Raw genomic sequence first — 121,896 nt, 5'->3', positions numbered from 1 at the left:
CCAAGCTAACAGGTCTGCACAAGAGCTGAGATCAGAAGTTCTCTCATTACTAACAATCCTAGAGGGAATTCCGACAGAGAATAGAGGAACAACAGCACAAATCCATGAAGTCTACCAAGTAAAATGCACGGATTGAATAACTTGCAACACCATCATGCACACAGACTATACAGCTACAGAAGAGACAAAAGATCATAAATACCTTAAGGTGATTAAGATCTTCAGTGTGTTTATTAGCAGGTAGTCATCACAGGCACTGGCACTCAGGCATGTATTTGGACACATTGAGAGACTGACTTGCAGGGAAGATCCATCTCCAGTTTAATCTCAAAGGTTACTTGCTGATCTCAGCAATGCCTACAAATAGCTTTCATACTCTGTAAAAGAATGTTCATCATTTGAAACTGTGTCACTCTGGGCACTGATATCTCGTGACAAAGAGCACACAAATCATTTGGTACGCTCAAAATACAGTTGAGAGTGAAATAGTTGTAAAGTTACTCAAAAGAATTGTCATTCATCATGAACCCATTCTGTTTTATCCATTGCATATTTTCAGCATATTTTCAGAATTATTTTGGCCAAAAAAAATACCAAAAAAACCCACAGCATATTCCTAATCCTTTTTCTCTGATGCTGTTTCTAACAACAACTAAAAATTCCGGTTTGGTTAAGCTAAGCATGTCATTATTAAATTCTCAGAGACTTTTACAGAGCTCTAAGCTATAAACTAAAGAGGCATCTTTTTATTATACTTGTCCCACCAAAAGTGAAGATTTGCAGTCTATCAAGAGTGTTTATCACTGAAGAACACCATATAAAATCAACAAACTGTATTGAAACTGTATAAGCTGGCAGGTAAAACACTCTGACTAAATAAAATACCTCCTGTGGGGAAAAACATGACACAGAAATCAGGTACAACCTTCAATCAAGGTCTGTGTAGACAATGTTATAAACATCTCTCGAGGGATCAAGAGAAGAAACAGTCATTGACTGTTACTCCAAAAATAAATTCTAACTAGTACGATATAATGAGGAGCATAGAAAGATAAAAAACTGGAGAAAATTTTTTTCCATAACCAAAGCCCTTAAATTTGATTTCCCTTTCCCCATCCCACCCAACCTCCAACCAGCAATTAGTGGGCAGTACTATGTAAACATAACTGCTCATCAAAAATGTTGACAGTCTTAAGAAATGAAGGCTCTACTGCACAAGACATGAGAGGAAGAGGTTCACTGCAGATTAGCAAACAACTCAATTCAAACTTCCATTTACTTCTTGCTTCTAAATTCTGCAAATGAATAAGGTGAGTATCAGCCTCTTCTTTTGAGGCAAATGTTTTAAAATACCAAATCTTCAAATGACATTCCTTTGCATTAAATATCATGTGATATCCAAAATACCCAAAACTTAATGCTTTCTAGCTGAGTGGGTAGAGAACAGGCTGTATCAGCCTTTTAACATACATCAGAACCCCTTTCTAATGCTTCTCTTCAACACTAGTTTTTTAGTGTGTATATATATATATATATTTAAATTATGTGTTTGTGAAGAAAGTGGTCTGGCTAAAGCAGTAAGCAGTTTGCAAAGGAAACTCCAAAAACAGATCCTACGTTTAGGAGCTTAAACTTCTGCTTAGAGGGTGAGTTTAATCTCTTAATCTCTCCTTTTTTGTAGCTCTAATATTGTAAACCTGTCATGATTTTGGAAAGACCTTTCTTCTTTTTTCTTTTTTTTTCACTTCACACAGAGAAAGAAAGACTATGTAAGTTCACCCTGTGACTTCCAAGCAGGCCAATGCAGAATTTATCCCAGTTTCAGTGCTGGAGTTTTCCACTGGAAAAAAAAATATCAGTCTAATCCAAGGTGTCAGGGCACAGCATAGTCTCAGCATTGAAAACTTCTGCAGCTCTGTGGAAATGTTGTCTTGTTCCCCCTGCTGTGAAATGAGCACACTTCAGCTTGGGATGACTGCTTTAAGACAGAAATTCCATTCTAGCACCTTTACGTGACACTGGCCTATCTTTTTCTTCATATTAGTTTCTGGAAATAAAATGAGTTCTTCAGTAAGGGGCCTTGCAAGTCATGCTTTGGTGAGTAGTCCTGAAAGATTTATGTGAAGTAACAAGCAATTCACCAGAACTAGGTGTTCTTAAGGTGCTAGCAATGCACATGACAGCACTCGGTGTGCCAGACAGGGCCTCGGGAGGAAATTCAAAGCACTGGCGTTTCATGAAGCAGGAAAAACATGCAGATGTGAGATGTGTGTAGCTTAGAGATGCTTAGACCCGCGGTGATTTTTAAACCTGTAACTCCACAGAGAATGGTACTTGCCTTTAACCTTCACCTTCTGGGCTTTGGGAAGGGCCACTGGGAGGCACCAGCAGACAGGCAGCTGTTAGGGCCGTTAGGAGCCGTCAGTGGGCAGGTGGCCGTTTGGGCCGCTGGAAGGTGCTGCCGGACAGGTGGCCTCAGGTGAGGCAGAGATGTGGGTGCTGTGGGCACTGTGTGTGATGAGGGGTGGGCACGGGGCTTTGCGTGGTGAGGCGTGTGTCTCAAACCGCTGATTGTTATCTGGGATCCACTCTTACACACTATCAATCACAGAATCACAGAATGGCCAGGGTTGGAAGGGACCTCAAGGATCATGAAGCTCCAACCCCCTGCCACATGCAGGGCCACCAATCTCCACGTTTAATGCTAAACCAGGCTGCCCAGGGCCCCATCCAACCTGGCCTTGAACACCTCCAGGGATGGGGCATCCACAGTCTCTTTGGGCAGCTGTTTCAGCACCTCACCACTCTCTATGTGAAGAACTTCCCCCTGACATCCAACCTAAATCTTCCCTCCCTCAACTTAAAACCATTTCCCCTCATCCTACACATATCAACCCTTTCAAAGAGTTGATTCCCCTCCCCTCTGTAGGCTCCCTTTAGGTATTGAAAGGCGGCAATGTGGTCACCCCACAGCCTTCTTTTCTCCAGGCAAAAAGAGAAAAGAAGGCTGTGGGGTGACCTCATTGCACAAGATCCAATGCACAGGCTGCTATGTATGTGTCTGTCTGTCTGTTTGTATGCACAGGGGCATGGCCTGATCTCACAAGTGCTTGGTAATAATAGAATCACAGAATCATTGAATCAGTAAGGTTTGAAAGATCACATCCAGTCCAAACATCAACCCTTGAGTGCCCACCTCTCTCAGCATTACCCTTTTCTTGAACACCTCCAGGGACAGTGATTCTACCACCTCCCTGGGCAGCCTGTTCCAATGCCTCACCATTCTTTCTGAGAATAAATTTTTCCTAACATGCAGCCTAAACTTTCCCTGATGCTACTTGAGGCCATTCCCTCTGATCCTATTGCTAGTTATCTGGCAGAAGAGGCCAATCCACACCTCGCCACACTCTGCTTTCAAGTAGTTGTAGAGAGTGATAAGGTCTTCCTGAAGCCTCCTATTCTTCAGAGTGAAGAAACCCAGAACATTCCAGTGTATGTGTGCATGAAGGTCTGTGCTAAGGTGTTGAGTGTGTGTATGCAAAGATCGCGTGTTTTTAATGTCATTTTGGTAGCATACATGTGTGCACCCAGGTCTATTTTCATATGTGAATTAGACAGAGGAGGCATCAGGAAGGAGTTGTCTTTTGCATTGGTCTCTATGCCTCTGTCTTTGTTCTGAAGGGAGCAGCTCCAGTGTGAATGACAGAACACTTCTACCTCTGGACTGCTTGAGCTGTCAAATAACAGCGCACAGATAACAGAGGTGACATTCATGGTGACACTTTCCTTTTCCCCATGACAAAGTCCACTATCTTAACCAAGAGCTGTGAAAACCTCCACTTCTGCTGCTGATCCAGGGACACATTTATCACTCAGCCAACATCCGCCTGCAAACTGAAATCAAACTTCATCCAAGTATGTAATTTAGTAGATAGTTTTTCCACTCAGATCAAACTTAAACATCTATTAAAAAGAGGAAGGGAGGGAGAGAGAGAAGGGTATGTTTTATTAACGATGGGAACGATGAATGCATCATGATTCATTTTGGCAGTTCAGTTGTGGGACACATGAAAATCATTGCTTTACATATATTCTAGAAGACAAGGAACTTGATCTAATGACATTCTGAGTTGAAGCTCTTTAATCATCAGTTTTCTGAAATGGTTCACTGTCACAGCAGCTGTCATCTTATCCAAGGTTCTTTGGTCATTCTTATCAGAGCAATTACGAATTTGAAATACGCTTGAGGCCAAAGAACACTGAGGATCCTAAGAGATTAAGAAGATAACTTTTATTCAGTTTCCTGTGCTATGTTGGTTCTGCTACCAAGTCTCATATTGCTCCACAGAATGCTGATGTGAAGTTTAAACTGCCATTGTTATAGGAGCTTCAGTGGAGTTAAGTTTTAAGGGAATCAGAATACAGTGCTAAGTTGAAAAAATCAGTTCTACATGTCACAGATGTGGCTCACTTCTCTTTAAAATTATTAAATGTTCCTCAAGTTTTGATGTGCTTCCTGTAATTACAGGGAGATGGCAGGCAAGAAGAAAGAAATCCAGCTTCAGGTATAAAGTCTAATTACATGATCAGTTCTAGACATTAAAAGCTTTGTTTGTTTGTTGTCTTTCAGATCTGTTAAAATGTCAATTCATTTTATTTCAGACCACAATATGCAACCAAAATGAGTGGGATGAAATGTTGCTGACAAAAGGCGTAGTAGGTACTGACTATTACTGCTTTCTGACAGTTTCTTATATATCATCCCATCTGTAATACAGAAAGCTACAAAGACTAGTACCATGCTATCTCCTAAACAATAATTATGTTAATATATTTAAATATAAATAGTGTTCATGAATAAATGTTGTCTTCTATAATAAATAAATACATTACAAATCATATTATCCACTACTTTATCCACTTTCATATACTAATGTTTATTAAGTGCCATTTCAAGTATTTTTTTATGATCAGTGTTAGTACATTTCTGTGGAAGGTTTTCCCTAAAATCTCATAGGGACTAAATTAATGCCATACAGAAAGACTCATCAGTTAATCAGTCAGCATTTTTCAGAGTGCATCTTCTGTATTTTTCCAGTTCTCGGTACCCTGAGTACAATAACAAAATCTCCTGGATCTCTGGGGATTTGTATTTGGGTACAGAAAACAAATCTGAAATTGGATTGTACCTACAGATAGCAATGATGGGAAAGGATTTATATGCATGAGCTCTTGGGGTGGGAAATATAGAGTAAAGAATTTGAGAAGAATGAAAAGCAACAGTGGGGGGGGAAAATAATCATCAAAAGAAAAAGAAATAAGAAAGAAATGTAGTCGTTTGGATTAATCATCACAAACAGTATTGCAAAGTAGATCTCTGCTGTCAAAAGTAATAGAAATAAAAGAGGAAACCGTGATGTATCCACTCAATATATACGTGAAGTACTTATTGATTAGAAGAGGACTGGATGGTATAGGTAACTATCTTCTCAGTTCCATTCCAACACACTCATAAGTATGTTTATTTTTCTAAGTTTCTTTAGTCAGCTGTTTATAACTTCAAAACATTATATTTTAGTAATAGATGTGTATCAAGCTTGGTGCGGCCCTTGCAAAGCTGTGGTAAATTTATTCAGAAAACTGAAGAATGACTTCAGTGAAGATGATGTGCTGCATTTTGCAGTGGTAAGGATGTACATTTTGTATAGAACTTAAGTATAGTTTATGATAAATGCATCTTTTTATCTGTCTGTATGTACAGCGTTTTCATTTTGCTCTCCTTACATCAATTGAGCCATTACAATTTTGGCCTGGTTACCTTTTCTTCACAGCATCCTTATAAGACTTTCTTCAGAGGCAGATTAGAAAAGGATTACATTTGGAAAAAAGTTACCATAGAAGGAGAGTTAATATCCCCCAAATTTCCTAATCTGAAGTGCTTTTTCGCTGAGTTGACCACATCACTTAGCAGAGCTAAGTGAGCAGAGCTAAGAGCTTAGCAAGGTGGATATTTGCTTCTGTCAAGGCTGCATGTACTGCTTCCCTGTTTCTGTATGTCAACCTCTCGTGACCAAATCAGTTCTTTCTTCATCACCAGCAAGTGGCATAAAGCATTACTGAGGTGATGTAACACGTTATATGGCTGCAGTTTTCTTTCAAGCAAAAAAGATTCTACGTACACACATACATATGCATAGATACAAACAAGTAAGTACATAATTGTCTTCATCTGACTGCAGGCAGAAGCTGACAGCATTGAGACTCTGCAACCATTTAGGAATAAATGTGAACCCGTGTTTCTCTTTTGTGTTGTGAGTACCCTGCATCTGTTTCTATTAATGTGTCACCTATTTCTGCATTAATTTTTCAGTAGATTAGAAATAAATATAAAACTGTGTAAGTCATGTTTTTACAGTAGATGGGATTTTATTACCAGATGTTGTTTACTTAAGGTTTATTACCATGTGTGTCTCCTGAGCACATTTCTGTTGCATTTGCATGTAGCACCAGCACAGCTTTGTGGTAGCCACATTTTTGGTAGTTTGTGACTGAAAAATCAGTTTTTTTCTGGGGTTGCTTCAAATAAGTGCCTCCATTTAGCTACTCTGGAATGGATATTTTGTCCTTAAAGATGATCCAGTTCCAGCCTCTCTGCCAAGAACAGGGACATCTTTCACTAGATCAGATTGACCAATGCTCTGTTCAAACTGACTTTGAAAACTTCTGTGACAGAACATCCCCAGCTTCTCTGGGAAACCTGTTCTACTGTCTTCCCTATATGCAATCTAAATCTGTCCTCTTTCTTTTTAAAAAGGCTGACCCTTATATTTTTGAGCTAGTTATTTGCATTTATTTTTTACTTCTTTTGGTAAGTCTGAAAACAAACAGAGAATTAGACAAAAAAAGAAAGAATAAAGTTGAGAAGATGAGAAAGATTCATTCTGAACCAGCAGAGAAATTAGTGTCTCTGGTATTCACTTCAGTGGGCACAAGTGGTGATATTTCTGGAGAAATAAAAAAAAAAACACAAAACCCACAAAATATAGTATGTTCCCAAACTGAAGTAAATGTGTAAACTAGGAGACAAGAACTGACAGTGAGTGTTATTTCCTCTTTCACAGAACGGCAAAATTATTACAATAGTGAGAGGTGCAAACGCTCCTCTTATAAGTAAGAAAGTAACAGAACTAGTACAAGAAGAGAGGGAAATTCTGGCTGGACAGAAGGAACGCCCCAAGGTATTCACAAAAATATACAGATATAGATATAGATACAGATATAGATACAAATAAGTATTTTTACAACATTTTATGGGTTTCTCTCAATGCCTGTTACTTTCTGTAATGTTTAATTTTTAAAAAATTATTTACTTTGTAATAAATGGATTTTTTCTTTTTTTCTTTTCAGAAATATCCCTTTACTTTTCAGAACTGGAGGAAAATTATAGATTGCTATATTATTCAGAGAATCGGAGGGATGGGCTGCTAACGAAATGTCCCTAGCAGATAATGTCACTAGTTGAATTCATCATCTTTTTATTTTTTTAAGTCATCTTTTTTTTTCCATATTCAGAAAAAGGAAACTTTAAACAAACTATAGATTGCTTACAGAAAATCAGGCTAGCCCAAACTCTCTCTTCAAATTGCAGACTTTCCTGGGTAGCAAATATATTATCAAATGTATTATCACTTTAAGAAAAAAGTGTTGTGAAGATTTAATGCTGTTTTGTAATTTTAGATTCACAATGGTGATTTACTTCTGTTTTTACAATTACCCTAGGTGGATGAACTTGTTTTCCTAGAAGAGAAATTGTCAGAAGAGTCTATTGAGGAGACTGTACGTGAGGGTAAATACATTTGATTTATTTTAGAAGTTAATTTTATAACAAAAGCAGGGCAAAGAGTTTAAATTTGGATTCAGCTCCAGGTTAAGGAACAGAAGCTTTGAAGCTCTAATACTCTGCTGTAATACATTCCTTACTGTGTGCAGGTGCCTTTGAGTGTTTTCTAGTATTGGCAACTGATTTTGTCTTGTGTTTCCAGTAGAGCTGTCATTAACTGCTTCTGCAGTGTTTGAGATCTTAGTGAATTACATTTTAATGCCTAAATGTAAACCTCACTTTCTACAAAGATATAGTTTATATTTTCATCTGAACACTTTAATTTTGCAGTTATGTGTATGCTATAGATGATGCAATAGCACACCTGAGCAGGAACACCTCTTGTGTTCATGTTAGATTGTGGTGGCAAGCAGCTGCTACTTCAGCAGTTATTTATTGCAAATGACTCAATGGAAAGGAAATAAACATCTACTGAGGCAAGAAATGTACATTTTACTGGAAATCTCTGATAATCGTAGATTTTCACTGTAGTATTTGTTCTTTTCACTTTCTAGTCCTTCTCATAGAAAAGCTTCCTAGAAAAAGCATTCATCTTAAATTGTAGATTTTGCACCACAGTAGCAGCACGTAGAACATTTCTCTACCATGTGACCCAAAAACACCAGTGGTTCACCAGGAATGTGGATTCTAGAGATGACCAAGGACTGTCCCAGACTTTAAGATATGCTTTATGTGCTGGAGTCACTTATTTCTTGGAAAAACTTCTTGATCATCTCAATCCTAAAATAGTGACATATTTATAGGGACTCACTTGTAAGTAATGGAAAATTCAGCTATACATTTATTTTGATATACATATTCATTGCTACATGATTTTTTGTGTTTTCCAGAAGAAGAAGTCACATACTCTGTTGGAATTATAAAACCTGATGATGTTTCAGAGGGACGTGTAGAGGAAATTAAACAAAAGGTAGACAGAACTTGAAAAGATTCATTCACCCTTTCAGTTAGGTGGCACAGTAGGACAGAAGATCAAATTGATCTTGATTTATTTCCAGGCTTTGTAGCAGTGCTTATTAATGAGTCTCTGATAAGGATAGTAAAAGCAAGTTAATTTTGCCCTGAAATAACATAGTATTTGAATTGATATTGTTGCTTTAATATTTTATGCCAGTAAGTAACATATGACATATGTATTATATATTATATACATATATGTAAAGATGATGAGGGGCCTGGAGCAACTGTGTCATGAGGAAAGGCTGGGAGAGCTGGGACTGGTCAGTCAGAGGAAGAGAAGGTTGAGGGTAGATTTAATTACTGTTTATAAGTGCAGGAATCAAGTCAAAGCAGAGTGGACTCTTTTTGGTGGCAAGTAACAATAATACAAGGGGCAGTGGGCAGCAACTGGGGCACAAAGAGGAACTTCTTTACTGTCAGAGTGACTGAGCACTGAAACAGGCTGCCCAGAGAGGTTGTGAAATGTCTTTCTCTGGAGATATTCAAAACCAGCCTGGATGCTTTCCTGTGCAACCAGCTGTAGGAAGCCTGCTGTAGCAGAGGGGTGAACTCAATATTCTCTAGACATCCCTTCCAGCCCCTATGATCCTGTGATTCTGTGACATGGATTTATACTGTGGAGATCACTGACACCTGAAATCCACAAGCAGAAGGGTGCCTTTTTTTCTCATACTGTAATAGAAATGAGATCTAGAAACTACAGTGGTGAAGTTCATCCTTTCAAGCACAGAAGATATTTTTCCTCACTGCACAGTGTCTTTAAGAACTGTCAGCACACATAGAGCAACTAATCAGCCTGTTATGCTGTTTATAGTGTGTATATGCACGTAAATGACTTAGCATATGCCTGTAAATTGATTTATGTGCACTAGCAATCAGACACTGGACACTAATAAGAATCTCAGTACATCAGAGGATTCTGGATTTAAGTCATCACACAAGAAAAGAGAAATTCTCTTTCCTTCCAGAATATAATATGGTAGTATTATAGTATATATGTATATCATTCCTATAATTATAGGACTAGCTGACTGCTTCTGATTTAAAAAAAAAATAAATGCTCATAACACTACATACCAAGATAACATTTTGATTTAAAAAAGTATTTTGAGAGGGTCTGTGACATAAATAGGAAAATTAGTGCTATATGCCCAGTTTCTGCCCTTTCTCCATCTTGACAAGAAAGGAAGGAGGCTCAATAAAAGCAGAAAGAGCAAGCAGTGTTTGAAGGCAATTTAGATGTAGCTGAGCAGCTGTTGGTTGGCTCTATCTGTATGCTGCCTTATGAGATGTGTACCATTACTGTTTCCACCTACAAACTTTGCAGTGCAATGTGAAAACTCAGCAGCATCATAGGGGATTTTAAAGAGCAGAGTGTTTGTGAGTAAGCTGATATCAGCACATGGAGCTGAATTATGCTGTCTTTGTTTAGATATAAGTATCTGGTATAAATCTCTTATCAGTGAGATTATGAATTTTGATACAGATCACACAAGTGCATATTGAATTTAGTGCAGTAATGTAATTAAAAACAGTTAATCATAAAATATATCTTGTTATTGATATCTGCTATTCTTCATGTCTGGTAAAGTTCAGCCTATTTGTATTGCAACAGTTACTGACAAACACACACTTACATGGTTACTGTGATTATAATGCAGATTATAACTGATTTTTAGAAGTAGTTGCATGTTTATCATTTACAATAGTAAAAAATATATATATTTGATGTTAAATAAAAAGAATTACTGACCACTGCATGAATGCATATACTGCACTGCAACTTTAACATAGTGAACATTGCTATCCTGAATCCAGTAAAGGGCTTTGAAAAGCTGAAATTTTAGTTTACACAAACATAATGTTATATTTGGAATATTTCAGATAATTCAAATTTAAAATGGCATCCATAATCAATCATCTCTAGGTTTACATAGGATTTTATATGCATCTTTCATCAAATGCCACTGAGTAATGACTGAATAATTGCAGATTAGAGATGCAGGCTTTGGCATTGCAGCATCAGAAGAGAAAATGCTAAGTGAAGAGCAAATCAGAGAATTCTACACCAAGAAAAGAGAACAGGTAGGAAAAAACAAACCCCACTCACAAATAAAAACAGAAGTAAAAACCTGAACAAAAGGAATGGGTAAGGTATATCAGTGTGGCTGCACGTATTTTTAAATCTCCAGACTTTAATTCATTAATATATTGAAGAACTGAATTAGTGGACATTTAGCACACAGAAAAGAAATAAAATGATGTCTTTTTTTTTCTTACTACTCTTTTTACGAATATAGCCTGGTAGCACTCCAACACTTCTACTAAGTTACATTAAACTCCAATTAAAAACTAAAATATTTTATTACTTCTTTCTCTTATCAGAATGTGCTTGATCCTTAATCATGGCCTATGTCTTCCAGTCAGGAAATAAGTGATAGCATGAATTACTTTTGCTTTCCTTCACAATTTTTGTCATTGGACAGTACTGGCAATAAGCCCAGGCACAAGCAGAATGATAAAACATCTCCAGAAAAGGTTATTTTCCTGTCTCTATCCTATACCAGGGAAAATTGCAGATAGTTCAAGGAATCAATGAAATGATGTTGTTTACCATCAAATGGCAATGTTTTAGCAAAGAAGCAACTGGATTTTGCCATGTGTTTTTGGCAGAAGTTAGCTAAAGTTAACTATACCGAAGGGTTTGTATCCCAACAAAAATTAATGCCTCTGAGTAAATATTTCTATTTAAAACGTATATAAGGTAGTCTGGAATTATAAGGAGACAGCTAGTTTGTTTGATATTATCAGAGGGACCACAGTAAAAATAAAAGGTTGATATAATCAAAACAAGAAGCTGAGAAAATGTTCCTAAGGTGCTACAAGTGAGCAAGAGTGAAATAAGACTGTTCTTACTGAAGCCATAGGGAAAAACAAAGTAAGGATCAGGTTGTTGCAGCGTTGTGTGGAAAGGAAGTAACAGGCTGAGCAAGTGAGGAATTATGAAGAGATGGTTTTGCAACCTGGGATTCCACTTTAGACAGACAGAGGCAGTTTTGAAATACAGGTATACGTTGTCTTCATGAGAAGAGCAGCCGAAATTGAGGTTAGATGTAGTGGGAGACATAGGAGGAAGACAAGGAGAAAGCATACAGTGCTTCACAGGTTCACAGAAAACTGCTATGAACTATCAGGAGCAGTTCAGAAGGCTCTGTGCTTGTTGAGAAGCCTGTTACATTATTTGTCATTGGCCCCCAGTACAAGAAAATTACAAGAGCTTGGAAAGTTATTTTCTGATTAGAATGTCTTTCACATGATTGAAGACTAAAGCTGGAAGAGTGGAAAGAATCTGGCAAAGACAATGATGGAAAAGCACATAGATTTCTTGCAAATATTTTGTTCTATGTTTCCTATGAGTTAGTTGAGTTTTGGTTTCAAAAATTCTGCATGGAATTGTATTGCAGCATGTGGTAAGTGCTACTGCAAACACAGCATCTGATCAGGTTGGATTAATTTCTAGGTCATTTTCTTCTCTCATCATTTGCACTTCAAACTGGAATAATACATAGCGCTTGCTTAATTTACTTTTCTTACTTCATTTACCTCAATTAATTGCATTTTAGACATTTTATAGTTTTATTTCCTCAAATGACTGATAAAAAGTCTTTCAAACAGTTTGACAGGGTTTTGAATAACCAATACTAATGCCTTTTAAGAACAGGAGTGCTACTTAAAAAGTATTTCTTCATTTCTGATGACAAAGTCAGAGTTTGTGAAATTCATGGCAAAACAAAAATTATATTTTTTAGCCTGATTTTGATGATTTTGTTCAATTCATGATGAGTGGACCGTGCCATATTCTGATAATCACTAAAAAAAAAGGAACAGATGCTATTCCTCTCTGGAAAGAACTGCATGAAACAAGTGAAGGCATGCCTGGTGAGGCTGAGGCTGAAGAAACAGACAGGTAAATAACACTGTTAATTGCAATGTGTGATTAAGTTACAGTATTCCAAAAACATAATAAACAAAGACCATCATTACATATCTGATTGATATGTACATGTGTACACTGATATCTGATATGCTTCTTGAGGAACATAGTAACTCCATGCTTCCCAGAGAAAGACAACAGGCAAAGGGTGCTGACTTCTTGCTAATTCAGAACTAGACTTGCACAAGTTGTCTAAGAGGAACAGTGCTGTACTTCAAAGCTGCTGTAGTCCATGCAATTCCACTTCACACTAGTTCACAAAGACAGTGATTGAAGTATGCTGTATGCCCTGGGATCACTGTGTAAAAGCCTGCAAACAAGTGAGAGAGGTTGCAGGTTGGTGGTTTTTGTTGTTGGTTTGTTTTCAACTGAGATACTTCAGTAGATAGCAAGGATTGGCTGTTCACATTCATGACATCTTGGAATGTCTGTTTTGCTCTAATGTCAAGTACGTAAAAAAATGTCAAAATAATAATAATGTTAAAAAACAACTTGTAATTGACTAAAAGATGGCACAACTATGTCTTTCTAGGCTGCAAAGAACTGAAGAAAATGAGACTATATCAAATATATGTGATGTGCCAGACAGCTTAGAAGATGCTAGCAGGCAACTCGCCTTCTTTTTCCCAAATTTTGATAGAAAGAGCACAGAACAAAAATTTGAGAAGACGTTGGCCTTAATTAGACCTTGTGTCCTAAGAGAAAGACGGGGTAAGTTTTAGTAACTACTTTTTCCATCTAGGGCAAATAAAGTCTCATACTTTGAACTTCAAGAATTCTAACTCTACAAATGGAAAGGAGGTAGATCATCTTCTCTGCTCAGCATTAAGTTGTCAGTAATCTTTATCAGGAAAAATTACATGGCTCGTGTTTGATATATTTAGAATATAAATGTCAAAACCATTTTGTTCCTTTATTTGATATTTTAAGGCTATCTTTATAAAGCTTACGGAAAACATCTCAAAGAAGCTGGGATTTTCAAAGTATACTGTAACATAACATACTTCCCACCATAACGTAGTAGCTGATACTGTCCCTGACTGCATGGTCCAGAGCAGACCAATGGCAAGTGTGAAAGAGATATGATTCAGGATGTGCTATATTGCATAAGACACTGCTGCACACAAATACATTTATACAGACAAGGTGTCTATAGATTGGATCACAAAATCTACCCCATTAGTACAAAGCTCCATCCAAACAAGTTTCTTCTTACGTATATTTATATCTCTTGCTAGATCATAGTTAGCTTTCTTATTCAAATTCAAGAATTTCTGTACTGGAATTGACATACACACAAAGATTTGTAACACTAAATTTTGATCTTTCCATGCATTTATTTTCTTGATTACTATCAAGAAAATTTTGCTAAGAAGAATCATTTTACCTGTATATAGAGAATTATATACAGGTATATATCTATATACAGTCCTGTATATAGAGACTTATACTTTTGACTTGTGCCTGATATTTGTAAGCATGTTCTTGTAAGATTTGGTTAAATTAATATCTGTCTACACAAATTATCCGTATTTTCCTTTATTTATGCAGTGCATATCAAATTTCTCAGTCAGGAATCCCTACTGAGATTTCTGAAGTGAGAGAAAACCTTAAGAGAGCGAGGATCAGTTTTATGAGCATCCAGGCAGCTGCCAAAAACATCCAGCAGTTGCTTTAAATTAGCTTGCTATTTTTCTAATTCAATTTATTATTGGAAGTCCACATCATCTCTTCACAAGAGTATGAATTGTTGGGTGGACAGTGATTTAGCATTATTTCAATAATTTGAACAGATTCCATTATGCAAAGCATAAAAGATGATGGCTTTGAGGTAGCGATGCAGAAGGAAATAACCCTATCTGAAGAACAAGCACGAGAATTTTATAAAGAACATGAAAACGAAGACTATTTCCCAGCACTGCTAGAACAAATGACCAGGTAAGGTCAATGAAAAATGAGACTGTGGATTTATAAATGAGACTGAAACTTTCACAACAAATAACTGAATTGAATAGTTCACGGCCATCATATCTGAGAGTTTAGTAAAATTCAAAACAGAATCAGACAAATGCAGACAATTACCAAGTAGAAAAATCATATTTTTAAAAATTACCAGCGACTTCACAACTGCAGGATGTTGGTTAGTTTGGTTGATTTGAAGGAAAACAGTTGAGCTATGCTCTGGAGAGCAGCACTTAGATTGTCTATAGGAGTAATCTTTGTTCAGGTTGTGTGCTGGACTTTTCAGAGTGGAAAAAAAACCAACCATATTTGGATATTGTCTTCCAATGAAGTTGTAACATGGCTGGGATGCACACAAAATCTTAGGAGCTGATCTGTATTTTTGCATCTAATAATAAAGATACAGCCCAAATCTGCAACATTCCTGCCATTTTGGTAACAGTAACTTTGAAATTTAAATTCTTTCAAGCTCCATGAGGTTTTATCAGGCTGTAGCTATTAAAAAAGATAATGGTTTGAAATTCCTTCATTAGTAGGTTTTGTTTGCCTGGCCTCATCTGCATGTGATCAAATTCTTTTTGCCAGTTGCAGAGAGTTTAATATTTGATGTTTTTTATGCTGATTTTCTGTTACAGTGGTCCAACACTTGTACTTGCTCTAACACGACAAAATGCTATAGCACACTGGAGAGATTTATTAGGCCCAAAGACTATTGAAGAGGCAAAGAAGAAAAATCCAAACAGGTAGTACATAAAATAGTAAACTGTCACCCTCAGCCTCTAATTTACCTTTATATTCTTCATCTCAATGAATATCACATTCCAACTGGTGTAACTATAGTGCCATCATCTGGAAGCTGATGTATATTTCTGCAGCTTGTTAAAGTTTTCTTGGATAAAAGGTATTATAGTAACAGCACTTCTAGTATTGAATTCTGCTTGGTTTTGTTTGAAATAGCATCATTGTTTTTTTTTAAACCAAATGCCTGTTTTCTTAGATTAAGGAAAAATTTCACTGGTGGATTATGTTATTTGTGACGGAGTTTCTTTCACATGTTTTATGAATTAACACCTTATTTTCTCACCTGCTTGCAGTATTGTTCTAATAAGCTGCTGTGACATCATCTTACTTGTTATTGCCAGAAGCATTGTTTCCTTAAACAAAAACTGGTATTACCTTGGAAATATAATGAGATGACAGAAAGGAAAGCGATCGTATTTCATGTGGTTAATTAAAAACGTGACTGCTCTTTCTTACAGCTCCAGAGATATCACAGAGCATTTAATTTGCCAGATTGATTTCAATACAGTAGGTTAAGGTTAGTCACAGTTAAAGCTCAAAATAACTATTCCCTTTAATATCTTCACTCTTTTAATGACTCTTAGTTTACGTGCAAAGTATGCAGTCGACAACTTAGATATTAATCAGCTGCATGGTAGTTCTTCACTTACTGATGCTCAGAAGGAATTAGAGTTCTTCTTCCCTCAGGAGCACACTTTGGCACTAATCAAACCTGCTGCTGCTAAAAATCACAAAGGTAAGTGATCTAGAAAGCATAGGCTATGTCTTCAGATGTTATTTCTACAAAATATTAGCAATGTACACTGCAGTGAACCATGCCAGGTGCATTATATTTATTCTATGAGAATGCTTTTACCATGCAGATAAGTGCTTTTACAGGGCTTGCATAATCCATATCGAGGTCTCAAATGTGACATTTCCTTTCTCAAGTAATCTACAGCTCTTTCTTCACAGGAGTACTACTGAATTGAAGCAAGAGAATATCCTTAGCTAAGTTAAACAGTTTAAAAGCCAGGCACACTGCCAAACTAGCTGTCCAGTGTTCTTTTAAGTAGAGAGGCTTTCCTAAGTCACACTACTGATTTCAGACAGTTTTCTCTACTGACTCAAAATGAGCCACTACTAAGTTAGATTCATTCCTGTACAATCATAGTATCATAGTACCAAAGAATCACAGGGGTTGGAAGGGACCTCTGGAGATTGTCTAGTCCAACACCCTGATAAAGCAGGTAGGTTTCACAGAAAAGCATCCAGGCAGGTTTTGAATATCTCGAGAAGGATAATCCACAACCTCTCTGGGCAGCCTGTTCCAGTTCTCTGTAACCTCCAAAGAAAAAAATTTCTTCCTTGGGTTCATATGGAACTTTGTGTGTTCAAGTTTATCACCACCCAGATGATTCATGGCCAACCTGCTGTCCACTAGAATACCCAGGTCCTTCTCTGCAGATCTCCTTTCTCCTTTTCAGCAGGTCAGCCCCTAGCCTGTACTGATGCATGTAGCTATTCCTCCCCAGGTATAGGACTCTACACTTGCTGTTGTTGAATCTCATCAGGTTCCTCTCTGCCCAAGATTCCAGACTGTACAGATCTCACTGAATGGCAGCAAAGTCTTATGGCATGTCAGCCACTCATCCGAGCTACATGTCAACAGCAAACTTCTATCCCTACATCCAGATGTAGATGTTGAACAAGACTGGATCCCATACCAGCTCCTGAGGAACACTGTTAGCTACAGGCCTCCTGCTAAACTCTGCACCAATGACCACAACCCTCTGAGCTCTGCCAGTCAGCCAGCTCTCAGTCCATCTCACTGTTCTCTAGTCTATCCCACACCCCCAAAGCTTACCCACGAGCATGTTATGGGAGATGGTCAAAAGTCTTGCTGAAGTCAAGGTATGTACTGCTGCCATCCCCTCATCTACCCAGCCATTCATGATCTCAGAGAAAGCTACCAGATTGGGCAAGCATGATCTCCCCTAGGTGAGAATACACATTGATTACTCCAGAATACCTTATTCTCTTCCCATTACTTCAAATGACATCCAGAATAAGCTGTTGCATCACCTTCCCAGGGACTACTGGCCTGTAGTTCCCCTTCTTGCCAGTTTTAAAGACTGGATTGACATTGGCTTTCTTCCAACACTCACGCAGCTCTCCCATACTCCATGACTTTTCAAAGATGATAGAGAGGGGTTTGGCAGCCACTTCTGCCAACTCCCTCAGTACTCATGGTGGGTGCCTGCCATCAAGACCCACTGTGTGCAATTAGTTTACGTGAACGATCTCTGCACAGAATCTCCTCAACCAAGGGGAAATCTTCCTTTAAACAGACCTTCTCTCTTACCTCCAGGGTCTGAGATTCCTGCAAGGCAGCCTCAGCACCAAAGATGGAAGAAAAGAAGGCATTCAGTTACTTCACCTTCCCAGTCTACTCCATTACCAGGGCACTCAACTCATTCAGCTGTGGACCACATTTTCCCTAGTCTTCCTTGTACTACTGACATAAGGAAAGAATCCTTTCTCCTTGTCCTTGACCTCCCTCATCAGATTTAATTCCAAGTGGGCCTTAGCCTTCCCTGTCATCTCTTTGCAAGCCCTGACAACATTTCTATATTCCTCCCAAGATGCAAGACCCCTTGTCTACATTTCATAGACTTTCATCTTCCATTTGAGTTTTTTCATGAGCTTCTTCTTCATCCATGCATGTCTCCTGCCACCTTTGCCTGATTTCTTACTCTTAGCGATGCACTGATCCTGAACTTGGAATAAGCGCTGCTTAATGTCAACCAACTTTTTGAGGCCTCCTATCTTCCAATGCTCTAACACATAGGATACCTTCAAGTAGATTCTTGAAGAAGTCAAAGTTGGCTCTCAGGAAGTTCAGGGTTGCAATTCTATTGATTGCTGTCTTTGTTCTGTCCTTGCCCTCAGACACAGAGAATGAGGAAGAAAGGTCAAAGTGAAAAGAACACCATACATTTGTAATCTTGCCTAAGGTTTTCACTCCTACTTTTTTTTTTTTTTTTTTTTTTTTTTCTTTTAAACCTCTGTTCCAAAGCCTCTTGTTAGCATTCTTCTTTCCTAGTAATTGTTAACTCATAATTGGCTTTGTTGGTCTTTCTTCTCTTCCTGGAACAATCTGTATTTATTTTATCAGGCCAGCTGGTGTGTGCTATAGCATTACAACTACATTCCACATTCTGTCAAGTGTCAGAAATAGCAATAAATGCTACTAGCACTATTTTCTGAAACATTTAAAGAGGTTTTTCACATCAATTTTTTTTTTTCATTTGAGCTAGCTATTTTAAACAAGAGTGAGTGAATTTACTTCTTATTCTTGTAGATGAAATTATGCAAAAGGTTAAAGATGCTGGGTTTACTATATCAAAAATTAAAGAAGAAGCTTTAACTCGTGAAATGGCTACACAGTTTTACAAGGATCATGAAGGAAAACCCTTTTTTGAAGAGCTGGTGGCATGCATGACTGAGTAAGTAACTAGCTATACAGTACTGAGTTATGTAAACTATGCATCACGTCTTTGAATGTATAGACCCAACAAAACAATTCCCTATGTGGGCTGACATTTTTATACTCTGTTACTTTCTCTAGCAAGTTCAATCAGTTTTTCAGTGTTTTAAAATTACTTTGTAGCATGAAGTGTCCTTCATTTAAAATGAAAGTTTACAATTCTTTCCAAAATTATGGACAGTAATTATTATTTTGGATGTGTTTCTCAACTCATTTCATGCAAGTAAAATATTTTTACCATAGTATCTTTGTGTAACTTTTGATGTAAGTGCTTATTGTCCTGCTTCAGAAATTTTTGAGTGAGAGTCTTTTAAAGACAAGAAGTCCAAATCCAAAAAGCTGACTGTCATCATCTTTGTGGCTTTCAAACACAGGTATCAGTAGGTTTATGCTGCCTTTAACAAAACACTGCAGAAATGCATTTTGAAATTTAAACAGTTTAACATTATTCAGACAGCATGTTTACCATAAGCCTTCACAGTATCTCTGAAGTTAAAGCTAAATCTGCATCTCACAACAGTGCAAGAACTTCCTTACGTCCATTTTACAGGGGCCCGTCTGTGGTAATGGTCTTAACAAAGGAAAATGCTGTCCAAGAGTGGAGGAAACTAATGGGTCCAACAGACCCAGAAGTGGCAAAAGAGAGCTATCCTGAATCAATTCGAGCCCAGTTTGCACAAAATATTTTGTCGAATGCTGTTCATGGATCATCTAATAGAGAACATGCACTGGAAAGCATTGAGTATGTTTTTGGCGAGATTGATATAGATTGAGCAATTAGTATTTGATTTTTTGAAATTTATAGTCATTAGATACATTTGTCTGCCTAGACACCTATATTTAACCGTAGATGTACACACACCTGTTTTCCTTCATATTCCATACGTTTTTTGTTATAATCCCATTTCTGTGCAACAAGGAATATCTATGTAACAAGTAGTAAGTGCTAAAAAATTGATGTTAGTAGTGATTTACTCATGTATGCTTGATATATATACATATTTGTTTTCATCACTTAACAAATGCATGTTTTTCAAATAGTCCAAGAATCTAATGTGTTTTGTGACAATTATCTTAAAAACAGTGTCAAGGAAGGTCCTTAAAACACTGCTAGCGATACACCTGCTGTAAATATTTCAACCAAACTTAACTGGCTTTGCAAAGCTGTACATTTGTAGCACTGAAGAGTTCTCTGCCTTGAATTGGACCAGAAACACGAATGACGGACACAGAACAGTGGTTAAGATGGTTGGAATGGATCTCTGTACATCATCTAGCCCAGCCTCCTGCTTTACATGGACCTACTGCCAACAATTTATCAGGACAGCAGTGGCACAACAAAGCGTTATTTAAAAAAAAAAAACATTAAAAAAAAAGATATTAAATAACAGTGTGCTCGTATGATGCTAAACTGGGAGGAGTGTTGACTTCCTGGGATGGGACAGCCCTGGCTCTATGGATTGATATGGATGGATTAGGGGCTGGAGAGCAGAGCTGTGGAAAGGGATCTGGGGGGTTCTGGTTGGCAATGTGTTCAACCTAAACAGGCTCTCAGTACCACTACTTTTGCTGTCCCCTCCACTGCCTCTCCCATGAGGATAAGTTGAGTAAGGCACAACAGCACATTCAGTAGCATATAATCAATGAATACAGAGATGTTATAATTATGAATTAAACCAGAGAGCTTGTTCTATCTGTTCTAATAGATAGAATGCTTACCTGCATCCTGAACTCACTGCAAAACTCCAAAGGAGAGAACCTTTCCCCTGGCAGTCAGCCCTTCAATGGGTCTAGGAGAGGTGCAGCCAGGCTCCACCCTTCATCACACAGCTGAATTGCCTTCACCTGTGCTCCCATGGCTGACTCAGTGCTCGCCTCAGGTGAGCAATCAGTGGCTCAGGCTGTGATTCAGCAGTTCCCATACAAATAATGCAGGAAACTCATCAGCCATGAGGATGACAGAAACCTTCAAGTCTGAGGATGCTGTAAGGAACAGCCTCAGACATACACACATGTGCCTTGTGTCTGCCAAAGTTTATTTTTCAAAGCATTTCTAATGATTGAATATGAGCAGCAATCTTAAAGAAAACAAAATAGTTAAATTGTGAAGTCCCACAGTGAAAATATCAACAGAGCCTACAGCCTTCCATCCCCCAGGTGCAAAACCCCAGCACCAGGCCCCAAGGAGCTCACAGGCCCTCCAACGCACCCCCTGCAGTCCCAGTGCGGCCGCCCAGAGGATGCCAGGCCCTCTCCTCCACACCCCTCTGCTTTGGCATCAGGGCAGAAGAGATGCCACCTTCTCACGCTCTGGGGCCAGAGCTGAGGGATGGCAAAGGACAGCCGATACAAACACAGCAACTCCACTGCTTTAAATAACTGCCAGCCGCCATGTTTGGGCCTGCAGTGGCACTCAGAATCCTGCCGCCATGGGCACCCAACTGCCCTCAACCGCAGTCCCTGAGCTGACACAGCCAAAGGCAGCAGCACTTAATACAAAAAATCTATGTATTTTCCCCTGTTTTCCCAACTTAAACTTTAGTGGTTTAGAAAAATATGCCTTTTCTGGTTGACCCGTGGGCCCTTTTACCATTACAAAGTTTTCACTTAATGGCATCAAAAATTCATTTAAAACAGAGTAAGTAGCTCCCGTATCCACCAAAAATTCTACATTCTGTTGTTCATTCCCTAGCTTAATTTTAATCAGTGGATTCTCTAGGGCAGATTCCCGAGATCCCCGTCAATCCCTTTCCACCGAGGCTTGGATCCTAACCCATGCCACCCATTTTTTTGATCCTTCTGTGAACATTCCCTCTTTCAATGCCCCTTTTTCCTGCAGATGGCGCACTGGTCCTTCTCAAGCGGTTCTCCTTCTCCTGCCAAGTACTGAACGCCCTCCATGCTTCCTCTAGTAAACTTTCTGAATTCCGTGCATCCAGACCCTTCATTTTCTGTAGCTTTCGTCATATGTTTTCTATTGATTGTCCTATGAATAATTATATCAGTTGTTGAATACCCATCTCTGATCCCAGGTCTAGGGAAGTGGACTTCCTATGGTATCTCTTAATTTATCCAAAAACTCTGAAGGAGTTTCCTTTGGTCCTTGGCTTAGAGCATACAAGCAGACCAGCTGATTGCCGTAGGGATAGCCCTTTCCATTCCTTTTACAGCCCATTCCCTGTATGCTACTAGCCAGTCCCTTTCTGTGCTCTCATTCACATCCCAGTGAAGGTCCTAATTTGGAAAATGACATTTATGTCCTCATTCCCACCCTGGAACAACATTCATTGTAAGATTATGTTATAATTCAGAGTCCCATTCAGGGGCCATTTTTTCCCATCCTACAGTTTGTACAGCAACCACCATTGACTGCAATATTTTATCAAAGCCTTTTTACTCAGACTACCCCCAGGTCTTCTGGCAATGTCCCCCCAGTGTGCCAAAATACACCCTAGTGGTGTCCTCTTAGGTACTTCTTTTCCTTGCCTATTTCCCATTATACGGGCTTGTTGAGTTGTTATTCCTCCAACGTCCCCACTGCTTACCCCTAATTCCTTAAAATTTCCCCCAAATAACCCCCATAAATTGTTTTCCAACTCTAGCCTGCACTTATAGCACGAGCCCCACCAGACTCCTTGATATAATTCTTTACAATCTAAACAGAGTATAACATAAAATGGACAGTGGGGATTTTTTATGCAGTCCAAGTCAATTCTTCTTTACTTTATGCAGCCCAGGCAAACCAAAAGGTTGGAAACCCTTGAGGTAGCTAGTGCGGTCTATAAAGGAGAAATGCTGAAAGGTCTCGGGTTGCAGTTACACTGACAGAAGGCATTAGCAAGTGTGGGAAAACTCCACAGGCAGGAGTGGGCCTCAAACCAAAGATGACTGTAGCACAGGCTGTGCCGTCACTGGTGGATCAACCACACCTCATCCTGGCAGAACAAGGTCTGCTAGCAGTCCAGGCAAGGCAGATTGTGAACCCAGCCCAACAGCCACTCGAGTGTCCTGTCAGGAGCACCTGGAAAGGGAGCCAGAGACAAGTAGTACAACATAGCTCAGGCTGGGACAAAGCCCAGGTCTCATCTGCAGCAGACAGCATGGCTGCAAACCCCAAGAGAGACTGCTTAGGGCTGTCGGGGCCTATAGACTCGCTCAGGGCCCTGACAAACGATTGTATTATTGTATCCTTCTCCTTACCATCTTCTTATCATCTTCTAATGGTTTCTGCCACAGATAGGATAATAAGCTAGATGGTTCTTTCCAGCCCACTTACTCAAATAGATCAGATGAAGCAAAGTATAAAGTCAGCCCTTATGTACAGCTAATCTTGAAATGCACATTCTTGACGAACTGATGAGTTTGATCCTGTCTCAGTCTAATTTGGTTGGCTTTTCTGAAGAACATCAATATCCTTCAGTAGCTGATGCTTTCTCTCTTTTTCTGTTCAAGTCTGCTGAAGTTTGAGATATTAAGGAATGGTATTCAACTAATGGTTTACTTTATTGCATTGATTATAAATGCAAAGTCCAGAAAGAATGAAGTCTTCTCACACTTTCCCTTCTGCTCCTACAGCATTTAATGTAGCTAGCTGTTCTAAAGAACTTCCTGACAAATATTTCTGTTGTGATGGGGCATTTCTTAATTTGTTATTATAGGCATTCCTCTAGCAGGAGTTGGACTGAGCGTTCTCCTGGTGGCCCATTTTCACCTACAGCTTCTCTATTGCAATAAACTCTACTTGAGGTGAGCCTGTAGGAAGTTTTGATTAGTGCAGAATTTATATCTCACCTCAGTGAGCTGACTTCTGAGAAGCATTCCTCAGAACTGCCATATGTTCTTTGGCTTGTTTTTTTACTTCAAAAACCAATTAAGACTGTTCTTCCTCGCATTATTCCAGTGCTCTGGATCTTTTGGGTACTGGTATGTTATACTTTAAGCCAAGAAGCAGTCCCAGAAAAGGCCTGAATATTATGATTTCAGACATGTCAGTTCATTTTATTTCCCAAGATCTTTGCTATAGTTGAGTGGCTGTCTACCACCAGGGCAAATGTAACACTGGAAGCTTAGATGGGATTATATTTTACAGGACCAGAAAGGCTGAAACAGCAAACTGTCTTTGTGTCTTTCTAGAAGTTCACAAAACTTCTGTTGGAAGTAAATATTTTATAGATATCCTACAAATGTTTTGAATTTGTGGATTATCTATCATGCCAGTCTTAGAAATTTCTGTCAGTTATAGGGCTACGCTAGTTCTGCATGGTTCACTTTGATATTATTGTATATAAGTTTAAGCATCACTTTGCTTGTTTAACCATCACTTTTCATCCTCCGTTACATCACTCTCAAGCAATATAATATATATTATTTTCTGTTCATTTCAACTGCTAGCCACTGAAGGACTGTATTTATTTGGGCTCATATATTAATGTGTGTCAGTCATGATCCTTGTTTTGTGCCTGGTTAAAATGAGTCAATAGATTACACTGAAATATTGTGCAATCTTTGCATAATATTTCAATGTAGCCTATTGAACATTAGGCATAGATTGCATAAGATTTCAAACTCGAATATGAGAACATTTAATTTATTGATGTTTATTTGTTTCTCCTAAGTACGTTTGTGATTGTAAGGTCCTTCAGCAGCTTTGGAAAGGAGTAATTTAGAAGATATGTTTGAAAACAGTAGAAATTAGCTGGTGGAGATTCAGATTCATGAAGGCTGTGTCTCAGAGATACAGACTTCTACACCAGAATGTCGTACATTCAGAAGCATGACAACTGCCAGTATTTTAGCAGATTATTTTGGCTCTAAAAGTTTATCTCGACATTCAGGCATTGTACTCATATGGTTCTCCTGCTCAAACTCCTACTACATATGTACATATGCCCCTCATGAGGGGCCCAAAACTGAGCACAGTACTCAAGGTGCAGCCTCACCAGAGCTGAATACAGAGGGGCGATCACCTCCATGTCCTTCTGGCTACTCTTTCTGATACAAGCCAGGATGCCATTGACCTTGTTGGCCACCTGGGCACACTGCTGGCCTGTGTTCAGTTGTGCATCAACCAACACCTCCAGATCCATTTTCTCTACAGTCTTCCAGCCATTCTGCCCTAAGCCTGTAGTGTTGCCTGGGGTTGTCATGGCCAAAATGTGATGTGACTAGAATGTGACTGCCACAACCCTTTATTTAGAAAATGTCTTGTGGCTCTCTGTAGAATTAGGTGTTGCAGAAATGTGACAAAATTCTTCCAGCAATAACAAAAGATAACATGATTATCTTTCAGATATTTATCCCAGCAGGAGATAACTGGAACCACAGGGCATGTTTACTTACATAACAGACCACATATTTCCTTGCTTGGGAGCTTCAATGAAATCATAATTTGAAGCTAAGTATATATTGAAGATCTGTTTCACTTTAGAGTGATAAACAAGCAAGATCTACACCTCACAATACTGTTTAAGAAGACTTAGTATGCCTTATTCTAGTACTTGTACTGCATTTCTACATAATAAAATAAGGAAACTGGGAAGAAAGCTTTATTTGCCGTGAAGATGGAGTCAATAAGCTTGTGGTTGTGTATTACTGGCTTTCCTTTGCTGTGACTGGTGAAGGAGGTACACTGGCAGGTCAGGTCTTGCAAGTATCTGTTTGCTTTAGCCACAATTCCATGGGAGCAAATATTAGCTTTCTGATTAGTTTGCTCAGAGAATAAATACAGATGTCATCTAAGTATCTAAAAATGAAAGTTTTCATCATACTGTAACTAGAAGGAAGCAAAATACCCACATGTTGGCCTATCTGGGGCATTTCTTCATCACTCTCATATATCTGTGAACCTTCTATTGGTCATGTATGGCATTTTGTATGTAAGATACATTTATGTTTTGATTTCAGGATTCTAGAGAAAAAGAGTGTCCTCCTGTCCAGATGCTTTCCTTTGTGCTTCTTACTCTACAGTTTGATCCAGAAGTCTGCTGTCAGTAACAACAGGAGCAGGTCTGACATTAATAGGTTATTTGGAATGCCCTCAATTTCCTGCATATCCAACAAGCAAGCTCAAAATCCCGTTTCAGCCTGCAATAAGGCTGGTGCCCAATGTCAGAGATGTTACAGGAAATATAATGTCAGCAAGTGAAATTAAATGTAGTGTTTCCACAGAGTCTTGATTATATTTAATTAGAAGTAACGAACCATTATAGAAATGAAATACTCATCCGCAGGTTCTTGTAAGCTACTTCTTTCTACTAGCGATGGAAAAACAACTGTTGACTCATATTGATGTATTTGTATTTGTCAACAAAACCAATTGGAGCTGATGTGGTTTACTAGAAAAATGTGGTTGAGGAAGCATTTTCAGATGTGCTTTTACATCCGGCTATTAAGCACAACCAAAAAATGTGGGTCAATTGTGCATAATTGCAATAAATATTTTTTCAGGTTCCATTCATTTGAAATCTAGGTTACAACGGCAAAGAGCATAATTTAAGAGCTGTTTGAGTATTTTGGACTAGAAAATCTTCCTTTTGTTTGTTCAGGAAGTATTTCTCAGTTATATGCAGTGACTGGACAAAAGTAATAAAATTACAGCGCTGAATTGAATTAAAGTGACCGGGTCATTCAAGTTCTGTTGGAGGGGAGGTTATGTTTAGCTTTCTTTTTATTCTTGTTTTGTTTGTCTTTTTTTTTTTTTTAATGTGGTTCCTAAGAATTCTGATTTGCATTTACAGTGCCCCTCTAAAATGAAGCCAATTATTTGCAATTAGAACAAATATTTTTTCAGGTTTCGTTCCTTTTGGAATTGAGGTTAGAACATTCAGTTAAAATATTCAATGGTAGTTCTTACTAAATCGGCTACACATGTGTGGGAGGTAGCAAGACACTCACTAGAAACATCTGTTCAATGTCCCAAGCCATTTCTATTTTATATGAAAAAAAAAAAAACAAGACCCTCACTAGGAAGGCAGCTGTAATACTGAGAAAAAGCATTTGACACTATAATTTTTTTGCTTGCTAATATTTCAGCTGTGAATAGGTACAATAATTGCTTTCATCCATCAATAGTCTACTTGTCCACTCTGCTGAATCTAGGTTTTGTGACTCCAGTGCTGGGGTGCCCTAACGTGACACCAGATGTGCACTAGGAGAGCTGAGTCTGACTTCTTGCCACACGGCAGAGAGAAGAGGTGAGTTGGCCATGTGGGTCTGCAGAAGGATCCCCTTGCCTGCTTGAACAGCCCCTGCTGCTCCGATATCTGTCTCACATCTTTGTAAAGGTAAGGGCAGCAGGCTGGAAGACGGGGGTGATCTGAGTCTGCATTCAGCTGGCATTTTGTGTTGCAGGAAGTTAAGGAGTGTAAGGGATTTTCAAAATGGGTTGAGTTATATTAGTACTGAACTGAGCTAATTCATGGCTTCATCAAAAACCAAACAACCAACCAAACAAAACCCAGAAAGAATGCATTTGGGAAAACCTTATTAATCCATTTCCCCTGCTTGCACATCTGTCCTTCGTATGATGATATCCCCCACTTTTTGTTGTACTACCTTTCCTTCTTCAGTATCTTTACCACATCAGGATGAAAGTTTATTCAGCATAAAGCATATATGAAAATGTCAAGGGATTTAGAAATACTGGGCTTGGTGCATCACAGTTTATTCCACAATGAAACACAAAGCTCTCTTTAGAAAATAATTTTAGCATTTCATTTCCCTGATACAGAAAAAAGTTCTAACAATTGAAAAATAGTACGTAAAGTTGGTATGGAGTTTACCTAGCTGTTCCAAAGGGTTCATTCAATAAACATCACCCCTGACTACATTCACCATGTTATAGTGAAATCTCATGGCTTCTGTATTTGTTTTTTCAGTCTCACATTGGTAGGACTGTGATCAATTTTCATTAATTACCCTTATACATATTTCTTGGAGTACTTCAAGTCGACATCAATAGGAAATCAAACTCCTGCTACACAATAGAAATATGTAGAAACTTTCCAATCATATTTTTTGTTAGACTGTGCTTACTTAAGTCATCACTGTCAAACTTGCCTAATGTAGCCACCTGCAGAAAATTTTTTTCTCATTTCATGGCAATTTATTATGTTCCATTTCATCCCACAGGGTTAAAGTGTTACCTATAGTCTGTATTCAGGAACCAAAGTTTGCGGTCTGTTCTTTCTGACATGTTAAATGCACACAGTTCTCATTATAGCCAATGAATCCAGTATGCACTCAGCATTTCTGGCACCTGGATTAAATTTTGCATCTTATTCTGCAGATGTTCCACAGAGATAAATTCTTACATCTGCTCAGAATTAGTAGGAAAGACCTACGTTCATATGATGACCTTTGCTTATTTTAGCCAACAGTTCAAAACTCAACCAACGACCACTGAAGTTGTGTAGATTTTTGTCCCCTGAACTGCCTTATAGGCCATTTAAAAATTTCTTTCTGTTCCATTTCTGTCCCTTTAAGCATTCTCTAATTAGAATTTACACCTCTGCCTTGTGTTAGCACATTGCTAAGTGTGTTAATGCTACTACCACAATCACTCCAGCATATTTCGTCTTAAACTTAATCTATGCAAATTGCATTGGAGTTCAGGTAGGGAAATAGATCAGTATACTGACATGATTGCTTTAAACTCTTTATGTTCACCGACACAGCTAGTTATTTTTCCTGATGTAGACCCTCTCTATTTTAGGAATATCAGTTTTGTTTTACAGATATCAGAAACACTAAATCTAGTCCTCAGTTTTGCTGCAGGAATTCCTGAAGTTCAGGATATCAATCATGAGCTCCCACAACGTCAGTGAAGGTGACCTCCTTATTTGCTGACAGAAGTCAGACTGCCATACTGCCATACCCAGGTAAAGCCTGGGCAGGAACAGCATAAATGCCATCTTGGTGTTATGTCAGTTGGATTTGTATCACCTTTGCTTTTTTTCATAGCTCACGCAGCTAAACAGGTCAGTAAAACTTAGTACATAAATATTAGCAACTGCTTTGTCCACAGCAGCTTGCAAGGCCAATGTTACTTTCCAGTCAGCAGAACTGAACCTAACCAACTGTTTTCAGAAGTTAATGAACAGGGACAAATCATCTTTCTTATTTATTAGTCTATTTATTTATTTGGTATCAAATGATAAAAATGATCCACGTGAACATGGAGCCACACGAAGCCCTCTTTTTCAATACTGTTCAGTAGCTGTCAGGTATGTTTAGAGCAATGCTTCTCTTCCAGTTTTTGTAACAAAGATATATTACAGCAAACATACATTATTTTTAAGAATTCTGCAGATCTGCTTCACTTTAATCCGTCCTTTTAAAAAATACTGATTTTTTTCAATTAGATGTTTAAATATATTTGAAATTATAACAACAGAAGACAGCCTGAAGTACAGTAAAAATAATAATAAAAAAATTAGTTTGCTTTCAAGGCATTTTTGCTACACAAAGTCAAAAACTAACACTGTAAGCATATTTCTGGCACTCATAAAAGTGAATAATCACATAATGCATACCCAGATGCTTATTGGTAAACTATGCTTTTGACTGCTCTGAGTAAGAGCTGTGACTCCCAACAGCAGATAGATTCAGCTATAGCAGCTGTCGCAATTACTGCAGCTCTCTGCCAGAAGTTACATCTCCCTGCTGCTCCTCAGCTGCCATGCTTCTCAGCTCACCACATTCACTCACGGAGTAAGCTGCCAACTAACACACCTTGCTGCAAAGTGCACTTTCTGAGCAGAGAAGAGATGCCTTGTGCAGCCCTCCCAACCTCTGGCAGGGTAACAGGGACACAGAGTTAAAACCTCTAGCAGCCAAGACAGCTCTACCTAGAATTGCAAATGAGAGCCCTAAGATAAAGCTCAGTCAGACTGTCTATGCCTACCACGTATTAGTGCAAACCTACACTCTGTGGCTTGCAGTGGCTTGAAAGGAAAAGCAAACCTTTACAAGTAAAGTGCAGCAAAAACGTCTATGTAGAAATGGAGTTTCTAAGTCAATGAGTTCTGGATTAATAAAACATGCCACTCAAGCCAGACTGCGACCCTCATCGTGTAAGAAAAATCTTTCCTCTCTTGCCAGAAATGTCACACTCATACTTTTTTAGCATTCGTTTCTTTCTGGCCATTTCTCGTTTTAGTGGCCTTTTTGGGGCCGCTGACCAGCGTGTTGGTGTTCTTGTTTGATGGCTTTGAGGCCCCGCTCCGACCGCTGCGTCCTGCATTCTGATTCTTACTGCGGGCTGTTCGCTGCTTTTGCTCTTGCAGTCTCTGTTCCCATCTCTGTGGAAAGGCAGAAAAAGAGGGAAAGACATTACCAAAAATAATTACATCTATCCAGAACCATGGATCTCACAGCTCTGTGCTCTGTCCTGCAGGGCCGTCAAGCTCAGTATGTAACAGCTGGCTGTAGTGGAAACCTGCCACGTGTTCTTGGGTGGAAGGATTTCACAGTGTCAGCTGATGAAAATGACAACTGCACATCTCTCCTGTGTGCTGCCTGTGAGTGTTCTTCTCATTCCTTTCCACAAATCAAGGGTTTTTAAAGTGCTGTTCAGTGGTTAGGTGGTCCAAAATATGGAGATCTGCAACACTGCAGAACTCTTTTACCTCTAGGAACAGAAACACACTTTAAGAAAAGAGAAGTAGACAGTAGAAGCTGGAGAAAGTCCTCACCTTTTCTTCTACTAATGCACTTTGTTGTCTGAAACTCCCAAAGAAGGGGCTTTGCCCAGTGATCTGAGCAAAAGCAATGCTCTGCAGCTTTCCTGTTTGATCTCCCTGCACTCACCTTGTTGCTACTCAGACTCTCAGCCTGGCTAGAAAAGAGACCAAGCCATGTGGTGGTTATGTTAACAGATGTCTTTTGTGGTTCAGAGACAACACAAAATATTCATTTTAATCAGCAACTCAAGATAAATGTTGGATGTAAGCCTTCAGAGACAAATGATGGACTTCAAACAAATCCACTGCAACGCCTAGCTCCATACTGACTACATTCATGTAGGCAGAGTCACCATAGACATCTCTGTCAAACAAAAACTATCAGCAGGCATTTAAGTGTGTATCACTCAAACACGTTTAAGGGAGGATTTAATTTAGGAAGCTACCAATATCAGAAGGAAGGACATACGCTTTGAGATGAAGTCTGCTTTGCAGCCGTGCATCTATTTTGACTGTCTGAAAATGAATGTCCAAACTGGTTTCAAGCTACAATCAGAAATCACAAAATAGGGCAAGAAGCCCACTAAAACACATGTACCAGCAACTGGTCATTAAGTTTACACCTATGGGATTTCAAGAATCCAAGTCACATATCAGTAATCTCCCAAATCCTGCCTGGTTTAATCTGCATTGCAATATATTTATTTGTTACAGTCTTAAAGTTTTTGGTGGTTTTTTTTTTTTTCATGAACAGGTTTCACATGAGTAAGTGAGGAGAAAGGGGAATGATGAAAGCATCAAGTACAGGTGCCTGAAAGAAATCGGTCTGCAATCTGAAAGTTTCTACAAATGAATATATTTTTCCTCCTCTCTTTAATTAAGGAACAAACACCTGTATGTCTTTAATGCTCTGAAATCTTTCCTGAATTACAGAAATCTCTTTCATCTCCACAAGTGCGAGGAAGAAGTCAGACACTGTCTCTATTATAAAGAGTTTACAAGCAGGGGGAGATAACAACGATTAGACTTTTTCCTCCAGTGTTCCTTGAAAGCAGCAGGGGAAGCACAGTACCTGCAGTAGGTCTTTATCTGGATGTCGCTGCTGAGTAGACTGTGTCTCAGGATTGCACTCATCAATGCATCAAAGCCCTTTCATCAGATGCAGTGGATTTTAACTACCCTTCTTACCCAGTATGGATTCTATATTCACCTGCTGATCACCAGGCAGCTACTTCACTAAGCAGCTATATTAAGGCAATGCTCAGAGTCATTGTTGTAACATGAGTTCACACAAAGATCAGACAACATCCTGCTCAGGGACACTTGGCAGATAAAATAGAAGACTTTAGAGACTTTAAAATTCTAGACTGCAGTTTTCAGATTTTCACTTGCATTTCTATATAACTATGTATAGATAAGCAGTCTGATTTTTGGAGGTATTAAAGCACTGAAGTGAAAACAATAATACTCAGAGGTGTTCTGCATACATAAAGTACAAGTTATTAAATGCTGAAAAATCCACAATGGTGTTTAGCTTTTCAATGAGAGTATTAGCATTCTTTTCTTCGGTTGTATTTACCTTAAATCTTTTGTTTAGTTGATCCTTCCATTTTTCAACTAGACATCCATCAAGAAGCATCAGCCTGAAAATCAAGAAACGAGCAGTTTTGGTTTTGATTCCTGAGAAATCATTCCAGATGGTTTAACACTGACTCACACTGCAATGAACAAGCAGGTATTGATAGTTTCTGCATACAGGAAGATGGGCAGAAATGCATTTCAGAGCCAAAGCTGCAGTATATAAGTAGTACTGAGAAAACATTTTGAGCTTTTTGTCCACACCTGCCGCTGTCTCCAGGGGAAAAATTGTCCTGCCTTGATTGCTGTTAACAAAAAGTGATGAGTTGGGTAACGTCCTATGAAACTGCTTAAATGCCTTTATCACATAGATTTTTGCTTATGTCCAATGTGTGCGTGTGCATAAATGAGCACTTTAATGTATTTCTATGAATGTATTTGACTTCTTTGTCAAATGTGTTTCTTTGATGAAAACAAAGCTAGGTTTACATGCACAAGTTAATACAGCTTTTCTGACAAACACAGGTAACACCACCTGACCACTTAAAGTTGTCTCCTCTGCTATCTACTGATATGTTATGATTACATTATTAATGTGTTACCTGTAATTAATGAGAGTTTTAAAGTCAATTTGGAACAAGTATGGGTGTTGGTATTTGTCTACCAATTAATTCTGGCCACCTCCTGTATGAAAATACTGAGTCTAGATATTATAAAATGAATTCAACAAAAGTGTAGTTATTAAATGGTCTATGCCTTATAAGAGAGTTTATTCTGAAGCATACCTTATGAATACCAAGGTTGAAACAACTATTTTAGTAAAGAAGGGATGCTGGAGTTTCTGTATTTTCTCTAGTAATAACTATTCTCAATATTTTCTTTTTCTCTCTCTCTTTGTTTTTGGTTTTGTTTTTAAAGTCTTGGCACTTAATGTGTTCCAGTATTATTTCCCTGCTGCTAGAAGACTCCCTGTAGACATCAGTGTTGGTGAAGGCATTAGAACAAGCAGAACATCAGATCAGCAGCTGCTGTTCAAACCAAGATAGGAGTGAAATTCTGATCCTACTTAAGGGCAACCAGTGTTTTGCCATTGACTTCAGGAAGGCTGCAGCTTCCACCCATTTTGTCTCTGGCATTCAAGAAGTTGCTGTAACTCAAACCTCTCCATTTACATACTGTTGAGTTCAACAGGAAACACATAAAGTAGCTTATGCTGCTTTTGCAAATCTATATGAAATAAAAGCCATTACAAAATATTTAGCAATCATTGTGTTTTCTCCATAGTAAAGGAGAAGATGATGAGGACCTTCCACTCCCGAAATCTCCTTTCTCTAAGAACCTGCTGAGGATTCACTCCAGCAAAGCTCTGCAGCTCAGAGCAACCTGTTAGCTATCTCAGTCATGCTATTTCTACGTGGCACAGAGCACCTCTCCATAAACAAAGCTGACACAACTAGAGGGTTCTAAATTAATCTTTGTGAAATACTTCCAGATTGGGAGTGGAAAGGTGCTGTGTAACAATAACATGTTTGTAATAATTAAATACTTGTAATAATAAAAAAACTTGTGGGCCCCTTAGCTCCCCCGAAAACAGCTGTAATAATAAAGTACCAGATGGCAACTTAAACAAGTGTTAGAAACACCTGTAAAACCCTCTTAAAATATTAACACAAAAAAAAAGGTTGAAAATGTGGATATGGTCCATTAAGTTCTGCACGTAGATGTTTTATGATCCTTACAGCAGCACGTTCTGTATGTTCTGTCAGCAGCCATAAACAAAACCAGCTTGTACACTTCACAAACAATCTTACCTCCGACCCACAGCATGGAGGCACACGTACCAATCACACCACAAGCTGTCCTACTGGTATCATTGCTACCATGGCTTCGAGGCGCTAATGGATGGGACATTGCCTCAAAAACCCAAAAAGAAAAGCACGCTGCGGTCCACTGCTTCCTCTCCTCCAGATCAGCATGCTGGATTTCCTTCCATGCCTGGGGCTAGGCTGACTGCCAGAGAAAAGGTCTGGTAAAGTCAGTTTTGTTTTGACTTTTAATCATACAGCAGAACTGGCAAGCTGCTCCGAGCTTATTTACTTTTCATCTGCCATCCGGGAGGCACAGCTCCAGTGGCTGCAGCTTTGGCTGGTCCCAGCACAGCTGTGGGACAAGAAACATCTCACTGATGGCATCAGTCCGAAGCCTAGACAGGCCAGGGAAGAAGGGCTGGCTCTGTGTCCTGTGGACTCCCTTCCCCTCCCTCGAGACAGAACTCTGCTTTCATCTGAGCCACCCCACCATCCTACCAGCACGGACCACCAGTGGGCCGGCAGAATGTACCTGCTGGAGTTGCCTGCACTGTACCCAGCAATTCGCCACCAACACCCAACAAAACCACAGTTTGTGGGTTACAGGCGAGATTCACTAAGTGGAAAAAGTCAACTGCGAAGGTAATTGCGCCACGGAGGTGCAGTATTGACAATAGATTTGCCAAGTGACCAGAAAGGGAGCTGTGTTGCCCTCCTTCTCTCCCGTTACACTCAACCACGTCGCAGGTGCCCACCTGGAGCGCCACTCGTAGCACATGATAAGGACGTCCTGCTTTGGCTGCAGAGGTGGGCACTGGCAGGATGAATTGGTCAGGAGAGGCACTTGGGACTGAGTAATTGGCATCGAGGACTTCAGGATGTCTTTTACTTCAACCACAGTCGTTATCTCGTTGCAGTTCCCCCTCTCCACACTTTTTACTTTCGCGTGAATGACTGCAAGTAGAAAAGCAGTGGCGTAAGAACAACAAACAGTCTCAGAAATTTAAACACCACCTAAAATTAAATAAAACACATTAAACTGAAAGCTGTTGTTTTGGCTGTGAAACTAGAGCTCTTTCTTCATGTGTGGGCACATACAGTGGCTTGGAATAACAGAGGACTGATCCCGATTTTGGTTTTCAGCAGGACTGTTGACAACTGTGAAATGAAACATGTGCTTAAAGCTCTGCCAGATCAGGCCAGGCGACCTAGCTGGGAATCACAAGCACAGGCAGCTCTTTTGAGTCAGCTGAGAGCAACTCCTCACATACATTTGGACTGTTCTACATCCACATGTTGCTGCTCCCAATTACACAACGGATTTAACCTCACAGATGGTATGCAGCCTTATCAATAGCAAAGCCATTGGGTCAGATCCAATAACTCACATCTTCTCTTAAATAGAAGAAAGGAAGACTTAAAAGAAGTGAAGAGGGTTGGGATTTCCATGCTGTATTAATAACTTTTTTCTTCTTTTGCATTCAGATTACGTACCAGCAGTAACATTCTCATATAAAATAAAGTCTGAAAGAGGTTCTTCTGATTCTGGATGCACAAGCATCCACACTTTCACTGAAGAAGTCCACACATCCACAAGGCTAAGGAGAAGTTCTGCAGATGGCTCTGAGGTTGATACCTGACTGTCTTTGAGTCTGAGCAGGCTGGGAGTATCTGCCACTGCCCTGTGCTGAGCACCAGATGGCTGAAATGGAACAAAATGAGGGACTTTGTCCCTAGGAAATGTCAAAATAGTGAAAATATCTTATTTTCAAATGGTCCCACCATTCTTTTGTGAAGAAGAAAGAGAGTTTCAGCTTTAGAGACTCACAATTCACTTTCAAGTCTGTTCAAAAGCAAATTGCAGCTCCCACACAATGGGGACTGTTTTGAAAATATTCACCTATAATATTTATTAAAAAAAAAAAAGAAAAAAGGTGGAATTTTCTGTACTGAATGCAGACGTCGGCTTCATATTGATAGCACAAAAGACATATGATGTACAGAATGATTTCTGAAAACATTTTAAGATTACACCTACCAAAACAGCCATGGGCCTATAATCAGCTATGGTGCTCACTGTTTTAACAACTAAGAAACGTTCTGACCAGCTAGAAATACAATTTGTTGTGAGTATTACTTTAAAGCGTTTCAGGAAAATGTGGTTTTTATTTGCAACTTGCTCTCCCTTCTCTCCTTCCTCAATCCCTCTTCCATGTGAACATGCCTATCTGTTTTCAAGGAGGCTGGATACAAATCTACCTCTCAGCAACAAAACCTTGATTTTACAAATTCAATCGAATGAAATCCTTCAATCTTTCCTAAATTTTGGAATCCAGCTCGCAGTTTTTATTCATGTACCACTCCCACTGAAGCCCCTGCAATGAGAAGCCCCTGCAGTCAGAATTTGGGTGGCTGACGCCCACATTTCGTGTCAGAACAATCATTTTATATCACTTTGTTTACACACACTTCAGAGCAGTGTGAAAATTCCTTGTCCCACCTGAACACATCCTTACGGTGTATCAAGACGGGCTGAGGAATTACATACAAAGAAGATATCATATAAATCAACCAAAATGCCCTGACAAGAAAGTCTGCAATATCCTTTTTAACTTAGATCACAGAATCATGGAAACACAGAATGGCCTGGGCTGAAAAGGACCTCAAAGATCATCTATTTTCAACCCCCCTGCTCAATTTGATTACTCTAACCAAACTAACTAGGATTTTTTTTTTTCCCATACAAAGAAGCCAATAACTACAAACTTGCTTTCATTTGCTATCAGACAAACAGGAATCAACTACATATAACATCTCTATTGTAAGATAATTCAGTACTTCCCTCAAAGAAACAGCTTTCCCGGAGAAAAAGCCCATAAATTGCTAAGCCTGGTACCGCATATTCAATTCACTATTAACAGGGACTTTTCTATTGACATTAAAGATGTTTAAGCTGGTATGAAAACAATATTAATTACTGTTTCTCTGGATTCCCAGCAGCAGAAAGCCCATGGATGGGATAGGAGGGCAGGGGGTGCAGTGAATACTTACTTGTACAGCCACAATGTCATGCAACCAACAACCACCAGCCAACTCCTTGTCTGGCTGCTGCAAATTGTCACTGAATTCAGTTAACCTGTGACAATTCCCCACAAGATGAAGCTCTGGCTAGCAAATAAAAGCATATACACGAGTAATAAAAAAGTTTTACCTTGCTGTGGCTTTGTTTACATTTAAAAGCTCTATTTAGGTAATAAATCTGTTAATTCCAGCTGCTGGACAAGCACGGGAGCTGGCCACACTCATCCATACTCAGTGGAGTGCCCTTTGCAGCAGCAAGAGCTGTTCCTGCAGGGAGACCTGTTGGTCCTATCATACACTACCGAAATCCCACTCTTCCCCAGAAAAGTGGGAAACATCTGTGTGTTGGTCACCGCTGCCCATGAAAAGTGTTGGATGGAGAAGCCTCAAAACCCGTGGTTTGGAGATGGGGCCTGGAGAGGGGGCAAGCACAGGGGTGGGAAGTAGAGCGGGGCAAAGCCTGCAGCACTTACTGTAGCTGTAGTTCTTGGCCAGGTAGGTCGACAGCGTAGGCTTCGTCTTTTTGCACCTGCATCGCTCTTCGGGGGGAGAGAAGGGGAGCGGTTACGGGGTGCGGGGCGGGAAAGGGAGGTGGGGAGGCCCCCCAGGCTCACCCTGGCCGCGGCTCCTGCACTCGGGCTGCGGGGGTCTGTCCGGCACCAGCACGCCCTGCGTGAAGTCCGTCCACTTCCCATCTGCAAACAGAGGGGCTGTCGGGGGGGTGTCGGGGCCGGGGGGTGCCGCGAGGTCAGGGGCCGCCCCCCGCCGCCCCGCCGCCCCTGGCCGGGCGCTCACCCACCCTCGGGCAGGTCGGTGACGATGGCCTCGGGGGAGATGCAGACGCCGCGGTCGTAGACGGGGAGGTCGTCGCAGGCCAGGCTGTCGGGCCAGCTGTGATTGTAGCGACGCATGATGGGCTCGCAGCCGTCGCGGGCGCGCTGGCAGACGGAGCGGCAGGGCTTGATGGGGTCGTAGAGGAACTCCAGCGTGCAGATGGGCGCGTACATGGCGCAGAGGAAGAAGGAGAGGACCGGGCTGCAGCCGGTGCCCACTAGCTCCTCGTACTGCTCGATGGCCAGCACGGCGTTCTCCTGCGTGCTGTGGTGGAGGTGGTTGGGCATACGGGTGATGTTCCAGGGCATGGGGCGGCACATGGGGATGCGCACCGCCTCGCACGGCGCGCCCTGCGCCCGCGGGCTCACCCGCAGCCAAAGGGACACGGCCACCAAGGCGCGCAGCATCCTCCTCCTCCTCCGCCTCCTCCTCCTCCTCCGCCTCAGCCGCCTCCTCCGCCGCCGCCGCCGCCGCCGCCGCCCCTGGGTCCGGCCGCACTCGGTGTCGGGAGCGGCGCCGACAGCCATGGAAATCGTGGGACGGCATTTATACCGGCGGTACGCGTGACGTGGGGCCGATCCGCTCCCCGGGCAGCCCCGCCGCGCCGGAGGGGGTGTGCGTGTGTGTGTGTGCGTGCGTGTGCACCGTGACATCACCTCCACCGCCGTAATCCCCGCCGACATCACCGCGCCCCTCTATCGCCTGTGTAACGCGTTCCTGGACGTGGAAGTGTGTGTGTGTGTGTGTGTGAGGGGACGAACCCAAACAAACGCACACGCGCCCGTCCCCTGCGGGCCGAGCCACGCGCTCCCCTCCTGCCGTCCCCCAGCGGAAAGTTTTGGTGCGGAGCCCCGGCAGCCTCCACCGGGATAGGAGGAGCACGCGGAGCGTCCTGCGGCAGGGGAGAGCAGCGGGAGCTTTGTGACAGCGTCCGTGGGGAAATACTCCGTTCCCTTCACGCAGCAGCCGCCTCGTGCCCATGTAACCCCTGCTGGTGGCACTGGGAGCGTGCCCACGATCGCCTCTCAGCTGCGAGAGGACGACATTTTGTGTGTGTGCGTGTATGTGCGTGTATAAGTGAGGGGGGACAGGGTGCCCGCCGGTGCTGCCGGGATCCCCAGGCGACATTTTGAGCGCGTGTGCGTGCGGGGCACGCGCGGCGCACGCAGCGCGCAGCCGGCGCAGGCGATGCGGGCCGGGTTGGGGGCGGGCCACCCCCGCCCCTCCTTCCCTCGGCTCCCCCCGGTTGCCGTGGCGGGCGCGCAGTGCGGCGCGGAGCATGGCGCCGGCGGCGGGCGGGCTGCTGCTGCTGCTGCTGCTGGGCGGCATCCCGGTGCGCGGCGGGGCGGGGGCCGAGCCGTGCCGGGCGCCGGGGCAGTGGGAAGGGCGCAGCGTGCGCTACGAGCACGGCACGGGCCGAAACACGCGGGCCGCCGTCTCTTACGACGGCCTCAACCAGCGCCTCCGCATCTTGGAGGAGAGGAAGGCGCTCATCCCCTGCAAGAAGTAGGTGGCGGGGAAAGGGCCGGGGTCCTCCTCCTGCCCCCCGGGGCCGGGGTCCCCAAAGGCGCGCGGGAGGCGGGGCTGCGGGGGACGTCTTGTCACGGGTGAGGGAGGGAAGGGGCTGCAGCAGGCATCCGCGCTCCGTGTGGGTGTGCGTGCAGGGATGGACGTGCTGACCGCAGTGCTTAGGGATACTGCGCGCCCCCAGCCCTAATATGCACGGTGTAATGTAAAAAATCACCCTTAGGGCTAGGAGAGACGCTGCTGGAATAATGTAATTCGGGTAAGTTGCTAGCAAGCTTGAATCACGTTCTCTGCGATTCCCCATTGCTCCAAACGCGAGCACAGCTCAGGGGTGAGCACGCAGCCGGTACCCGTGCTCACTGCTCACACACTCTGCACGGGCTGCCTGGCCCCGCAGGACCTCCCTGTTGTTAACCTTGTCGTTAAGCTCCCTGTTGTTAACATTGGTCTCTCGGTTGGGTGGCAAGTCAGTGCAGGAAGAAGCAGCCTGCAGGAGGGCCTGCATCTCCTCAGCCTGGAGCCATGGAAACTGTGATCGGGCCCTGAGTGGCGGTCCTTCTGTCACCGTGCTGAGACGTACCAGCCCACAGGGCTGTCACTCTGCCTCTCCCACCCAAAATTGTTCAGATAACTGCATCAGCTTGGGAGTAAGCCAAGGTGCGGAGCAACCCAAAATTGCTGTATCATCCAACCTGAAAGTTTTCTGCTATTGAAAGATCAATATTCAGTTTTGCTCCTGGCTTCTTCCTGCCTAGATTCAATCCCTTACCAACACGACACGTTCAGTGTTTTCATTTCTCAGAAATGCTCCCCCACATTCCTTCTTCTCACTCCTTGAGGCTGTCAGCCTCAAAACAGTTTTACACGAGTCTCATAAAATTCACCTTTCCCCATAGTTTTGGGTTTTTTTCCCTTTCTTACTGTTTTAAATAGGAACTGTATGAAGAGTGTTAAAGGCAGGATACAGTTTATTGGTGTTCTGCTGATGTACAATGCGATCTGACACTGTCCCTATTCCTGCACCCCTTCTTTCGGAAGTCCTGGGTTGACCTGTGCATTCAACAAGCATAAAGCTTCTCTGCAAAGCCTGATGCGAGTGTTCTCTAGCTTCTGAGCTGCACTGAGCTCATTTCTTCAGGCCTGCGTTTATTTTATTTGAAGACTTCATTTTAAGATGAACTAATTATTTTACATTTTCCACTCGGGGCCAGATTTTGGCCTCTGCCAAGATCAGCTCTCATTAGGCTTTTGACAAATATTTGCTCTGGACTCTGTTTTGTCTGGGCTGATAGTGCTAGCGCAGGGTGCGGTGCAGACAGGTGTGCTGGCAGCTCACTCTGTTGGTTTTGCCTGCGCTGGTTTATCATTGCAGACAATCCCTGACCTCAGGCATCCCCACTGTACTGAGACCCGCCGTGCCTTCTGGCATCCAAAAGCAGAAGGTGGTTTTGTTAGGAGCGTGGCTCACGTCAGCGCAGGGTGTGACCCTGCTTCCATCCGAGTCAGCAGGAAGACTCCCATTGATTTTAGTGTGCGTTGGGTCAGATCTGGGGCTGACAGCTTCAGCTCATGTCGGACACTGTGAGTCATAAGTCGAAGCCTTCAGAAGTTAGAGGCGAGAGGATTTATCTTGGTTTGGAGGAAAAACTTCTCTCCTACTCTGCTTTGATGCTGGCAAGAAAAGAATTACACTGAGGCAGTGACTACAAAAGCATCAAGAAAAATAGTGCTTTCTTTATCAGTATGAATTTCAGTATGAATTCTCACAGATGCATTTGCTCCTAAAAGATACAATAATCAAGATTGGCCAGAGACCAAATTTCTATGCAGTGTTTTCTGAATCTTAGAAATGTGGCCACAATCAAACACAACTCTGTTGGAGTCACTGAGGTTGATGAGGCGCACACAGATCTGCCTGTGTCAAGTGGTTTGCAGGCTCCTAACCACCAGAAAACCTAAAAGCTTCAATTTTCCATGTAGATGTACGTTTCAAATTCATGTCATTTGCTTTGTGGCATTTTCATACCTACTTCCACCCCATGTTCCTGAAAAGTAACCGTAAGGTAAATAGCCCATCAGTGCTTCATCAACATCACTTCTTTACCCACCAGTTGCCTCATGAGTACCCGACGTCCAATTGCTGGGTTGATGGAGGCTGTCCTCTCTTCTCTGCTCACAGCTTGCCTGAATGGCCACCGTGTGGTTGTTTCAGCTAGCTAATTGGTGTTCCCATGGGTAGTGCTGTTGACTGCTTGTGCTGCTCCTTGGAGCTTAATTAACTGCTGATTATGATCTGAGACTGAGATTTTTGGAGGAAAAAAATCCAGCTGGATTCGTTACTAAACTTTCTATTTCACTTCTTTTGCAGATCCAGCCTAAGCTACACTCTGCATCTCACTGTGCACCTTCCATTTTCCCCAATGTACCTTGTCCCACTGTATCTTCCCCCTTTAGGATGAAATTTGAGAGACAGGCAAGGAGGACAGTCGTTTTGGGTGCTGTTGAGCAGCCAGCTGATATTAGGAAATAAGAAGACACAAGGAGATTTTTATTGAGTAGAAATTGCCACTTTGAAGAGGTCATGCCAACTGAACTTTTCGGTGTTGTGACATGAGAGCACTTGGAATGGTTGCCTGAAGCCCTCAGGTGGAGCTGTGACACAGCACCTGTTAAACAGAGTGATTTTTAATTCTTTACTGTCTCCTGTGTGGAGTTACTTCCCCTCTGTGTATGAATTGCACCTTGCTCCTGTCCAGCCCTCTGTAGACCATGATCACTGAACACTTCACAGAGCAGGCGGTGATCTCAGCACAGCTTTGCTGTTGGGTGTCAGGCGTTTGCTTTGTTGCAAGCTGAGATCTTACTGTGGGTTCAGATTTGAATGTGCTCTCACTGCACTAAGTCCTGCCACTACCAAGGTCTCAACCTCAAAGCCTGCTGACAGCCCTGTGGCTAGTTCCGTTCTTCCAGAATGGCACACGTTGTGCATCATCCTTCATCTTTTTGGAGAAGCAGAGCAGGAAATTTACATCTTGGCACTGCTGAAGCCACACACGAGGATTGGTGCTCAGCTAGGATGGAGGAAGGCATGAGGTGGGGACAGAGCCAGAAAACACATCAGTATTGTTTGAGGGCCAAGCTGTTACATGCTGCATTCACAGTGTTTCACCTTTAGCTGCCATACTGCTTTTTGCAGAGTGATTTTCAGAGGAGGAACAGTTTGGCATATAAAAAATGTGGAGGGGATGAAAATTTTTCCATGTTATCAGCAAATCACTTGTAGGAAGGAAATTCATTTCTCTCTTCTGTTCTGTGGACCGTGTGCATTTATTGTACACTGCCCAGCAAATTGGGATACTTTTGTAATTGAGACTGCAATGCTTTATTGTCTTAATAGCACAACTGCAGAGTAGAAAAAAAAAAAAAAACAAAACAAAAAACAGACCAGAGGTATGTTTGTTTAAAAACAGAGATGCATGGTGGTATTTCTTTAGTTTTTAATGTAATTGCAGAAGGCAAGCACAGTTTTGAACAGAATTGATTCACTTGGCTGCAGAAGCAACAGAGTGACAGGGCTGTGTGTAGAGAAATGCATCCTTTGTTCCTGCAGGCTGTTAGCATGCATGTGCCAATCCTGTCCTTGACTGGAGAGAAGCACCATGTGATCAGGTGAAATGCAAGAGCGTCTTTCTGGAGAAAAGATGATAACTTCTCAAAGTAAACAGCATGTGAGCACGTGCGTCTGACTTATCTCAAACTCACTCCGAGTTGCTTTAGGATATGTGATTGTAAAGGAAAAACCGGTGGTGTGTGACCTATTAAAATCATATAATCCATCCGTTCTGTGGTCATTATGGTGACTCAACAGGCTAAGCATTGACCTATGCCGAGCGACTGCAGATTTGTTTCCCAGACTTGGTTTTGGGAGTGGTTTCTACAGCTTAACGTTTAGGGGAATGACATACGGTCATGGGTAAAACTTTCAAAGTTGGTCAAGGGACTTGGGAACCCAAACCCCATTTTTTAAGATTATGTAGAGTGTGCAAACTTAAGAGACCCTTAATTTGCAGTGGAACAAAGAACTGAGATTTCAGCAGTTTCTCTATATCTAATGTGCATTCTTGGGATCTAAAATGCTTCCTAAGCGGCTGTGTATGTAAGTCGCTTTTGAGAATAAGAGCTAAGGGAGGATATTCGAACCCAAGTTTCCTTTTGTCCCATAGAATCCAAATTCTTTCAGGTGCCCACTGCTGGTGATGGGTGCAAATCTGGATAAAGGATCATGGCTACTTTTGTTGATGAGAGGCATAAACCGTTTTGTTTTCTAAGTTCCCAGTGCTGTCAGCCCCACTATTCATTGTTGCAGTTGTGCTGAGTGGGAAGAGATGAAAGAGCCATTTGGAGGCGAAGGTTGAATGTCTTCAGATGTTGAGCTGCAGTGCTAACAAACAAGCGGACTGTATCAGAAGAAGCCGGGGGCTGTTGCCTTAGCAGTGGTTTTGCTGTCTGCTGTTTTATGCTTTTGATAATTTCCTTGGACTGTAACATCTTTGTCAGAGTTGTATGAGAAGAAAAGAAAAAAACAAGGGAAAGCGAGTTTGAATAAAGCAATTCCACTGCTTGAGATGGTACATTTGGTGCAGTGTAGTGTTCTCAAAACCCCTGTTTGTCCTCTGTACTGTGGAGCTGTTTCATATACTAACAAAACACATCACCGACACCAGCTGCAAAAAATAAACTGAAATCCAGGATCCAGAACCCTTTAAAACTGGAAAGAAAATGCAGATAGGCAATGTCTGGTGATCTCAGACTGATAATTCGCCAGGGTTCTGGTCAGTGTGTTTAGAAACCATGCGATGCCAAACATTCAGTGGGGTTGTTGCCACCTATCAGTAACAAATAGAGTTGACTGGATGTTCTTAAAAAAACAGTTTATCATCGTGAGCTTTTATTTTTCTAAAAACCACTGTTAAATGATGGCCACTGGCACAGCACTGCTGTTGATACTTGCAGATGTTGGCTTACATCCTTATTATTCATCTGAACTCTTTAAAGTTAGGGGAGGGGATGCATCCTTCCTCTCATCATATCATAATGTGTGTTTGCAGTGTCCAGGACATGGCTGCTTTTGTAGTGTTAGACATGACAGAAAAAGCTTTAACCTAAATCAATTATATATTGATTTATATTGACGATATTATATATACATATTTCTGCAACTTGAAACAGAGGAGCAGATTGCAATCCGTTCAAATTAAGGGTCTGGGTCTCCTGAGTGTAGAAGGACCAAAAAGTTAAAAACTGTGTGCAGGAGTTTGGTCTGGTATGAAGTGGCTGGTGCACGATCCCAGGAGCAGGTGGTAGGAGCTGCTGCTGCTTCTGTGAATTTAGAGAGAGCTGTAGGACCCTACAACACACTGAATATTTTGGACTCATCGTTTGTCTTCCGTGTACAGTGGAAATGTATTTCCTTAAAAAAAGAGAAGGGTTTTGACTGTGACAGCTGCATGTGTTACAGTCTAAAAGATGCTGAAAAGCTGAAGAGTTTGTGTTAATGGGCGAAAGATCTTTTCGTGACTTCTTGCTTGCTTTTGTAACACAGAGCTGCAAGCTTAGTGAAGTCAGTGAGAACTTCCTTTGGCACAAGAATCACATCCTGGAGCTTTACATTAGACACACATTTGTAACATGCGTGGGATGGGAGATGTATAGAAGAAACAAATTTGTCCGTTTCCAAATCAAACTCAGCCTCAGTTCCTGAGGTTGATCCCCGCTGCCAACAATGAAACCATCGTTCAATCTCTAGTCCTGTTGATGACAGCAATGGTAAAACTGTGGTGGACAGCTTTCAGTCTTGTGTCATCTGAGTGCAATGGGAAGATGTGGTGATAAAACCTGTGCCTCTGAATGCGGTCCACTCCCTCTGCCAGAGCTTCCAAGGATAAATTTTGGTAGGTGATTGCCAGTTAGAGGAGAGGAAGTGTTTGGGGGGGAGGCAGGATGTTTTAATAAAGTACAAAATGCTTTCTCCCTTTTTTTTTTTAATCTTCCCCACATTTTACTTTGCAATCCATTTGTTTGCTAACAAGCTTAATACTCGTGCTGTAGTTGTGATTGTTTAGCATTGCTATTGATTTGTTCACGTGATGAGAATCTGTGAGAATCTCTGGCTCCAGCTAGAGAACTGATTTGTTTCACATATCGACAGTTTAGTCCATTTAGTAACTGCATAGGGCAGGTTTTTCATCTAGAGTGTGTTTTCACAGACAGGTCAGAGGAATGGTAGCAATTTATGCTGTTATTTGTAGTCCAGGTCATGAGGTGCTGGGAAATTGCAAAGTAGGATTGATATCTTCCCATCCTCTCCACTCTGCTGTGGGCTGATCATTCAGTTTCACAGGATATGACAATTCAATCACAGAAAGCACAGCGGCATCGCGAACAATACTCAGTCATCCAGGAAAAGTGTTGAACACACTTCTCTCTCGTGTGATATGCAGGAAGGTTAAATTTAAAGGAGTGTGAGCAAAGACAAATGTGTCACGCTTCCCAGTTGTAGGAAAGATCAGGAATAAGGGTTGTGTGAATCGATGTGTACGTTTAGGAGCTGATTCAGTGTTAGGGACTGTTGGCAATACAGTGACGAACACGATAGAAAACAGGTTAGAAATTCTGAGCTCTAACTATAATTAATGCTTGGGGCCCGATAGTTTTTTTATTCTTACATTAAGGACAGGGTTCTCTTTTCAAGCCAGGTTCTTCAGCATCAAATCAATGTAAGAATCTGAGGAGAGAATCTTCTCTCTAGCCTCTCACCCTCATGCTGCTCAACTCCACAGCCTTCTTCAGATGACCTTCAGCTTGATTTGCAAGGCATCACATGCCTGCAGCTTGCCAAGTTCTCTCTCTCAAGGTATTTTTACCTGTTGCTCTTCTTTACTTGAAGGGGAAATAATTTTTCTTCGGGGTGTCTTTAAGGTATGGTATAGTGCCTGGCGTGCTGGGGAGGTGTGAAGTCCTCATGGAACAGAGCCACATTGTGCAACATTCTGGCTCTCCTAGAATGAGGAGCATTATGCTGCACAACATTGCATAACCTGAGCATAACACTGGGCAGTGAAACCTCTCCTCGCCACTGCCAAGCAGACCTGTTTATTTCAGTTGTTTTTGTTTACTGCCACATTTTTAAGGTCCTGAGGGAGATGCATGTATGTTGAGAGCAGAGTTTAGGTTCCATAGGAAACTTTGTCCTCCCACGGCTGTTTTCCCAGTAGTGTGGTTGCTTTCTGATATCTGAGAGCCACAGGTCAAGGACAGGGTTTTCTGCCAGGAGTTCTTTCCCATGCATGAAAGAGCAGAAGGCTCAACATGTGAGACAATCCTTGTGCACAGCAGCGTATTGCCTGCCAGAGTTGGTACCTGTTATACTTTCATACGCAGGAGCAAATTAGGGGTTTCCAACAGCACCACAACTGTCCTTGTCCAGAAAAATAAGCTGTGACATGTGGTGCTAAGAAAGAATCAGTTGTTTCCATCTGAACGTGTTTTCATGTTTTTGTAAATGTGGATCCTTGACAAACATTTATTTGAGAATCAATTTAATCACTTTTTGAAGGTTATGTGCACATATCTGGCTTTGTGTCTCTCTCGATTATTAAAAGATGCATCCCTTGTGCCACAGAAAGTAAACAAGGTAATGGTAATTTTTGCAATTCTTGTTTTTACTCTGATAATTTTATTAGCTGTGTTCATGTGGTCAATAAGACTTGCTTCTGTAGCCTAGCAATGGGCATATTTCTGCTATTTTAGATTTTGTTTTCTAATTCTCATGACTTTCTGAATTTCTGGCATCAGAACATGAATTTGGCAGGCACTTTCTTTTTGTACAGTACTCATACTGTAGTCATTACAATTTTTCAATCATTGACTATTAAGATTTCACATGCCTCAGGATCTACATAGCTGTTCATTCCATGAAAGCCTATTTAATCCCTTTCATGAAATGTAATTTACCCTCACGTTCTAGCATGGTCTAGAGTGTATTTTGTGAGCCAAATCCAGCCCAGAGGGACTCCCAGCTCAATAGTTCCATGCTGCTGTGATTGTTTTCTGACACTACTGTACTGGAAAAGTAATGCAAAAGTCACCATAAAGGTGTGTGGATGCACACTAGATGTGTATAGCATGCTTCTCTTGCATATGGAACAACTCAGAATTTAGTAATCTTTTGATAATAATTTGTCTGTCAAAAAAACTTGGAGACTTCAGCAATTAAGACAATCTGGATTATTAGATGCTGTGGATATACTCAGATACCAAACCAGTCTAAATCTGGAGCCTTCTGGATATGTCTTTAAATAAAAATGTGTTTCAAAACTTAATAGAAATGTTTGGCCCAACCCTTATGTCCCCAAAGAGCCATCTAAAGGCTACAGGATACGTAAGAACACCAAGGTTTTAGAACTATGGAGGAGTGGTAATCACCTTGATTGCTGCCTGCTTTTGGATCTTCGGAACTTCTAACCCAGTGCAACAATTTTCATCTAGCTTTGCTGTATTTGAAACTGTGTTTTAATGTGAATAGTCCTTAAGTTCATTAAACTTCATTGTCCTTCTGAGCTGGAAGGTAACATTGCTCGCTTACTGGATATTTTATTTTCTACATGTATTATGTATCCGGAGGACACTGTGACATTGTGACTGAAGGCAAAAGGAGGCACAAGACCAGAATTGCAACATGCACTGCAGTGTCGCATATTGAGGCTACTTACGATGAACCTTGTTTCTTTACCCCATTAAAAAACGAACAACAACAAAATCCACTGTGATAAAGCTCTGCGGAAGTGACCTTTAGGTCACTTGAATAGTTCAGAAGTGATGCATCCAGAAATGGCTTTACTTGTTGGTTGACTTCTTGTGTACTAAAATGCTTCTGGGAATCTGCATCTTTATAGCTACTGCCAAGGATTATTTCATGTTTTTGAGTACATGTTCAAAACACACTGTCAACATCTTCCATAAAGTTAACATTAAAGAAGTGAAAGTTGTATGGTATCTGTAACAAATTCCCTCAGTTGCCTATTGCAAACAAACTGTTTTCTAATTGATATTTTTTTTTTTTAAAGAATTAATTTTCCTTAAAGCTTTAATGAGGTAAAAAAAGGAAAGTTCCCTCAAACCAGTACTGCAGAATGGTAGTATTTAGCAGTGGGATAAAGGAGAAAAACCTCTGCTTTTGTCCTGCTCTGTTCTTATTCTGTGACTGGGACCAGTTATAGAGCAGAAATGCTGTGAGACCCTTAGAGCAGGGTTTCATCTGATGACCATATCTGTTAGATCTGGTACTGCCATGCTTAACAAGCAGTTTGTTGTCCTCCTGTCATTTCTTTATGGGAGTTCAGGGTAAGGTTGCTACTTCATCTGAAAATCAGGTGGCTCAGCAGGTGAGAGCGTTCCTAAACATGTGGCTCACTTGCATTTGCATTTGCTATTTTTTGGCAGGAGTTTTGGTGAAACCCTGCCCAGGAAGGTTGGTGCTAGGTTTATATTGTTACAGTACCTGGAGAGCTGGGAGTTTCACAGGATCGTACAATTACAGAATGGTTTGGGTTGAAACCATTTAAGGTTCATGACCTTAAAACTCATCCAATTCCAACTCCCTGTCTCCCCCTACACCACGTTGCCCAGGGCCTCATCCAACCTGGTCTTGAATACAGCCAGGGCTGGGGCATCCACAGCTTCTGTGGGCAGCCTGTTCTCTTTAAGTAGTCTGTCTGCATGGATACCTTGTTGTTTCAGAAAGGAATGTTTCTGAGAGGGAATGGCTAGGTTATCCAGTAGTTTTCAGAGCTTTGTTGGCAGTGCTAAAGACTTCTAAACAGTTGCATGGTTCACAGAGTTGATGCAATGAGTGCAGCAAAGTAAGGTCTCATTTTTTATTCTTTCAGTATCTCCTACAACCATTTGCAACTGTGGTTTTATCATATTCAGATACTTCTTTTTTTGCCAGGAAACTTATGATTCTACCATACTGCTAGGCAGCCAGCACTGGAAAGTTTATTCATGCTATGCAGTTATGGTAATTCTCAGAGGATGTTTATTATTTGGAAAAGGGAGTTCCATACAGGATGAGGAATTCTTACTACAATTAGTTCTCAAATTAATGTATCACCGCTTTATGAGATCCAGATTTCTTGGCCTGCATCTTCTGTACAAGAATCTCATATCTTTATTCTTGTCAGTGGTGGCATCAGGGGACTAGGAAGCCTCTATTTATCATGTCAAATACCTGTACACATAAACACAAAAGAATCTGCAAAGTGAGACCAGTTTGTTACCTTGCCTTTCTCAGGAAAGAGTGAAGATTGGGTAAGGTGCTTGATAAAGTGTGGAGGTGTGGTGGCTACTCTACTTTTTACAGAGGAAAAGATTGTAGGAGACAACAAAAAGGGGCAAGGGCAGGAGAGAGGAGTCAGCCTTAAGTTTATTTTTCTTGAAGAGTGAAAATGCAACATCAAACTGCCTCAGCATAGCAAAAAAGGAAGGATTTGCCATTTTATTAACTTGCTCTCCTGGGCCACCTGTCTCCAAACCCAAGTGTAAGCATCTAGATTGTGATTCTCTGTAGATTTCTGTGTATTCTTTGGATTTTCTCACAGTTCTGATTTGCTACAGAACTTTTAAGAGCAGAGGTTTTCGCAAATATACCTCTTACACAAGGTATTTTAAGTTTGTAAGCCCTTACTGTAAAGTAATCTAGTTTTTGGGGTAGAAAACAATTACACAGGGGTGGAGGCAGAATTGGATGTAATTCATCACATTCAGGGTACCCACTGTATAGTCAAGCAAGGTCCAAGTGACACACAGTGGAAGGAGGGCACAAGCTGCTAATGGAGGCAACCACCAGGTGTTGGTGCCGTGTCTGCTCAGCTGAGCCTTAGAGAATGTATTTGTAGTTGGTCAGCTGGGAGGATCTCAACATTTATTGCTGTTTGGAATCCTAACATTTGTCTGAAACACAGCTTGGTTTGCTGAATGTCCTTCTTCTGAAAGAGTGGAAAAAGTCACTTAGAAAAGCACCTATGTCTCTGCAGGGTAGGCATTGTAACTGAGATGCTTATGTGCTGTAGCAGTAGTAACTACGTTGTTCAGTATGTTCAGTGTCTTCTGGGTTATTTCTTTTACCATGGAAGTATTCTTCAGATTTCCAAAATTCTCGTTCCTCATTGGCCTAATGAATGATGTGCTGGTTGCAGTTTATAGCTGCAGTTATAAGCAGTCTGCTCTTGGTGATTTATCCTCCAGAAGATTTGAGTGTGGTTTGGACTGTGAAAATCCATAGATAGCTTTTGCATTTTAGCAAATGTCATTTAAAATCTTAAGAAAGCAGGAGAACAGTATACATGTGATGTTTGCTGAGAATTGTGTGTAATATCTGAACAAGTATCAAATACATAGCCAAAATTTTGTGTAAGTCATTATTAGCTGAGCTGTTTGTTGTAGAAATGAAGCTTGTTGCAGCTAATCTTAGCAGACTGGATACCACCACATTCATTCTGCCTTGTGATATGCCTGCAGTTTAGAAGGCTGAGGGCAGACAGTACCAACACTGGGCTTTGTTGGCATAGAAAGCCTTCTGCATCCTCATCTTCTGCTTCTCTGGCTGCTGCTGAAGGAGGTCTGTCTCTCCCCAGGTCCATCAACAGTGTTAACACCATATGGAGAACAGTTATTTGTATTTTTAAAACAGGAGTTATTTTATAATAGTATTTATTAAAGCTGTAGTAATGGTAAAGGAAGCTTGTTTTTATATAGCTCAAAGAAAACTGTGGCTCCATGCCAGTATAATATAATACGCATGACGCTGGGCTGTGTGTTGGGAAAACACCCCAAAATGAGGCAGATGTACCTGTTTGCTAAAGACTTCAGTGTGTATTCGTGTCAGATACTAAATGGTAAACCTATTTCTGTCATGTTTTACTCAGCATGAGTAGTCTAAACATGTTCAATATGTCTAGTGACCTTTCCCTGAGTCATGGAAAACTTTCAGCAGTGCCAGCGCTGTATATTTATACCGATATTATTTACAGGTCTTGTCCTTCTTGCTATTGGTTCTTAGAACTGCCCCTGAATGAAAAATAAATATGGCAGGTTTTTAATACAATTAAAATGGCTATAGACTTTCTTAAAAATAAGAATGTATTCTTAGCTGCTCTTACTTTAGCTGATTGCTTTGTCTTCTGGAATTGTTGTTTCTACGATGAACTGACTGATAATCTGCAAATTCTGTCAGTATGCTGATGGTACCCTCAAGCAAGTACTCAACAGTTTGAAGAGAAGGGTTTTGGAATGCATGTTCTTCTATTAAATATTTCTATATTTGCAATCCAGTTGATTTTAGAGCCCTGTCTGCGTAGAGCACGTTGGTAGGTTGTCATTTTCAGCATTATGTTTAAAGGTAGATCATTATGTTGTTCTGTTGTGTTTTTTTCAGATGAACCCACCAATGATTCTCACTCCTGTAATTTCCCTTCTGTTGTCCCAAAGTACCACTTCCTTAAGATATTGTTCAGAGGAAGCTTAAGATTGATAGGATAAAACAAATCAAATCAAGCTGTTCCATGTGTCTACCTCTGAGCGCTTTGTGGCCACCAGTTCCTTTTTTGTTTCTTGCAGTGCATCATGGATATTGCTTATGGTCTCCCTACAGGTAAAACATGTGATAACTAACTGCTGGAAGCTCCTCACGTAAGGTAGAGAAATTGCAGCTGTAATAATGAGAAGCACAATAACTCAATAGAGAACGATAAAATAAATCAATAATAGTAATAAATAAGTAAACCGACAGTTCTGTGATGATGAGTTTTAACAAGTAGTTTGGACTTTTCATTATTCCTTCTGAATTCTAAGCATGCACCACTTGAATCTTGTCTCCTCAGACCTGATTTTAGACTGTTTGTGCAGGTCTTTTGACTCATCCAGTCACTGGAAACAATGAGATGGAGAGATCATAGAATCATACAGTCCTTACAGTTGGATTGCTGAGAGGCTGCTGCAGCCTGGCTTTGGATGTCTCCAGGGATGGGGCTCCCACCACATCTCTGGGCAAACTGTTCCATGCCTCACCACCCTCACTATAAAATACTTTTTCCTTATATCTAACCTAAATCTACCCCCCATAAGTTTGAAACCATTTCACCCTGTTCTATCACCACATAACCAGCTAAAGAGTTTGTCTCCTTTCTTATAGCCCCTGTTTAGGTACTGAAATGCCACTATCAAATTACCTCAGAGCCTTCTCTTCTCCAGGCTGAACCACTTCAGCTATCTTAGCCTGTTCTTGCAGGGGAGGTGTTCCATTCCTTGGATCACTTTTGTGGACCTCCTCTGGTCTCCAACAGGTCTACGACTCTCTTGTGCTGAAGACTCCACATCTGGATGCAGTACTCCAAGTGAGGCCTCATCAGCGCAGAGTAGAGAGGCAGGATTCCTCGACCTGCTGGCCATGCTTCTTTTCATCTGGCTATGGTTGGTTTTTTGTCTGCACGGGCACACTGCTGACTCATGTCCAGCTTGCCATCCACCAGTGCCGCCAGGTCCTTTTTGTCAGGACTGTGTTCTATCCTTTCTTCTCCCAGCTTGTATAGGTAGTGGGGATTGCTGTGAACCTGGTGCAAGACCTTTACTTGGATTTGTTGAACCTCATGAGGTTCTCCTGGGTCTGCTGCTCAAGCCTGTCTTGGTCCCTCTGGATGGCATCCTGTCCCTTGGGCTTGTTGCCTGCCTTCCACAGCTTTGTGTCATCCGCAAACTTGCTGAAGTGCACTCCACTCATCACTGATCTCAATCCAGACATTGAGTCATTGCCCACCACTCTCTGGGTTCAGTGCTGCAGCCAGTTCTTTGTCCATCAAACAGTCCGCCCATCAAATCCATATCATACCTGTCTCTACTTCCACTGCCTGTGCATCTTCTTTGTGATGGGGATCATCAGTTTGCCCAGAGAAACTTTGGATGCCCCGTCCTTGGGAGTGTTCAAGGCCAGGCTGAAAGAGGCCCAGGGGAACCTAATCTACTGGGAGGTATCCCTACCATTGCAGGGGGGTTCATTTAGATGATCTTTAAAGGTCCTTTCCAAATCAAACCATTCTGGCATTCTGTCCCCAGGCTCACTGTGAAATAAGAGTGGAAGCTCTATCCTCTGCAGAAACCCAGCAGAGAGGATGGGCAATCACTACCACTGCTTTTGGGAAGACTCAGAAAATTTTCACCTAAGTCAGTCATACAACTGACAATATCAGAACCTAGTGATGAAACTCGCCTGTTACCAGAAGAAGGAAGCAGCCATCAGTGTTCTAAGATCAGCTACGCACAAGGCTGAGAAGGTCTCTGAGTTGCCATAAAACCTGTTCCTCCTTGGTGGAGAAGGAAAGCCTCATTCAGAATGTCTGTGACCCCTGCTTTTCTTAACACTTCTCATAAAATGTGCAACTTAGGAAGACACAGAAACCTGTTCTTTGCAACACCTGCGCGTACAGAATATCTCAACTCTCTAAACTTCATATTATGTACTGAGCAAGCTTACCATGTCATACTGTAATCTTGGTTTTACAGACTAAACAAGCCCAGTTTTTTCACAGGTCATCTTCTTTAAACATCACATTGTTCCTGCTGTTCTCTGGACTCTATCCAGTCTGTTTATCTGTTCCCTTACGTGGCATCCAAAACAAGGAGCATTACCACTCTGACCTCATCAGGGCTAATGAATGTCCTCCCATGTCTTGCATCTGATGCTGATGTTAATAGGTCTAAGAATGAGATTTACTTTTTGGCAGCAGGTCTGTATCCTGATTTATCTTTAGTCTGTCATCTACAGGACTCACAGATGCTCTTGTTCAAAGCTACTGACCAAGCAGTTATTCCACTTTATCTTTGTGAATTTGTCTAGTCCTCATCCTTTTTAACAGCTTGCACATGGTGATGCTGATCATAATTTTTTATGTACATTCCAGCCGATCAAGATGATCTGGATGAATCTGATCTTCTTTAATCTACTTGAGACTCTTTCTAACTGTTTCATTGGTGAAGTACATTTTTCATGAAAAAAGCCAGTAATGACTGAAACCAGGCCTAGGATGGATCTGTTTCGGAGGAGGGAGGTATTTCCATTTTAAATGGCTTCTCAGTATTGACACTGAAAGCTTTTAGCTATTTTCCTTTCCCACAATAAAGCATTTTGTGGATTCTTCATTATATAATGGGAAAGAACTAAAGTCATTATGTGCTTATGGAGATGTGGGCAGAAGAATGGGTAAATGTAAGACACTACTCAACAAATAGTCAAGAGTTTCAATCCTCTGCTTTTAACTTTCTAATCACAATATGTTCCTTATAATCAGGGCTGTACTCTGCTGTCTTCCTGCTTACATCTGCGTGTCATTCCCCAGCCTTAAATCTGTTAAGGCATGTTGTCCTTCAGTGTCTGAAGTGAAGGTACTTCTGATTGACCCAGCACTATAAACTAACCTTTCTAAATCATCGCCATTTATTGTACCACAGGTCGTCAGATACGTGTTCAAAATGTCCTTTGCATTATAGCCATGGAGCAATTAATAGTTGTCTCTAATTCTGTGTTTTCTCTCATGCAGGCATTTCTTTCTTTGCCATGATTCTTTTATTTCCCACACATCAGTTAACTTCACCTGGACTTTTCAGGCACACAACTCTTTGTATTCGAATCCAGTCACTAATTTACGTGCTCAGCAAACTGTATTATTTTTTATCTAGAGCTGTTGAAGGAAAAAGACCTGCACAAAGAATTACGGATGAAACAAAGAAGTTATTTTTACGTTGGAGGTGGGGAGGGAGAATGAAGTGCAGTGCCAGAACTTCAGGTTGCATTTATTTTCAGTGAAGTGAATCTCCATCTTCCACTAATTCTTATTTAAAAATAAACTATACTCAGATCTTTGGATAAAGATGTTAGAAAGCTAGAGTGTACTTAACTTTCAAACTGTGTTGTCTGATTATCCTAGCTGGCCTGACTTCCAAAATCCCTTGAAAATAGATCTAGTGTTTTTATTTTTATTTTTTTTTACATTGGACAGATATCTGAAAGGCCTGAATCATCCCTTTTAAGGAAATCATTGCAGATGGAAGATGGAAATCATTACATCCTGGGGAAGTAATCTGGTACAAGTGAACATCCTCACAAGTTTTTCCAGGGAATGTTCCACCATGAAGTAAGAGTTTGCTCTATCAGCAGAGAGACCTACTCACTATCTGTTGAAAAGGGCAATCTGTTCTTCAAACTTCTTTATTATTTTTATCCAGGAGTTCATACTGAAGAGCAGCTAACTGGCCAAGTATGTGGGTGATGGAATTTACAATCTAAGTGCGGAGTAGCATAGCTCTCTTGGATTTCATGTGTTCCCTGTTCATAATATCTGAAGATCCTTTTGTGTTTGTTTGTGGAAGTTAAGATACATATACATATACATGCCCATTCCAGCTGCAAAGATGATGTTTATTTTTCATTATTCCTTTATTCAAAAATAAATGTCTTTAAGGGGGAAATTGTTTATTTATTTGTGATTCTGGACCATATTCTGTTATGTCTTTCTTATGTGTAGAATAGATACTATCATATAGGGGCAGAGCTAAAATCCAGATTAATATGCTGTCATCTCTAAGCCTGATTCAGAAGAAAGTGTAATAACTCCAGATAAATCTCACAGGTAAAATTCAAAACAGGAACACAGGTATGTCTTTTCCATATCCTTTTTCTTTTGGGAATTACTCTGAATTATTGTAAGCATGATTTTTCTGGCTATCTCCACATGTTAAAATTCCGCTTACTTTTTTTTGTATTTTATGTTTTTCCAAGCTCAGGGAGTGCCTTAATATAGTTGCATGTTCAAAAGAACATTTTATGTCTCAGTTCTTAGCATCTGTTCCTTCAATTGAATTATTTACTTCCCTTCTGTGTATAATGCAATGGGAATGAAAAGCATAATAAATAAATAAACAGTAATGTACCTGTCACTTCCCTCCTTGCCATTCTGTGCTTTCTGAGGTCTTTAATACTTATTGAGATGAGAGTCCTGGCCTTGCTCGTTCTTTTTGGTTCTTCTCTAAGCTCTGCTGTGACTGCCAAGTAAACTTTATTATCATTGACTTGCTCAGTGCAGCAAGTCTTCGCTAGCCTCTTTACAAACCCAGAACAAGAAAATAATCTTTGACCTCAACTATATTTTGATATTATACAGCTCTGCTAGGATATACAGTATTCCCTAGGAGGTGATTCCACTGATTCATTGAAAAGCATTATGGTATTCTGACTGCATCTTTCAATCCTAATGTTTTGAGCTATGCTGTTTACTGAGGGGCTCCAGTTTACAAAGATACCATTACTTACAGAAATGTAGAAGTCCTTTCCATTAAGGACAGTGCATATTTTAGCATTTTAGCAAAACACAGCTCCCTTAAACACAATACTTCATTGTTTTCCTGGATTTTGACTTAGGTTGGAATGCGTGGTACTCGAGGCTGCCACTTGATGGACCAGGTTGTTTATTACAGAATGTCAAATAGCCAAAAAGAGACAGCCAGGGGAAGAACACTTTTTGCTGAATAACTTAATCTCCCTTACTATTTGCCAAGTAGCTAATCTAATTTATGGGGAAAAAAACCAAAAACAATTAAAAGAATAAGATATTGCATCATTTTTACTGAGTTTTTTAATTAAAGTCAATGAAATATGCAATCTTTCAGTTAATGAAGCTCTGACTTTCCAGTTTCTGTTTCCTATTTTTACGACTTTCCCACTAAATGAACTTCAAAATTAATAGGGTTTAACCTGCCTGATTCTCTCTGTTTCAGAAACTGGTGATGTTGTCAGAGTTCCTCACACACCATGCTAGTTAGACACCTGATACAGAGGGCTTGGTCATCTTGAAAATTAAAAAAGGGCTTTTACAATCTGTGAACGATTTAAGTCAGCCTAAAAAATACTGCTTCTACACAGTATCAGATTACATTTGCTGTCACATGTATTTGCACAATACTATATTTGTACAATATACCATAGTCCAGCATCACTGCCAAACATGTGAGATCAAATATGGTAAATTACTGTTGTTCTTGAGGTCTGATACACCAAAAGAAAAACACAAGTCTGAAATTACCGAAACTTCATGGGAAAGAGGAAAGGAGTTCCCAGAAATATACTGAGAAACGAATGCTTCGCAGTTTTGAAATGAGATATCCAGAGCTTTCCAGAAGCAGATGAATGTTCTTGACCTGAAGAGTGTTTATCAACTGTCTGAATGTCTGCTTAGCAGCTTTGCTCCCTTGAAAATGTTCTTAATCTGAGAAGGAGAGAAGATGAGTTTTTGTAGTCATCTTTCCAGTGGGTGTCTCCATTCACTTACTGCATCTTTCCTCAATAGCAAGTCTGGTATTGATAGGATCATTTTATGGGCTATGTTATCAAAAGAGTATAAGATAACTCTAAAATTACAAAGGTACCAGTGTGTGTACAAAAGAAGAAAGGATTTGTTTAGAGTGGTTTTAGTAGAATTTTGTCTAGTTAGAAATATTTCTGACTTCTTTCACAGTGTTTAATAATGCCCTTTTACAAATAGAGCTGGCAAAGAATGCAATAATACTACAATGGCAGACAGATGTTCCAAGCTTTCGGTTAATCTCAAACAATAAGGCAAAGTTAGCTTTGAAGTAATTGCAGAAAGCTCGACTTGATACCTTAAATATCAAATGCTGTTCCCTGCTGAGCAATACAATAGTTCCAATAGAAATAATACATAACATTTTGCTTTCATTTTTTCCAATTGCTTTATAATAATTACTGAGTACTCTGAAGTTCTGACTAATGTGAGTGGAAGTTCTTGGGATACAATGGCTGCAGCTGGGAGAACTGAGTCAGCAGGTTAAAATCCTGGACACATGAGACCACATGTCTTTGCAAGAAAGGAAAGTCTGATTTATGAGAGCCATTGTTCTGTTGTTTTGGGGGCAGGAGTTGTGTTTTTGTTCTTTGTTAATACAAAGCCTAGCACAAGTGGTTCTTGATCTCTGATTAGTGACTCCTTAGCGTTACGGCAATCAAAAAACAAATAACAAGAACGGAATCTCAGGGCTCCCATACTGTTAAGTTACTTGTCCAAAGCCGCAGAGCAAAGTGATATCAGCCAAATTTTAAGCACAAGGAATTTCTTTCACCCCATCTCAACCTCAAACCTCTATTTTGTTTCTCTTTAGCAAGTAACCCTGTCTGAAGTGTTCCGTGCATCCCATAGGCTTTGGCCTTGCTGCTGCCAGCACTTCTGTTCCTCTAGCTCATTCAAAGGCCGCTTGGCTGCTCCTTTTTTCTAGGCTTGGCAACTGGGAGACAGCTATGCAGGTGGAGAAGTGATGATGGGAGTGGTGAGGATGTGTTGGACTGAACGCTGCCTGATGTAGCCACAGTCACATCAGCTGCCACAGCACCTTTGTGGCAGCACACGAAGCGAAGCAGCACGGTTTTGAGTCTTGTGACTTTTTTCTTACTAGTAGTAAGTGTTTAAGTATTCAATTAAAAAGTGAATTTGTTGTGTTGGATTGCATTCATAACGTGCAGTTCGATGATCCATTCAAGATACGAGTTATTAGATAAGTTCATTGGTCTGTTCCCTAGAAAAGGACTTTCCTCAAGCCAGGAGAGCAGGATACTGAGCACAGCATGTATCCAACCTACTTTTAGCAAAGTCAGTGGGATTGTTTGCATAAGATATGGTCCAATGTTAAGAAATTATTTAATGTATAGGAGCAAGAAACATGTATGTCTTAATGTCTTGGAATTTATCCATTTTCAAGCCCAGACAAAGAGAGTGCTAAGAACAGCGAGAGTCCCATTAGGCGCATAGTGTGCAAAGGGTGTGAGGCGTGGGACAGAGTGGTACAGAATAGGACAGGAAAGAAAGGAAATAGTCTCAGTTGGACAAATAAAGTAACTTATCCAAGTAACTTCTGCAAATCTGCCGGATTGTGCCATGTGAGGGGGTTATGGCTTTCTTGAAATTAAAGTTTAAGGAATGAAATTGTTACAAAAATAAAATAAGGAGTGGGCACAGGCTACAAATATGTTACTTCTTCAGGAAAAAAAAAAAAAAAAAAACCTAATTAAAAATAATTTCCTCCTCTGTTTCTTTGCCAAGCCTTATTTTCAGGAGTTCAGGTTATTTTCCTTCAAGCAGCCAGTGAAATCTCAGGCACCTAAAGCAAATAGAGGCAGTACACTTAGGACTTGGCTGTCACAGAAAAAAAGAGGAAATGATTTTTAAATATTTTGTTTTAAAATATGCTAGATTGTAATTTTTATATCCACACACATTTTACTATTAACTTTGGCTGGTGAATGGTTCCCTCTATAAAACAACAGCTTAACCCTTCACTTTTCATGTGCAGTTAAACTTAGATCCTGTGCAAACTTGTGTTTCTGTGCTCACTATTTTCAGGACACACACACGGAGCAATTCTATTTAAAATTTAGATGTGAGGTACGTCTAAGTTGATTAGTGACAGTACAGATAAGTTCACCTGCTTATCCTTATTCACATGAGTAAAGCCACACTCTGTGGTTCTCATCTTGTCCGTGCTTCGCTATTCATGCCAGTAGTGCATCAAATCATATCTTTGGTATTTGTGCCATAGTTGTTCCCTCTGCCTCTCCAGGAAGCAGAAATGTGGGTGGTGGAGCCTCTTGCTCTGCAGAATGTATGCTACAGAGATGTTTGGTGATGAGCTGCATTTGTTTGCATTTTTCAAGTTCTTGTTTTCATTGTTGTTGTTTCGAAATGCACACATTGCCATCTGCATGTAGAAGGCAAAGTCAAGAAAGCAGACTTCTCTGGATTTTGAGCTTCTGCAATCATTTAGATGATCTTACTGAAGTCACAGTGGCTATTTATGTGCTAGAAATTCAATGTTATGCATTTGTTAGACTGAGATTTGAACTCCTGTTTCGTTTGAGTAAAGGTGGTGGCACATGTCCCTCACGCAAGGATGTCAACTCTTGGGTTTTAATATATAGAACATAAGATACTTCCATGAAACTACTTACAAAAGAAACAATAGAGAAACAGAAATAATGAAAAAAGTATTGTTAAAAATGCACATAAAATTGCTGTGGGAAATAAGTTTTAATTGAGGACTTAAAGGAAAAAAAAAAGAAATGAAAGCATATACATTTTATTCCCAATAGTTTATACCACTTAATTAATGTATACATTTTTGTTGTTTCACGAAACAACTATATTATCACTCGGGTATCTCAGGTATTGTTAGTCTCATCAGCCTTATTCTGCTTTCTTGAGAGTGGCTGGGCAGCCAGCTGAACAGTGGTTGAGACATTAGAGCCTGATTACAAACAACAGTAAGTATATGTTGGTTTTCTTGTGACTGTTCTCTGGTCTGAGTATGAGGCAAAAGTTACAGATGTGGTTACTTGAAAACAGGCTTGGATATATATGAGGAACTAAGTGATTCATCAGTAGATCATCACGTATCTGCAGCTTTGACTAAGATGATGGCAGATGAGCTTAGGCTCGTATGAGCTTTCTGTCATGGTTATCACAAAAACAGGAATATTTTATTAAGATTTAGGCAGAAGGATGGTTTACCACAGGGAAGCTAATAAACAATCAGCCTCTGCGTGAATCTTGTTAACGTGCCCACTGACTTACTTCCTCACAGAAAGATGAATAAGCTGCTTTTCATGTGCAGAGTTGGGCATAAGCTGTATGCCCCAGCTTATCTCATGTCAACTTGGTCTGCTTATTTTCTTCATTGCTTTCAGATTGGCTAATGCCATTTAGCTTGCCCATGTTTCCACACACAGCTGCATAAGTGATCCTGCATGTATCATAAGAAACGATGCTTCAGAATGTTGCTAAGATGCTTTTCAGCATTGTTGAAGATGATCAGAGGCTGGAGCACCTCCCCTACACAGACAGGCTGAGAGAGCTGGGGCTTTTCAGCCTGGACAAGAGAAGGCTCCAGGGACACCTTATAGTGGCCTTTCATTACCTGAAGGAACATTTCATTACCTACAGGAAAGCTGGGGAGGGACTTTTTATAAGGGCATGTAGTGACAAGACAAGGCGGAATGGCTTTAAACTGGAAGAGTGTAGATTTAGACAACATATTAGAAAGAAATTCTTTACTCTTAGGATGGTGAGACACTGGAGCAGGTTGCCCAGTGAGGTTATAGATGCCCCTTCCCTGGAAGCATTCAAGGCCAGGCTGGAATTGGGCTTTGAGCAACCTGGTCTAGTGGAAGGTGTCCCTGCCTATAGCAGGGGGGTTGCAACTACATGATCTTGAAGGTCCTTTCCAAACTAAATCATTCTATGATTCCGTGATTCTCTTATGCACTTCCCATATTGCAGCCTTCGAGTGATTTTGTGTCAGGAGTGGGTGAAGTAACTCTTATCTTAAATGGTTATATGGTACAGCAATTAACATTTTTATTGTTTTGATGTCAACTCTGTGTTATGTAAACTTTAAATCCCTCTAAAAAGATGGGGACAAGGAATTGCAAATGGAAGAAGACACTATTACAGATGAGCAAGGTGAAGCTGTGCCAGGCAGTTAATGCTGTCCCTGTCTTTAGAGTCACCAAATGACAGCATACTGTAGCCAAATACTTGAGCTGAGAAATTCACGGGATGCTCCTAATTATGAATTCACAGTTCTGGGCAGTTTAGAGTTTGGATCCCAACATTCCTTTGCCAAAGGTGCAGAGCTCTAAATTGCTCTAAATTGTGCTTTGAACAACATGTCATGTGATTGATAATGCCAAGCATACCAGAGAAGTTAGGCCCCTGGAATTTTTGGCTGTATGTTCAATATCAGCTGATACTTGCAATAATTTCAACTCTGTTGGGATGTTATCACCTCCTTCTCATAGGTAGAGTCATAGCATTTGTGGTGGAAGCAACATCTGTAAGTATGGACTACATGAAACTGTCCATGAAGAGGTTTGTTATCTACCCTGAAAGCAGAGCTTTGTCAGCTCTTAGTCTAAGTACAGAAGATCAGTTTTAAATCCTTATTAACTATCCATTTTATTGATCTAACCTTCTGGCCTCTCCATCTCACTGATCTCCACACCTTTTCTTATGTCTGCCTCTTTTTTTAATTTCTTTTTGGTCTTCTGCTTTCTGCTGTCACTACTTCCTTGGATCTGGTAAATTGCTGAGATAAATTTTGCTAGTAGGAGGGAAAGCTCCTCAGACCTGCATTTGGGACCATCTATTCTTGCTTCACCAGCATGTCTCACTACACTACATGGATTTTCCATGGGGGAGCATCTTGGACAGTGGCAAATACCACATCTAATCAGCTCAGAGAAAGGGCTCTGCTACATTCATGGAGATTTGAATCTATTCAGTTTATGCAAACAACAAAGGTTTTGCAAAAGGCTTATAACTTAGCCAGTACGGGCAACTTGTTGTAAAAACTTCTCCCCTGCCAACTCTCAAGTTTTTTCTCCAAAACATGGAGGCACTAGAGCTTTTTAATGAAAGTTATTAAAAACCAAAACAAAACTAGTAATAATAACATGTTTTTCTTTTGGTTGTTCTCAGAAAAGTTGTTCTGTTGTTCTCAGAAATGGCTGAGCCAGTTGAGCCTGATTTATTTATTTTGGAAAGAGTCAGCTGAGACAAACTTTCAGCATGGGAAGCTTCAGCCGAACTGGTTAGCCTTTTTCAAAGTTTGGCAGAGTCAAAAGCAAGTGAAAATGGTCTTAGACTGAGAAATCAAGGGCAAGTGTAGTTAATTGACAGTGCTCCTTGTTTAGTATAGAAGGCTATCAACATTAATCGTTGTTTTTGTTTGTTTCAGATTCTTTGAGTATATACTGCTGTATAAAGATGCAGTGATGTTTCAGATTGAGCAAGTCACAAAGCTCTGCTCGAAGATTGCTCTGACTGAGCCGTGGGATCCATACGATATCCCTGCCAATTCAACATTTGAAGATCAGTACTACATCGGGGGACCTGGAGATCAAATTATGGTACAGGAATGGTCTGACAGAAAACCAGCCAGGAAATGTACGTGCATGCTTTTGTTTAATCTTAATAATGATCATCTGCTACCTGGGGAAAAATAAAGTTCTTCATGTTTCACCTCAGCCTTCCACGTTTCCATAAAGTTTGCAGGAAGGCACAATAAATGTCTCCCCTGTACAGTGTATTGTTTTATTATCAGTGCATTTTATTAAGAAAATATTTTGTATCTCAGCAGGATCAAATATGCCTGAGGGATTTATTTGTATTTTATTCTGCATCATTCAGATTTTGGCATAGAACACCATCATTTTTTGCCTGAATCCTGCAGCCTGGACGCAAAATTGATCTATAGAATAACAGTAATATATGTAGGTCACTCAGAAAGTAATGCCTCCTATTTATTTCCATGACAACTGCAATAGATACAAAGAGCACAACAGTACTGTTTGATAAAGCAAACTCTCAGCTACAAAACACTTGTTTTTCAGTGTAGTCGCCACCATTAGCTATGCATTTTAACTAACACTGAATGAGAGCCTGCATGCCATGCGTGTAAAAATCTCACCTGGTGGAGGTGACCCCCTGTCACTGTTGTCACTGCTGAAATGCACCACCACCTCACTGTGCTGACATCCATTGTGTGCTCTTCATAAGTGGTCAACAAGTGCCAGCGAATGTCAATGGGTGCCATTTTGTCCACATGGAGGAATTCATTTACACAGGGCAACAAAATGTAACGGAATATTGGTGAGAAGTTTTTCAGTCTCTACTGCCATGCCACCAACATCTGCTTCTGACGTTATGGGCCAACATAATAAAATGGAAGGGAAAACTTTTGGAGCAGACTTCATAATTGGGAACACAAGCTAGTGTGTCTTTTCTTAAAGATATAACAGAAACAAAGCAGTTGTCCTACACACATAGAATACACGGCTGTGCAGTGATGGACGTTGTTAGCACACACCAAAGTTTTGTTGTCCACAGCACTAGTAAGGAACATCTGCTCCAAAGGCTTAGTTCTGCATTTGGCAGGTGAACACCTGCATCATAAAGAAAGTAGGCTGAATTTTCCAAGGTGCAGTATGTTAGATTTTGGATGCAAAGCAGTTTTTCAGCACACTGGCTTCAGTTTTGTCTGTGGTTTAGTGATGACCCAGACAACTATAAAAATAATTTTAAAACCCCATGAAATTTATGGCATTATTCACCTACTGCCGTACTTAAGGTTATAGCCACCAAATATATGAGCTGATTGGGAATCTGAGCATTTAGCCAGGGGAAAATATATATTTTTTGAATAAAAGTAGAAATAAAATGAAGGGTAAGATCATTAGACCTCTGTAACTAGGTCGATGTATCTTCTGGTGTTCTAGAAGTAACAATTTATCATTCACTCCAAGAATTTTGTTTTTCAGATCCAGTATTTTGTGAACTTTTATGGAACTTAATATCCTGATACCTTCAGTTAATGATGTGCGATTTTTATCCTGTAGTATTTTAAATTTCCAGTGCTTTTCTGTATATAATCATTCTGAAAAAATAGCCTTAAGTTTGTCTACGCATTCACCTTTCAGATAATACTTGATGGATTCCAGAAAGTACAATGCTGTTAAAGCTGTGAAGGTTTCAGTGGCGATGCAGAATACCTTGGTAGCATTACATGTTGCTTTATTTTTTCATTCAAAATGCTGATAAAAGACTTGCTGAGGAAAAGAATCCTCCGTTTGTGGATACTAAAAAGCAAACCACTCAGATTAAGACATTCTTGGTACATTACGATGTCCTGGAGAGGTGTGTTCAAATACTGCTTGGTTTGCCACCCTTTTTTTTTTAGTTACTGTACGTGCATTTCATCTCGGAGCTTTTCTGTTTCCAATAATGCTGTTGTGGTACAGCATATGAAACAATACTGAAGGAACAGAAAATAAGTGTTTGATTGCTGCTGAGTGAGAGAAAATAAGCTTCCTTGAGACTGGAAAAAATTTTATACAGATGGTACTCAGAGGAAGCATGTTGTAACCTCATGATTTTCTGCTATAAAGAGATCTGAAGCGCATGAAGTAATTGGATAAAGTGGTGTATGATGGAAGGAATAAAGAGAGATTACAGAAGGGATGCATTAATCAAATACGTTTAAAATTGAGGTTTTAAAAGCGAATGGTGTTCAGCAGAAATTGCTTTGATTGTACTAATGGCAGAAATAGTAGTGGTGATAACAGAGGACAAGGGTAGGAGAGAGTGACAGAATGACTCTTGAGATAAGCATTTCGTGGAATTAAACAGAAGTTAAAAAAAATGACAGGCTTGCTCCATCACATACATGGAAGAGATCAGCATTAAGTATAGTCCAGCAGTAATGAGTGACCCAGTAGAAATGTCATTTCTGGTGTAAAGTCTCCATCACAGCAGACAACAAACAATTAGTTGTGTAGGTGAGTGCAGGAATATGCACAGGAAGAAACTGGATGTCTCATTCATACAGCTGTGGGAACTCTACTGTCTAAGATTGTGTCGAGGTCCAACGATGTGAAATGGACAAGTTTTCAGTAATCACACCTTTCAGCTTGTTAAGACCAGAGTATAAGGTGGCATGTCCCTACACTACCCAAGTTGAAGGCATTCACCTTCTGAGAAAACAACTCCGTGGGCATTACAGTGCTTCACTGGTGAGGAGAATAAATGCTGACATGAAAGTAGCATGAAAGATGAGAAGAAAACAGATTTTTGCAAAACAACTAAATTTGGAATTAATTAGTAGTGACATTCTTTCAGAAGAGGTGCACTTGAAAGGCAACACACCAGTGCCAAGATTGTATCACAGTTCAAAACGTGCTTGACACTAAGATGTTCAGGATTAAGATCACCATGGTTTCTAAATCAGTACCAGTGTGTGGCACTTCTTGGTGTTGTCTTGTATCTTCTAATACGGAATGCTGCCATGGTAAGCAGACTGCATAGGAACCTAGAGCTAATGTTGGCCTGCAGGATAACAAAACGTCAACATTTTCCACTGCAAGTGATGTTTGATCTTCCAGAATTTCACCAAATCTTCTGCTAAACAACTTCTCAGTTCTTCATTAAGGCTTTCAGAAAGATAGGGCCCCACAGAGAAATATGGGTAGTCCCAGCCTATAGGTTTAGCCTGAGGGACGGCCCCTCCAGTGTCAGTATAACACATTCCTTCATGCTTGTCATCTAAAGTAGTCAAATTTCTGCTTTGTTTCAGTGGAATCTTGGGTTGGCGTTTACACAGTCAAGGACTGTTACCCAGTACAGGAAACCTATACGAAGAACTACAGTGTGACAACCTCCACTCGCTTTTTTGATCTAAAGCTGGGTATTGCCGACCCCTCGGTGTTCACCCCACCCAGCACCTGCCAGACAGCCCAGCCAAGGAAGATGAAAGATGAATGCTGATTATGGACACTGGCTGCCCCGGGCAAACAAATATTAGCCTGGAGAATAGTTATTAATAGTCGACTGCTGACGTCTAACCTGATTTTTCAAGCTTATTGTTGCTCTTTTGGGAATTGTAAGTTTTCTCTTGAAAGAGAACATAAACATTTAACTGAGTAAAGTATGTAACACAAAAGATCTCTTTCATCACATTAATCTGTTCAGTGATGCAGTTGAAGTACTATATAGTTACCCCTAAGATAATATTTATAAACACTATTTATTTAAACTGTGGCTGATTTTCCTTTTTGCAAAGGTTTCATTATTTATTTTTTCAAGAAAACAAAGCATAAACAGACTGCAACAATGGTAATATAATGTAGGAAAAGCTAGATTTTGTTGTTGTTACTTCTGGAGACTTGAGTGGAAATGTCCTGCGCAAGATCTCATCCCCGACCAAAAAATATTCCGTGTCAGACAGTGTGCATCGAAAGTATGGAAATTCATTCATTTGGTTTTGTTTTGCTTTGCTTTTGTTTTTTTTTCTTACTGCCCTTCAGAAGGCAGGAGTCTAATGTTTAAGCTGATTTTTTTTTCCTTTCTGCAAAGAAACAGAAGTAGTTCTATTCATGTAGTGCTAGCCAACATGCAAAATCTTTTATGTTTCTTGGGAGAAGGGCATGAAAGTAAGGAGAGAGAGGGACACCTCAAAAAAGTAAGCCAAAGTTTTCTTGCATTTGCTACACTTTGCATGAAATATTCTAATAGGGTGCAATGAGACATTTTTTCTTGCCATATTTTACTTTAGCACTCTCATTTCAAGGCAATACTAATTTTAACCTATGCAAAGAGATTGAGAGGTACTGCACTCTAAAAGGCTGTAATGTTTTGTAACTATCTTCAAAAGTCTTTCTTTGCTCAGAGAGTATGGAAACACCAACATACTTCCAGGTAGATGTGGGATAGAAACCTACTCTTGATATATAATTAGTAAAGGCTAAATCACTATTCAGATAGTGCCTGGCAATCTAGATATTGTGAAAGACCAAGTTGTGTGACAGATATGGGAAGATGGGAGGAGGAATCAAGGGAGAAAGAGGTTTGAGATGCCTTGTATACGGGCTGGTTGGAAGGCACTGAGATCTAAGCAAAATGACAATCTTGCTTTCTTTTGCACCTACTGCCTGCCTGCCATATTTGTTGTTTAGTTAGCATTTCAAACCTTGTCATCTTGACATCTTTTTCTCATGGGCAGAATAAAAAGTTTCAGTAAGGGAAATAAATAACCAAAAAAGGGCAAGTAATGCACATATTTTGCTTCTAAAAAAATATTCAAACTAAATCTGCATGTACCGTCAGGCCCTCAAAGCTGTGGAATGGTGATAGGGTTTTGAGCTTTTACCAAATGAAATTAGTTAGCTTATACTTCTACATTTTATTTATTATTTGCAAACATATTTAAAGCTCTGTCACTGTCCTCTTACAGATATCAGGTAGCAGTTTATTCGTCTGGCTGAAAACAGTGATACTGGGAGGTTTGGTGTGGTTTTGGCAAAGCTATCAAGTTCTGTCGCTTCCTTAGTGGCTGTTGGACTCCTCCCCAGCCACAGATAGTTTGCTTTTCCAGGGTACCTTTTAGTGAACAAAAATGATCAAATTTGACAGTGATAGGAAGTCTTACATAAATAGGATATATAATTTACTGGCCAGTAGTATCATAGCATGACCAAAACCAAAGGCTTCCACTATCTGGAAGAGAGATGCTGGCCAGGCTTGTATTGCTTTGTATACTCATAGCTTTTAGTACATAAGCAAGTGGTTCAGTGGTTATTTTCCTTTCACAGCTGTGGTCAGAATGGAATTTTATTTAGCCCTATGCCTAACAAAAGCATATACTCTAAAATTTAGGTTATTAATTAACATTTTTCTCTCAGATATGACCATTTAACTGAAAGAAAAAAAAAAGGTGTGGGGTTCCTTGAATTTAGGATTAAATTTAGTCTGTACTTATCTTTTGTATGTGACAACCTAAATGCTAACTGCATATTGTTTTCATTAGGGCAGTGATTAATATGTATTTCTTAATGTGTGTTTCTTGCTGGAGTCTGGAAAATACAATAAATCTGGCTTGCAAACATGAAGCAGTGGTACTGTATTGTTTGGAATTACTTTGTTGTGGTGGAGCAGATAGCTGAGTAATCATTGCTTTTATTACGTTTTGCTGATGGTGATATATTTTCTAGCAATACCATTAAATGTTCCTTTAAACATGAATTGAAGTCTGTTACACAGATATGCTTTAAAAATCTTGCAGTGGCATCCAGGGCGATTTTGTATGGCTAAGCATGTCCCCCTAAAACAACGTGGTTGTCTTTGTCCTTGTACTTTGCAAATTCAATGAAGAGAGCAGTCAAAGAAATGCCAAATAACAGGTTTGGGGATTACTTATTTTAAATTAGCCAAATATGAAGCACTATGTCCTAGGACCTGGTTTGTTATCATTTGTTGCAGTTTGTTATCATGTACCACAAGAGACATTTTGTCTTTATGTGACTATACCAATGACTCAGTAGGAATGAACATAAAATGATGTTAAAGTGGGCGTATGCTCTCCTGCCACAGTAAAGTAAAAATGAGGCTTGCATGTGTCCAGTAGTCTGGGCGATTTATTTATCAAAATTATCCTGGTGGGAAATAAATGCTGAAAGAGATAATAATGTGAGATTACATGAGATACATTATACTCAGCAACAGTATGAGAACCTCAGAGCTGGATAGCCTGTCAGGCAAAGCTGTTTTTGTGAGATTTCCAGTGCTTCCTGGTTTCAGCTGGGCCAGAAATAGTGCAAATATAGAGCTGCCTGCCATATTTTTGTATTTCTGCTTGGAAGCTTAGCTGAAAGCAGGATGTGTAGAAACACAACATTGCTTTATTTAAAGTTAACCAAACATTCCTGAACCTCAAAACAGGTTTCGTTTGAGTTTGAGGAGGAGATCTGGGCATTTGGTGCAGCTCCTATTTTAACAGTTAGCTTAACTCTAGTATAACGGCCAGATTTTGCTGCCTTAAGCCACGCTGCACTCTGTGAAAATGCTGCCATTTACCAGTGCATGCCAACAGGCTCTTTTGAGAATCCATAGCCAAAGTGAGCCATAACAGAATGTAGACAAGGCACTCTGAAAAACACTGAGTGACCAGTGGTGAAAGCTGCCTTAGCTCATCGGCAGTTGCCAGCACCCCAAAGCCCAGACAGATGAGAGGCCTCAGCACTGCTCCTGCATCGAATGTGTCACAAAGCAGCGCTTTAAGCAAGCTCACATGGCAGAGAACTGTAATGGAATCTTCAGCTAGTTGCCTGCTACCAACCTATGGGACATACAGATTTCAGAAGAAGCCCCCAGACACCAGTCAAGAAGATGGAGGCCCCTGAGTGTGAAGATACCAAGTTCTCCTTCAGTTACCATTCCAGGAGACCATGTGTACAGCACGGGCCTGGACACTTACAGATTTAATCTCTACGTCTGCAATTAGATACTCAAACTAACTGAATTGTTAAGGCTTTTTTGACACATCTGAGCATTTACTGTTTTTAAAGAGGAGGAAGAAAGGTTGCGATCGAGGCAGCAGTACCTGTGAGCCACCAGGGAGAACATCCGGGCCTGTAACTGAGCCTCTGTATTTTATTGTCCCTCCTGAAATGAAGTAGACATTTTGGCATTCGTTCATCTACCCTCATCCGACATTCTTAGTGACCTGCAGTTTCTTTTGAAAGTTATCACCCCAAGAAAATAGCAGATGAGATGTAGGAAATGATGTTGCTATGAAACCGCCGGGGTACATTCCAAACGTGATCAGTGCACACTGATTTATCATGCCCTTCAGCAAAAATTCATGAAGTTTGATGTAGCTCTTTCAGCAGAGAGCCTAAAGCTGCGTGGTAAATGAACTAAAGCACAATTCATTTGTGCTACAATTCTGTTTCATTCGAGGTGAGGACAGGCGGCCCAGCAGTGTGCATTCTTCAGGCATGAGCGAGCCCATGGAGCAGCAGGAATGTATCGGCCTCCCAGGTGCTGCCTCCAAGCATCTCAGAGGGCAAGGTAGTTACTCTTTTCACCACCTCTCTCCAGGGGAACTATCTTCAGTCTTAACCCTCTTCCCACCCTGCAAAATACTCAGCTCTAGGCCTGCTTTCTGTCTTCCTGACTGTGCTAGCTTTAGGCCAGGCACGGCACCCAGGCACCCAGGCACGCCAGAGCCCTATGGATGTTACTGCAGTGACACCAATGCCACAGAGGGTGCTCGGCCTTCCTTCCAGTGTGTGGCAAAATGACCTGCGTTTGGATGTGTGCATCCCTGTGTGCTCACCAAATGCACTGGGTTAGTGTTCAGGAGCTCAGTGCCTGGTTGTTACTGTTAAAAGGGCTCAGTGAAGCCAGGCCAAGAGGATGGAGAGGAAGGCCTGGTGGGCCCACCCTGCACCTTGGACTTTCTCACAAGCGTGCCCACCTCTGATTAATAGCTCTGATGTTCCTGAAACAGCATAGCTGAGTGGCCAGCATCAGTGTCACGCTGAAAGGAGGGTTGTGTTTCACCCAGAGCACTAAAAATATCTTTCAGACCAGCCCAGAGACTCGATCATTTTCACTGGAGAAAGCAAACACACTCTTATGACCTCTGCCTCTCACTGGGCAGTGCTCCTCAACCTTCTACCTGGTGTCCCCTCTTTGCCCCCACACTTCCCAGGACAAGCAGTGGTCTCACAGGGTCATTACCCCTTCTGCTCACTGGGCTGGTAGGTCTTCTCCACTTCCCTGTGGGTATGCAAAGGTGTGTGTGAAGCCCTGCCTCTCTTCTGTTTCAACACTAATTATCACTGTGGTTCTTCTAGCTGATTATTATCTTTATTTGAGAAATGCTTCTGCTAACCTAATGAGGCAATTTACCACAGGGTGCCTAGTTTGTGTTTGTCTTTTTTATTACCCTCCTAGTGCCAGCTAGCAGCCCTTGCTTATCACTGCAATATCCTCTACTCAGTGCGTATTAGCCCAGACTTGTGTAGCTATAGATATTCTTGGTGCTGGTAGCAGATTGCACTAGTAAGACCACAGGTGATGAAAATACCAGAAGTCATGATGGATGACAGCAGAGAGTCTGTTGATTGCATCCCAGATGACTACCAAGCACTACAATGCCATTCACCATCTGAGGCTGGGGCTCTGGACAAGCTGTAGATGTTTAAATTCTACAAAGACCCCACAGTTCTCCAAGGGAAGTGTAGGAGTTTTGTTATGCATTGCATCTGCTTTATGAAAGCAGTATCTTTTGCTATGTGAGCAGAAACCTGTACATGTGGTACATGTGACTGTAGCTCCCTCTTAAGCAGTTGCTTCAGAGAGGGACAGAAAAACAAAAACTTTCTTCCAAATGTGTTTCTATGAAAGTGTTGTAAAACAGTTTTTGGCAACAAAAGTGACTTATGAGTTAAAGAAATAGTATGCAAAAAGATCCAAAGACTTGTAGTAAAATAAAAACAGTATCTATAAAGAAGTCTAAGTTTTTCAGCTTCAGAACTACTTTCCAAATGGCAAATGGAGAATTTAGAGGAAATCAGGTGCTTTCGAGACTGTTTGGATGGATGACAGTTGAAGAAAATTTTGATGGAAAAACACCTTAATTTTGAACAGAATAAGCTAGAAATATTCAGTAATTTCTTAGAAGATCTCAAAGTGAAGCATACACAGCTCTGCACACAAGATGATAATGCTGTGCCTGCCACAAGACCTTTGTAGGGCTTTTTAGTTTTGCTTTCTACCTTCAGATGCTGCTCAGCTTTGCATTTAACACATAAGAAGCAATACCTAAATGAAATGAGGTTCAAATTTTGGCATATTTTTTAGATTTGTGTTGTTACTACGCATCCTAGACTTTGGTAGCTACATGCCACCAGATGCCATTAACAAAGCAGATCAGGGACAATGTTATATTTCTAACTGACAAAATAATTTTTATCCAGCTGAATTTTAATCCCACTGGATAAAATGGATGTTTCTTTGCTGATCAGTTCTCTGAGATACAGGTGGACTTTCTCAGATGAGTAAATCATGAATTTGTATCAGTAACACTTGACATTAAGAATACTTTCACAAACCTTTAATAAAAATACCTGAACTGAACTCCGAATAAATAGACCCAACTGGCATTCAGCTTTGGAAGATGCTGCTTCTGCTGTGGATTTGAAGATAGGCTTTTGCCTAGTGTTTGCTTGTTTTTCCAACCACACCAACCAACCTAATGAAAGATACTACTTCTTGCTACATATCTTGTGCTCTCAAAGTGATGAAGTTTGTTTACTTGTCTGTAAACTCAGCATTGGGCAAATTACCAAAACAAATAATGTTTTATGCCAGCAGAGCAGCTGTGCTAGTTTTTTGTTGGTTTTTTTTTGGGGGGGGGGGAGGGGGAAGAGGGTTGTTTATTTGTTTGTTTTGTTTGTTTGTTTTTGTCAAATGGGCTTGCTTGAACAAAGAACAGCCATTAAACAACAGTGTCCCTGTCATGGGACAAATCTTACCAAAACTGATGTTTTTCCCTATTTTCTGCCTGCAGAGACAGCCTAGAATGAAAATTCTATTCAGGACTGTGTAAGGAACATCTTCTGTCTTAGTGAGAATGGGAGAAAAGCAGCAATTAGAAAAGAAAAGAAGGAGTAAAAATAGGGTAAATTAAAGTATCCTAACAAACTGGTATCCAGGTCAACCATTCCCTAAAGAAAAGATGAGGGTGACGGAAAAAAGACAGAGAGCAGTCTTTGCCTGTCTATTCTTAGTCTGTTTTATGGGCTTGTAGAAATGACAAAGGAAACCAATTCTAAATGTAAAAGTTAAAAAACATCAGCATTTCTCGTTAGGCAATGAAAATTCCTGAAAGACACAGACAGCCTGGCAGAGAACCCATGGGGTTTGCTAACATGCTCATTTCTTTAGTCAGTGCATAATGCCCCTGTGGCAACCAATACAAGGTTTTTGGGTGCCCCAAAGAAGGATGGAGGCTTTGTGTGGGATCCACACCAACATGATTTTGACCTTTTGGGCTCACTTCAAGGATGTACTTGAAGTAGCTGAAGTGGGTAGACTGAGTGTGGAATCATATCTAGCCAGTGGAAATGAACAATCATCCCGTATGACCCTGTTCTTTTCTTTCCAAGAAAAGTTTCTTAACTGAGCTGCTGAATTTGGACATTAAAAGCGCCTAACTCCCTTCCATTTAATTTCCACCTTGTGCTTGCTCATGCTGCCAAAATGGTGTTGCCCTTAGGATTATTTTTTCCAACAGTTTCACTCTTACAGATGTGGATGAAAAGGACAGATGGCTCATGGCCCCTTTGGGAAACATTATGAGAAATAATCAGAGGGAGAAGTCCAGAATGAAACAAGGCAGGACAAGCTCTCATGCACCTGCTGCCTTTCCCATCATACAAGGCACTGAAGCTGCAATTGCGAAACAGGCAATCACAAAACTAAGCCACAGGAAACAAAGCACTGTTGCACTTCAAAGGTCGGTGCAAATATTGTGTATGTATGATGTCAAATGTGTTGCTCACTAATGAAATTGCCCTCTCTGGAGGATCTTTTTTAAGAGCAGGAGGAAATGTTGGATAATGTCTCCGCGGCAAGTTGTGTCCAGGCCAGCCAAAAACACCAGGCAAGGGTGGCCAAACACAACTTCCTTCTTTATTTCTACAGCAGCTGCTTGAAACATGGCTGTCAAAGGGCTTTAGAAGAGAAAGACATATGTGGTGTGTGTTTGATCAGGTGCTTCAAGTGCTACAATGAACTTTGGGCCACCTGAGCCTAAGGGTGTGTACAGAAGTGTTGTACTGTAGTGCTGCAAGCAACACTCACTTCATGCTAAAGGCCATCACATTGAAGCTCCCTGTTGTGCAATAGGATTTCAAAGAAAAATATTTGGGATGAGACATAAAACCAAAATAAGGAAGGGAAAGAAGGGAGGAAGGCAGGCAGGAAGGCAGGAAGGCAGGAAGGAAGGCGGGAAGGAAGGAACAAAGGAAGGAACGAAGGAGCAAAGGAAGGAAGGAAGGAAGGAAGAGAGAGAGAGAGAGAGAGAGAGAGAGAGAGAGAGAGGAAGGTGAAGGGATTGTTAAAAAAAAGAATAAAGCCAAATAACACCTGCATTTCCAAAACATTTCCAATGTGGATTGGCTAAAAAGACATGACCTTTCTTTTTTGATGTGGCAATCCTTGCAATTATGTAGGAATTTGTTACTTCCAGTCTGGAATGTTGCTAGATACAGCACAGTTCAGGAATTCAATTAGTACTGCTGTAGCTAATTACTTCAGGATGTCTTGTTCCAACATTCATTTGCCTTCTGGAGCCTTTTGCAAAGAGGAAAGCATAGTCTTAAAGTGCATTGAGTCCTGGTTTACTTTCAAATATGACTCAAAACGGAGGTTTAACTTACAAATTCTGTATCATCTGAAATCCTTGCTACTTGAAGACCATCTCTTCCGTAAAAGCTCTCTGAATAGGAGGCACTCAGTGGAATTAATCCCTAGCCTCATGCTTCCTGCTGACCCATGAGATCCATGCTTAGACTCATTCTTCACGTCAAAATTCTGAGATAGAAATAGTCTGGCAGCTTTCAGCACTGACTGAACGAATTTTACAAACTGATTAGTTACCAAGTGCATACTAAAAATTGCTTTTTGTACTCTTTTCATAATTGGAAAAAGAAAAAGAAAAAAAAAGCAAGTTCCTTTGTACATGAATACTCCCTTTAGCAATTTCACTACACCAAAATTACCAGATTGTTTCTGGTGGATGTATGAAGAGCAAAATCTTCAGTCCTTTGAAGCCGCCTTACAGGTGGATGGGGATGCAAATAGAGGCAGTTTTTTCTTTGCAGTCAGTTGGCCAATTGGCATCCAATTCATTACTCACATCAGTACTATTAACAGCCTTCCTCTTCACAAAATATCTGACAAGCAACCTTTATTCGTACTCCTGGCGAGTAAACTTTAATTCCCATTTCCATCCTTTAACGCCTTTAACTGCATCACACTGACTCCCAGCTTTTCATCTCCTGTAGTGCTTCAGCTTCTGTGCTGACATGGCACTGCATGAAATTTAACTTCCAAAATGGAAGGTCAGTCAATGCCAGCCACCTGTAAAGAGGACATCCATTTTTATAGCGCCTAGATTGTTAATACCAGCTTCATATTCACCATTTACCCACTCAGTCTATCTATTCCTTACACAACCAGTGTAGGTCTGGATCTACCAATCACAGCTACATAGAACTAGTCTCCAACAGGCTATTGATTGGAGAAAGCACTGGCCCACCTCAGACTCCACCCTTCATTCATGACATTTTTAAGTATATGACTTTCACCCAGAGGACGGTGACACACTGGAACAGGTTGCCCAAGGAGGCTGTGGATGCCCCATCCCTGCAGGCATTCAAGGCCAGGCTGGATGTGGCTCTGGGCAGCCTGGGCTGCTGGTTGGCAACCTGCACACAGCAGGCGGTTGGAACTGGATGAGCGTTGTGCTCCTTTGCAACCCAGGCCATTCCATGAGTCTATGATTCTATATGAAACAGTGATGTTCTTGGTCATTTATTTTCAGCGTAGATTGCAGAAAACCAGTATTCAAGGTATATTTGTCTGTACCATATTGTGAATTTCATGGCATCCATGAAACAAAAAACAAAACAAAACAAAAACATATACCATGCATTTCATGGTATATTTGCGTGGTTCCCATACTTTCTATCTCTGACAAAAGAGGTATTCCTACATGATTAAACTATGCATAAGGTGAAACACCATGACTTTTGGTTATAGTTTGGAAACATCAGAGTAGGCAAAAGGTCGCAGAGGCACAAGTATCTCCTCAAATACCTAAAATGTGATTGCAGTGAGAGTGGGGCTGGTCTATTCTCACTGGTGACTGGTGACAGGACGAGGCCTCAAGTTGTGCCAGGGGAAGTTCAGGTTGGATATCAGGAAAAACTTCCTTACAGGCTCCCTGTAGAGGTGGTAGAGTCACCATCCCTGAGTGCATTTAAAAACCTTCTGGATGTGGTGCTCATGATTTAGTGGTGCACTGCTAGAGTCCCTAGTCCTTCTTGCTCTGGCAAGGAGAAAGGATGACTAATGGGGTGATCTATTGTCTACAGCATTGCCATGGCCACAACCTGTGGAAAAAGAAACAGCAGTAAGTTTGTATTTGGGAGCTGACTTAGCTTTCCTCCAAGGCAGAATTATAGAGAACATGTTTATGGATGGTGAAGCATGTCAACTGAATCACTCCATGTAGGAATTAATAACTAAGCCACATCTAGTGTTCATTTGTTACTCTTTTCATGCCACAAATAATCTGAAATATACTGCTGTTAAACTATTCTTTCAAAAGGAGATCAAGAAAGAAAGGGATTGGGCCTCTTCTACAATAGTGATTAAAAGGGGATTCTATTTAATCCACATTTCTCTGGAGCAGGGAGATCCTTGTTCATCCCTGGTACAAATTCCCAACAGTCAGTAGCTTTCTAGCAGAAACAAAATTATTGTAGCTACAGGAAGACAATTCAAGTTTTGTTTCATATGCAGCTTTCTTACCTAAGAAGGTGAAAAAGTGGCCATCGTGTTTCTTGACATTAAACTTGCTTTTGCCATGCTTGATGGATTTCTCTCCCAGTATGGCTGTCCTTTAAGGTGCTTTGCCATGGGATAATGCATGCATGCGAGCTGTTGTTGTGCAGAGTTGGCCAGTCAGCACACCAGAGAAAGTTTTTTCTCAGGCAGGAGATATTATCATTAATACGTATGGTACTTTTGAAAATACAGCACAGGATCTTGCTCTTCTTTTGCATTTTATCAGTGCTGGTCCTCATTCTTCTTATTCTTTGGGAAACTGTGACCACTTGACCTATATTCATGCTGCCACAGACCTTGAATTTTCACATCCTAGGGGATATATGACGTGGGTCAAGTCCTTTTTTCTCAAAGGCTAAAATAAGAAGAAAACAATTTAGAAACATGAGAGAAAATGATCACAAGCTATGAATGTTTTCTTTAATGCCAAAATAAAAACATGTGAGAAAACTTCCTTACCCTCCCCCCCCCACAAAAAAAAAAAAAAAGAAAATCACAATCTTAAAGCTTTTAAGAGAGGTCATTCTTTGTGCATTGGTCAGTAATTTGCTTTCCTCTTTCTGGCAAAAACTAATATGTTATAGTTGTTGCCTTTTTCTTCCTTCCCAATATCAGTTACATATTTTCAGAATTAATGTATTGCTTGTGGGCTGACCCACATAGTTTGTCTCTGACTTGAAAGAGATTGGGTTCAGCTGATATACCTTCTTTTGGCTTCAGGCAGTCCCATTGTTTGGGTTATTCTGTATGGTGGGTTTCAGTAAGGAATTGGGGTCAAAATGAAGTATTTCCTATGAAGGAATAATGTTTACAGGTCAGCATGTACATTCTCTGCAGTGCTTGGGTGAAGGACATTCACCAGAAACATAAACAGCCCATGATTCAAGATACTGGAAGAAACTGAATGGGAACACTTGCCTGGAGAGATGAGTTCGGAGCAACTGTTCTGGATACTAACTGTGCTGTTCCTTGTTAATTCCTTGTCACAAGAGGCACACGAATGAGCCAGAAATGCATGTGCTGTCTCAGTAGCACCCTGCTCTCCACAAAATATAGGGGATTTGCCACTTTCTGTAGCACTGTGACTTTACTTTGCCAGACTTCCCGTGATAGTTTTTTCCAGCTGAACTGAGGATTGCATCAGCCTGCTCCTGGCAACGCATGCACGTTGTGTTAATTCCCATTAACGTCTGCTGGGTGTATTGTTGTGCGGGTTAAACTATATTGCAGCTGCTACAGTATCCATCTGAGTAAGCAGCTAATATTTTCATACTAGCAAATGAGTGCCTATAAAGTACTTGTGAAGTCAACAGGTTGTATCACCTCCTTTCTGCCACTCGGCAATCGAAGCAATAAACTTTAATTACAAGATACCTGTTAAAAGTGTGGCGCTCATATTCCCATCAACAGTAAAGAGAAATGCACAGCTGCTAAGGCTGTTCAAGGAGAAATGGAAGAACTTTTTCTGGGTACTTTTAAGGCTGTGCTGTGTGCTGAATAGCTCTGTAGAAAATGGAATTCAGAAACAGATTCAGAAAAATGAAGTCCTATTACCAAAAAAAGTTCCTATTATTGAACTTTTTGCAGAGGACAGTTGTGATCACCTCATCCCTCAACCTTAGCAGTATATTATGCAAATATGTAGGTAATGCATGCATATTTTGTTTATGTTCAATATATGTAAGGATAGCATATATAACTGCGAAGTGTGAAAACATTGATCATTATTACTGTGGTCATTTACATAAGAACTGTTGATAAGATTACTGCTTTTATACACAATGGTTTTCACACCATGTTTAGAAGCTTCCTACACTGTTATAATCACTATATAAAGTTTATCCAATCTTATTATTCCATTTTCCTTTTAACACAAAGCTCTGTTTGAGTCTTACATCTAAAAAAAGTTTGTCATCTGTTCATGAAACTCATTTTTATTTTCATGTTCCTTTGTAATGCATCCTGGCAAGAATATCAGCGAATGTGATGCTTTGTATCACCGTAGACACCCCTAAAATACATTTATTACAGAAAGCTTTTCATTTGAACTCCCACTGCACTGGTAGGGTTCTTCCTAAGTTAAACACGGCATCTCCAGACAAGAAGTCTTTGCAGGTGCTGTGAGCTCATTCTCATTCTGTGTTTAGCTTTGGTGTTGTTTCCACTGGATCTAAAGATGGACTGAAGTTAAAAAGCAAGTGGAAGGCAAAATCACCAGGGAGATGGAAAAGAGTGTTTTCATGAGATCTATAAATCTTCTCGAGACATTCTAAAATTACAAAGATAGCTGCCTTGGCTGAGTTCAGTGCTAGCAAGAAACTAAGCCCTAATTTTACATGTTTAAACTGCCTTAAAATGAGGTTATTTTTCAGTTGGAAGGTGAATGACTCACAGCCATCATGAAGCCCAAAAAACTGCACACCTGGTCCTTGCATGGCGCAAACCAGTGCCAGTCCCCAGCACCCAGGGTAACCACGTCAATGGGCAGCGAGGGAGCAGCTGATTCTTGTCTACCTTTCATTCTCTGTGAGATCCAGGCAGCCTAGTCCTCTGGGCTAGAGACACAGGAGAGCTCCGATGGCCAGATTAGATAGTTCCCCTGCTTTGTAGTCTGCAATGTTTTACCTCAATATTTCACTGACCTAAACAGTGGTCAGTTCCTTCTGAGACAAAATGCCAGTCCCCTAAACTTTGCTGCTCTGCCCACACAGCCTCCCTGGGAGACGTGGAACGTGACATTGGTGAGCTCATGATGCTGAGCGCTGACATTGGCTCCTCTGTGGCGTGATGAAAGCAGGACGTTTTCACAGGAGTGGTAGACGAGCGTGCCCCCAAATTGACTGTCATTGCCTTGTCGCCCTGTGAGGCACAGCAGACGCCAGAGCTGCCTGCAGTTGCATAAACACACGCCATCAAAGGTCTGCAGGCCTCACGCTGGCACAGCGCGCAGGCAGCACTGCTGTTCTTGTAATTAATGAACTCTTGGCAGGAGGCTGCAGGAACTCAGCATCCCCTAACAAGCACATGCAGAGGTGGCACTCACTGTGAGTAAATCTAGTGAAAAAGAAAGTGGAAGCAAGCTTCTGCCTTCTGCCATCCTGAGTTTCTCACAAGGTCAAGGCCTGGGAGCTGTGTGAGCTGACCCTCTGCACAAACCTGATTTTCTTTACTCGTGCTCAGCAACTTTTTTGGTACCCATCAACTTCACTCACAGAACCAAAGTGTCCCATTAGGTGCTCAAACCTGACTTCTCACCTCTGTGCATCTGGAGCACCCCAAAAATAGTCTCTACCACAAACGGAAGAGTCAGTGCTTGGCCTTCCATGGTGCAGTGCATGTATTGTAGGTGTGCACCCCTCCTTGAGGTAGCTTGTGGGATACATTGCTAATAACCTGACTAATCTCTTTGAATCAGAGGAATTATCTGAAGAGAACCTCATTACAGGCCACAGGGACATTTTTAAGGGTGTCAGGAGAAGGTCTGAACCAGAATAGGTTTATTGAGAAAACCCACTGAGAAAAGCCTGTTCTGACACCAGAAAGCCATGACACACTGTTTAATGTGAATGAACTAAAAAACAAACAAACAAACAAAAAAACCCAAAACCCTAACCACAAGCAAAGGACTGCGAATGGACACTTCCAAATTCAAGGCCAAGGGCTAACCTGAGGCCCTCCTCCAGGTAGCTTCAAAGTAAGCTCTAAGTCCCCATGTAAACGCCTTTTGTCTCATTTTATTTTGTGGCACCTGGGCATGACACCTCTCTGTCTGAACTGGGGATCTGAAACGTGGTGTATTTGCTCATGCTCAGTTATTGGCACCAGACTGCATGGGGCAAGCAGGAAGATTTCCCACTGTGATGCTATGCCTTTGTAAAAGCTGCTGACTGCTGGCATACATGCAATAGATTTCGTGGAATGACTTGTTCAAAGGAACATTTCTCTGGCATAAACTCAGCAAGTCTTACTCCCAACCCTTATTTCTTCAGAGCTAGCTCAGTTCTTGCCTATGTTATACCCCCATTTCTAACACCTAAATTCCAATTCCTAACCCTAATCATTAACCTTCAACTTCACGGCATTTTAGACTCATTACTACCAGTTTTACATCCATAGTAAGCATTAAGAAACCAAAGCACTTTGCTATTTATGTCTTAAATGAATTTGTAGTGCTGGAAATTACGCTTAACCTCTTCTTTTATGACCTTGTTTGCCTCTGTTTTCAATTTAGGAAGAAATGTTGAATGGACTTTTTTTCTATTTTGGAGAGAGATGCTCTACACAGATGTGCCTATGAAAGAGAGGGCAAAGCAGACACAGGTAAAGAAGTGCATAATTGATTAGAAATTCTTTTTGGTTTTAATCAGGAAAAAAAATATATAATTTGAAGACGTATCTAAAGCACAAAATTATAAATTTATTTCTCTTAGAGAAAACCTATGCAAACAAGTAGGCGTTTGGGTTGAAAACTTCTTGACTCATTTCATATCTCTGTATTGAAAATAAATAAATAAATGCCTCTTTATAACCTTAACTTACTAAAAATGAATTCCTTCATCTAGCTGCAACACAAGTAGATTTGTTGAAATCTGCTGTGGATCATGAGTCTTCTTTCTGTTTTCCATTTACTCTCAAAGAGCACTGGATGCCCCAAATTCCCAGATTTAGGCCTTTTTTTTTGTAGGAGTGCAAGTATTATTGCCTCATACTGCATATTTTAACAAGACTTGTTATAATTTTCCCATGGGATAGTGAAACACATCTTACACTGTGTGGTGATTCATTTCCTAGATCTTTTATTTTCATCATTCTTTATCACATTACTGATTTTTTGGGATATTAATATCATGATTACCAGAAATGAAATTAAAACTGCTTACTCTGTAGCCAGGCATTTTATTCACTTAAATATGAAGCAAATACTCCTACAAATGAAAATGGTTTTTGCTTCAATCAGAGAAGTGATGTTTAAGTGTTTCCTTTTCTACCAAAACCCATATATTCAAATCACTTTGCAAAATTAAATGTTAACTGTGTATAGTGTATGATAGATACATATCTTAAGGTTAGCATACAGCCAACTTTTTTTTTTTAGATATTAAGTGAAGCTGAAGAGATGTTACCCAGCTCTCAAAATTTAGTTTTTTAAATTCGTGTATAATCACTTAATAAGACAATTTCAAAGACTGAAGTTCCTTAAATGTTCACCTCTGAACAAATTAACTTGAAACTGAACTTCTCTAGTGTGCTGTGTCCCATTTTGGGCTCCTCAGTTCAAGAAGGACAGGGAGCAACTGGAGAGAGATGATGGGGGGCCTGGAGCACCTTCATGGGGAAGGGCTGAGAGATGTGGAACTGCTCAGCCTGGAGAAGAGATGACCAAGGGGAGATCTTATCAATGCTTATAAATACCTAATTGCTGAATGTCAAGAGGATGGGCCAGGCTATTTTTAACAGTGCCCAGAGACAGAACAAGGGGCAGTGGGCATAAATGGGAATAAAGGAAATACCATCTGAGCAAGAGGAAGAAATTCTTTACTTTAAGGGTTACAAAGCACTGAAACAGGCTGCCCAGACTGCTCGTGGAGACATTTCTGGAGATACTCAAAACCAACCTGGATGCTTTCCTAGGCAAACTACTGTAGGGAACCTGCTTTAGCAGGTGATTGGACTAGATGATCTCCAGAGGTCTCTTCCAACCCCTGTGATTCTGTGATTCTCTGATTCTGATATTCAGTTCCAGAAAATATATTGGCTGAGAACACTAAAAGTAGGAAATGCAATGCCTGGTGAATCTTGTAAGATCCATCTTTAATGCTATACTATTCTATATGTAAAAAGATTTTTTAGAATACTCTTTAGACTTTTCAAACTACATTTTCTTATTCTGCAGAAATGTATACAGAAAGAATAAAGAATAAATAATTCTGTATGTTTTACTTAGAAATTTAGACAAGAGTAATTTCGTAGTAAATTTTGAGGGTTCTTAAGTTAATGAACAGGTTGGTATATCTGCTAAAACATGTTTTGAGAATGGAACTTGCATTTCTTTGCCTGTGTCATAAAAGCCTTTACTTTGTACTGCAAAACCATATATTTTAACTTACAAAGACACTGAGAAGAGTCTTGTAGCATTTAGCTATGCTAAAAAAGGGAGAAAGATTAAATTTTTTGTTCTCAAAGAATTCACCTTGGAGCATGTGTTGTACACACAGAGTATTGGCTCACTGCAATAATAAACTTTTGATGAAAGGGAGGGTTGGACAGGCTAAGGAAATGAGGAAAAAGAGAAGAAAGAAGCAGAAGGGAAAAGAAGGGCTGTTTTGAAGCAGCACCTTATGTTCTGCCAATGCCAGGTTACATTTCCCCTCTCATTGGGATGTTCAGTTCTAGGGAGCCTTCCAAAACCACATACCTCCCAGTGTTGACAGAGTGTTATTAAGCAATAAATCAATTCCCAGATATGACTTATGTCTCTCTCTAGCACTGAAACATGCTGCTAATTAAAGGTGACAGACAATTTCTCTGCCTGTATAATAATACCAGTTTGTTCTACTGTAATCAGGATGTGTGCTGAAACCCAATGAAAGCACTGGAAAGATGCCCGTTGACTTTAGAGAGACTTGGATCTGGTCTTGAAATGGTAAGAAAGAAAGAAGAAAAAAAAAGCTATTCCTCCTTTCTTCTCTCCCTTCTAAAATAAATCATGAATGTGATTGCATTGTTGTGCTGGAAGATATATTTTGTAATAACAAATAACAAATAGGCATCCTTGTGCCTCAGTGCTCTTAGCATGTGCATATCATGCTCAATTTAACACATACACAGTGCAGTATTCTTGCTTACTTAAGAGTTTTATTTACTCCTCTCTCTCATGTTCACTGTTCCCTTGCATTACTTGTCATCAGCATCCTGCAAGCATCTCTACCTAATGCCCCTACAGTTTGATCTGTTCTTTGCACCATGTTGCTGCCTTTCTCCACTGACTTTCCTGGCTATCTTTTGCCATGCTTTCAAACAACTGGAGCCTCTAGTATAGTGCCATGCTCACCTCTTTTGCAGCACTGCTTTGCCACTGCTGCAACAGGGCTACACTTGCTGCTGTTATAGCAGGGGCTGGCTTTGAGCTTGCCCAGCCCCGAGCTGAGGGCACACCAAGGCAGTGAAGGGGTCTGTAGCTGCTCTCTTCCATCAGTTTCTACTGGTGACGTGGCAGAAAGAGGTTTTACCATGGCATATATGCTACTGGATGTATAGCACTGCTTATATTTTGTCCAAAACAGGTGAGCTCACAGAGATGTGGCAAAAAAAGGACCACAAACCTCTTTTCCATCCCCTGGCCAGCACAAAGCACAGACAGGGTTACGCATACACAACAAACAGCCAAAGGAAAATTTTGTCTGGGTGCTCAAGGCCTTTTTTATCTCACCCACGCCACAATAACTTGTCCCTGTCTGAAGGGACAGCCAGGGCTGAGCGGGCTTCCTGCATTGTACTCCCAAAGTCTCCTGGCTCGGGAAGTGACAACATCTTGAACTAATTTTTTTAAATGGAGGTTGATTTTAAGCAACATATTTTCCAAACTGTTTTGTTTTTTTTTTTAAATGTAAGTCTAATTCTTTTTTTTTTTTTTTTTCTTCAGGGCCTGAACGAGGAACACACAGGGCAGCCAAAGACATCAGCAACATCTGCCAGCCACCTCTGGAAGGCAGGAGCATCGCTGAGGGCTGGATGGAGGCTCCTCCATCAGTGGAGCCCTGAGCCGCAGACAAGGTCAGTAACCACAGCCCAATCTGCTGCCCTTTCCACAGCAGACAGTTGTCCTTTTCCATACACTCAGGTACTCTTCCTCAGGGACAAATTTGGGGGTTTTCATCACCAGCGGTGAGGGAGTGGGAGAGAAAATGCATCCAAATAAAGGACCATCACATATTGCTCTGGAGTAGATAGGTTTCCCATTAGCCAGGCTGCGGACACAGGGAGAGGTTTCCTGTGTAGTTTTTCTCCTGGATGATGGGAGCCATTTGAGGAGAGGTGAAATGGGCAGCCAAGGTTTCCTTTCCCCCCTGCCGCCTTCTCACCTTTGTGTGAAGCCACTCGTGGAGCTTCCTTGGCACACATCAAGTCTGAACAACAAGGAGAAGGATTTGGCCAGCCTCAGCCTCCTTGGGCTTATTGGCTCACTTTGCATGGAAAACACATGAAGTGCCAAATATCATCCATTAAGGCTGTTTTGCCAGCCCTAGCCATTCAAACATTAAGAAAAAATGCTCCCAGATGAAAAGAGTGCAGCTTAAGCCACCTAATATTAAAGTACGTGAGCTTACTGATATATACTTGTTTGCAACTCACAATCAGGCACGCCTGCAAGCTACTGCAAAGTGCCCCAAAGGGAGTTTACAATTTCTGGACTTGCCTGGTAAGGTGAGCTTTGCTATGCCCTTGGGGCCAGGAAGATGCTACAAGAGGTCCAATCTTCCTATAGGGAGGACAAGGAGGCGACCATGTGGAGCTGTGTAGTTCCTCCTAGAAGATGTTATGATTAAATTTTGTTTTGAGAGATCAGCCCCCACAGACATGCTGCTTCCCTTGTACCAGGTTATGGTGCAGCCCTGTGGGCTACAGAGACAATAAAAGGGAGGAAGTGTGTCAGCTTATGGCCCCTGCTTGCACCATGCAAGTTCTGCATCATTTTCTCAGAAACACTATGGAATCTTAAGGACATTTTCCCCCAGCCATGTGCAGGGCTAACATCTATCACACTGCTCCAGAGGGCGAACCCAAATTCCTCTCATAGATCTTCTCACTTTGTGATTTTTTCCACCTCTTTCACAGACTGGCTTCTCTGGCTTTAGGCTGGCTTCCATGAGGCTGGATGGGAAAGTTTCACAGCAGCAGGATGTTTTATTGCTGCCTTTTGTATTTTGCCCAGACAGCATTCCTCTGTCCATGCGCCCAGTGTTGATTATTGTAGATTTTCTCTGGTGTGGAGAATGCTTTTGTCTTCCTGGAAAGTCAGCTCCAAAGTCTGTGACTGACAGGTAGCTGATACTTAAGCAAGGAAGCACTGTCAAGGACCAGCCTCTGCACAGAGAAGTCTGGAATGTGCCCAGATGAGGACATTTGTCATGTTGCAGCAATACTAAATGCCCATTTTGGTCTGTTCTGAAGTTTCTAATGGGGAAATACAGGGCATGTTTGAATGCTTCTGAAGGTTTTTAAAATCAATTTGTGCAAAGAGTGAGTCAGCACTGTATAAGGACTGTTTTGTTAGATGAGAGCTGCTTATTGAACACTACGTGTTTGACTAGTGAATTATATCAAAGTTCTAATAAGTTTACATGCACTTGAAAAAACATTAAAATCAGATTTGTCAAAGTTTTTTGCATGAAATTTCCAGCCTAAAAATCTTAGCAGAACTCTTCTTATTAGAATTGATATTTTTCTGCAGAAAAATATTTTTATCTAGATCTGATATTTTACCCCAGGGCAGGAAATCCAGGAGAGGTGTTTGCCCAAAGAGCAGCTTGGCTATGGCCAGCTTTCCAGCCCCAGGAAAGGGATGGCTCCACTTTTCCATATCAGACTGTTGGATGTGATGATCCTGAAGCTTTTTCCAAACTGCACAGTTCTATGATTCTATGTCAGTCCTACATCTTAGCCTCTTATCTCAGGCAAAGCTGGACTATATTTAGTTCTAATACCTCTACCTCTCCAGCAGCTGAAAACAACAACAAAAACAAAAAAAGAGCAGAAACATCATTTGTATTTTCACTTTTTCACATCTTTTTCATTGTATACAGTGTTTTACACTCCCAGCTGTTGTCCAGGTCTGCCACCAGCATAAGTCTGTAAAGGTCTGAACTTGTTAGGGAATAAGGAGGTCTGGGGATTGAGGAGGAAAATTTACCCTAAATGTTCATTGCATTACAGCTGAGGTACAAAAAAAAAAGTTAATTACTGTAACAAAACAATAAAAATTCAGAATGTCCTAGGAGTCACATTCAGCATCAGAGGTTGTGCATACAAACTGGGTGGTACTATATTGACATCTCAGTAATGGCACACGCTGGGGACCCTGAAAGATTTGCTTTTGGTTAAATATGAAGAATGAAGAGGGGGAAAAGGAGCCAAGTCAGCAGTTTTGCATTAGGCAAGAGGGGAGAAGTTTGTCATGCAAGGCAATCAGCAGTTAGCTCAACATCAGACAGCAGGGAGGGCTCGGGTTTGGGTTCTGCAAGTGTTTCCAATGAATGAAGCAAGATGAAGCGGTGTGTTTCGATGCGTAGCTAATCATTTCACAGCAGACAATTTCACCAATTATTGAAATATGTCAGATCATCTACTGCCAAGACTGCCACTGAACTTGATCTAAATGAATCCCCAGAAATCTGTTGGGAAACTCCCATTGCTACAGATCTGTGCATTATTAATTGGAGCTAGGGCAGACAGGAGAGCAGTTTTTAAGTTGCATTTTTGCTGTTATAGAATGCAGATGTCCAACATTTCAGAGCGATTTTTCTGTTGTTTCATTATTTTTTTTTTTCCTGAAATCCTAGGGATCTGGTAGCCTCTAACCCCGAAAAAGACATTGAAAAATGTAAAGCATTTTTAAAACGTTATTGAATGTGGGACCATAGTGGTTAGCATGCATAGCAGTTTGGGCAGGAGATTCTTCATCTAGTTCAGCCCTTGTCAGCTATACTGGCATGACCCTGCTCTTTGCAGATGCAAAATGCTGTACAACTGCAATGGGCTGAGAAAGGGGTGAGGCCTGCAGTGTCTGGGCTGTGGGTGAGGGTGGTGCCTCCTGCCAGCCACACACCCTGCTTTGCCTCTCCTCCTCATTTCCAGCAGTGGCAGGATGAATGAGAAAGCTTCTCCAGAGCTTTTATCCTGCTTTAACTTTCCATAGCTGCTTGGCCTCCTCCTCCTTTCCTGTCTGTTATGGCACTGCTTTAATGAAAAGAGAAAAGGATTGCAAAACTGGCTGATTGACCTGTGATGCCAGTATCATGCCAAGCAAAAAGGTCAAATTTAGTATGCAGACACCTAGAGCTACCAGTAAAAAGCTAAAGCCCAGACGCATTGCAGGTATCTCCTGCAGGCATATTGATTAGAGGGGTGAGGGTCTTCTAGAAGCCTTGGGACAGATCTGAGGAAGGATTTTGCTCTCCTGGAGGAGGATCCAATCCATTTGTATGATCTGCAGCTGAACCTCCAGTAAGAAGGAGGGCTGTCAATACTTGTCTGCAGACAGTGTGGACCATTTGCCATAGCAGTGAAATAGAATATTTAGCATGTGTCACTTCTGCTTCTCAGACCCAACAGTCAGATGTTTGTATCCGCTCACCAGCTTCCACTTTCTTTGCTTATCCTGCTTGGGATCAAAAGGAGATTAAAAAGCCGTAAGCACTTACATATTATTTCTCTTCCAAAGCTCAAAGCAAATTCTCTGGAAAGACTCCAGTTAGCTTCAGCTGGCTTTGGACCAGTCTCTCAAGGAAAAGATGCAAACTTTGGTTTGCAATTGACTCTACCATCCTCTTGAATTAGTTTGGGAAGCTAACTTGCAATTTAGCACTTAAAACATTTTAACCACAGTTATTGAGGAATTTTAAAACTAAGCAGTATAAAAAGTCATGGACTCCTTCATAGAGCCAGGCCTTTTATTCTACATTTATACCATCATTTTATTGAGTGTGATCTTCTTTTCTAGGTGGGACTTCAAATTTAGAAAGCTGATAATGCATATTTGAGTAGCTAGCAGAGGACTCAAATGGCATTTATAAAGATGTATTTAGCATGAGATCTAAAAGCAGTGGAATTTTTGTTTATACAGCATTTAGGAAGAGATATACCTGTCTTCTTTTCAAAACACATTAATCTTTAAGAAGTTCATCACTTCACTTACGAATGGCTTTATTCCTCCTGCTTCCCTACAACTACTTTTTTTTTTCCCAGAGATAGAATGTGCAAAGGAAGTAAGGAGTTACTTTGGAAGAAGTTTGCAAGGAGAAAATATGATAGAACATTTTTGAGGATTTTAGAAAATTACACTCATTTAAACTTATTACAATATCATCATTACAGATCCAGTGAATGTCTTCTAGCAAGAGCTTTCTCTTAAATGAAAATGAAACCCACAATATCATTAGCAATTGGAAGAGAACTTACCTTCTCAAGCTATTCTGCTAAGACAGCAACAGCTTTCAGCTTCTTAACACTGAGTACTGCAAAGCTTGCCACTGACTTAAGAATTCAAACTAAATCCTTCCAGACAATAACTGCTTTCTTGCTGTGTGTTGCAAAATATAGTCATGAGAGAATACTATGGAAAATGTATATAACCTGAGGATCTGAAGAAGATTTCTTTCTAATCTTTTTTTTTTTTTTTTTTTTAACCATTTTGGAGCCATTTCTCTTCTTTTGCCATATGTTTATGGTTTTCTCCAAGCAAGACCTTGACCCATATGATATTTAAAGCTGAAAGGAACCACTGATTCCCGCAAGTCCATCCTTTCCCAGCAAAAGACTAACTTCAAAGAGAGGTCACATTGCTCAGGACCATGCCCAGTTGTGTCGTGAGCATCCCTAAAGAATGCATCTCCAAGGATGGAACTTTCCCTGCTACAATTCTCAGCCATTACTTCCTGGCACTTCCCTGGGAAGGGAGAAAACTAGACCTCTCCACTCTGAAGCCAGACCTTGGAAATGGAGGACAGCAATTATCTTCCCTCTCTGTGCTCAGCTCAGCCATGATATCACCAGTTCTTGGATCTGTGGTACCAGGTGCCCCCAATGTTCACGCTCCTTCTTGGGCATTCCAAGCACCCTTCTGCTTCTAGTATGTAACAAGAGTTCCCAGTGCTCAAAATCCTGGGGAACACATTCTTCTTCCTAACTCCAAAGGTATTTGAGTGCCAGAATGTTGCTCTCTGCCACCCTTTCTTTGACTCACAGTAAAAAGGTTTATGAAGTTTGACCTGTTGAATCCTGCACCTCAGTTCCTTTCACTGGTTCCCTCAAGTGTGTGTAAATGGGTGGTAGGAAGATGACAAAATTAGTTCCATCACAAAATGAGGTCATCAGTCGACCCTCTTCAGATCGCAGAAGAAAATAACTTCAATTCACTTGACTTCTTTTCATTGAGCAACATTCTCTAGAACTGAAATTTCAATTTTCTGTAGCAATACTCCAATTTCTGATCCAGTAAGACAGAATGGTTTGTGGCTTAGTCTGGAGAAAATGAATTATTTCTTCAATGACAATAGCAGTTAAAGAAAAAATACTATTGAGTTGATACAGAAGCATGAACTGCTCTACTTCTCAGTGTTTCTGTGCATTTTCCTCAACTGAGAGCACTGTTAGAAATCCAAGTTGTAGAAGTTGCTATTAGCTTATTACTCAGACTATCAAAATTGATGGATAGCCAAAGAAGGAAAGAAAAGAGATCCAGAGAGATACAATTCCCAGGAATGGAGAGAGAAGAGACTTGGAAAAATCAGGCAAATTTTAGGTTTAAACTCAACGTTTTCTCCAAGCATAACTTCAGTGGCTGATGTAAATTCCCATTCTGAATTCATAACCAATAATTTAATATGAAAGTATTTTGGTTTAGCTGAAGTGGAGTGCTCACCCACCTCTGAACTAAGTACAGTACCTGGGTTTGTAATTAGGGAAGCCAAGAATTCTCCTCAAATTTATTTTTCACTTCCTCCAACAACCTAAGAAGTTTCCAGATGAGAATTGCCATATTGTATAATGCATATCTAGCCCTAATCTTGCAGTCCAGCACAGCTCAGCCATCACCAGAAGGCAAGAAACTAAGAGCTTCTCATCAGTGCCTTCAATCTCACACTTGGGTTTCCTCTGAACCCTTCTTGTATTTAAAATAAATAATGAAGTTTTCGGATGAGGATTGAAGCCTCTCCATACAAGAACAACAAACTTCATGCAACTTTGTACTGTGCTGCACATAGTTATGTACGGATTTGCAATAAAATATATGTGTAGTTAGCATCCTTTTAAAAGGCCTGTGTGGAGAATGTCCATACAGGATGGGAAGAATTCTGCTGGTCCTTGCAGATATGTAAACAGTATGGCCTTTCCAGTAGCGAAATAATTAACACACCATTTTGAAAGGAAAGGGAAATACTAAACAACCTAACTTCTTGCACTTTCTAATTACACCTTGCAAGTATCACTCTTCCTGTCATCTAGTGGCCACAAAGGGCTAGCACAGCAGTTCGTGTTCTCTTAGCCCTCTGGAGTTGCTTTGAAAGACTGTACCTATCAGCAGATCTCAAAGGAGACTTACTGACTGAAAAAATACAGTCCTTTTGCTGGCCCACTCCGGAGGAAAGAATAGTTACAGGTCAGCTGACTGCTAATATGAACTATAGCCGAATGTCTTTTCTTAAAACCTGATTGTGGTTGGGTTTTTTTTCTTTATACTGAAGATAGAGCACTTATTCTCGTTTCCACAGAAGGAATCTAAACTGCCATTAAGTTGCAACTAAAGTAATAACTGGATGAGAACTAAAACAAAGAGCTTCCAACTCAAACCACGACAGAGACAAAGCCACTGCATTTCACAAGAGCAATCTGGAGGGAAATTCTTGTGTGTCATTTAAAAGGCCATTTATTTTTAAAACACCAGAACCTCTGATGGAGTAAATATTTCATCTCTAGCTCTCTCGTACCATTTTTTTGGCAATTTTTTTCCCTCCTTTATGGAGTCTTACAACCAAATTCAGGAACATCAGAGTGAATGGCTAATTATAGGGTATCGTTGTATGTACTGAAAAGATCTTGTTAAGGGAGTTACAGAATAAAAGCTTCCAATACTGACCTTGCCATCAACTTCCAAAAGTCATTCTTGGCAGAAATATTTCTAAATTCCTCCCCCTAAATAGTCCTTCAATAATATTTTATTTTTACATATCCTTTCAAAACAAGCAAGTTTGTTGAACATTTTTCCTACAGATCTAACAGTCACACGAGGCTTGTTGTTGCAACAAAACCAACATTTTAATGTGGAGACTCCCAAAACTTCCTGCAAATAAATTACAACAAAGTGCAACCTTAGAGAACAGTAAATACAGCACTGGCAGAGCTGCCTTAAAGGTTATAAGATCTTATCCCAAAGTAACATCTCAGTGTGCTCTAAGGTAATGCTACTGCAAACTGTTGTCTCTCTTCTCTCCCACTCTTCTGAGATTATGAAAGCCTCATGATCCCCTTTGAGTTATCCTAATCATCCAGCCTGGATTAACAGAAAATGGAACTTCAAATTCCACATTTAAGAAATCCAAAGCACAAGTGGGATGTGTTTTTAGTATTTCCAGGGAGAAAGGCTAGCCTGCAGGGAAGTATTTGTACACTGGTGAAAAGAGTTTGGTCTTGACCGAGAAATTAAACACAAATGTAATCAGAAAGAGTTTCTCTCATGTAGAAGTGTACAATCTAAAGTGAGACTCAAATGCAAACTAGGATCTTAAGTACAGCTGGGCCATTGGTCTTCTCTTTAATCATGGAAGCTGTCAAAATACATTAAGAATAGTAGCAGTCTGGAAATACTTATTGCACTAAGCTTCTGCTCCTTATAAGAAGGAAATGAACAGCTACAGCTTTCAGCCTATGCTACTCCTCAGTTGATATGAAATGACCCAAAGGCAACACTACTGGTAAGAGATCCCAAGTTACAGGTTATGATTCAAAGATGAATCTCAGTGTAAAACCAGTAGAAATGTTTTTGTACCCAATCTGGAAGGTCTAGAGGAACGGATAGATAGCCAGACAGGTTTGAAGAAAGCTGAAAATCCCAGACTGCAGTGCAGGAATGATTTTTTTCTGAATTTTTACTCTAGTTTTTTACTCTAGTTTTTCTCCTGAGATCATATTTCAGTAAGGAGCTTTCAGAGTTTGATTTCTGAGGGACTGTGAGGGATTCAGAGCGAAGGGTACAAATGGCGAGCGAACTAAATGGAAATGATTCCTTTGCACATTTTTAAAACAAAAATATAATTGTCATTTTAAAACAAATCTTTGAGTTGTTGAATAGGAAAAAGAGCATTACTATTGGAACCAGTGCACTTTTCCCTCCTTTTTGAATAGAAGTTTAAGGACAGTGTAATATCAGGCAAGATGCGTTCAGTGTCAGCCTTTGAGGTCATAAATTCTGTAGGCAACTAAAAGCAATAAAGACCAATACAAAGTTTCCATATAAGTATTTCATAAACATGTTTTATTTTCTGCTGCTGCTTCCTGACATGTATTTTAAAAATAAATAATCCATTCCAGAAACTCTGTTTTTGGCCATTCACTAATAAATCAAATAAAGAGAGAGTAAAAAAATAGTGCAATCTAGAAGTCAGCTGCAACAGAATTTCTGTATACATTCAGAAAAGCAAGAAAGCCAAATGTCAGTTGATATCTCCCTTTCTCCAAAAGAAAACAATATCATCTATCAGTGAATAGGAATTTGACTCTGACCATGACCATAAACCGCATGGCACAAGAAGAGATAGAGACCAAAATAAATAAGTTCCAATCCCATTAACAACTTTATGAACAAAATCCAATATGAGGAAACTCTATTCAGCACTTACCAGATTACTATTTTAATTTCAGACATGTGGGTATGATGTTCCTTGGAAAGACCTAGCTTTCCATAAATGACTGCGACCTGAATCCCGTATTGCCTTCCACTTCAGAAAAAGTGGCAGAGGTAAGCTCTAAGCATACACAAATATATCTCAGTATTTAGTCTGAAGCAAATAAGTTAGGAATACAAACATTGCTCTGCACCAGAAACAGCAATGATGACAGTATTTGATTGACATGGATGTTAATTAACCCCTTAATCATTGTCTGTCTAGGTAATATCACTGTGGAGATTGCTTACTTAGACTGAGTGACATGGAAAACTACTCATCACCTTTAGGGAAGTAAAAATTTTAGCAAGTAATCTTCTCTCTGAAGAGCTTGGCAGAGTTGTTTGACCATCCATTGAATGTCTTCCAAATGCCTTATCCATACTGAGCTCTGAGCACGTATACCAAAAACTGGTCTTACTTTAGTTTTCAATTTGTTACACTGAAAATTGCAAAGACATGGGGATTTACCTGAAAATATTTCATTTTTCTTATCTACACTATCCACTAATGTTGTCCAACATTTCTTGTGATTAATACTTTGAAGTGAAATCTGGAAAGACATCCACACTTGCTTTCATATAAAAATCTGTCTTCCATTCCAGACCTGTTGCTCACTTGCTGTGACTGTCAGGAAATCTTGTTTCCACACTTGCTGAATTATTTGTTAATATTGTTTGGTAATGTCTATCTTTAAAGATGCTGTGTACTTAAAATATTTTTGATGGGCAATGGTGGCTGATTCTTCAAACTGTAGAAAAATGCTCTCACTAATGATTTCTCTTTGCAGAATATCCTGCCTTATGTCCTACTGTAGCATATAGAAGATTGCTTAGTGAAACAGTCATTCGGAAGCTTTGTCCTACTCCAGACCCCTCTGATACTAAACATAATAAAATAACTACTAAGAAAAAAGTCCTGTCAACTCGGTTTAGGTATAGGACTAAAAGAAATCACAAGAAATACTGTAAAATATTCTAATTCTGGATAAACATAGTGAGCACATCTATCAAATATGCTCCCAGTATTCCCATTTCCATTTGCTCGTCACATTTTTTTTGAAAATGGCTCCAGAAGAAAGAAACCTACTCATAAGCCAAAAACTTAAATGCTGTAACAGTTGCTTAGGGTGCTGTAGGCCAAGTCAAGATAGAAAGTTGAACCAGCTCACAGGGTCTGAGCAATCTTGGAACTCAGCAAAACAGTGAAAGGCAAATTGCAAGATGTGAAAAATATGGCTTCATATATTGAAAGAGTTCCTTTGTTTTCCATTTTGACAAATCCCAGAATTCCATCATCTCTATTAAGAAGTGGAATTATTTTCTAAACCTAAATACAGAACATATTAAAATACAAGAGTGAGGGATTCTCAAGCATGGCACAAATATCCTTCCAGTGTCTTGGCTGCAGTTTATGCTGTTTATTCTAGTTGATGCTTTTAGGCTATGTTGACCAGTCCAAATGTTCATCTTCAACCTCATGTCACTGTCCTTATGGGAACATCCATTATCTTGGATAAAGAGAGATGATAAAAGAGTGTCAAGGCAAAGTATAGACTGAGTATTACAACCGTATTGTGGAAATCATGAGATATAGTAATAGATCCTTGCTCTTAGTGGAAATTGGTGGTATTTGATAGTGGGTAGGAAACACTGAGACAGGCAATGCTGGAAGACAATTTCCAGCCTTCGGTTAAGATCCTACCATAACAAGATCAAAACAGGGCAGGCAAAGCCTGCCCCAAGGAGCCTGTGCTGACTCATAGGTGTTAGTGGTGTCAAACTTAACTGGGATCAAGGAACAGCTGCAGACATGTGGTGAATCATTCTTCCAGTTTTATTCTAGGTGAAAACTCCTCGCTCCCCCAGCCATGTTATTAAAGCATAAAAGGTTTCAAAAACTGCTTCAAACTGACTTCAAGACAACAAAATGTTTCATCCCTTGAACCTTCTCTCCCCAGTTACTTAGATAAATTTGCCTCTTTATATCATTCTGTCTCATTCTGTCTCTTTTTACTCATTTCTGTCTGGAGGACAGAAACTTTCAGTTAGCTATTGATAAATGTAGCATATACAAGAGAAGCATTAAAATTGTTCCTCAGATATATTTCTTTCTCTGAACAGTCCACTTACTTTTGGTGGGAGAAGGGTGTTATTTTAAGAGATTGTGACTAAGGAATTCATTTTCTGATAGCGTTACCGCTATCCAAATAATTAGCAGCAAGCAATTTGCAGATGGTTTTATATGTTAATATAAAAGCACGTTTTCAGTAATCTTTCTGTTACTTAGAGTGTGGTTGTTTAATAGTGTGGGGAATTTACCTCTCCCCAAAAATGAAGAACAATTATTTAGACTGTTAATTTACTATTGAGCTCAATAGGAAGTTGGAAACAGAATACTGCTTGGGACTTCAGAGAACTGGCTTGCTGTAGCTCCTCTTTCCAAATTACCATTACAGATATTAGAAATGTTACAAGTGATCACCAGTTTAGCATTCCTTTTGTAAAACGAAGATAATATTCTTTACAAAGGTTTTTATTATTTCAAACTAAAAAAAAAAAAAAGAACAAAACCAAAAATAAAACCAAACTATCTTCCATACAGAGATCCCCAGAGAAATTGTACTGCCGAGTCCAAAAGGTTACATAAAATAGAGAAGTGCCAGATGTGCCTGGAAGACTACGCACTTCTAATCATCATGTTTCCATTTTCTTGTTGGTCTGACACTCGAATTAATCATGGTTGAACTTCACACTGATGAAATCGTTTGAAGCATACCTTGAAGTTAAGAGAACAAAATCGGTAGTAATTGCTGTGTAACTGGCGAAAATGGTTTCAAGTTCCAAGTACTGAGTGAAGGAAGTCAAGACATTACTACTATCAACAGCAATATTAAATGGGGCCAAGGAGAATCAGAATAATTCACATCACCTCGTACTTTCGAAAATCAGAAATCTCTGAAATAAATTATTTTTTCAATTATCACCTGTCAGTGCATTAAGCTCTGACACCTCAGATGTTTTCTGCTTTTGCTGCTCTAAAAAGAAGCAGGAGAAAAAGAAAAGAACATCACAGTAATGTCTGAGAGACACAGTCTGTTATTGAGCCTATAGACTCAACAGCCTCAACCTTTTAATCATCAAACAGATGGAAAATTTCAACATTCAAATATAGAAGGTGCTGATCATCAAAAGAACTGCTATTCAGACAACAAAATCTTGCTTGATTTTGTTATTGCAAGAAGTGAATGAGTTTTTCCATCATCTATGCACTTCTTTAACTTGAAAACGAAGCACTCCCTCTAAGACCTCTTAGTTTCTTCTTACATAGGCTTACTAAACATCCAGATGTTACCACCTCAGTGGTTGATATTTGACCTCCTTTTCTTAACCATTTCCCATTCGATGTTTCCCCCGTCTTGTGTACCATCTGGTTGCAATGAAAGCATTCCAGGGGTTTGCATGCCTTTTCAGCCCAGAAATCTTACGTAAAATCCTGCTTATGCAGCTCTATAAACCTGTTATATCTTCACTATTTTGACAACTTCAGCAATAACCTCTCAGTCCTTTTACACCAGGAGAGAGCCCAGCCTAACAAAGCCTTTGGGAACACCAGCTCCAGCTGTTGAAGCTCTGCTGGGGCTGATTCTAGCTATGGATCCCTGAATATCTGAATTAGGTGACCATAGGATCCACAGGATCAGTTGTGCTATCTCATTTTTTCATCAGACTATGGAAAAAATGAGATAGCACAACTGATCCTGTGGATCCTATGGTCACCTAAGCAGGAGAAGCTTTTGTGGAACCCAAAAGGATCTTAACCACACTGAAAACAGATTCTATGTGACAGTCATGCTTGATGGCAGCCTCTGAAGTTATCTAATGATCTGATATGTGGGTACTTCTGGGCTTTTTTGACATAGCTATCTTATTCTCCATGTGCTGAGACATTAAAAGGAAAAAAAACTGCACCATATCTTCTCATTATTGGATCTCTCCATGTATTAACGTCAAATGCTGAAAAATAAGATGTGGGATAAATGTTTGCAGTGAAGAGAAGAGACAAAACCAGAAACTGACACAAAAACTTTTTCCTGCTGTCACTGAACTGTAAGCATTAAACTTTGCTTTCTGGCAATGCTTTCAAGTGGTCTCGTACAGCCTCATCTCCCCACAGGACAACTGCCCAGTGTTTTCCAGGCAGGCATGAAAAAGGGTTGTGAAGCAGTAATGTCTTTGAAGTGGTATGGGCTCATTTTTAAAAGTTTTGAACTCATCCATTTCCCAGTGTTGTTTTAGCAGTTCGGTGAATTCCAGCTCGCAGGGTTGAATGGTACTCCAGGAGGCCATCTAGTCTGCTTCTGCCACACCAGAGGGGGGTCAGCTCCATTTGTGTCGTTCCCCATCAGTGTTTAACCAGTCTCCTCCAAAGTTGAAACCCTCACTGTCTCCTCTCATCATCTGCCCCAGGCTTTGTTCCCCATGCTCCAAGGAGTGTCTTTGATGATGTTTAGCCCACAGTTGTTTGTCTTGCCATATGGATATAGAAAAATGATTATTCCTTTGGCCATTGGATTTCATGACTTAGAAACTTGCAGTGATGGTGCTTAGTCATCCCTTTTTTTAGGAGAAACACAAGCAGACTCAACTGCTCGTTGACAGCTGTTTTCTAGTTAGACAAAACTTCAGCTGAGGTTGTGTTATAGCACAATGGTTGGGTTTTTCCATCCATGTGTCTTAAAGGTCATCCTCTTGTTTATGCAGACCAGTTTCTGCTTTTCTTGTAGCTCTACAACACTGTTGACTCAGGTTAAGCTTGTAGTTTCTTTCCTACTGATGTGCTACCCAGCCAGTTATTACTCCTCAGTGTCTGCATACCACACGCTTGTCCCTGTTGAATAGTATTTTGTTTCATTTTGTTTCTGAAATATAACTCTAATTTGGCAAGATTTCTTTGAATACAAATCTCGTTTTCCTTCCCAACTTGGTGTAATTTGCAAATTTAATACAACACTTCATTCTATCATTATGTCATTAATGAAAATGTTGTATAGTAGCCAACTCAGATTATGAAAAGCCCTACTCAGTGCATCCTTCTGACTTCACACGTGATACGGTTTTCCAGTAACTTTGTAGAATATTCATTTCATCTTGACTATGTGTCCCTAACTTATTAATTACTGTTATATGAAACATGGTTAAGATATATGGCACCTATTACTTTTGCTTTGTCTGCAAGGTCTGTGAGAGAAGCAAGTTGATTTGGCAGACAACTAAGAGCTGAGAAAGATAATTAGCAGCCATGGTAAACAGTATCCAGTTAGTCAGCTACAGAAGGACAATCTGTACCGGTATTTTAGATTAGAAGTACACTGGATTCCCAATGGCATATCCTGGCAGTAAGCAGCATAACTTCAGTTCAGTGATGTTTAACAGGTCTTTAGTTCAGTGACTGCTGAAGACCACCTCTCAGTGGGAGGTCAGCAAGATGTAAAGGAGGTTTTGTTGAACACTCAAACCAAAATACGGGGAGGTTGTTGCACTGTATCTTGAAGTGCTCAGCGCCAGCATTGGGAAGGTGTTTAGCAGTGCCATTTTTAACATTTACATTTGTGTATTGTATAACCCCAAATGAAACCACTAGACATGTCTTAGATGCTGCTAGCTGTTGCGGTATAAGCAGCTTAAAAACCCCAAAGCCTAAGACTTTTTCACCCAATAGGGGATAACAGAAACACATCTGTTGTGAAAGATTTTCTTTGTAAAACACAAATAACCCAGAAACATGACACTTCTCTTCAATCATTTTGTTAAAACTGATATTTAATTGGGCAAGGAAAATGTTCCCAGGGCTTTATTAACCACAAGCTGAATTAAAAAAACAAAGTCTGCACTCCTTGATGAAGTACTCTGCAGTTGACGATATGAGTAGGTACTCATTACACACTCATTTGTATTACAGGCATTTAGTATAAAGCACACCTCCAGAATACAGAAAAATGCATTTGTTTTTCCCTGTGTGAATTTCTTAAACACACCTTTTCAACAGATCAAGGATCATTTCTTTGATCACTGGGGCAAGAACCATGCTGCCACAGTTATTCTTTTATTACAACATTTCTCTTTCACAAGCCCAGGGTTGCTCCATCTTAAAACAATCACATTATTTTACCTCCTGCTGCTCCTGTGAAAAGAATGTTGCAAGATCTCCCTTTCCTAATAGTTAGACAACTTCTACTTTTCAGATTAAATTTATTCATGGCTAGTTTATATTTCTTTATTTTATTGTAGAACACTGGTTTGGCTGTGAGGGACCATATCACTTGCTACTGGCTATGCATGCCTCTCTTCTCCTTTTTCCACTTTGGGTCTACCAGGAATTGATATCAAAAGAAGCAAACCAATGGGTAAAAGCCACAAGAGTTGTGTTGAGATCTTGCAAGTACTGGACATAACATTAACTGAGCAATGTCTGAGTCAGTGTAGAAAAGCATTCACCCTACAACTGATTATCTTTCCCATCAGTGTCAGCCACTTAAGCAGTCTCCCAGAAATTCATCCAGCTTGGTTAAAATTCTGGGAAAAAAAGGTTTCCTACGTTGCTTGTCCAAGTCCACAGCTCAAAGATTGAAAAACACAAGTACAAGTCACTTTTAGCAAATGAATGATAGAAATTCTGTTTACTTTTGTCTCTCTGAAATCTTATTCTCCCTCCAGTTCACATAGCATATGCTACTATTGTGACCATGGTGTGCTTGCACCCTCCAATGCCCTTCCTATCTTTAAACATAACTCCTTAGGTCAAAAGGGAGAGTCTGTAGATCTCCTCTTACCCTCCACAAGACAACTTTCCCCTGGAGAATGAAAAGTTACAATGGTATAAGACATGGGGAAGGCATGACCCAAAGGTAAGGAAAGGTTCTGAATGTTTCAGATGCGGCCCAAATGTTTGTATGGCACTGTCTAGATTGGCTCTTCAAGCAAAGCAAGCTGGTAGGGTCACCTGGCATGGTACCTCAGTGCAAACCTGTAGGGGGAGGTTACCAAGAAGAAGTCAGTACCTTGGAGGACTTTAAAACCCATCCAGACAAAGTCTCGTGAGACATGCAATGTGGCTGAACTCAGCCGTGACCCTTTGAGCAAGAGGATGAACCAGGTACTTCCAAAGATCCCTTCCTGCCCAATGGACTTCAGGAGTCCTTGCTGATTTTCAGTACACAGAGGAAAGAGATGCATGATCAACATAATAAATTGCCAAGCTCAACCACTAGCAAGCCCTGCAACTTAGAACTGGAGATGAATGAAGGTCAGTAATCCAACGCTAGAAATACAGAAAGCAAGATGAGACAGCCGTGGCTACTTCAAAGCACATGTCAGGCACTGGAAACCTGAATCAATCTGAAGTGCTATATAAGATGAATTGGCCTTTACTTATACAAAATATGCCTTCTGAACCTCCCGCTGGGATTTTGGCAGGAATTGTTCCTGGACATCATCTATTGAAAAATGATTGACTCCTCATTGACACAGTATCAGAGCATCTCTGGAATTTAAGTTTCCTTATGTTTGGCAAGCACTTTTAAATATTGAGAAATGGAAACAGCAGAATGCAAGTGTTTAGTATTCCATTTTATGACTACATTGCACTAGTGACAGATCTATTCAAGATTAGAGACTTGTTAACGCTGGCTATTTTTAAGCCTGGAAAAGCAATTTCATGCTGCACTACTGTTTTCTGCCAAATTACCCTATAGAATGTTTCTAGATTCCAGGATTTCTCCAAAAAGTTTTTTGAGTTTATAATGTTGCCGACAGGAAACTTAAGAAATTACTGAATGTCACAGAGAAATACATAAAGCTAGCATCGCCAGTGTGGACTCCATAGACTAATATGGTGTGTTCTGAACCTGAGAATTTAATCATTTTGACACAGTGGCAAAAGAAATGACTCAAGAATTATTCCTTCTTTGCATTTAGTCTTGTAATCAGAAAACTAAACCTGACAGGCTGCATGCATACTAGGTTTTGCTTACGTACACAGTATGCTAGTAAAAGGACACCACTACAACATAGAGCATTTTAATTCTTCACCACTTTGTTCCAAAAATCTCATGCTAATGTTTTTTTCAAAGCAGAATGTTTAATCTCTTGTTCTGTATTGTTTTCATACATTCACCTGGGTAAGCTCACGAGGTAAAATATCTAATGAGGTTAGACAATCTTTTTTATTTAATATCTAAAGAAAAAATTAAAGTGATTCGGAATACACATTCTCTTCCCAAATGAAACATCATATTTTTGATGGCTCCAGTAAATGTTATAGATTGTAATATTATGGAGTTTTTAACCCTCGCACATGTGCATGAATGCATACAGACTGCATGTTCCTTTCTGACTGCAAGAAGTTACCTCAGTTGTTCCACTCTCTTTCAGATTTCATTTGACAGATCTTGGATCCTGCTTCTCCTCTTCCAAAAACCATTTGCACCTGCCATTCCTAGCTCAGGTAAGCACCTTCTTGTTTTCTGCTCTCCTGTTTTCTGCGCAGTTGCTCTGACTTGCCGTGCTGAGCATCATGCATCACTAAGCAGATAAGAAGCCTCTTTTGAGAGGATGTGGGAACATGTGTTTGTAGGGACTAAAGGACATTCTCTGTTTTGAGGTATTGGTCAAAAGAAAAAATACAGTATTGGTTGCCTTTGCCTTGTCTGAGTCTGATTAAGCTTCTCAAAGATTCTCAGGGCTGAGCCCAGGCCAGACACAGCTGTCACACACCAGCTGCTCTACATTGTGGTGTTTGAGAAAGGACAGCAGCAGGCCAAGGGTACAAAAGGCAACACAGCCAGTTCACTGCAAACGTTGCTGAGGCCTTTTTAGATATTGGGTTCTGGCAAAGCTTGACCAGTTTGGAGAGATGGTGTGAAAGGCAATGGTTTCAGCGCTTTCCTTCACAAGCCCTCAGTCCTTAAACAAGCCTCACTGTTAGTCTATTGTAAACCATGCTTCCTCAGCTACTACAATGAAGCCCCACCAGAAGTCTGTTTCCTTGTGTCACTTAGCAACATTATATTGCCCCAATCTCCAAAGATTTAATCCCTCTCAGGCCCTACTGGATTTTTCTTCAGGCCTCGTCCAGTCTAACTCCCAGTCTCTGCCCCTGGGCTGGAGCTTGGAGACCATTAAAATATCTTGTATTCCTGACCCAGTTCCACAAATCATACACTTGCTTCATCAGATAATGGAGGGTAAAAGCTGTCTTCCAGCAAGCTGCTGACATCTCAGCCTTACACGGTCACCATCACTGCTCACAGCAACAAAATACTGCTCCTCAAGCACAGACGGTAAGTTCTGGGAGCATTCAGCTCTGCCACAGTCACTTGTTCAGCTCAGCTGTTTTCTCTAACGTGCATATGTGATGGCAGCCCATCAAACTAGTGGTGTTAATAGTGACATGCCTTTCTAGAGATTTACTCAGGGATGCACTTGTTGACCTTGCAGCTGTTATCTCTGTAGCTGCATGGCCGCTGCTGTTGTGTCCTGTCTTTTCACAACAACTGAGGTTGTATTTTGAAAACCCCACTTATCATTCTTCAGGCATTGATTCCACACACAAAAAAGTATATCTTTGGGACCATTTACTTAGCTACGAAAAGCACGTCTACAGATTTTGAAGCACAATTGCAAATGGAACATATTTTCCCAATATGGAAAATCCCATTACAGTTTACTTATATATCCAAAACTGCTTTAGAAGAAAGATATTATAGAGTTGTACTTAGAAGACAGAAAAGTCATCCCTAGCTTCGCGAGACATGTATCTCAAGAAGGTGTTTCTTAAAGGCAAATAAGATGATAGTGTTGCTGTAGATTTATTGTTGGCAGCAGCAGCAGCAGCAGATGAAGTTTCATTGCAAATAACTTCAAGGCTTCCTGTTTTAGTAGAAATACTGCCACTATTTTGAGTAAAACCAGACTCAACACAAAAATCAGATCTTATCACTTACGCAATCTGATTTATAGGAAGTGTGTACTTGATGCTGGTCATTCTGATTGCATTCTGGTAATTTTTCATGGGATGCTCACATAATCGCAATTATGGCAACAAAATCTAGGGTTGTAACATTTTTATTAAGTTTTCCCTCAAACCTGATATGAACTATTCACTTGAAGACATACTCTCTATCACAGAGAGTTCCTTATCAGAAATACATTTAAATAAATCAGCTTTTAACAGTCCAGTGCAATACCTTAGATGAGAAATACACAAAAAGAAATCAAAATTAAGAACACTTTGTGATCTTCATTCTTTCCTTGGGTAAAAACTTCCAGGGTTAATGCAGTATCTTGTCTAAGTGGGTTGATATTGCCTCAGTAGGGGATTTTATGGACCATAGCTGTTGCCAGACAGTAAAGATTGCCAGACTGCAATCAACATCTGGAGTTCTTTTTTTTCTCACCTCTTTTTTCAGCAAGGTGGAGTGGCCCTCTATAAGCAAGCTGGATTTCAGCTCAGTTGGGTTGCCAGTGGTCTGGAGCTCATTCTTGTCATGTGCTTGTGAAGAAGAAATTACTGTGTATTCAGTTTTTTGCAAAAGATGGAAACTATTAAACACAGAAGCTGGAGAAGATGGCATGTGTTGGAATTTCTAGAAAAGGACCGTGGATTGATTTGAATAGTTTTGCTGCTGACTGGTGGCACAAAATTTGGACAGCATGTGTTTTATTGCATCATCATTACTGGACATCACATGATAAGACTGACCCACCCTGCAATGACTAATCGAGTGGGATGCTTGAAAAGGTTTTTTTTTCTTTTTTACAACCCTCAATTAGAGAAACCACATTTTCCAGGGGAAAAACAGTAACTTTTAAGCACATGTGAATGTGTTGGGTTTTTTTTTCTGTTTTGTTTTGTTTTGTTTTTCTTTTGTTTTTAACAAAGAAGGCTTCCCTGCCCACTGAAGAATTTGGTCAGAGAGGCTTTTTTTTTTTTTTTTTCTATTCAAAAAATCATCTCTGAATCAACATGAGTCACCTAATTTTAACCAGCACCTTTATAGTTCAAAGCAAGGAGTAAGACTTACTCTCTAAGCAGCTGGAAAATGGACTTCTTGGCTCATGTAGCTTATGGCCCCATTTGTCATGAGATATACAGCCATGTTCCGTTCCCCTCTTTCAGCTATGCCTATTGGAATTGCTGCTATGCCATTTCCCAAGAATATACTTGGTGCATCAGCTAACATTTAAATATTAAAAATGGAGAGTGCTTTTTCAAAATGATGCCAAAATGGAAAGGTGTAAGGAAACCGCAGTCTGGAACACAACAACTCGACGTTTCTCATTCTGAGGCCCCTCTGCATCTTTCAGCACTGAGGCCATGGGTGGTTTCTAGAAATAATATTGTGTTTGTAGCTGTGCACTGCTAGAAAATGGCTTTCAGACCTACCTGTTTATGACAAATTCTGGAGCAATAAGCTACTGACTTTTCCTTTACTGCTGAAATTGACGTACTTAATCACTCAGTAAGGGCAATTTCACATTTTGCCTCTCTGTCTCTTTGTAGAGTATATGTTCTATTTACCTTGGTAGGACTTAACTATAATATGCAACAGATTGAATGTGGGACACTCAGAATTCATCTGAGATATTCAGATGTCTTTAGATCCCTTTAGCCATTTGGTAAGAGTTTTAGGGTAAAAGACAACACACACTACTGAAAGCAAAATGGAAAGATATCTTTCAAGTCACCACAGTGCAATAATAACTACCCTTCCAGGCTGGTCATGTAGGTTAAGTAGAGCCTTTGGTAGAGCCAGCAAACAGCTGCTGACCCAGGTCTTGGACTGCTGAATTTAGATGACTGTCTACCAGGCAGCCTATGGAAACCTCTCAGCCTTTTACAGAAATTAAGAGGTCAGACATCAGATGTGGCAGGATCCATGGTGTCTGGCCACATTCGTAAATGTTTGGCTTTACAAACCACCTTCATATGTGGTGTGTATGGAGTTCTGTTATTTTTTTGATCTCTTCATCAAGGTTTGAATCTATCCAAAACTTAGGGGGGTGTCCTTCATTTGCAGCATGCATCCGCTCACCCTGCAAGAATGTGTCTCCGTAAGAGTTTTCTGACTCTCTTAGTACTCAAGTATTCAAGACTTATCCTTCTTGTTCTGCAGAAAGGAGGAACATGGTAATGGACTTCCACTAGAACTCTTCTCAGACTTGCTCTGCTGGAACATCCTGGGATGACTACGGAGGCTGATGGGGTATGCTATTTTTCACTAAACAATGTAGAGACATTGTCTGCATCCAGCTCAAATTTATCTATCAATGCCATCCATCTGTGCTTTTCAGGAAGTGCCTCAGAGGCACAAAAACAGCCACCTCACACACAGCTTCAGAGAGAAATGTTTCTACAATTTGCTAACCTGGTTCACACAAACTTTCTTGACAATACTGGGATGGGACAAAGTACTTTCTGCAGACCCCTAATTGTTTAAGTTTCTTGAAAAGAATAGGAAACACCTCTTCTCAACACCACTCCCTTCATGTGTCCTCAGAGAAGAAGTTTGTGATTGAACCTGCTTCCATCAGCTCTGGGGATGCCAAAATTCCCTGGGGAAAATTCCTTTTAAAAAATAAAGCAGCATGAAATACAAGGAAACAACTGGGAAAGCACAGCTAAGGCATCCAGTGCTTATATTCCTGTCAGGTACATGCTCTAAAACAGTGAATAGAAATTGTGGTTTGTAGCTTGTAGTCAACTGGTGCATTTGAGCTGCCTTCAGGGACCCCGCAGGCTGTCGAAAGAAAACAAATGGTTGCTGTGTGGCTGCAGCCCGGGGAATCCCTTGGGCTGTTGGTCACAGTCCTCACGCCCAAAGCTTCAACATCCAAGTAACAAAACAAAACACTGCAGTGAACTTTGTAAAGACATCAACTTCCAGCTCAGAGAGCTGAAGGGAGACTTCTCCTACAAATGTGTCCCATTACAGGAAGGAATCCAGCCTGCTGCAAAAGTAAGCAGTCCACTCACAAGAAACACTGGTTTCTTGAGGGAGCACAGCAAGTACTGATCACCTGCCACTACTTCACACCTTCTCAAGGTCTTCAGAAGCATCTTCTTGTATCAAGTTGAGGATTTTGAGAAAGCAGTTACAAATACAGCCAAAGCTGTATTTGATTTAATGAAAAGGATTGACCTATAGGCAAGTGGTGAAAGATGGTATCCACAAAACTATCTGTAGAAAAACTTGGGGTATCTAGCAATATCTTTACTCTGTCATCTTCCCCTCTTCTTAGAAAACATGATGTAGCTGTGAACTTAGCTGGAAGGTGATGAAGAATGTAAGGAATACTGTGGAACCCCTCATCTTGTTGCCTAAACCTCAGAAGTGGTCTGATTTCTGAAGGGTGAGTCAAGGTTTTAGGACAGCTCAGAGACCATGTCATGCCTTTGTACCACCCTTCTTTGATGGACTGAGCGGGTGAACTCTTGCTTCTGGGGCTACCTACAGGACGTGTGATTGCTGCCCTCTTCCCCTGCTGACACTGACACTCTTCAGGTCTTGAGAGGCTCACAGGGAGTCACCCAGGTTGCACCCTCAGGGTCTGTTTGTCCCTGCTCAGACAGTGTCTATCCATTTCTACTTGGGGCAGAGTGATATGGATTATACTCTAGGGGCTGCTCTCAAATTTATCAGTTTTGTTTTTTGGTCCTCCTGTTCTTTAGGACATCAAAGTAAATTAAATATTAAAAAAAAAAAAAAATAGGTTTGAAAAACTACTTCATGCTCCTGTCAAAATCTGACACCCATTTGGATATACCGATAGTGTTTTTATGCTGGCTTTTCAGTTGGTGCTTTATCACAGATTTCCTATGGCTGTAAAGACAAATACTACCATGTAATTAAAATAGTTTTGATTGTTAAGTGGCATTAATGAGCTGGCTATGGTGTCTTTTACGCCCCAGTTCATAGACACATGCTAACAATCACTCATAAATTCAGTCCCTGGTCAGATCCACAGCTCACATCTTAACCTAGCAGACTGATTCTTCTTGCTGTTCTGTAATTCACCAGTTCTCTGCCTGCTGCCTGTCACTGCACGCATACCAAAAAACCCTGGAGAAGAACTTGGATGAGTAAGGAGAACTCTCAGCATAGATGCTGGTAAATGATCAGTCTAAAAGAGGTATGTGATTTGATTAAGAATGTAATTAGATGAGCTTTTAATGTACTGGAATGGAGCACAACAAATGACCGCTTTGCAGTGAAAACAATGGGAGCTCAGTGGGACGATTTGCTAAACATCCACACATTTATTTCTTAGCAGAGTTGGTGTGGCCATAAAGTTGGAAGCAGAACTCAGTAATTCTGTCTCTTCAATGGGAACAGATAGTGGTGATGGACAAAAAAGAAGACAAAATCTTCTCTGTGTCCTTGAGCATCCTCACATCAGTCTATGCCTTACTGTATTCCCAGGAGATAGACATTGGATTACTCTTTCTGTCATTCGGGCAAGATAGAGATTGGATTATGTTTTCTGACAATCATTTGATATAATTGCCATTTTCATTTAAGGATTGGGAGATATAGACATTTTTGAGAGGAAACTCATGAAAGTCAATTAAGTAAATCAAATGCATGTAAAAAAAAATAGATGCAGTGGAATAGGATTTAAAATGCCCCTTGGAAAGACACCGCTCCGACTCTCTCAGATTGAAAAATCTGAAAGGAATTTAACATTGACGCAAACAAATTTCACATGGTTGGACCAACCATAACAAAAGCCTTGCTGTGTGTTCATCTGGAGTGTGATGGACACCCAAGAGCATTAGCAAACACAACTCTTGAAAAGAAAGGCAAAGACTTTCTGAAGAGTCCCAGATGGTAACAAATCCTTTTCTGCATGAGGAATTTTACTGTGAGCTGGAGGGGAAGAGGGTGCATTGTGACAGGGGAGAAGACTACAGATTCATCTGCATAAATGTTCCCTGCTCAGAAACTCTTTAAGTCCAATTTATCCATAATAACTGAAAGGATTTGCTTTGTAATTAATCATTAGCTGCGTTTCTTTTTGAAGAAGTATTTTCACACAGTGTACTGCCACCAGAGACCATCACAATAGTAAGCTGAGTAACACAAGTGGCTTTGCCACCTTGCCCTGTTCCCTTCCTGGGCTGAAATCTGCCCCTTCAAAAAATTGGAGGCCAGAATTGTACAAACTGAGAAGTAAGATTGAAAAGTAAGACTACTTACATACTGCCTTATCTCCAAACTTTGACGTAGTGTCATATGATGATTCGTACTAACTAGAATAAAAATGCCAGGTAATATATGTCTGCAGGATGAGTTCTCTTTCCTTCACATCCCTGCCTTTCTTTCTCAGTTTTGCTGATCAGAGACCTGCACCATCAAACATACCATTTCAGCTACAAGAAATTTAGAGGGCAGTGTGAGCCATCAACTCATTTGATTTCTTTCTTGTGACTTTCAGTGAGCAATAACTCAGTGGCCGGGTTACAAAGTTCCTTTTGTCCATAAACCTGTTTAAATTCAGACAATGAAAGTCTTCTCCTCTACCAAAGTGTCTTTTTTCTTTTAAAAATAGCTAAAGGTGGTACTTCTGAGGTTCAGTGTGATGAGTATTGAAATATGAATTAAAAATAAAAGCTCAAAAGTATACTGCAAGCATCAAAAGCACCCATGAGCAAACCCTGCTGTTTTTAAGCTTAGTGTGCGTTATGTAGCACTAGAAACCTGCATAGTCTAGCTTTGACTTGGATCCAACAGGTGGAAGAGTTATTAAAAGAAAGGCTGCAGTGCCTGGAGGTTTTATTTCCTTGTACAAACATCAGGGCACACTGGAGCATGTGGTGCTGATGATACTGTGGGGACACAGCACAAACGACTTGGGCTATTAAAAACCCACATCCCAGACTATGCCACATGGCAGCACAGAAGAAAAACCAAGCGTTTCTTGCTAACACAAAGCAATTAAATTATTTTTAGCTTCTATGAAAACAACAAACACAACTAAATGGCAGCCTCACTGGTCAGTGAGACAAGAAGCATTTCTAAGATTAGCCTTGAAATTCTCAAAATACATGCTCCCCCTGCTCCCAAAAGGAGAATCATAGTAACCATTAGGGTGTCTGCGTTTATGACCAAAGCCCATAAAACAAAGATTTAAATTAAAGGCTAGGAATTTTACTTTTCATTCTGCTATGCAAAAGGAGATGTTTTGCTCTTTGTTCCCAATGACGTGATCTGTGTGGCCGTTTTCTATGACTACATATTTAGCAGAGTGAGGTAATAGATCCTTTGATCTCCCTTTCTCCACACTGTCTTCACCAAGGAAAGTAAACTGGGCCTTCTACAGCCTTTTCAACTAGTTCTTGGTTTCATGGGAATAATTCCTCTAGCCCAGACAGCTGCTCAAGATTTGCCTTGCTTTCCTCTTTGCTCTGCTTTTATCACAAAGTGGGCTTTCCTTCAGACTGCTATTTAGAAATATTGTGCAAGAAAAGAAGTGCAGAACGATAATAGTATATCCCAAGTATGCTTTGTTTTGTTTATATATGTGTGTCTGCAGATAGATGTGCAAACGCATATAAATATGTGTATATCTGTATCTTGGGATCCTGCATGTGGATAGCATGACCAAAATGTAACAACAGGAGACTAGCTCTGAGGTATTGGAGGAGGATTACAAAGCTTCCTGCAAACTCTATTCATTGAGCACCAACAGATAATTTCCAGAAGCGCTGGCATAAGCATCCCCTCAGCCCTGCTGCCACCTCCATCTCAGCCCCTTCTGACTTATGCAGAAGCCTTCAGAGATGTGATGCAAAGGGACTCGTGGTTGGCACAATGCAGATCTGATTCATGTCCCTTGCTGCCAGATTTCAGGTTATTTGAGTTAAAAACCACTGAGTTCTGAACGGTGGGGAGGCTTGGACACACATAACCATGCAGGGAGAACCATAAACAAATCCACTAAGCATGACATGCCTAGGGAATGGCCACCCCAACCATAGGCTACCGGAGGACTTTATAAGAAAGTAAAAGAAAGACTCTTCTTAGAAAGCTTTCATTTTTTATGTGGCAAGGACTCTGTGTGGATCCTGCATGTCACTGCACCCTCTTTAAAGAAATATCTATGTAGAATTAAAAAGAGCATTTTTCAGCTGTGTCTCCTCCAGAATGGGGCTTCACGAGGTGCAGTGACAGACAGGGCAGGACCCAGCTGAAGGACAGCTGCACTAAGTGCTTCTTGGCTGAGAGCACATGCTGCCAAGCACTGCTGTTGGTGCTGCTGTGGCAGCATTGGAAGGGTTTGTGTGTGCTTCCCATGTTGCTTTCTGTGTTTCCATGCCGTCTGCCATGAATGCAGCCTTGCACATTGTGATGCAGCCAAGGTAGATCTGTGGAAAGGAGCACTGCCCTCCCCAGAGCCCAGCCCTGTGGTCCTCATGGCAGTATGGCATGACACATGCCATCATTTTCAGTGACCTCTCTCAGTGCAGGCTCCCTCTTCACAGGCTCAGACAGTGCGCCTGGACAAGAAGGGAAACACTTTTTCTTTCCCATTTCTACACTCATAATTTGATGTGAGCTGTTCCATGATCACCAGAAAGAAGCCCAGATTGAAGTTCACAAGTCCATCACCATCCACTGCATTGTGCTGTTTGGTCTTTTCATTTCTGGTGGTTAGAGGCTATGAATCCACCTAATTTTGCTGTTTTTTCTCCTTGGTTATCTATTCCGTTCAAAGTGGTGTGCCTCAAATCTAAATCTCAATATTGGCATCGATGGTGCTTTGCGGTAACAGTACTTATTTTTCCAAATTATGGGGTTTTAGCTGCTATAAGATGAATAAAGGAAGTGCCTTCTGGCAGCAAAGAAAAGATGGCAAATTCACTGCATGACAAACACTCTACATCATGCCACTGATTAGAGGACTGCACAAGCAAGCTCTTGAACTCACTATTAAATTCCCTCTTAGCAAGCCTCTTTTGTTAGGCTGTTGGCTTTGAAACTTAATTTCATGGAATCTGAGCAAATAGCTTCCTTAGCAAATGATAGTTAAAAATCACAAAGTTCAGTTGCCAGTCTCCTGAGCACACAACGTGAAGATACATAATATAGATTTTTGAAGTTAACAATAATCAATTATTCAATGTCTTTATTTTTTGGGGATTTACATTTTAGCTGTGCTTTTCTACAAAATTTTACTTCAGTGAAGTAAATTTCCTTTCAATTTATGCTAAAATCCAGTACAATATTCTGGCTTTAGTATTAATATTGCTGACTCCAAGGGAAGTGAAGCTGCCTATTTTAATTAGAACAAATTATTGCATGGACTGGGGTAGAAATTATCTCTAAAGATCAGCAATTTCACAGCTTTTACCCACCACCTGATTAAAATTTAGTGATGATTCTGCTGCTGCCTGTCTTCCCACCCCATCCTTCAACATGCTCCTCTCCCCAGTGAGTTAGTTCAGAAAAGACCCCTACAGGTGTCTACTGAACTGATTTATGTCTACATGAGGGAGCAGCTCCCTGGGCTGCTATCTGACAAACAAACTTAGCAGATATTTTAGCAGTCAGTTATACAACTTTATGTCTATAAACCCACTGAAGACCATTATTATTTCTGCATTTCATTATATAGAAATACTATTTTGTACAAGGTTTCCCGTGATATCAGAATGATTCTACGTAGGTTGCTCTGAAGGTAATGCCTCCTGTTTATTTCCATGGAAACTACAATGGATACAAAGAGCAAAATAACACTGTTTGATAGATAGAGCAAACTCTCTGTTACAGAAAGCTATTTTTCAACATGCTCACCACTATTAGCTATGTACTCTTGCCAGAGATGAACAAGAGCCTGCATGTCATACTAGTAAAAGCTGCACCAGCAGAGGTGACACACTATTTCACAGCTGCTCTGACAGCACCATTGCTAGGAAAATGCTGCCCATGCAGTCTGTCTTTCATTGGGTTGAACAGAGGGAAGTCAAAAGGCCCCATATCTGGATTATTCAATCAGTATGGTAGGACAGTGCAGCTAAGATTGGGGATGTGCTCTACAATCTTCAAACTGTCATGGGGCCTGGTGTTATCACCTTGCGAGAGAAAGGCTGTCTCTCTTCTCCTCTGTCCTGACTCTGGAAGCCTTCAGCAGAGTCAGCATCATGATGTAGCAGTCAGAGCTGATAGTTTGTCTGGGTTCCAGGATATCCAGAGGGATCATCCCTTCCCTGTCCCAAAAGGCAGCGTGCATCACTTTACCCACTGAGGGCTGCATCTTGAACAACTTCAACTATGGGGAATTCACATGTTGCCCCTCCACAGATCACCCTCTGACTCCAGCTCATTGTGGTGACACCATGTTTCTTCACCAGTAATGGTGCAATCAAGAAAACTCTTACCTTCAGCCTCCTACTGATTTAACATGTTCTGACAAACATGTATACAGTGTTCTTTTTGCTCTTGTATGAGCATTCATAGGAGCCACCCAATGCAAGTTTTGTGGTATTCCTGCATTGCCACCATCATTTCCAGTGCATTGAAGCCAATATGCAGCTCTGTACGCAATTCCCTGGTCATAATCCATGGAGTCACACAGATGAGCTGATCAAGATGCTCTTCATTTTGTGATGTGAGGGTCATGCACGGCTGTCCAGAATGTGGCTTGCCTTTCATGTCACTGTCACCACCACTGAAACGTTCTACTTCCCACCTCACTGTGCTCACATTCACTGTCTGGTCTCCATAAAAGTACAACTGGTATTGATGAATGTCAATGGGTGTAATTATTTCCACATGGAGGAATTTAATGACATGTCTTCATTTCATACTCACTTCCATATCAGACACAGTTTTGTCCAGCTGCCCCTCTGCTGCTATCTGTCACACAGCAACAGAATGCAATATTGGAGGAAGGTTCAACTTATACTGCCATACTACCAAAATCTACCTCTAATGTCATGGGCCAATATCATAACATAGGAGGCATTACATCCAGAGCAGAACTTGTAGCACAACTATGTAATGTTTAATAACCCTTTTTAATGAAACCCTTATAGTATTTCAGTAATGGAACATATTTTTTGTAGAGAAAAAAAATCATTAGGAAAAAATCACTCAGGAAAATGGCTAAGTAATTCCTAGTAGCATCTAAATGTCTTACATTTTATGAAGCTAAGAAATATAAATGCATTTAATGCTTCAGTACTTTTAACATGCTAAGGGATGGGTTATAATGGACACTCCATTGTATATACACTTTGTGCCAACCCAGTGAACACATAGCCTTCCTTTGTGACTAAACTTCCTCTCAGTAATATTTTTCAACCACAAGCAGTATCAAGTTTCAAGTTCCACTTTGACCACTGGAAGACAAATACATTTATTTTATGTATAATCACTGTAACAAGATCTTTTGCCCACACTGTGATGTTTTGGTTTCTCCCACAGCAAATGATGGGCTGAAGCATAGCTCACGTAGAAAGGGTTAAAGCTTACAAGTGGCTGGTTAATTAGACTTCATGAAAGTAGCAGGCATATAGTCCACATACAGAACTCTAAACCCCTTATTTAGAAACCTAAAGGAAAAACCCTGCTGTCACTGTAACATTTCCCATGTTTATAGTCACTGACCTTATCACATGCTTACATATATTTGTGCATTACATTCTCCTGAACGAAATATTTTGATGTTCTTTAGTATATATCTTAAGCTCAATAGGCTGTCCTCTCACAGGCCAATGTGAGGGGCATCCTCTTGTTTAGACCTTTTTTGTGGGCACCCATGGAAAGCTCTTCTGAAAGCACAAGTGCTTTAGTTTATTAGCCCCCATCAAGGTGGCACATTTGGCTTGTTCACTTCTTTTTCCACATCACTCTCCACGTTGTTTTAATCCATCTGGGGGTTCTGTATCATCTCTGATGCCCACCAGGTTTTGCCTCTGGCTGAAACATTTTCATTTGACAGTGTGGACCTTTGACAGACACACAATATATCTTTATTACTCTTATCACCAAATAGCCCACTTTACTGAAAACATTTTATTGATGCTTTCTCATGCCTTTCTAATGATACTTATTCTGCTTGTCATTCGTATACTATGAATTATTCCCAAGGCTCCCTTGACTAGGGATGGCTCATAACTATAGCAACTCTGAAGAAAACTATAGTCTTATTTAACTGTAGACAAAAGCTTTGCCAAATCTCAAAGAAGCTAGGCTTTGCTGAACACTGTGCATCAACACATTTTGAGAAGTTGTAACATAAAAAACACTGTGGTAAATGCTGCCTTTGCCTTGGGAAGGTGTCCTCGGTCTTTGGCCTAAATATACAGGCATTTACATGACTGTTTCACTTAAGTATTAGTATTATAAGCACTTCTTTCCAGAAAAGCAGCTGAAGGAATGATCTGATGTCTCTAATCTCTCAGATAACCACGTCAGCATGAGGAAACATGTCCTTAACTGGTCCACAGCTGAAAACTTGCTGCAGCAGGAGTGTTTTACGTAGTGTCAGCACGTTCGCTAGAGATTAACTAACCTGTAATAACTATCCTGTTCTTCCCACAGGATGTGCAGCCTCCTAATTTTTGCGGGATAGATGATCAGTTCTCTGAGGAAGGGTATTTCTGTGGATTGGATTCTGTTTTGCTGAAGCATCCGTGTGAAAAAAAATCTCAGCCCTTTCCCAGGCTTGAGATCTGCATTGAATAGGAAGACAATGTTCACTATTTTAAGGTTAACGACCAAGTGGATTTTCCTTCCCTCAGACTGTTACTTAGCCAAGATTATCAGTCTTCACTCTCAATCCTATATTACTTTGGATGCCTCTTTAGGTGAATCAATGTTCCAACTACTTTAAACATAGCTTTATAGGGGGATGTATATTTCAAATGTTATCTCTATATATAGTGGCCACAATATATTGTGGATTTATATCTACAAACACACCCTGGAAAAAGCAAGAGAAAGAACAGATGGAAAAGATTTTTCAAGTCTTGGTAAGAAATTCCAAGTAATTTCCAGAAACTATGTCGAAGTTTGTATAACAATAATTGCACCCACAGTTGTTACTTCTAGAAAGATTTGATACTTTATGTATAGGACTTCATAGTCTTGTACTGCATTTCTACAGCTTTTGAAGTCTCATTTAGTGTTTGGAAAGTGAAGCTATTGGAAACTTGGCTTTTCCTTCTAGCTGATGGCCAACCAAAACACTGGATATGTCTTGTCTGATGTAAATGATAGGATACAATGTTGTGATGTGTGTATTTTAGAGACCAAATCTCTGTTTGTAGAGGTTTTATGTTGACATGGGAATCATGCACCACTTCATCAGTAATTTCACTCTCAAACCAGCATAATTACAATAAAAATACAATAGAGTAGAACCAAGCCACAATTGAAACATCAGCTTTCTATCCCATCCCACCACTCGTGAATGAGATGTGAAAAGTTCAGGCTTACCGTAACTCCATGCTGCTGCCCAGTACACAGGATTTCGTTCAGTAAAAACAAATATTTTCAAGTCCTTAATGCTTTTTTTTTTTTTTTTAAAGGTTGTAAGCAGAACAGCCTATAAAAACACTGTCATATCAACAGATGGCTGGCTTAGCTTAGTCTGCTTTGATAGTGGTTACCACAGATACATGAATAGAAGACACTTCTCCAACTTGGCCATCTCCTCTAAAGGACTGTCATTTTGTATGGCACCTGTCTGATAAAACATGCTAAGATTAATTTCTCTTTGTTAAGATATCCATACATAGAATTTTTTCTTGAAGAATTCTATTTATTCTTATCATCATTTATTCTCCACTGATTTTCTTCTATACTCTTAGTCCTCTGGCATCTCATTATCCTTAAGCAGTCACCCAGATGCATCTGTTAATCTGGCGATAGTAGGCACAGATAATAAATGTTGCCATGATGCTGTAAGGATTTCATTTTTAATATCAAAGTGATCCCAACGATAATCTCTGGGAAATCTACACACAGGTCAAAAGGCAGTGAAGCATTCATCAGCTACCTGATCTCGAGGTGTTTTTTCAGAACTTTGCTTTTGCAGTAGTAGCAGTCCTTGGAGTCTCATCCCGTTTTCTCTACTTTGTACCTTACCTGCACTTTCATAGTTACTATTCTCTTCCAAGGGAGTTGTCTTAACCCCTGATACAGTCTGATGCTCCTTCAAAAAGCAGCAGCATTGCTGTGGTCACACCCAGTGCGCTGTACTTGTCAACTTTCAGATAATTCTCACGTAACTTGAAAGGCAAGGGAAAGAGTTCACTCTTCAGCACAGGTTCTAGAAGTTAAAATAATCCTCTAATTAGCCCTAGATATATTATAACTTCTGTCTTCAAGAACTGGAAGGAAAAAGTTCTGGTTAGACTTATGGCTTAGGTCACAAGGACATTAAGTAAGCTCACTTTGGCCTTGATACATACCTCTGTTTTAATGTTTGTTGCTATGTGCCTCATTTCAGACCTCTTTCTAAAGGCAAACCTTAGCTTTAACCAGAGCAGAACTCCCATTACTTGTACAACACATTAAAAAAATAAAAATAAAAAAAAAATCCAGGCTAGGATCCCTAAGTCTGGGAAGAAAACAAGCAAATAAACTGCTGTCCTTCTTCACAGATGCTCTTTCAGAACAAACATCTATCTGATAAAGACATCTGGCCTTGGACAGCAAGATCTTCCCTTTGACAGCTGTAATCTGGTGCCTGGGACACAGACTCATGCTTCTGACTGCAAGCAGGGGAGCACCTTACTGCCTTCTGAATGGGACCACATGCATACAGATGTTTATGAGAGCATTTACAGACAGAGGTATACCTATGTTTCTGCACCTCTCTGGTCATAGATAAGCTCAGTTGTTGCACCACCACTTTCCTCATCACGATGGTATGGAGCTTGACTTGTGCTGAAATTAGTCACCTCAGGTGTTACTGAGCCACATCTCTGGGAAGTCTTCTTCCTTAACTTGCTTCTGACTCTGCCACCCAGGAACACCAGCCCAACAAGCTGGGTAATTTCCAAAAGCTCTTCCTGTGCTGTGTCTGGAGAACAGAACTCCTCTTGCTCAATAACCCAGAGGTTTGAAGATGGGTGGAGGGAGGTCAGGAAATGAGAACCACTGCATAATATAATGGAAGCATAAGGATTAGAAGTAGTAAGCAGGCTGCAAATTAGTTAAGACCACCTTTGGAGGCTACCTGATTTGAGTAAAATGTACCTTTAAGTACATCTTTCTGAGAAAGTATCTTAAATGTCACTGGCATAAACAGATGCTTACCTTGCTCCTGTAGCTCTGAAAATACCCCAGGTCAGGAGCCATATGCAAAATCTGATTCTAGGCCTCCCCTTTGCTTTAATTTCTATTGAAGTAGATGCATACTGCATAATGTTTTATGCATTGTAGCTTAAAACTTAGGATAGAATACTGGTAGTTCAACCAGAAGAACTGCATAGTGCTGATAACTACTACCACAACAGCCTTAGAAACAGCCATACTACATTATGGCTTCCTTTTACCCTGCATACAAGAGATTGAGAAGATGGGAGGTTCACAAGAGCTGAACAAAAAGTGGGGAAAGGCAACAAGTCTTTAACTCTGGAGAGAGCAGATAAACAGCCGATCAGGATTTGCACTTTATCGTTAACTTAAAGGACATTAGTGCCTGAGTTCTCTGCACACACTCAGCTGTTAAGAATATAAGACAATAAGAATATAAATTACACCCAGCTGGGTCAGGGCCATGGCTCATGCAGTCTATGGTGGTCTCCAATAGCAATGATAGGAGATACTTGGCAGGAAGAGCAATGCCTAAGGTCAATTCTCCCCCTTATTTCTCCAGCTTTTGCCATTAGGAGGTTGAGGGAGTTAAGGGGTACATCCTTCTCTATTTTCCTTACTATTTCTATATGGACCAGATGATCATTAATTTGTTTAGCCCCACTTTGCAGTAGTGTCCTTGATCTCCTCTTCTGACCCTGCTTCTGTCTGCCAGGGCAGTTGATAAAGCATGGTCTATTATCTATGCAGGTTTTACATAACATTCCAGTTAAGTATTTCTCCTGGTGCAAGATGAATTCAGCTACACAGCCCTTCATCTGATGCCTCACTCACTATTCTGTCCTTCAGTGTAAAACGCACAAGATGAATGACGCTCTGCACCCCTTCCCTGGCAGCATGCACAGTCGCACTACCTCACAGGTTTGCAGAGATCTTGGTTTTGGCAGTCAGTGCCCATTGTGGAAAAGGCTCGCGTTGTAAATGCTTTTGTACAGCAGCAAGTGCCAGCTTTGAGCCAAATAATCCTCCTCCATTAACTGCATGTGAATTTCCCTCTATTATAATTTTCCTGAGCTCTACAAGTGTTTCATTTTCAAGGTTATGCCAGGGGAGGGTCAGGTTAGGGGTTAGAAAATGGGTCTTCACCAGAGGGCGATGGAACAGCCGGCGTGTTTCGGTGCAGCGTGCGGGCTGCCCAGGAGGGGGGGTCAGCTGCACGCCCCACGGCCGCGCTTCTCGCCGGGCATCCCGGAGCTCCGCCCAGCCGCCTCGTACCGGCTCTGAGGTTCTTCGTAGGAGGCCGGAGGAAAAAAAAAGCAGGCGGTTGGATTCGGTACGAGATACAGTCAATGGGTTTTCCCAGCTTTCCTTCCACCTCCGTAGCTCTGCTTCTCTCCTCTTTGCTTTGCATGATTTCTAGCTTCTTCTTTTCCGCTTGCCCACAGTCCCCCACAAATGTTTAGTTCAGAAAAATATCTGTCGTTCAGATAGATGACATTAGTGTTGTTTTCATCTGAACGCCCTTAAACCATATCCAAAGTAGGGCAATAAAGCTGTGAGGGGTCTGGAGCCCAAGTCTGATGAGGAGATGCTGAGGGAACTGGGTTTGTTCCGTCTGGAGGAGGTTCAGAGGAGACCTTATCACACTCCACAACTCCCTCTGGGGGTCGTCTGCTTCTGCCTAACTAATGATAGAACGAGAGGTAAGGTCTCAAGATGTGCCAGGGAATGTTCAGGTTTAATATTTGGAAAAACTTCTCTGACAAAGTGTTAAGGACTGGAACAGGCTGCACAGGGAGGTGGTGCAGTCACCAGCTGTTCAAGAGACATGTGGATGTGGCACTGAGGGCCGTGGATAGTGGGCATGGTTGGGATGGGTTGGCAGTTGGACTAGTGATCTTAGAGGTCATTTCCAACCTTTGTAATTCTGATTCTATGAAAGTGAAACAGAGAGGAGGAGGAAGAGGGAGGAAGCAAGGACTAGATGGTTTCGGCACTGCTTTCAAATGGTTTAAATAGCTTTGGTTGAAACACTTGCTGAAGCAACATCAGAATTTTCAGCCTTACAAGAACCTACAGCACTATAAATATACTTTATTTCCTTAGCAGAGTTCTGTGTGCTTACATTCAGAAAATGCTACTGACTACACTTTGGGGCCAAAATACTTCAGTGCATGTATGTAAACTGTCCTGGAAATGGTCACTATCTTGTTAGTATTACACTATTAACACTCCATCGTTAACAACGTAAGATTAAAACCTGAGATGCACTGACTGTCCACAGAGGCGATGATAGCTGATAGCACCATATCTGTAAGACTGGTTAGGGAAGGCTGCAACTGCACTTAGCTCTGTTGGTCAGCTGAGTTGGGCTTTGCAGGGTTAGCATTATAAATAATTCTTGGGGTTGGTGTCCAGTTTGGTGAAACACCCCGTCTTGCTGACAGGGCAGTTTCCGTACAGTAATCACAACATATTTCCTCTTTTAGTGGAATAAAATCTACCAAAGAGTCATACTAGAAACCTCAGACTGAGACTTTTTTCTTTTAGTTTTTAGTTTTTCTCATTGTTAGTTCTCATTTTTCATGCAAACATTTCTGTTTCAGTAAGACTAGTCACAAGAATGTGAAACTTGACGTCTCCCTTTCTAAACTTTACAAAACTACCAAAAGCTTTTTTGGTTTATGTGCACAATCACAAGATTCATTTCACTAGATTTATTTCTGTGCATAAAGGAACTTGTTTAGGTGGAATCAATGGACAGTTAAGCCCAGAACTATGTAAAAGCAGATAAAAGACAAGAAGCAAATTTGGAGTAGAACATATATTGCATTTCATGCATAAAAGCATAGCTAATATTGGGGTAAGTAATGATGTGTACATGGATTGTATATAGTTTTCATATACAGCTAGCACAAATGAAGAATTTTGAAGTTTATTTCTGCTTATTGTCAGTTTCTATAGGACATAAATTGTATAAAGTTCATTAAATACTTGAAACTGCTTATTTGCCCTCTTGCTAAAAGCATCCAGTGAACCCTAACTGTGGGTGAAGAACTTTTAGTAGGGCAGAGGAACTCAATAGGAATGAAAAAGGCAATAATGTAC

General features: G+C 40.6%; 3 protein-coding genes and 1 long non-coding RNA gene across 4 annotated transcripts; 3 read left to right on the top strand and 1 right to left on the bottom strand.

The window, feature by feature from the left end:
* Positions 1-4,532: 4,532 nt before the first annotated feature.
* Positions 4,533-20,480, top strand: NME8 (NME/NM23 family member 8). Its single transcript, XM_048951029.1, has 15 exons — positions 4,533-4,565; positions 4,663-4,720; positions 5,579-5,685; positions 6,240-6,311; positions 7,122-7,238; positions 7,780-7,846; positions 8,734-8,810; positions 10,853-10,945; positions 12,670-12,827; positions 13,387-13,565; positions 14,648-14,792; positions 15,452-15,559; positions 16,202-16,353; positions 18,961-19,105; positions 19,697-20,480. The coding sequence occupies exons 1-15, from the start codon at positions 4,533-4,535 to the stop codon at positions 19,917-19,919; spliced, it is 1,734 nt and encodes a 577-aa protein (XP_048806986.1). The 3' UTR covers positions 19,920-20,480.
* An 8,458-nt stretch (positions 20,481-28,938) lies between these two features.
* Positions 28,939-38,655, bottom strand: SFRP4 (secreted frizzled related protein 4). Its single transcript, XM_048951030.1, has 6 exons — positions 38,094-38,655; positions 37,909-37,989; positions 37,768-37,833; positions 34,969-35,167; positions 32,407-32,470; positions 28,939-30,446 (listed from the first exon to the last, which is right to left on the bottom strand). Exons 1-6 carry the CDS (start codon positions 38,653-38,655, stop codon positions 30,258-30,260), a joined length of 1,161 nt encoding a protein of 386 aa, XP_048806987.1. The 3' UTR covers positions 28,939-30,257.
* Positions 30,530-33,594, top strand: LOC125695964 (uncharacterized). Its single transcript, XR_007378126.1, has 3 exons — positions 30,530-30,665; positions 32,449-32,562; positions 33,324-33,594. It is a non-coding gene; the product is annotated as an uncharacterized LOC125695964 (long non-coding RNA).
* Positions 38,654-69,263, top strand: EPDR1 (ependymin related 1). Its single transcript, XM_048952192.1, is given in 5 exon segments — positions 38,654-38,685; positions 39,207-39,370; positions 39,373-39,634; positions 63,560-63,768; positions 66,953-69,263. Coding segments are annotated over 5 exon segments (858 nt in total). The 3' UTR covers positions 67,144-69,263.
* The last annotated feature ends 52,633 nt before the right edge of the window (positions 69,264-121,896 follow it).

The sequence above is a fragment of the Lagopus muta genome, chromosome 7 (genome assembly GCF_023343835.1).
Source record: "Lagopus muta isolate bLagMut1 chromosome 7, bLagMut1 primary, whole genome shotgun sequence".
Taxonomy (NCBI): Eukaryota; Metazoa; Chordata; class Aves; order Galliformes; family Phasianidae; genus Lagopus; species Lagopus muta.
Note: the sequence above shows the minus strand (reverse complement) of the source record. Positions and strands in the feature narration are given on the sequence as shown.

Coding starts and splice junctions, on each gene's coding strand:
- NME8 (XM_048951029.1), top strand. CDS start 4,533: ATGGCAGGCAAGAAGAAAGAAATCCAGCTTCAG. Junction 4,721..5,578: donor GCTGACAAAAGGCGTAGTAG/GTACTGACTATT, acceptor ATTATATTTTAG/TAATAGATGTGTATCAAGCT. Junction 13,566..14,647: donor TGTCCTAAGAGAAAGACGGG/GTAAGTTTTAGT, acceptor TAATTTGAACAG/ATTCCATTATGCAAAGCATA.
- SFRP4 (XM_048951030.1), bottom strand. CDS start 38,655: ATGGCTGTCGGCGCCGCTCCCGACACCGAGTGCGGCCGGACCCAGGGG. Junction 37,990..38,093: donor CGTCACCGACCTGCCCGAGG/GTGGGTGAGCGC, acceptor CTCTGTTTGCAG/ATGGGAAGTGGACGGACTTC. Junction 35,168..37,767: donor GGCCAAGAACTACAGCTACA/GTAAGTGCTGCA, acceptor TTCTACTTGCAG/TCATTCACGCGAAAGTAAAA.